The sequence below is a fragment of the Eschscholzia californica genome, unplaced genomic scaffold (genome assembly GCF_041429995.1).
Source record: "Eschscholzia californica isolate CP2 unplaced genomic scaffold, dmEscCali1.0.p SCAF_6, whole genome shotgun sequence".
Lineage (NCBI taxonomy): Eukaryota > Viridiplantae > Streptophyta > Magnoliopsida > Ranunculales > Papaveraceae > Eschscholzia > Eschscholzia californica.
Window position 1 is genome coordinate 29,473,862 of NW_028238483.1, and position 103,302 is coordinate 29,577,163.

A 103,302-nucleotide genomic window follows, 5' to 3' on the forward strand; every position below is an offset into this window, starting at 1 on the left:
CCACCACCATGTGTTATGCTCTAACCACCATTGTTGTTGCAGTCGTTGATAGAAATCAGAGAAAGATAAGATTTCATTAATCGAGTGAATTTCATTTATTGTTCAATTACAAAGAATGAGCTTATATAAGCTTTCACTATAGAGAGAGAATGGAATAACAGATTCTGTTAATCCCAACAACCACTAACTACCAAGTTTGTTATTCTTCTAAAGGCACCTCCATTACCTATACATTTTCTCACTTACACCTTATTTACACCTTCTTCTTCACTTATGTTGACACCTAGATTACACTCATACTTGTATTCATTGTCATGCCCCCTCAAGATGATGGGGCGATCAGAACCATTAGCTTGCCTCTAAGATTGAGAAACAGGTCCTTAGCAAGACCTTTTGTAAACAAATCAGCAGGCTGTTCTAATGATGGAATATACCTGATTTCAAGTCGACCAGAAGCCACCAAGTCCCTAACAAAATGATAATCTACTTCAATATGCTTTGTCCTAGCATGACAAATAGGATTTGCAGCAATATTCTTTGCTCCTAGATTATCACAGTATAAAACCATTGGAAGAGACACCTTTTGATGGAGCTCCACAAGAAGAAATGAAATCCAGAGTAATTCAGCAGAGGTGATGGAGAGAGAGCTTTGTATTCAGCTTCTGTGGAGGACTTTGCAACAGTTGGTTGCTTCTTAGAGCACCAGGACACTAATGATTGACCAAGCACAATACAAAAACCACTTGTTGATCTCCTTGAATCAGGGCACCCAGCCCAATCAGAATCTGAATAACCTCTTAGATTAGTAATGTCTCCTGGTGTGATAGTAGTCCCACAGTCAATTGTCCCTTTGACATATCTTAAAATCTTCTTCATGAGCTGAATATGAGATGTTTTTGGTGCTTGCATAAACTGAGCTGCATAATTCACAGCATAAGCCAAGTCAGGTTTGGTCATGGTGAGATATTGAAGGCCCCCAACTATACTTCTGTAGAAGGTTGGATCAGAAATGAGTTCACCATCAGACTTGGACAATCTATTTCCACCAGGAACTGGAGTACAACTAGGCTTGGAGTCCAGCAACTCAACTTTTTCGAGTAAGCTTAGAGCATATTTCTTTTGGGTGAGGAATAGGGCAAAAGAGTTAGCTCGAGATACTTCAATCTCCAAGAAAAAATGGAGAGGACCCAAGTCCTTCATAGCAAACTCTTTACTAAGAGTAAGCACAAGAGAATGCATAATAGCACTATTACTCCCAGTTAGAATGATATCATCAACATATAGGAGTAAGACCATCATAGCAGATTCTGTGAGTTGGACAAACATTGAATGGTCATGAGCACTTCTCTTAAAACCCAAAGTGAGAAGAAAAGAGCCAAACCTCTGAAACCAAGCTCTTGGAGCCTGTTTCAAACCATAAAGACTTTTATGAAGATGACACACATATGAGGGATATTCCAAATCAACAAAACCTTGAGGCTGAGTCATAAAAACCTTCTCTTGGAGGACTCCATGCAAGAAAGCATTGGATACATCCAACTGCTGGATATTCCACCCATTTGAAATAGCTACATTAAGAACTGTTCTTATAGTAGCAGCTTTCACTACTGGACTAAATGTCTCAGAGTAGTCCAAACCATCTTTTTGGTGATAACCCTTTGCCACAAGTCTGGCTTTATACCTCTCCACAGAGCCATCAGACTTATATTTCACTTTAAAAACCCACTTACAACCTAAGAGATTCATAGATGGATCAGGTGGAACCAGTGACCAAGTTTCATTCTTTGTCAATGCTTGAAATTCTTCCTTCATAGCATTAACCCATTTAGGATTAGAAGAAGCTTCTTTGAAAGTTGAAGGTTCTTTATGTTTGAGTAACAAGGTCAGATAGGTCTGAGATAAAGGGTGAGTAATGGTAAAATAAGAAACATAATCTGGAATGCATTTTGGTTTGGATATGCCATTCCTTAGTCGAGTTACCATTCTATGACTTGGCTCAGGATCATTAGTTTCATTTACTGATGTGCTAGCTTGAGGAGAGTGTGCAGGTATAGAAGAATTATCAAGCATTGGAGTTATAGGTGTAATAGGTAGGTGCAATGTGATAGGTGAGGATTCAGAATGAGAATCAGATTGAGCTATTTCAGTAAAAGGAAAAGTGGTCTCCTAAAAAATAACATTCCTAGATATATGAATTTTGTGAGTTTCTAAGTCAAAACACTTATAACCCTTATGAGAAGAGCTATATCCAATGAATACATGCACACTTCGATGATTTAGGACTTAGCTTATCTTGTCTAATAGCACCTAAGTGAGGATAACATAAGCATCCAAATGTCTTTAACAGAGAGTAATCAGGTGTTTTGTGAAATAATACCTCATAAGGAGACTTGCTATGAAGAATTCTGGTTGGAAGCCTATTAATGGTGAACACAGCAGCTGAAAAAGCTTCAAACCATAAATTCTTTGGAGAGTGAGATTGAAAGAGGAGAGAATTCCCCATCTCAGTGATCTGTCTATTTCTCCTCTCAGCCCTTCCATTTTGCTGAGGAGTATAGGGACAGGAACTTCTAAATAAGATTCCACATTGATCCAAGTACTGTTTGAACTCCCCTTTGGACAACTCCAATGCACCATCACTTTGAAAATACTTTATAGAAGTATTGAATAAGTTCTCATGTGAGATTTTGAATAATTTGAAGTACTTGAGACTATCAGACTTGAATTTCAGAGGTTATATCCACAAAAACCTACTGAAGTCATCTAAAAATAATATGAAGTACTTATCTCCATTGAGAGTCACATGAGGAGAAGGACCCCAAATGTCACAATGTATCAAATACAAAGGAGATTCAGTATAGCTATCAGATATAGGAAATGGTAGCAATTTACTTTTAGCAATAGAACATGGATGGCATAAACTCTTAGATGGCTTATCTAACACAGAGATCAGTTTATTTCTTGAGAGAAGACGAATAATAGCATCTGATGTGTGACCTAGTCTAGTATGCCAAATAGAGTATGGTGCAGCTAGAGACACAACATAGCCTTGATGATTATGATCTTTTTGTATACCAAAAACAATAGGATATAAGTGATTCCTAACTGATCCCTCATTGAGAATGTCTTCAGACCATAAGTCTTTTATTTGATAACCCCAAGGTGTAAATGTCATAGAACATTGGTTGTCATATGTAAATTTTGAGATAGAAAGTAAGTTCCTTTTGAGTTTAGGAACATATAGCACATTGAACAAGTCAAAATTATAGGATGGAGTATGAAGTTGAGCATTACCTGTAGCAGCAATAGGAATTGAAAGACCATTTCCAATCATGACAGAATCAGATCCCTTATACTCTTGTTGATCAATAATGGTAGTAGGGTCATTTGTCATATGGCTGGTGGCTCCAGTATCAGCCAACCAGACTCTCTCAGTGATGGTATTATGAACTTCATTTGTTGTATTTTCATGTGAAGGGACTATGACTACCATATTTGCCTCTTCACAATTGAATTCATCTGAATTATAGTCAAAATTTGACTCATACAATTCTTCATCTGTTGGAGAGTAAGCTCCCATTTTCTCATTTTTACTTTCATCTATACCTTCATAAAGATGGATACCAGCAAAATTTCCTTTGATAGGTTTAAATTGCTGTGGAAACCTCTTTTGAGGTTGATTTTGATCATTTTTACTTTGTGGATTCTTTATAGAATCATCAGGAGCATATCTATACCTACATTTGGAAGCAAAATGTCCCCATCTTTTGCATATGCCACAAGGAACAGTACTAAAATCAAAATCAGAAGCTGATTCTCCTAGATTTTGATTAGAAGAAGAAGAAGAAGGTCCTCTATAAGAATTAGAAGTTAACTTTCCTTGATCTACTTGATAAGAATTCCTATAATTTTGATGTGATTGAGAAGATCTATTTGGATTAAAAGACTTGTAAACAGCTCTAGAAGGAAGATTTTTTACAAAATAAGCAGAACTTTCATCCTCTTGAGTTTGAGTTTTCATCCATTGTTCATGATAGATTAGACGAGTTCTAAGTTCAGAGAAAGTTATAGGTGTTTCTCTATTATGAATAGCTATAACAAAAGATCGATAATCTTTTCCAAGACCTTTGAGAACAATTCGACTAAGTTCCTTATCAGATAATCGATCATTAACAGCAATTAAAGAGTCAGATAATACCTTGATCTTTCGAAGATACTCAGTTGCAGAAGAATCGCCTTTCTTAATAGATTGAATTTGCTCACGAAGTGAGGCAATCTTTGCCTCATATTCTTCAACATAATTTTGCTCAAGATAGCTCCAAATCTCTCTAGAAGTTTGAAGTCCAAGAACATCCGAAGAGATAGAGTGAGTGAATGTTGCTTTCATACAGGATTTGACAAAATTGTCTGTTTTCCTCCATTGAAGATAAAGAAGATTAGGAATTTCATGATTATTCTCTATAATTGACTTGACTGGAGGAACAATTGAGCCATCAACGAAGCCAAAAAGATCAGTACTGATTAGAATTGCTTCGAATTGATCCTTCCATATTAGAAAATTCGATCCATCAAGCTTCTCCGAGACAAAACTTGCTATGTTAGATATGGAAGTATTTGGTGAAGAAAGATTTGGTGATGAAACTGAATGTGATGATTGTGAAGCCATTAGAGATTAATGAGAATGAATTTCGATTTCTTAGTGAGAGAAAGTGATTCGAAGAAGAAGAAGAAGTAGAGAAAAAAAATCACAGGCTCTTATACCATGATACAAATCAGAGAAAGATAAGATTTCATTAATCGAGTGAATTTCATTTATTGTTCAATTACAAAGAATGAGCTTATATAAGCTTTCACATATTCGGTTATAGAGAGAGAATGGAATAACAGATTCTGTTAATCCCAACAACCACTAACTACCAAGTTTGTTATTCTTCTAAAGGCACCTCCATTACCTATACATTTTCTCACTTACACCTTCTTCTTCACTTATGTTGACACCTAGATTACACTCACACTTGTATTCATTGTCAGTCGTGCAACGGTGCAAAGAGAGACATACTGTATGAGAAGGAGAAGTCCATTTCCAGTGACTTGCAATTTCTCGGTCAAAATTCGAGAGAAGGTGTCTGTGTGTGAAAGGGTTTGTGGTGTGTGCATAACCAACAATGTGTTTAACGGAAGCCCAAAGTGTGTATAAAGTTTCTCTTCATTTGGCCCTTTAATTTTGTTCAATGTTTGGCCCGGGATGAGAGACGAGAGAGTCGGTAGAGAGATGACAGTGATGGTGGTTGTGGGGGACCTGATGTTGAAAGTGAAGAAAATGAATTTTTTCTCCTAAATCATGGACCAAGTAAAGTACGAAGACGTGTCAACATAGTAAAAACCCAAAGTGTGTATACCTGCCAACAATCCTTGGTTGGAGTGGTAAGAGGTACAATCTTCCACCTTAGAGGTCAAAGATTCCAGGCACACGCTGAACAATTCAAAAAAAAAATGTGTATACCTTTCCTACTTGTTATGGATATATCAATATCTTTTTTTAATATTAATATCAATATCGTTCAATGTCATAATAACAATAGTCCCATTTTCTCGTAATAGTCTATTGAGGTACTATAGTAAAATGTAAACAACCAAGTGCAGATTGCTGAGGGAATAAAAGCCATGAAATGTAAAGAATAAAAGCCATGAAATGTAAAGAATAAATCCACAACTAGACCAACTGAACTTCCTTTCCAAGTAGTTTCTTTTTGTTCTAGAACAAATGTTAAAACGCAATCATCAAAAAGTAGAGAAAACTAACGTCGAAGAAAGATAGTTCACGAATACTTGTTATACAAAAATAAACCTAAACCGGCACTTTTTCTATCTTATTTATCGTTGGATAGTATTCCTTTCAATATCTTTTCGAAATTGACTTGATTAAGTGCTCTAAAACCATAAGAGCTAGTGACCAGTGGAATAATCTTTCTAAAAAATGAAAATAGGTAGTAGAAAGTTGATGCAACATTATTGGTAAAGAAATAAAGAGACTATTATTTTTTAGTGCACTCTCACTCTAGTGGTCTACTGACAAGGTGTATTGTCACTATCTTGAGGTTCAAGTCTGCATTAGTGAGAACAACTTGGTGGATTTAGCTATCATCAATCCTAGTCTGAAAACTACATCCTCCTACTTTTATCTCTAAGGGATGTTCCATAAGTGCTGAACAATTAACATAATTGTTGTAGGCGTCCCATTTACACCTAATGCATCTTCAAATTTAGAAGGGGTGTATCTACAGCAACTACTCTGGATTCCAATTAAAAAAAAACTACTATGGTCTATAGAACTTCCTTTCATCAAATCATTTAACCTTTTCGCTTTCGGAATTGACGTTCCATAAACATAAAAAAAAAAGTTTTATTCGTGGTTCTGAGCCCAAGGGTTCCCCTAGATACCTTGTTAGGTCTAAGGCATTTTATGTCAGAGTGATAAAGTAAGAGTACAAGTGCACCACCAGAATAAGAAAACCCGAAGATGTAACCTTAGCTAATTGGAGGGCCTTCGAACAAAAAGAAAGTTTGTAGGGCCCAATTAGTCGAGAGATTGATCATTAATTTCTATACGACTAAGATGTTACTACTTGCTAGTGGAATCTCCCACTCCTAGAGAGTTTAATTGGTCGTTTTTGTGCATACATATTAATAAATAAAAAAAAGATATTAGAATCTTGAAACAAGGTTTGAGTACTTGAACAGATAAACATTACGTGTAGTCAGACAGCTAAACACTTTCTTGATAACATGATAATCTATTAACTAATACATGTTGCTTTATATAATTGGATTCCATAATTATAATGATTCATATTCGACAACTAAACCTATTAACATAAGAAGAAAAAGAAAATCCCCAGTTCAAAGAACACACCATAAAAAAATGTTTTCATAAGGACCGACGAAGAAACAATGATATGTCAAGGAAACGACTAACCAATTGTTTATTATTTTTATTTCTGACGTTTTATCAGCTTTCATCAAACAATGAGACTTTGAATATCTAAAGATAATCTTGATATAGGTAAATTTACCCTGAAAAAGAGTGACTCTCGTATTGTAATTTGCGAAAAAATTATTTAGTATAGTTTTACCATCCAATTAAAAAAAATGGAGTTAAGGGAATAAATGTCTTAATGAAGTAATTCGGGAGGTGCCAATAACATTAGCACCTCCCATCCAATCTCCACCCGATCAAGAAGGTTTCTCAAGACCAAGATTAGAAGATTACTTTCCTTATTATTTGTAAATAGAAATAAGATGTTTCTATACTTGTTATTATATTTTCTCCTTTTATTTTCTTTCTATATGTAAGTTATTTCTTTGTACAACTCTATATATATTTGTTTATCAAATCAATAAAGCTACCTTTTGATCATCATAATTTCTTGTTCAAACTAATTATTTAACATGGTATCACGAGCATAAGGATTTCTTCTCAATTGGTATTATCGTTCGATCATCAATTTTGCTTAAGGATTAATTTTCTTCTCTATATTGATCATCTCACTTTCAAAAGCTGGGATTCCCATCTTCGTGTTACAAATAATCCATCTTCAAAGGTCAGTAACAAAATCTTACTAATTTACATTTTCTAATATTTTAGTCAATTTTTTCGAATTTTGTTCGAATTTTTTGTGATTTCTTCCGAAGTTCTCAACCTCATTTAGGTTAGAAATCGATTTTGTCCTGTTCTGGTTCAATTCCAATTCTGAATTAACCCAAACCCGGTTTTTTCCCAAACCGGAATAACCAAAACTTGGTAAAACAGAAACGGATTCTAATTTCTGGTTCCAACATAAAAAAAAAAAAAAAAAAAAAAAAACAAACAGGTTTTTTCTAATACCGGTATACAATATCGTCTTCAACCGGAACCAAGTTTTTGTGTTTGGTTCCCGACTACCCTAATCCTTCTTCTCCGACGACCGACCCATTAGGGTTTAATTTTCGCCGGAATCGTCCACTCTTTGACGGTACGAACCACAATCGTGAATCTCTAGGAGACCCAAAACCATTTAGTCTGGCCAATTACACATTCGATCGGTCTAGGGATCTTTCTTTCTCTGGAACTACAAGCACCATTACCGGTTTATTTGCTCCGACCGATCAAGATTTGGACCAAATCAACCGGACTTTTGCCCTGTACATCCTAGATCAGGGTCATTCCAATACCCAATATATCTTTGCAGGTCTGATTGAAGCCATCGTTTGCCTTTGCAACAACCCTGGTTCGGCTGACTTTCCCGACATCTTGTCTAGCCGGAGTTTATTAATTTTCGTGACGGTACACATTTGTGACATCCCCTTTACCCACATTAACTTCCTGATTGATTATTCCAGACGGTCAGTTCTGTCTCTATTTTTACCAACAGTAGGATTACTGTTGCGAGTACCTCTATCATTTTCGTTTTCTTCTTTCCGGTCATTTTTTTTTTCAGAGATCATTAGTCTAGATGACTTTTTACTTCAGAACTATACTTCTGACTTTATCATATGTGACTATAATTTTCCTTGAATTGTTACACATTACGTCAATATTTGACGTTTTTTCGACAAAGATATTCTTGTCGACTATAGCGACAACATTACTTGAGTTGTCACTTATTCAACCTATTTTTGGTACTTTCTCTTTCAAAATGTTTTTGACAATGCGTTTAGCTAATTTTAGTTTTTCTGGTTTTGCCAACCGGAATTCTCTTTTCAGAAATACTGTAACATCCATGACGGTACGTTATAATTTCATCACGAATTTTTCGAAACTTATTCTCTCGAGTTTTTCAACTAATCTCTTTCGACCCATCATTTCTATTCCTTCTCCTTCATTGAGAACGATTCTTTTTCCTGCCACAGATACTGGTGACCCTAGCCGTACGGCTACAACACTTCTCTCGGGAACTATCCTTTCCATCCACCCTACTTCGTGGATTATCGACAGTGGAGCTTCAAACCACGTCTGTTTTTCTTTACACCATTTTAGTTCTTCTGAACTTGCTCCTCCATCGATTTATGTTCAAATTCCCGATGGAAACACATTTTTGGTTAAACATATTGGTAAAGTGGTTTTCTCTGACTCTTTACATATCGAAAACGTTTATCATATTCCAACTTTCAAATTTAATTTGATTTCTGTACGACAGTTATGTAAATCTTTACATTGTCTTGCGACTTTCTCACCTTCTCAGTGTGTCTTTACAAACGCCTTGACAACTCGTCTGCTTGGACAAGCTGATGAGGTTGGCGATCTATACGTTTTACGCCATAAATCTTCAGCACTTACTCTGCATAAGTCGCTTGACCTTTGGCACAGACGATTGGGACATCCTAGTTTGGATCGTCTCAAACACTTATCTCAGCGTTTTGATTTTATTCGCTTTGACTATTCGCATGACTGCACAATTTGTCCAATGGCCAAGCAATCTAAATTGCCTTTTCATAAAAGTACTTCTGTTAGTACTTTTCCTTTCCAATTAGTTCATACTGACATTTGGGGACCTTTTCCTGTTCCTTCGCTCACAAATAAGCGATACTTCCTCACCTTAGTTGATGACTATTCCAGATATACTTGGACATTCCTTATGCAGTCCAAGTCTGAGACTAAGAAATATTTAGAATATTTCTTTAATTTCACAATTAAACAATATCAAAAGACTATTAAGTCAATTTCTTCTGATTCGGCAACCAGCTCCACCTGCCCAATTCAGACTTTTCGTTCCGACAATGAAACTGAATTTCTCACTAAGGACTTACAGTCTTGGTTTCAGTCAAATGGTATTATCCATCAACGCAGTTGCGTTCATACTCCACAACAAAATGGGGTTGTTGAACGCAAACATAGACACTTATTGGATGTCGCCCGTGCCTTGCGATTTCAAGCTAATCTCCCCCTCAGTTTTTAGGGTGAGTGTTTAAAAACGGCAACTTACTTAATTAATCAGATGCCAACTCCTATTTTATCACTTAAGTCACCTTATGAGGTTTTATATGATACTCCACCGGACTACTCGACCCTCCGTGTTTTCGGGTGTCTGTGCTTTGCTCATAATGTCAAAGCTACTACTAAATTTGATATGCGAGCTAAACCGGGAATCTTTATTGGGTACCCTTATGGAAAGAAGGGTTGCACCATTTATGACCTAGAGACTAAAACCCTCTATGACTCTCGAAATGTCACTTTTTTTGAAAATAAATTCCCTTTTGAGTCGATTAATGATATTTCCTCTGACTCACAAACTTTTACTCCTTTGAATATTATGGGTGACCCTGTGCCTTTTCCACACACTTCCCGGTCTCTGTCGCGACCCAAAATTTTTCCACCTCCACCTTTGGCGGAGTCTTTGCCCCCGCCTTCGGTTGACTCTCCTTGTATGCCTTTTATAGAGCCATCACCTCCTACTTTGGTTGAGCCTCTGACTCACTCTGATTTGAGCAAAGATTTATCTTCACCATCTCCTATAGAGGTGCCTATAGCTTCTTCTGATAGTGCATCTTCTCCAGACCTTTTCGCTTCCGCTTCTCCTCGGCCTTCTCCCACCAGTGACACTTCATCACTTGGCTCTTCCGCCGAGGAATCTGATAATCTTACACGACCCATTCGTGCTAGGAATCCGACTGCTTATTTGGCTGACTATATCCTTTCTAGTTCAGAAACGACGTCTTCGCACACTCCTTATCCACTGGTTGACTATATCAGTTTCGACCGTTTTAGTCCTTCTCATAAGGCTTTTCTAACTTCTGTCATCACTACGGAAGAACCTAAATCTTACAAAATCGCATCTGCTTCTCCAGAATGGCGTGAGGCGATGACTAAAGAGATTTCAGCCCTCGAGACTAATAATACTTGGTCTCTGACTTCCTTGCCACCTGGCAAGAAACCCATTGGTTGTAAGTGGGTTTACAAAATCAAATATCGTTCGGATGGATCTATCGAACGTTATAAGGCACGCCTCGTCGCCAAAGGGTATACCCAGGTTGAAGGTGTCGACTATCATGATACTTTTGCTCCAGTTGCAAAATTGGTAACTGTTCGAGTCCTCTTATCCCTTGCGTCTATCCAAGGATGGTCATTGCATCAATTAGATGTCAATAATGCTTTCCTCCAAGGAGACTTGGAAGAAGAAGTCTATATGACCATTCCTCCAGGTTTTAGCAGCAAAGGTGACACTAAAGTTTGTCGCTTGAACAAATCATTATATGGTTTGAAACAAGCTTCAAGGCAATGGTTTGCTAAATTTTCATCCGGTTTAAAAGCCGAAGGTTTTTCTCAATCTTCGTCAGACCATTCTCTTTTCAATTATTTTAATGGTCCGACTGCTATCTATATTCTTGTCTACGTAGATGACATCGTCATTACAGGCAATGACAACAAGGAAATTGACTCCCTTCGACAACGTCTTGAGAAACGATTTTCTCTTAAAAATCTCGGACGACTTCAATATTTTTTAGGCCTAGAAGTATCTAGGTCCCCTAAGGGTATTTTCCTCTGTCAACGGAAATACACTTTAGACATTATCCGTGATTCTGGACTTCTCGGAGCCAAACCGAGTTTATTTCCTATGGAACAACACTTGAAATTATTACCTACAGATGGTACACCTTTAGACGATCCTACTTCTTTCCGACGTCTAATTGGTCGACTTCTCTATGTCACTGTAACGAGGCCTGATATCGTCTTTTCAGTGAATTATTTAAGTCAATTTATGCAGCATCCTCGTTCAACACATATGGATGCTGCGACTCGAGTGCTAAGATATTTAAAGGGGACCCTCGATTATGGGATCCTCCTTTCATCTTCTAGCTCTTTGACACTTTCGGGTTTTACTGACTCTGATTGGGCCAGCTGCCCTATTACACGTCGTTCCACCACCGGCTACTTCACAATGCTTGGTGCGAGTCCGTTGTCTTGGAAATCTAAGAAACAACCGACCGTCTCCCGGTCATCTGCTGAGGCAGAATATCGTGCCCTTGCTTTCCTTACTGCCGAGCTCCAATGGTTGAAATACCTTTTCCAGGACCTTCGGATTTCAATTCCAGAACCTTTTCAGGTCTTCTGTGACAATAAGGCGGCTATGCATATAGCTTCCAATCCAGTTTTCCACGAACGCACTAAGCATATCGAACTCGATTGCCACTTTGTTCGTGAGAAGCTTGAAAGTGGTCTTATTCAGATCTCTCATGTTAGCACCACCGATCAGGTGGCTGATATTTTTACGAAGCCTTTGGGTTCTGACCAGTTTCACAAGTTACTTCCCAAGTTAGGCTTGACTCAACTTCCTTCCTCTGCTCCAACTTGCGGGGGGGTAATGAAGTAATTCGGGAGGTGCCAATAACATTAGCACCTCCCATCCAATCTCCACCCGATCAAGAAGGTTTCTCAAAACCAAGATTAGAAGATTACTTTCCTTATTATTTGTAAATAGAAATAAGATGTTTCTATACTTGTTATTATATTTTCTCCTTTTATTTTCTTTCTATATGTAAGTTATTTCTTTGTACAACTCTATATAGATTTGTTTATCAAATCAATAAAGCTACCTTTTGATCATCATAATTTCTTGTTCAAACTAATTATTTAACATGTCTCAAATTAGGGTTTGTAATTACAACCTAATATCCATTTTGGATTTGTCTACCAAGAAGATCACCAAAATCAGAATCTTTCTTAGTAATCCAACTACCCTAACCAATTAGCAAACATTTTACCACTTCAACCCCAAAAATATATAGTATGAAACTATGAATAACCACCTTGAGTTCTTCCATGCCCAACAAGTTTACCACTTCGAATATAACCCTTCTTTATTTATTATAACAAAGTCCACAAGAAACAACAAAAGATTGATCTAACTTGCTACCCAACTGGACTAACTTTTATTATGGTTTATCACTCCCTGACAAAAGCAAAAAGAGAAAAAAAAAAAAAAGAAAAAAAAAAAGAAGAAGATAAAGAACAGGAAAAGCAAAAGTAGTGAAACCTCAAAAAATTGTTCTTTATTTAAGAAAAGAGGTGATTTAGATTATTGTCATAATGAATATTATGGATTACCAATTCTTAATAAAAAATTATGAATAAACAGCTTAAAAATTATGGTTCTTTATTTAAGAAAAGAGATGATTTAGATTATTGTCATAATCTAAACTTTGCCCGCTTCGACAAATTTGGGTTTAGTCACCTCTTTAAGGATTTTGGTTGTAGAGTTCTTTCGATGAAAAAATTAATTAATGTTTAATGTTTCTATACTTTGGTTTAACACGTTTTGAGTATAACTTGCATGCCTAACCTTCAACAAATAATTCTTTCAAATCGGTCGAGCATCCACTTGTTGGTAAATCCATCAATCTTTTTCAGAAATTAATGATTTCGTACATTCAGACGATTGTTAGCTGAAAACCCACCCACAATAACCTTAAATTGAATATCTTTGGGACCAAAAAAGAAGTGCAATAACTAGAAAATGTACTTCTGCATACAAATTACTTAATTTACACTTGCCATTGATAAACACTTCCCCACATTTTTAAGTGTACTTACTAGTTTCTTCAACTCTTTTACAATTCAACAACTAAAGCAACACTATTTTTGCAACGGCTGACAACCGACACTATTTGTTCGTCGGTATAAAAATTACAATACACTCAGATTGAAAAGTACAAGCAAACATTAAATTTCAAGACCAACTAACGGCAATTGGACTTCCCACAGTGTGCTTTCCATCGGACCATTCCAACCGGCCAAATTCAGTCGTTCCAGAAGGCATTGAACTAGCCGTAAAAGTGACAATGTAACTTAGTTTCTCGTTTACTTTACTGAAACTCAACGATTCAGGTTCAACCGATATCTTAACCGACTTCGATGGTGAAATTAGGGACACTTTATATGTACTAGGGGTGCCCACATTAGTTAAAGTCCTACTATATTTAACCACAGAGTCGCTATTATTTCCACTTTTGGCAGCCTCAAGGGGCACGGCAAAAGAAGGATAATTCAAATCAGCCACGCTATACTTCCTTCTAGCGTCGCAAGTAAAGTTTTTCTTTGCCAAACTACTAATCTGCGCCGGGGTGTAACCTAAGGCACAAAGAAAGTCAAGGTAGTCTTCAACCGTTAGATCATAGACTAGACCAGGATCTAAGGCAGATACTGGATCGACGTGTCCAGAACCATGATCGAACGGTGTTGATGGCTTACCAGTTGCTGTGTCTAAAATACTTTGACCAGATTTATCTTTGATATAGGCTGTGGTCATCAAAGCGGACCGAATTGCTGCGGGGCTCCATTCTGGGTGAGCTGCCTTTAGTAAAGCTGCCAAACCACTCACGTGTGGGCACGACATCGACGTACCTGATATTATGTTGAATCCGACTCTTCTTGTATCTACGGCTAATCCTGTTGGTCCGACCGCACCAGACCAACCCGCTAAGATGTTGACACCTGGTGCAATTATATCGGGTTTAAGTATCTGTTGTGTAATTGAATTCGGTCCTCTCGAACTAAAAGCAGCCACTACTGGTGAAGGAGTTATCCCGACTTTAGTACCCCCGAAAAGAATACTGACCGTTGGATTAGGATCTGAGAAAAGATAAGATTTGATGATATCACCGGTTTTCTGAGTCACACCGCTCGCCGGCAAAAGATGAGCATCAGCTACAAGCTCTTCGCCGTTAGCCTCAGTGTTGGCCAAAATCATTCCGACACCACCAGCATCTTTCACAACTAAACCCTTTTGAACCCTAGCGTTAATACCACGGTCACATAGAACGATTTTCCCGGCGACTTTTTCCGGTGATAAACTTCCCGTCATACACAAATTTCCGTTCGTTGATGTACTGACATTACCTGCGTAAACAAACGATAATGGCTTATCCGGCAATGGTTTCCCCTTATAAAGTGATACACCTGAGAAATTTTTCCCGTTTCCGAGACTAACGTACGCCGGGAAATCACGATCTAGGGTTCCGGCACCAACTGTAGTTATCCATGGTGCGACGTTGGAGAGACTGTCGGAAGATGGACCAGAGTTTCCGGCAGAACAAGAAACAAGAATTCCTCTTTCCATTGCGGTAAAAGCTCCGATAGCTACACTATCATGGTAATAATCTGACCCACCACCACCGAGAGATAAAGAGAGAATGTGAACGCCGTCGTCAACGGCTTTATCCAACGCGGCTAAAATATCAGCACTGAAACAACCACCGAGCCAACAAACTTTGTAAGCGGCGATTCTAGCACGAGACGCCATTCCACGAGCCGTACCCGACGCGTATCCTAAAAGACTAGCACCTTCGACGACGGCACCACCAGCTGTAGTTGAAGTATGAGTCCCGTGTCCGTCATCATCTCTAGGCGATCTCGATTCTTTTGACTCGTCAATCGGACCAAGAGTTGCTTCATATCCTCTAGCGAAGAATCGGGCACCGATTAGCTTTTTATTACAACTTGAAGAATTGAAACTCTTTGAAATTTCACATTCTCCTTTCCAATTTGTTGGAATCGGACCGAGTCCTTTATCACTATAGCTTTCACTTTCTGGCCAAACACCAGTATCTAAAACCCCGATTATAACGTCACTCAGTGAGTCAGACTCGGGAAACAATGATCCTTCTTCTTCACCGATTCCAAGGAACTCAGGTGTTCGAGTTGTGTGAAGTTCGTATCTCAGTTCAGGTAAAACAGAGAGAATCCCTGGTTGGGTTTGGAGTAAATCGGCTTCTTTTTTAGTTAATCGAGTCGAGTAACCATGGATAACGTTAGTGTAAGTATAAATCATTTCAGCCGATTCTGATACCGATTTGAGTGACGATTCATACCAGTGGGAATGTTGAGTGAATTTCTCTGGCATTTGGGATTTCGCCATGTGAACTATGTAAGTTTTCTTGTTTTCAATGGATGCCCATGATAATTGGGACAAACCCAGAAACAGAAACAGGAAGAAGAAAAAGTTTCTCAGAATCACCATCTTCTTCTTCTCCCCTCAGTTCAGTTTAGACTTTAGAGAGAGAAACTAAAGAATGGGGAAGAAGATGAGGAGTGAACTATTGAACTAGTTAGTATAAATAAGTAAAAATAACGTATCGTATAATTTGGGTAATGTGAACAACGTATAATTTGGGTAATGTGAACAAATCGCGCAAAAAGGAAAGGTAGAAAGCGAATTTCTTAACTTTTTATGTGGTTCAGTGAATAATGGCGTTATGAACCAAAGGGAAGACAGCTTTGAGCTAGAGAGAGAAACTTTGGTCACGTGTTTTCAACTTTACTACTGTATGATAAATCTCTTGGGTAAAAAGCTTTTTTCATGAAAAAGAGGAAACTGAAGGAATCTGGTTGTGAACTTGCCAATACATGTGGGTTCAAACTTGTGGGTCCAATTAGGGTTTGTCCCACCACGATTGGCCTAGGCCCAAACTGGTGAACGGACTTAAGGACTTGGGTCGTAATTGATCCAGGTTCGGAATAATGAAATGCGATTACCAAGAACAACATTCATTAGACATAAGAATCCCAGATTCTACTGGAACAGGGTAGGATTGGTTACCTATATGCTCGAAAGCTCAAAATCTCTCACATTCATTTGTGTTCACTTTAGCCTACAGACACACTAAGCTCAAAGATATATATATATATATATTATTTGTCTGTAATGAATACAATCTCAAGGTCAGTTTCAGATAAAAAAAAGATTTGATATAATTTTGACAAATTTATGCGAGATCCGTGAGCTATACAATCTCCAAATGACAATTTCCTGCACAATCTCTAAAAATGACAATTTTCTTTGGCATATCAATGCAAGGATAATGTAAAATACATTTAGAGATTGAATGGTGAGGGATCGACTAAACTGAAGAAGGATGGAGCTTTGGACCCACCATTGTAAAATTTGGCTAAGGGATTCTTTTTTCCTTCTGCATTGAATGGTGAAATGTAAAGCAAAGGAAGTAATTTTAAGGTCATGCCCACCACCCAACTAACCTCATCTTACATAGATGTGAAGATTAGGAAAATATGGTTCTTGAATCTGAATTAATTTCTCTTTTTTCCATGTCTAAGTATGAAATGAAAAAGTTTAACTTTTACACTAGGGTTTATAGATAACCATAGAAATCAATAAAAGCCAAGATAGTCCAAAAATTGATAGCAATTGGATTTAACAATTTCGTGGTCGGCATTGATATATTTTGGACTGTTTATTCATCTTCCGATGTGTTTTTGAGGTTTGTCGTTTCTTTTTGATGAGTGTCTTTGAGCATAAACAAATTTTTGCAAGTAAACTAGGTTCATTATTTTCACTTGGTTTTCCTTACTAGTATTGCTCAATTTGTTTGAATCTTATTTTTTCCCAAAGAATTTGTTTGAATCTTTGGGTCGTGGGCTCGTGGCTCGTTCACTTCAGAAATTCTCAAGTGAATATGTTTGAATTTTTGTTTGTTCACTTGAGAACTCATATTGCCACTACCTAACTCTTTTTTTTTTTGTTGAAATGCCACTACCTAACTCTAACATTCCAAATAAAGAAATATGTAAAGAGAGTAAATTATGTTCAGATAAATGTGACAATTAGACAACTAAATTCCTGCAACTCTTCGGCAACCTTGAGACAATATCGGTACTAGGGTTTCAAATTTTCTCACTAATTTAGAATATAACGCATTGAACTGTGGGAAGTGAAAGTAAAATAATTTTTCTCCTTTTAAAAGGAAGTTATGATCATTCTCTAAGTGTGGAATCATTTCTAGATAGAGAGGTACTACAAAGAAATATAAAAAGAACTCAGTCCCACATTATTAAAAGATACTGGCCGTATCCGGCATCCGGGTGCCTTAGTTGTCATAATTTGGAATCTTATGATTCCTCCAATAATTAAAATAAAATGAATAGTTATCTTAATGTTGTGGTAGCATAGCAGCATGCATAGCTAAGTTCACATAGATCGTGATGTCTGGAAAGAAATATTCGATACAAGGAGAAAGAGATAAAAAGGAAAAAAAACTAATTTGTTGAGAGTAAAATGGAGGATAAAATGATTGGTATTTGTAAAAAAGATAAGAGGCCTTTAACATTTATGGGATGGATAATGCTAGTCGGATTCTCAAAGTTCTACAAAGTCACGAAATGAGGCACTTTGAGAGTCTGGGGTTGCTTGTAGAGCTTTGAGAGACTGGGATAAAGACGCATTCCATAAGGATAATGCTAGTCGGACTCTTTTTTATCACCCGGACTCTCAAAGTGCCTCATTTCGTGATTTTGTCGGAACTTTGAGAGTCCGACTAGCATTAGCCTTATGGAATACGTCTTTATCCCTGTCTAAAAAAAGAGTGATATTTCAACTAAAAAGAGAGTATCGTTTTCACACTTCCACTAAAGAGGATGGAGTGATTTTTTTTGTTGCAAGAGGATTGAGTGATTGATGGAATACCAATCACTCTCGTGTTCTAGAAACAAACAAATGACATACTGTGCAATATTTTCTCTGAGTATTTTTGGGTTATCTAGTTTGACCTCCTAATGTATGATTAGTTATCAGTCTAACCCTTTATTTATCTAAAATATCAACCCAAACCCATTTTTTGTTCATTTTTTGCGCAATGAAGATGATGGTGACGTAGCAAAGGGAGAAAATGTGAAAAAAAGTACAAAGTTGGAGCTAAAAATTATCTCTAACTAAATTTGGACGGAAACGCACAAAAAGAATGTCATTTGGGTATTTTACATAATGAAGGAGTCCGAATGAAAGGAAACTAGCCTAAACTAAGAGACAAACCAACGTTTTTCTGCCCTCTCTTTCGTGTTAAATTAATAATCTTTATTTATCACTTATTGTAAATTCTATCATCAGTTTGAGCATGTGGATTTCATCGATTGGAAATTGTTAAAATAACATATGTCTTATCATTTTTGTACGGGACATATATCAAGCGCGAAATTCAATAAACACCTTCAACATAGAAACTGAGACGAAGACTGATACTATTTAAAAATTTAAACGAAAAAAACCTTCAAAATTATAAAAGCTGATAAGTTGTTGATTAGAATATCAGATATCATAGATCTACAAAGAACAAGACATGATTCGGTCGATCACTTAAAAGAGATCTGAATACATGAAGAATCAAATGAAAAACTATGGTATAGCTCAACTTACCTGATGTGGGAGTGGTGGAAAATGCGAAATAAACGTCATTTTCAGAACAAAAATCTCGATCTCACTTAGTGCTGGTGGAAAACAAAACAATCCCTAAGGTATTTATATGACTTCCTTGATTCTACAGAAACTAACCTAATGTCACAAGTAGAACAATGGTGTCCTCCTCCTCTAAGAACAATCAAGATCAATTTTGATGGTTCGTTTAGAGAGGTAGAGGATTCGTGTGCAACATTAGCGAGGAATTCAGAAGGAACCATACTGGGAACCAAGGTAAGCAAGCTTCAACCGCTCTCGGTGATTTACAGTGAGTTTTAGGGTTCAAGTTAGGGCTTGAGCTAGCAGCAAAGATGTGTGTAAATGAATTATCATGGAAGGAAATGCTATGGTTGTGTTAGAATTGATATCAACCGTCGATCAGGAGGTGTCTTGGAGAATAGCCACTAAAATATCCGGTCCGAGAATAAAGACAAATGGCGCTCCCATTAGCTTCAGCTATTGTCCGAGAAATTGCAATAATGAGGCGCATCTTCTAGCGGCTTCGGTTTTACCCCCATTAACGTTTTTCTTTGGGAATGTTACTTAAGCAGTTAATTTGTGTTATGGTCTATACTTTGTAACTCTGGTTGTTTTGGAGAATAGTCCCACATGGGAGAATGGGTAACTAGCAACCAAGAATATAAGGTACAGGTCTTCTCCACTCATTGCCAATTGGTTTTGAGTTGGATGACCACAAACTTAACATGGTATCAGAGCTAGGCCCATACGTGATAGGTTTAAAAACCACACGTGTTCCACGTCACCCGTAAAGAAAAAAACACATGTGTTAGGCTCAAAGAACGCCGCACGTGAGGGGGCATGTGAGAATAGTCCCACATGGGAGAATGGGTAACTAACAACCAAGAATATAAGGTATAGGTCCTCTCTACTCATTGCCAATTGATTTTGAGTTGGACTACCTCAAACTTAACATGGTATCAGAGCTGCTAGGCCCGCACGTGATAGGCTTAAAAACCACACGTGTTCCACATCACCCGTAAAGAAAAAAACACACGTGTTATGCTCAAAGAACGCCACACGTGAGGGGGCATGTGAGAATGGTATAGGTCCTCTCCACTCATTGTCAATTGGTTTTGAGTTGGATGACTACAAACTAATCGTTTTAATGCAATGTTTACTAAAAAAAAATTGACAAGTGGTTGATTGAGGATCACTCAGTCCTTGAAGACAAATAAGAGTTTTGTGGTCTTTATCTAGAAACAGAGGTTATGCCCTGCTTTTTCGTGCTAAAGAACAAATTTAAATTACCATCAATCATGTTTACTAGTTTAATTTAACATTATATTAAAGGTTAGATATGTCCTTATCAACAACAAATAACTCTCATCAAAAAAAAAAACAACAAATAAATTATCAAAGAGATACTCAAATTATTGAAGGTTCTCTCTCAGTCAGAGTTGAACCCACTGATTTGATATGACATAATCTTGTGACCATATAAGACAAAATTAGTGGGTTTCCGTGGATGAAAATCAACGGGCTTTTCAAAATTTCATATGCTCATCCATCTCCTTTCGAACAACTACTACACAACTAAAACCATTGGATTAATATTATTCAATCGAGTTGTTCCACAGGTACACTAGTTCAGACACTAACGAAGTGTTTTGTACGTTAAAATTATGTGATCATTGAAAGAGTTTATCTGAATTTTGAATTGAATAAAGTCCTAGTCTTTAGGGATATTTATCTGTTTTGACTTGGTCCAAGTTTCTGTTAACACTTTTGCTTAATTCTAGCTTAGTGGCTGTTTTCTCGTTTCTCTTGAGTTAGTGTACTGATGGCTATTTAAGCCAAAGCTATTGTCAATAAAGTTGAGTTATTCAGTTCTCAGTTCAGCTTGTTATTTTACTTTGGTTTTATCCTATAATCAAAGTTCCCAACAATCTGGTACCAGAGCCAGGTTGAAGAAAAATCAATATCAAAGCAGCAGTCTTTGAAGTTCTTGCAGCAGCAAGGAAGATGACTACAGAAGGGAGTTTCGTTCAGCCGGCCATTCCTCGCTTTGATGGCCATTATGACCACTGGAGTATGCTAATGGAAAACTTTCTACGATCTAAGGAATTTTGGGGGTTGATTGAGCCTGGCTATATTGATTCGACCAATGAATCTGTGCAAACAGATGCACAAAAAAGGAAGAATGATGAGATGAAGTTGAAGGACCTGAAGGTGAAGAACTATCTCTTTCAGGCGATTGATCGAATGGTGCTTGACACCATTCTTAAGAAGGATACTGCCAAAGATATATGGGACGCCATGAAGAAAAAATTTGAAGGTAATGCAAGGGTGAAGAGGTCTCATCTTCAAGCTCTCCGCAGAGAATTTGAAACTCTTGAGATGAGATCTGGTGAAGGAGTAACAGATTACTTCTCTAGGGTTATGACAGTGGCCAACAAGATGAGAATTTATGGAGAAGATATGCAGGATGTTAAAGTAGTCGAAAAAATTCTGCGTTCTCTGACTGAGAAATTCAACTATATCGTTTGTTCGATTGAAGAGTCAAAGGACATTGATGCTCTTAGTGTTGATGAGTTACAAAGCTCATTAATAGTACATGAACAGAAGTTTCAAAGACGTAATGACGAGGATCAGGCTTTGAAAGTGACAATTGAAGGAGGAAGAAGTCATGGTCGTGGTATCTATAGAGGAAGAGGAAGAGGAAGAGGAAGAGGGAGAGGTAGAACAAACTTCAACAAGGAAATTGTGGAGTGTTATCGATGTCATCAACTTGGACATTTCCAATATGAATGTCCTTTTGGTAACAAAGAAGCAAATTATGCAGAGCTTTATGAGGAAGAAGAAATGCTCCTGATGGCTTATGTGGAGTTGCATGAGGCCAGAAGAGAAGATGCATGGTTTCTTGATTCAGGGTGTTCTAATCACATGTGTGGTGATCGAACTATGTTTAAGGAACTTGACGAAACATTTCGACATTCCGTAAAACTGGGTAACAACACTAAAATGAATGTGATTGGAAAGGGAAGTGTGAAGCTACTTGTGAATGGAGTAAGTCATATTGTTGCTGAGGTATACTATATTCTTGAGTTAAGAAATAATCTCTTAAGTATAGGGCAGCTGCAAGAAAGAGGCTTGGCCATTTTGATCAAAGAAGGAAAATGCAAGATATTTCATCCCGAGAAGGGTTTGATAATTCAAACCAACATGAGTGTCAACCGGATGTTTATCTTGTTCACTCAGTCTCAAGCTCCCTCTCATAGACGATCGGATCAATGCCTACAAACAAGGACACAAAATCTGCCTCATCTTTGGCATAGGAGGTATGGGCACTTAAGCTACAAAGGCTTAAGAACCCTGCTGTATAAGAACATGGTACATGGACTTCCTCAGTTTTCTGCCACCACTGTGACCTGTACAGACTGCATTAATGGGAAGCAACACCGTGACCCCATTCCAAAGAAGAGTACTTGGAGAACAACTCAGAAGTTGGAACTTATCCATGCCGACATTTGTGGACCCATCACTCCTACATCTAACAACAACAAGAGGTACATTTTGTTATTTATTGATGACTACAGTAGAAAGTCATGGGTGTGTTTTGTGGTAGAGAAGTCAGAAGCTTTTAATTCTTTTGAATGTTTTAAGACTACGGTTGAAAAGGAGACAGGGTTATCTATTAAGTGTTTGCGCACTGATAGAGGAGGGGAATTCAATTCAAATGAGTTCAATAATTTTTGCAAACAAAGTGGAATCAAGAGGCAATTAACCACTGCTTATACTCCGCAGCAGAACGGGGTAGCTGAAAGGAAAAACAGAACCATAATGAATATGGTTCGTTCCATGTTATCTGAGAAAAGCATTCCGAAGACCTTCTGGCCTGAGGCGGTTAATTGGACTATCTACGTATTAAACAGGTGTCCTACATTAGCAGTTAAGGATGTTACACCACAAGAGGCTTGGAGTGGAGTGAAACCCTCAGTAGGTCATTTTCGGGTATTTGGCTGCATAACACATGTTCATATTCCAAAAGAGCAGAGAACAAAACATGATAATAGAAGCATTACCTGTGTTTTATTGGGAGTTAGTGATGAATCAAAAGGTTACAGGTTATTTGATCCAATTTCTAAGAAAATCATTGTAAGTAGAGATGTCATTTTTGAAGAAGAAAAGCGATGGGATTGGGATGTGAGTTATGAAACACAAATAGCAGTGGACTTAGAATGGAATGATGATGAAGGCGAACATGATGGGGTGACTGAAATTGGGAATGAAGAAAATATTGATGGAGAACTAGAAGACACTTGTGATGAAGAAGTCAGATTACTTCTAATGTAAGCGAAGAGAGAGTGGGGGAATCAAGGCATATTCGTGAGAGGCAACCTCCGAGATGGATGTGTGACTATGTTAGTGGTGAAGACCAATTTGAGGATGAAATACATATGGCATTGATGGTGTCAACTGATCCATTACACTTTGAGGAAGCTGTGAAAAGTGAAAATTGGAGGTTAGCCATGGACAATGAAATTCAGTCCATTAAAAGGAATCATACATGGACACTCACTGAGCTGCCATCCGGGGCTAAACGAATAGGAGTAAAGTGGGTCTACAAAACCAAATACAACGAACATGGAGAAATTGATAAGTATAAGGCTCGTTTGGTTGCGAAAGGGTACTCTCAGCAATACGGAGTGGACTATACTGAAGTGTTCGCACCTGTAGCAAGGATGGATACAGTAAGAATGATTATTGCTCTAGCTGCACATAAAGATTGGAAGATTTTCCAGTTGGATGTCAAGTCGGCTTTTCTCCATGGTGAGTTGAGTGAGGATGTTTATGTAGAACAGCCAAAAGGATATGAAAAAAAGGGCAATGAGCATCTAGTTTACAAGTTACACAAAGCCTTATATGGACTAAAACAAGCTCCACGAGCTTGGTTTAGTAGAATCGAAACACATTTCATTAGTGAAGGATTTCAAAGGTGCGATAGTGAGCAAACACTATTCACCAAGAGAAGTGGAGAAGGAAAAATTCTAATTGTTAGTGTTTATGTTGATGATTTAATTTTCACAGGTAATGATGAAGTTATGATGTCTGAATTTAAAAGTTCTATGTTAAGAGAATTTGATATGTCAGACTTGGGGAAGATGAGGTATTTTCTTGGAATCGAAGTGCTACAAAAGTCTAATGGTATTTATATATGTCAAAGGAAATATACATTGGAAGTTTTAAGAAGGTTTGGTATGATTGAAAGTAATTCAGTAGGCACCCCAATAGTTCCAGGTTTCAAAATGAGCAGAGATGGAAATGGAAACTTAGTTGATGAGACTCATTATAAGCAGCTGGTGGGTAGCTTAATGTATCTCACTGCCACGAGGCCTGACATGATGTTCATTACTTGTCTCATAAGTAGATATATGGCAAAACCAATGGAGATTCATCTACAAGCAGCTAAGAGGGCACTTCGATATTTAAAAGGAACTATGAACTATGGAATTTTTTATAAGAAAGGAGGAGATGGTGAATTGTTGGCATTTACAGATAGCGACTATGCAGGGGATATTGAAGACAGGAAGAGCACATCTGGTTACGTGTTTTTAATGGGTTCAAGTGCTGTCTCATGGTGTTCAAAAAAGCAGCCTATTGTGACTTTATCAACTACAGAAGCTGAGTTTGTGGCAGCTGCAGTTTGTGCTTGTCAAGGAGTTTGGGTAAAGAGAATTTTGAAAGAGTTGGGGCATTCTGATGGAGGTTGTGTTACTGTAATGTGTGACAACAGTTCATCTATCAAACTATCAAAAAATCCAGTTTTGCATGGTCGCAGCAAGCATATCGATGTGAGATTTCATTTCCTGAGAAATCTTACTAAAGAAGGGGAAATTGAATTAGTTCATTGTGCTAGTCAGGATCAAATAGCAGACATAATGACAAAACCCTTGAAACTTGAAGTTTTTCAGAATCTTCGAAAGCTATTGGGAGTCTGTTCAATTTCAGATGTAAACTAATTGCTTCATGGCATTTAGTTTAAGGGAGGGAATGAAAGAGTTTATCTGAATTTTGAATTGAATAAAGTCCTAGTCTTTAGGGATATTTTTCTGTTTTGACTTGGTCCAAGTTTCTGTTAGCACTTTTGCTTAATTCTAGCTTAGTGGCTGTTTTCTCGTTTCTCTTGAGTTAGTGTACTGATGGCTATTTAAGCCAAAGCTATTGTCAATAAAGTTGAGTTATTCAGTTCTCAGTTCAGCTTGTTATTTTACTTTGGTTTTATCCTATAATCAAAGTTCCCAACAATCATGACAATGTTATTGATGACTGTTAAATGGATACATTTTACAAGAAATTTTATATTTATTCAGTAAAGTGTTAAAATTAAACGATCGCGACAGTGTTGTTGATGACAAGATTCACCCGGGGTAGTGACAGGGGCATAGTATCTCTGATGGGCCTTAAGAACTCCACTCCTACTAATCATATAAACCATTACGACCAACGAAATTCTATAGGAGGATATGCCGTACATTTTTTGTAATCATAACCAGTTTCGGTAATCAAAATTAAGTTTTCCCCTTTTGACTCCATCACTAGCCCACTGTCAACTCCAATAACTCCACCTAAAGCTCAGTGTTTTGAAATTCAACCATTGTCGTTCTCCACGTTCATTTGTTAGTTGTTGAAGTTTAGCTTTGGTGTTTTAATGAAGAAAACCCGGAAGGAGGTAGTTCAATATCTTGTTTCGGATCAAACAAAACAACAGGAGAAGAATCATGGATTATAGAGACATATAATTATCGCATGAATGGGTTTCTATCGGTAGCATATTTCTGATATAAACACAACCGAAACAGACTAGATCCTCAGACAAAACATACCAAATCAAAAACTAATAATCAAGAGATGGTATTCTTACCTGAAGATGCAATGGAATACTTTTTCTTACTTCTACTTCTTCAAGATGTACTGGTTTGTTCAAATATGGTCAATGAACATTTACCAAAATGGATATGTGTCCAGGGAGTGTGCGTGCCTCTAAACTTTTTTTGTTTTTTCTTTTCTGCCTTTAAACGCGTATGTGAACTGTGATGTTTTTTCCCTCTAACACGAAGGGCCCATTTGGTATAAGAGCCTTCCACTATCCCAAGATACTAAAAGCACTCGTTCGCTTCTTCGTCTAATTTGACTGCGTTAATGTCTCTAAACTCTGGATGACACATATAATGTTTAGTGTTTTTCTTACAAAATTCTCAAATGTAAAACTCAATTCAAATCTCTAAAATAAGGTGGCGGTAATTTATCTACGATATCTCAAGAGAACACTCTTGGGATATCATTGTCCAGCTTTTAATATTTGAAGACCATCGCTTTGGGAAAACAAGACAATTTTCCAGAATACAATCTTTTGGTCAAATTCTTTAGTTTTCATTGTATTCCTAAACCCTCATTACCATTTACTCTTTACGCAGGTAAGAGTGGCAGACGTACTATCACTGCCGACGACCTTTAATATATATATATTTTAGATCTTTCTCTTTATTTCACCTCTAGCCACCTCCTCGCTCTCTCGGATCTCTCTCTCACTCTCTTCCTCAGATCTCTCTCTAATGAAATCACAGTGTTTCAGTTGATGGCCGACTAAAATTACAAAGGTTTCAGTTTGAGAGAGGGCAAAAAAGAAAACGATAGTGGTGGTCAAAGGTGGTTTATGGAAGTGGTGGTCGGAGACGGGGAAAAACCGAAGAAGAAGTTTTCTTGTCCTGGAAAGTTTGACAAAACTTACCATTTTTCGTAGTAATTTTTTACTTTGGAAAATTTTCTTGTTTTCATACACTGTGAGAGGTGGTTTCTGGGTAGGTTCGATAGCTTCCGCGACTTTCAGTTATAACATACACCATATGCTTGATTAAACTAATTGAAATCAAGTCTTCATACATCTATTATATAAAACAGAAGGGAAATCGATGACTGGGACAAACATCCTTTTTTAATTATGCATATTGTCTAGAAGCCCTTCTCAAAATTTAAAATATAGTCCTTCGTAGAAATAAAGTTACCTATTTAAAAACAATAATCTTTTCCTTCTTAGAAATAAAATAACTAATTTAAGAAAAAAGACAAAATAAATTTCAAGAGTTAAAAAAAGAAATTAAAATCTCTCTCTCTCTCAATAAAATAATAACTAATTTAAGAGAAAAGAAACAAAAAGATAATAACTAATAAAAAATCTTTCTCTCTCAATAAAATATAAAATAAATTTCGTAACATTTGATTGTTACAAGTGTCTGTGCCCTAGGGCACGGGATACTAACTTAAGGGAAAACGATGACTGGGACACATCCTTTTTTAATTATACATATTGTTTAGAAGCCCTTCTCAAAATTTAAAATATAGTCCTTCGTAGAAATAAAGTTACCTATTTAAAAAACAATAATCCTTTCATTCTTAGAAATAAAATAACTAATTTAAGAAAAAAAGAAACAAAATAAATTTCAACAGCTAAAAAAAGAAATTAAAATCTTTCTCTCTCTCAATAAAATAATAACTAATTTAAGAGAAAAGAAACTAATAATACCAAAAAAACTAATAACTAATAAAAAAAATAATAACTAATAAAAAAAATAATAACTAATAAAAAAGAAATTAAAATCTCTCTCTCTCTCAATAAAATAATAACTAATTTAAGAGAAAAGAAACAAAAAAATAATAACTAATAAAAATCTCTCTCTCTCAATAAAATATAACAATAAATTTCGTAACATTTGATTGATACAAGTGTCCGTGCCTTAGGGCACGGGATATACCCTAGTCTGAATAATAACTAATTATTATTTCTTTAAAAAGACAATCAAGCCAGTATACATACCAACTTCATAGATTTGCATTACACACTAAAATAGAAGGATATCTATTTTCCGAAAATTCCAATTGAGACTTTGAGACGTAGAATTGATGAAAAAAGTTTGGGTTTTTTATTAGAGATTCTCTAATCGTCTTTTTTTTTTTTTGTTATCAGTACATATCAATCATGAATCAGAAGCTAATATCTATGTTTTTTTAATTTTGCATTCGATATACTGTAATAATTCTTTTTTTGTTCAGTGTTGCGTTGGAGATGAATCTTTTTTTTCTATCTATCAACGGTAAAGGAATTAACAAAAGAAAAATGGAAAATAGAAACAAGTTCTTTTTTATAGATTCGTTTTTTTTTTTGTTGAAATTATAGATTGGATTCTTATATCAACATCTCTTAATTACCAAAAGTTTCTACTATTATTTATGATAATACCAAAAAATAATATTTTATACTATATTTTAAGAATATGTTAAATATCATTCAGGATTTTTGTACTGATTAACTAAGGATCTTTGGTTTAATTAAGGATCTTTCTGAATTAATTAAGTTGATAATCCATACAAGCAATATAGATAGTGGCACATAGAAAGTGGTTCCTACCACATCAAGCCAAAAAAAAAAACTCCCGCCGTTTATGATCTTCAGTATTACAATTTAAGATTGTTTGAGTTTTCAAGTTCAAATTCTAGAGAGAGAGAGAGAGAGAGAAGCGAAGATTTGAGAATTTGAAGAAGAGGAATGAAAGTAAGAAGTAGAGGAGGTTGGGGTTTCGGAACGAAGATAACCTTACCAATTGTATTGATCTTATGCTCTGTTTTCTTCTTTGCTGGTTTCTATGGATCAATTCTCCTCTCTCAGATTTTGATCCAAAATCAACCTAGGTCAAGAATTCTCGAGTCAATTGATGATGATCAAGGAGAGTTTGAAGTCGTTCCTCATGGAGATACTGGAGACTCTTTTGTTTCTTCGATCCCCTTTCAGGTTTTCTCTCAATTTATATTCTTTTCTTTTCGTAGTGATTTTTATGTTAAATCTTGTATGAGTAAGTTAGCCTAGGGTCTTCCATTTCTTTTTGAGAGAAACCGATTACGAACTATGTTAGTCGTTACAAGGCATTGATACATTATGAAGATGTGATAAGCACGATAACTGCCAGCCGGACAACATGAAAGAAGCCTAAAGCTGGACAAATTTATTACATTATTTACTATATTTATTGCCTATATTACATGGGGTAAATCTTGATGGCAAACTGCTTCCACCGAGACTCGATCCCACGACCTCATGAGCTTAAGAGGGGGTGTCCAACGCAACACCAAAAGGTGGTGGACTTAAAGGGACCATATTGAGGTCTACTCCACTCTGAACTTTTCATCTACCCCTCTTACAGTGGAGTCTAATGGTATTTTTTAACTCCCGGAATGATCCTATGATCGTTGTCGTTGTTGCACCAACAACTCTTAAGATTTTCGGGGAAATGAGAACAATTTGCTTACTTGCCTCATATGTTGTCTTTTTGGTAAATCGACGTTATCTACTTCAGATTTATGTATCATAACTTAACATTACAGGTTTTGAGCTGGAAACCTCGTGCTGTGTACTTTCCTGGATTTGCAAGTGCAAAACAATGTGAACACATAATTCAAATGGCAAACGCAAATCTTACACCTTCAACTTTGGCTTTGCGAAAGGGAGAAACTGCAGAGAACACGGAGGGCGTTAGAACAAGGTAGTTCCTTTGGCATGATTGGATGAGTTGTTCTGTATGGTCAAAAATGTAGTTTTCTAAGTAGATGATACCAAAGATATTTGTTTCTCGTGTCTTATCTGTGCAACCACTTAGCAGATGGCAAACTCTCAAACTTTCTTCTAGGTGTATGTGGTGTTTAACTTCTAATCCACAATTGACAGCTTAAGGACAGCAATGTTTTAAAATATGTTCTTACACCTCAAGACGGTTTACTCTCACAAGGCGAGGCAACGCCTCGAAGCGCACGCCTCTACGCATAAAAGGCGTAAATTTTTTTGTCAGGAAAATGACATCAATTGTGTAAAAACAACATAGTTTTTATACTTAACCACCATAATATAAACAAAGTCTTAAGCGTTCAATAAAAAAATACTGATGTTTTTATGTTGTCCTACAACTCTAAAACAACGTTACTTCAAATGCACACATTTTATTCTCGGGTTCAAATACATTGCCCGGAGGCATCAGGTGACCGCCTCGCTCAACGCGCACCCGTTTTATTCTCGGGTTTGAACGTTTTTTAGACAAAATGCTGCTTCTATTTGGTTAAAGATTGATCTGTAATATCTCTTTAGAACAATAATTTGTAGCTTGTTTTTCTTGTCATCAGTTCAGGTACATTTATCAGAGGCTCAGAAGACAAAACTGGAATCTTGGGCCTCATTGAGCAAAAAATTGCAAGGGCTACTATGATCCCAAGGTCCCATGGCGAGGTACTTTCTGTTTTCCACTCGTTCAATAGAAGTACTTAATGCCATTTCAGTGAAATGTTAAAGCGATTAAGCGAGTGACTTCGTGAAACTTGAAAATAGACAACAACTTTCATAGTTATTATTCTGGGCTTCCCCGGTCAGATTGAGACATTTATAATGCTTGAGAATGGTGTCATAGGTTTCAAATTTTTTGATCATCTACACTTCTTTTCTGTTCTATGGTGTTTTAAATCATGAAAAATACAATGCTGTATTTGAATGTAGTTACCTTTTATTTCAGGGAAATTATAGAATAGTGTGAGTAATTCGAGGATATCACAATGTTGCAGGCATTTAATGTTCTCCGATATGAGATTGGACAGAAATATTTATCTCATTTTGATGTATTCAACCCGGAAGAGTATGGACCACAAGACAGCCAAAGGGTACTAATTCCTCAACAAAATTCTCTCTGTGTCGTCTTATTGTTTTACCATTACCTTTAATTTAGGTTGTTTAATCAAGAGAATGACATCTAGTTTGGTTCTTATGTTCCTTAAACATGGAGACTACTTTAATCAATCTTAATGCAGATAGCGACATTCTTGTTGTATCTATCTGATGTTGAAGAAGGTGGTGAAACCATGTTCCCGTATGAGGTAAGATAATCAAGAAGCTTGTGTTTCTTTCTATTCCATTTAATATTTGATCTTACCGACAGTCTTATACGTTGAAATGCAGAATGGTTTGAACATGAACATTGGATATGATTACGAGAAGTGTATAGGTTTGAAAGTGAAGCCTCGCCGAGGAGATGGATTACTCTTTTACTCATTCTTTCCAAATCATACAACGGATGAGGTAACCATAAACCCTGAATCCTAAACCATATATCTTGATCTTGGTACGAAACGTAATAAAACTTGTTTATTTTCCCCTTTTGTTGCAGAGTTCACTTCATGGTAGCTGTCCAGTGGTAGTAGGGCAGAAGTGGGTAGCCACTAAGTGGATCAGAGATCAAGAATGGGAAGATTAATAGAACCTCTCTGAGATAGTAACCTTTTACCAATACTAATTATGATTTAGTATAATTTTATAAATTTTGCCTGCCCCGATTTTGGGGGTATGTGTAATCACATTGCAATTTTCATTCAATTTATAAAATAAACACATTTAAATTTTATAGATTCATATCGGACTTAGTTACGGACTAACAAATTTAGAAAAATGAAATCATCCGTTGATATAAATACACAGTTGGACACCTGAATCTTCTGAAAGAATGATTTGGGTTGATTTTAGGTCCATTTGAGTCGTACAGTTCAGCTTCAGACAAGTCAGCCAACTAGATTAAGACGGGGCGAACAAAACAAACACCACTTAAGGCTGAAAGGTCTTCCTAAGCAATGTGGGATTAAGTACCTTGTACATAAAACTTCTGGGGATCCTAAATGGTCTGCTAATTCTAGTTCTACCTTTTGTCAAAGAAAAACATAACAACAAATTGCAAAAGAAACGGCCAGGTGATGAATCTAAATGATAACATGAATGTTATACTTTTATATATTTTCAGGAAACAAGTAAGAAAATGGTTTTGTGTTGTATATGTACATTATTTATATTAGAGAACTGAATGAGCAGATTGACATCCACACCTCTAGCACACTCTAGTCAATGATGATTAATCTGATCCTCTGTCACGAAATCCATGGAGAATGTCACCAGTATATCGGGAGAAGCAGCAGCATCAAAGGAGACACCCACAATTCTCACATAAAGTTCAAGGCAAACCTGTTACATATAGCCTCGTATCAGTTGTTGATAGCAAATGGAACAAAACTTGAATGAAAAGAAGTACAAGACATTTAATTAATAGAAAAGAAAGTGCACGGAGAGTTTATATAGAGCTATAGAATGTCAAGCAGTTAACATTATTCAACCATTTCAAATGATCAATCCGCATGTTTAACGCAAACAAGAAAAAGATTTGTACTGTATCATTACATAACCTAAACAAGAATCCATTAAGTTGCATCCTTGTTTCTGCTGACATTTTCAGAGTATTATGTCATCGCTTTGTGTATTAAAGGGAGCTTAAGTAATATAATCATACTAGCATATTAGCTAATTTAAGCAGGAAGTGTCAAAATTCGACATTATAAAACAAGATGGAGCAAAGAAGTATAGTTACAAACTGTCTTTACCCTTTTCACAGAGTTTGTATGTCGCCAGTTCCATCGACTTCTTTGGTGAATAAGTGATCTCCTGGTTTGCTGCAGGATACAAGAACTTTAGATTGGTAAATTTCACTTCATCTAATCCAAGACAGAAAAAACTAACATTTTCTCTGTACTACCCACCTTTCATCTTTAGAAACAGATTGGTATTGCAAAACTGAACTTAAGTTGTGATCTTTCGACTCATATACGTCAGCTTCTGGAGAATCATTGCTTTTGGCTTGTTTATCCTCTCCCTGTCACAAGGGATTCATCCATGAGAATATAGAAGTTAGAACCTTCAAAAATTAAGCATAGAGATTTCTAAATACACAAAAATATTTTTGTCACAATAGACATATTACTGCATCATTTCTCATAGTCCACGAAGGAATGTTTTCTGAAAGAAGAGCTGTATACTGCTCCATAGCCACTTCCGGACTCATATTCCCCAGCCGTTGCCAAGCATGCCTGTCGAAATGTAATCAGTATTCTCAAAGAGTAGCTCAAAGACCAGATTATTATAACAAACATCTAAAGTCTAGAGTATATCCTGATGTTCCGGCCCTCCTTTCACCATTCCTGTGTATACATTGTCTAAATTTAACATTTCTCAAGTACAATTTATTCTTGACGACATAAAGTTCAACGCGAGATAAACTATACAATCTTCGTGCGCAAACCAAGAACCAAACAAAACATTGTACAAGCGTACTAGGTGAGAAGGAAGTTCTTGTGCTCCATAACCTAGCATTGGGTGGGCGGTGGGTGGTAGCCTTGTGGTACCTTTACAAGAAACAAAACCCTAAAACCGCTGTGTCTCGACTCATTACATTTTTTTATTTTAGTTTCGGCTTTTAATACACATTATATTACTATATGCAGACAAACACACAAGAAAACCTACCAACTGAATAAAAGTGACTGCATTATGGGAATTTCATCGAACAGGTAACGGGGAAAAATTTATATACAGGGGAAGAGAAATGTGTTACCACTTAGCTCGGGCTGAAACCATTAATGCTAATGGTTGAGGTTCATAACAAGGTCCTTCTGTTGCCACTTTATAAAGTCCATAAAGCTTCATCTGAATATCACTACTAAGCTTTCCCAAGACTTTATTATTATCACTTGAACCAGTAAATGCTGAAGCTTCACCGAAGTAATTTTCAATCTCACTTCTCTCAATTCCTTCCCAATCTTCTTCATCACTAAACATGCATTCTTTTTCGCTTTTCTCAGTTTGAATTTCAATTTCTTTGTTGATTTTGTGCTCGATCACCTCAATTTGTTCTTTACTAGGGTTTTCTGTAGTCAAATTCTCTTCTTGTTCATCATCTACTGTTAATATACTAGTTTTCACCTCTTCCTTTATAGATTTCTCTTCTAAGACGACAACCTTGAGTTCTTGTTCTTCTTCGCCTTGTTCTTGATCTTCTTTCCGTTCTTCTTCTTCGATCTCACTAACTTGAACCAATTCAGAACTATCATTCAATATATCTTCACAGCCATGCACAATTTCTTCATTTTTCTCAACAATTTCAGACGATCCTTCCTTAACCAAATTCCTTTCAATCTCTTCAACTATAACAGGTTCTTCAACTTTCTTTTCAATTTCTAAACCTTTATTCTTCAATTCACCGACAAAACTTTTCACTTCTTTAATCACAACTCCATCAAATTCATTAATATCTTTCTTCTTCTTCAGTTTCTTATCTGATCTTAATAGTGCATCATGTTCTTCTCTTCCACTACTACCAGAAGAAACAATCTTGGCAATCAAGAAAGCCAAACCTAGAGAAATAATTACAGTGAGAAGAAGTTCATGAAGTAATTCCATGATTGTTCTTTACCTCTACTTCTCTCTCTATACTTTCTCTCTCTAGAAATATATAGAGAGGAAGAAGAAGAATGGTAGATCTAGTAAAGAGAAGAGAGAAGAGTGTTTGAGTTAAACGATTAATGATTAGAGAGGAGAAGGAAAAGAGAAAGAGGATTTAGAAGAGCAGAGGAAAGGGATATTCTTCTTGTTTCGTGTAACTAATGTCGTTTGATTACCCATTTCACTTTTCTTTTATGGAGGTAGACCCCATTTTGCTGGCTATGATCACAAAGTTAGGTGCCCGTAAAAAATATTACTTTCATTTTCGGATGCTACTATATAGTGCTACTGCTTTGCTCGCTTGCACCATTTGTTAGAGGGGAGGGGGGAATGTATATGGACGTGGTAGTTTTGAAGAGATGTCGTGTGACAAGATTGTTTAGGGATGCAGTCGTTTACAAACTCTATGATTTTTCTTCTTTTTGCAAAAGCACTCATCTTCTTCTCCGTCCTTTCGTGGCGGGTCTCTTTTAATATGAAGAAAGTCCCAGCGAAGAAAATCCTTGGTGGGGAAACTTTACTATTATCGGCTTAGAGAAGAGAACGTTGTGTTGAGATGAGAAAAAAGAGATACAATAGTGAAAATAGGTATAGAGTAGCAAAATGTTTGCTCCCTGTAGTTTTATTTCTCTTCTCAGGACACTAACAAAATGTTGGTACTCTCATTTGTGACGCTGACGGTTTGCCAAATTTACTTTGGCTGTTCTCACCTATCATTTTGGCGGTTTGTGACCAGATGGGAGGAGAACTATACGAGTATGTCAAAATGTTCAATCTAAAAGTCGCGGAAGCTATCGAACCTATTATAGAAATTGATCCGATTATAAAAATTATCGAAAAACTAAGTCAAAATCAAATATGCGAACAGAATTTAACGAGGTTCGGCTTGAAAGCCTACGTCCTCGGGCGAACAAGAAATCTTTATTGAAGGATAGATGAAGACGACTCACACAACCCGCAAGTTCGTCCCAAGATGGTACCGTATAGAAATTAACCTCTATACTAAATCTTCGACGACCGAGAAATTTAACACCGCTCAAAAACTATGAATAAATTTTCTCTCTTACTTGCTCACACTCTCTCACTCTCTATTGAGTAGTTGTTGTGTTGTTGTTGCTTGTGTTGATTGATTGGACTCAAGCCCCCTATTTATATATTAATATAAGTCGGGCATAGCTTGGGAAATTAGTAAAACCGACCCCAATTGGCACACAATTAGAAACTGCCTTGAAACCGCCTATGAACATAACCAAACCGCCTACATCAATTTAGGAAACCGCCATAAGCCATAGCCAATCTAAACCGCCAATTGTTTTGAATCCAATTCCTTCCAAAACTGCCTCTCACAATTCTCCACCTCGTACACAATTTGATATACTTCAAATTTTGGACGAATACCAGGATACTTCTTGTAAGATATATCTGCTTCTTATAACTTCATCCGACTGCGCCATATGACCATGACTGCCTACGTACCCTTTTACAGGATCAAGCCTACCGTAGTTCTACCAACCCTTCACATAAAGATTACCGTGTCGCCATTACGCCCTTTCGGGCAACTTAACACGAGCCGATTTGTAGCAATTCCAGGCAATGCTGAAACTTGCTACACGTCACCACTTTAGTCAACATGTCCGCGGGATTCTCATCTGTGTGTACCTTCATAAGAGAAACATCACCTTCCTCTATGACATCTCGCACAAAGTGATACCTGACATCGATATGCTTAGTGCGAGCATGATGAACCTGATTCTTCGCCAAGTGGATTGCACTTTGACTATCACACCATACATCTGCGCACTCCTGCTTAATCCCTAGATCATCCAGAAGACCCCACAACCACAATGCTTCCTTCACACCCTCGGCCATAGCCATATACTCGGCCTCCGTAGTAGATAACGTAACTGTAGATTGTAACATCGATCGCCAACTAACTGGAGCACCATGTACCTTAAATACATAACCAGTAGTAGATCGTCTTCTATCTAGATCGCCAGCATAATCCGAGTCAACATAACCGCTTACCTGACATGTGTCTCCACCAAAGCACAAACCCGTATCAACGGTACCCTTCAAGTACCTCAAGACCCATTTCACAGCTTCCCAATGTGTCTTCCCTGGGTTTGCCATAAACCTACTAACCACACTGACCGCTTGTGAAATATACGGACGAGTACACACCATAGCGTACATCAAACTGCCAACTGCACTAGCATACGGTACACGATCCATATGATCCTTCTCCACCGTAGTAGTGGGAGATTGTTTTCCCGAGAGCCTGAAGTGTGGTGCCAAAGGTGTTGACACCGCCTTTGCATTCTGCATCCCAAATCGAGAAACTACTCGTTCGATGTAACCTTTCTGATTCAAGTACAGTTTCTTACTTGACCGCTCTCTCTTAATCTCCATTCCCAGTATCTTCTTTGCAGCGCCCATGTCTTTCATCTCAAACTCTTGACTGAGTTGAGATTTCAACTTATCTATCTCCACCATGCTTCGAGAAGCAATAAGCATGTCATCCACATACAAAAGGAGATAAATAAAGTCACCTTCGCGAAGCTTCTTGATGTATACACAACAATCATCGTCACTTCTGCGAAAACCATGCTTTAGCATGAAAAAATCAAATCGTTTGTACCATTGGCGAGGGGATTGTTTCAATCCGTAAAGAGACTTCCTCAAACGACATACTTGATTTTCTTTACCCTCAACCTTGTATCCCTCAGGTTGAGCCATATAAATTTCTTCTTCCAAATCCCCGTGCAAGAAGGCAGTTTTAACATCGAGTTGTTCCAGCTCAAGATCACTGTGAGCAACAATACTCAATAGCACCCGAATAGAAGTATGTTTCACGACTGGTGAGAAAATCTCATTGTAGTCGACCCCTTCTTTCTGTGCATAACCCTTGGCCACTAGTCTTGCCTTATACCTTGTACCCTTGATTTCGGAAGAATCCTCTTTCTTCTTGTACACCCATTTACAACCAATAACAGACTTACCTTCGGGCAATGGGACAACCTCCCATGTCTGGTTCTTGTGAAGAGACTCCATCTCTTCTTGCATAGCAACCAACCAACTCTCTCTTTCTGCCGCGGTGATAGCTTGTTTGAAGGTGACCGGCTCGTCGTCTTCCACCGAGAGTGCATATTCAACCACATTTGCCTGCCCGTAATGCCTAAGAGGTTTGTCTGACCCTAACCTCTGTACCGGCTTATATAACCGTTTAGGCCTAGTGTGTACCGAAACATTCTGTTGTTGTTGTTGTAAAACTTGTGTACCTTCCCCTTGAACCTCCTCATGATCGGGTTCATCAATTTCCTCATCCTGAGTTTTATCCTGATGCTCCACCTGATCATGATTCCTAGAAACCCGTTGGTCTTCGGCTTCTACTTCCACTACTTGAGCTTTAGTAGACCCAACATCACCACAACTAGGCACCGTAGCTTTCGCCATAGCTACAATAGATGACTCATCAAACACCACATCTCTGCTGATTACAAACTTCTTGTCTTCCGTACACCATAGCCGATAACCTTTGACTCCTGTAGCATATCCTAAGAAAATTGCCTTCTTTGCTCTATTGTCAAGTTTGTTACCTTTAACATGGTAATAGGCCATACAACCGAAAACCTTAAGTCTCCCGCAATCTGCATGTTCACCTGACCACACCTCGTACGGTATGCCGCCATCTAAAGAAGAATGTGGAGACCTGTTCACAATATAACAAGCTGTAGCAACAGATTCTGCCCACCATTCTACGCCTAATCCCGAATTGGAGCGCATACATCTAGCCTTCTCAAGTAGTGTACGGTTCAATCTCTCTGCGACTCCATTCTGCTGAGGTGTGTTTACTACTGTCCAGTGCCTCACAATGCCTTCCTGATTACAAAACTCCTTGAATGCCCCATCCGTGTACTCGGTCCCATTATCCGACCTTAACGTCTTCAGCTTTCGACCAGTTTTGTTCTCAACCATTGCTTTCCACACCAGGAATGTGTTGAATACCTCATTCTTATGCTTCAGAAAATAAAGCCAGACAAATCTCGAATGATCATCAACGAATGTAACAAAATACCTGGAACCACCCTTGGAAGGTAACTTTGCCGGTCCCCAGACATCGGTGTGTACGTAGTCTAACACCTCTTTGCTCCTGTGCTTGCTTGTAGAGAACGTCACCCTGTGTGCCTTCCCGAACACACAATGCTCACAAAACTCCATGCAAGGCTTCTTCATGTCCTTCAACAAGCCTTTCCCGCACATCAAAGATAGACCCTTTTCTGACATATGCTCAAGGCGCATATGCCAAAGCCTCGTACTAGCCGTTGGATCCCTTCCACTGATTCCTACTGCTACATCTCCAGTAATTGTTGTCCCCAAAAGTTTGTATAAATTACCGTAACGAGTACCTCTCATTACCACCAAAGAACCCTTAACGACTTTTATGGAGCCATTCTCTATAATTATCTTACAGCCGTTCCGCTCCAACACACCAAGGGAAATTAGATTTTTCCGCAAATCGGGTATGTGTCTTACGTCCGTCAATGTTCTCACCACTCCATCGTGCATCTTGATCCGTATTGTTCCGAGTCCCACAGTTTTACATATACTATCATCACCCAGTATAACTGTACCACCATCTATACTCCTATAGGTAGTAAACCACTCCCTATTTGGACACATATGGTGTGACGCCCCTGAATCAAGCATCCACTTATTGGAGATCTTCTCAGACACCTCTGTCACCGAGAAACATTCGTCCGCCTCTTCTAACACATATCCCGCCTCTTGCATCTCTTGTTTCTCCTTGTAGCCTTCGTTCTTTTGCTTCAACTTTCTCTTTGGACAAGCCGCTTTAAAGTGGCCAAGCTCACCACAACTAAAGCACGTTTTCTTGAAAGAGCCTCTAGATTTGGATCTAGATTTCCCGCCCTTTCCCTTTCCCCTTTCATTACTCCTCCCCCTCGTTACAAACAACCCTTGTGCTTGTTCCTTGTCTACTCCACCCGACACCATACTGCTAGTAGCAACCTTTCGAAGGTCATCCGCTAATAGCGAATTTCTCGTCTCTTCCATGCTTAGACTATCACCAACAAGCATCAAAGTTTGAACAAGATTTTCATAGGATTTTGGCAATGAAAGTAACAATATGAGGGCTTGGTCCTCATCCTCAACCTTAACATCAATATCCTTCAAATCTGAGATAATCCTGTCAAACCTATTCACATATTCCTGAATAGAAGAACCCTCTTCCATTCTACATGTGAATAATTTAGATTTTAAGTAGACCCGATTCGTTAAAGTTTTCGTCATGAAGTTGCTTTCTAGCTTTAACCACACACTCTCCGCCGTTGTTTCTCCGTCTACTAGGAACGCCACGTCCCTCTCAAGACACAACATAATGGTTGCCCGTGCTTCGAGATCTAACTCCTCCCAATCCTCATCTGACATATCTCCTGGTTTCTTTCCCGGCAACGTCTTGTGTAATTTCTGCGAGATTAGCAGATTCTTCATCTGCATCCGCCAATAAGAAAAATCGTTTTTCCCATTGAACTTCTCTATTTCATATTTCCCTGATTTGACCGTACCACTTCTCGATCCCATCTTCTCTTCGTTCAATCTCAACAAGGCTCTGGTACCAATTGTTAGAACTAAAAAATCGCGGAAGCTATCGAACCTATTCTAGAAATTGATCCGATTATGAAAATTATCGAAAAACTAAGTCAAAATCAAATATGCGAACAGAATTTAACGAGGTTCGGCTTGAAAGCCTACGTCCTCGGGCGAACAAGAAATCTTTATTGAAGGATAGATGAAGACGACTCACACAACCCGCAAGTTCGTCCCAAGATGGTACCGTATAGAAATTAACCTCTATACTAAATCTTCGACGACCGAGAAATTTAACACCGCTCAAAAACTATGAATAAATTTTCTCTCTTACTTGCTCACACTCTCTCACTCTCTATTGAGTAGTTGTTGTGTTGTTGTTGCTTGTGTTGATTGATTGGACTCAAGCCCCCTATTTATATATTAATATAAGTCGGGCATAGCTTGGGAAATTAGTAAAACCGACCCCAATTGGCACACAATTAGAAACTGCCTTGAAACCGCCTATGAACATAACCAAACCGCCTACATCAATTTAGGAAACCGCCATAAGCCATAGCCAATCTAAACCGCCAATTGTTTTGAATCCAATTCCTTCCAAAACTGCCTCTCACACAAAAGACTAGCGTTACATGTATCATAGAGTTTGTACCTAGACAACAAGAACAATGAAAGAGAGAGAGAGAGAGATAAAAGCCAGAAAAAAGATGGGACTGGTGATGATCCTAATAATCGATATGAAAATGAGGAAAGTGAAGTAGAAGAAGAAGATAATACACATGATCAAAGGTTTCAATAAGAAATTGAATTAGGATTCTCGCTAATGGTCTCTCATCCATATATGTAATGGGCAAAATGCCACTCTGTCAAAACGCCGTCTAGGTCCAGTCTACTTTGCACAAATGTCACTTGGATCTGACTCATTCGCCTACTGGTTGGATATTATTTACTGAGGAATATGACCCACTAAAAGTCGAATAACTTTGAAGTCCATGTAAACGATCGTCTAGACGGTTTTTATCCATCAAAAGTGATAATACTCCAAATATCACTTGGTCGCCCTCAATCGAGACTGCAATTTATCAAGTCAACTTCGACTCCGAAGATCTCTGCATGTAACCTTTGACTAGGTCACTCAAAGACTCCATGTCACTTCAAATACTTCGGAGTCAAGTCAAGGCAGTACAATTTCCACGGCTGCGACAAATAGACGACTTAAATGAGTCTCCCTTAGGGTTCGGGGTCATCTTCGGCCCCAATATATTTTAGATCTAATAGACTTCACGAGTCTATCAGATCACCTATAAATAAAAGGGGACTTATACAATAATTGACATCGAATGTCAGCTCGAACTTTACAACTTTCCTCTTAAGCACTCTACTGATTTAATCTTCTATCTCGCACTTCTTATCCTCTAATAAATTATTTTAGATGACAATAATGTACTTTCGAGCTCCAGGACCCTTGAAGCTCTGATAAGATCTTCGATCAATTCAACCTCTCAATCTACTAGAATCTCTAATTGAGTCGACCACTCGACCTGTTCGAGGAAGCTAACCAGAGAAACTACCCCGTAGAATCGAAGATCTGACCCCTCTACGAGTCGAGCCACTCTCCTACGATACAACATGGTGATACTTATTATAACATTTTATTTCTTCTCTTTATTTGTCTTTCTAGTTTGCTAACTTGACTTTGGAACCCCCTTGGCTGACACCATTCCTGTGTCCAAGACTTCATGGTTCAATTTATCGTTTGTTTGTCTACATCTCCAACCATAACTTCGTCGAACTCGAGACTTGAAGCCCAAATTGTTGATGGCCGCCTATTGATCTTTTTAATTACCGTCCACAATAATTCATTGTCTTTGTAGCATTGCTATATCCAAATAGGCTATCGTTGTGGGTGGCCATAAATAGTTCGATCAATTGTGGGTGACTGGGTGGCCATAATTTTCTACTTATATACTTCGATTTTTCATTAATTTGTATTTTTTGTTGATTTAGTTGTTAAAGAGTGTAATTTATGTGCAAAATTATACGCAAATTATGCAGTTAAGTGTGCGCTAAGATATAAAGGAAAAAAACTTGAACATATTGTTTAAGCTATGCTGCATCATTTTGTCATCTACACAGTATACGAGTACACTACTCCTTCAACAATTGCAAGCAGATAGTTGTATATCTACTCCCACAATCCAACAGAAATCATAAGTTTCATTTTTTTATTGAAAATTCGACTACGATCTACGTTAGTCGTTACAAGGCATTAATACATTATGAATATGTGATAAACACGATAATGAATGAAAGAAGTCTAAAGTTCAACGGCATGAAAGAAGCGTAAAGTCCACATCATGAAAGAGGGACACATTTATTTGAGACATGTCATAAGTTTCATTACCTTAAGTAGATTAATAGACAAAATAAGCACAAAGTTGCCCTTTGACCTATCTTAAAATGATGCAACCGGGAACATGTGATAGTTTCTCAACACGAACGTTGGAAAGGAGGAGTCGCGTTGTAACGGATAGTTTTTGCCTTCCGCCAAGTTTGCCTTATATATCAACAAGAACGCAATCCTCTCTCCATTTCTCTCTCTCTCTCTCTCTCTCTCTCTCTCTCTACAACACGAAGTCAGATCTTCATATAAGAACAGAAATTCGTCAATTTTGTACTCATTCTCAGATCTTTAAGTCAAATATCCAGTGAAATTTCTACTAAAATCTCTGAAAGTCCTTGTCGTTCTTTAATCAAACATTTCTTGTATTTTAGAGTGAAGAGATGGATTTAGGTTGCTTGGATTTAGGTTGTATTGACAAGCAAAACAATGATCAGAAGAAATTCCGAGAACCTTTAATGACTACATCAAAGTTCGCCAAGGTATTTACTTATTTCCTCTATTTACGACTGAGATCTATTAGTTTCAATAATCTAGTAAAAGATTTGTTTGATTTTGTTTCTGATTGTTTTTTTTATTAAGAATTGTAAATGACACAATTGAAGTTCTTGAGCTGTTAGTACAGTCTAGTATGCTTAATCTAGAAATTTGACCTAATTTTGTTACTCACTTGACATAATTTGATCTCTTTGAAAGATTCATCTGTAATCGTAACATGAGTGAAGCCGTTGATTTTATTAATTTGAGGTCTATTTCAAGATCTCATGTGCTAAAACCCTCTAATTAAACCCTAACTTGTTTATTTGATAAAGAACTTTTGGTTGCTATAGTTGTTACCTTTAGTTGCTGAGATAGAATGATTAGCCCTAACTTTATTTATTGGATGAATAAATTTTAAGTTTCTTCCTACAACTGAAGAGCCAAAATATGAAAGTGAAAACAGTTTTCTGTAGTTTCTAGGGAAACTTAAAGGACTTTGATGTTTACAATTCTAAAGTTGTTAACTATTGTTAGGGTTACATGTTATATGTGTGGATGATCCTTGTGACATAATTTGAACTCTCGTATATACTGTCCTATTGAATGTTTACCCCAAGAATTCGGGTGATTTTGATGTTTCGGAAGGGAAGATATTACCCCTAGGCTAAATTTGAAAATTTCTTGTATACATTCTTCTGCAGACCAAAATATCAAAAGAGACTGGCCTATCGCCTTTAAATGCTGTCAATAGATCTACTTCACAGATACGTAAGTCTTATCGAAAAACTTCTCCTATGAATTGGTTCCCTCGAAAGAAAACAGAATCCTACTTGAAAAGAAAAATAAGGCTTCTGCAGGTATAATTGTTATCACCATATCTTATTATATCTGCAAATACGTTATATATTTTTGTGATAGTATGTAGGTAAGTGCTAAAGAATAACATATTCTAAGTTACTTTTTACAGGAAGTAGGTGGAATGAGTTCTACTCTTGATGAAACATTGGGTGATTCGAATCCACATTACTCGAGAGTATTGAAGGAAAAAATGGCAGCTAGAGAGGCAGCATGCAAAGCCATGGAGGCTCGTAAAGCTGCTCTAGTTGAAGCATCTTGGTGTCGAATTCTTCGAGCGGCCAGGTTTGAAAAAAACAACCTGCCAAGAAATAACAATTCTTTTTCGGTATTCTTTACACTTGCCTAACTTCATTATATCTTTCATGTTATAGGATTCAAAGCAAAGAAGCAGAGTCCCTTTTGTTGAAAGCTGAGAAAAATGTAGAAGAAGCTTTTGAAGCAGCAGCGGCAATGGGAGTAATCATGTATGATAGGCCAGATTGCCCACAGAAAGCATGTGAGATAGAATCGTCTAATATTGGAGGATCAACAACTCACAAGGTTACAGCATCATTTGAAACTGCATTTGATGTCGACAAGGAAGTTGCAGGAGCAGTTAAGACTGCTTGTATCCGGCTTGCCAACTGCTCTTCTACTGTAAAGAAAGATGACTTCAGAGATTTATTACGCAGGATTAGTCAGAATCCGGATACAAATGAAGTTGATAAGGAGATCTATCCGGAATGTGAAATAGACACGGGCCCCAAACGTGAATCAGAAACTCAAGAAGTGGGTTCTGCTTCTCAGGGTTTAGAGAAGATGCTGGATTCAGGGTTTGTAGAGAGAAAGTGTAGCGAGAGGGACACTCCTGATGCTAAATCAATAAATCTTGTTGATATGATGCTTGAGAGGCTTAAAGGATTGCAGGATGATGAACTTGCTTCTCTTGCCACTATTGTAGCTACTTGTGGCTTGAATGCCGCTCTTCTTGAAGTAGAGAACAGCAAGGAACCTGGTTCTGATTACTCCTTGGCTCCTTCATTGGAAGCAGGAACGGCAAAATACTCAAATGTCGAATCCTTCAAGGACAGACACATGAGAAAGCAAGTCATGACAGAACTCCCTAGTCTAGACAAGTTTCTGGTGAAGCACATGTCTAAACTTGAAAGAGAGGTTCAAAAAGCCAGGAATACACGAAAGACCGAGGCTGGAGAAGGATATGGGGAGAACACAAAAGACTGTGAGAACAGAGTTGATAATTCGAGTAGTAGTGCTACCTCGGCTGAAGTTGTTCCAGACTTGGGAAGTGATCTCATAAAGCACGCATCAAAGCTAGAAAGGGAGATCGAAGAAGCTAAAAGGAAATCAGGAACAACATTTCAGAATAAAAGCAAACAGTTGAAAAACACAGAATCAGAAGTTCCAAGCCTTGATAAGTTTTTGGTGAAGCATGTCTCTAGACTAGAGCGAGAAGTTCAAGAAGCGAAGAAGAAAGCAATTAACAATCCAAGCCAAGATAGTCTTGATAGAAGAATACATTGGAATAATAGGGTAACTTCTTCTGAGGCTGTTCCAGATTTGGGAAGCATTTTTGTAAAGCATTCTTCCAAGCTAGAAAAGGAGATTGGAGAAACAAAAAGCAAATCAGGAGAAGAATTTGAAAAGGTGTACATGAAGTTGAATGACAAGAAACATGTGCAAGAAGTTCCCAGCTTAGACAAGTTTCTCGTGAAACATGTTTCAAAGCTCGAAAGAGAGGTCCAAGAAGCCAAGAGCGCAATAAAGAGTAAGGAAAACGACAATATGGCTTCCTCTCGGGATAATGAAAACTCTACTGATCTAGTTAAGTCATCCTTTATTGATGAGAAGAAGCAGGTTGGTAAAGAAAATATAGACTCGAACAAACAGGGAAAAGAAGCTCCAATTATAACAGCGAAAGAAGCACTGAAGATGGAGACTGTTGAAAATGAAATTAAGAAAACAGTTCTGCAGCAGGAAAATTTCATGGAGCATTCTGAACCGACTACAATGATTAAAAACATGTCGAGAATAGAAAAGGCGAAACTTGAAAATCTGGAAGCCTTTTCCTCTCAAGATGGGAAGAAGACCTCTGGTAGCCTTGATAAGGTCTTGGTCAAGCCAGTTCACAGGCTGGAGAGAGAAAAGATGAATGCATCGGAGACATATGGTTGCCTCGAAAGTCAGAAAAACCGAAAGAAAAAAGGAGGAACAGATGCTTCAGATATGGAAAGCTTGGACAAAGTTCTAATTAAGCATGTCTCCGGGATTGAAAAGGAGAAGATTGAACATAGTGAGAAGGAAGAGGGGATAAGAGTGGGTAGACGTTATCCACGTGACGAGAAGAACATGGATGGTGGTTTGGATCAAATCCTGGTTAAACATCAATCGAGACTTGAAAGGGAGAAGTTGGCAGCTCAGAATTCAGAAGATTGGACTAATCAATCTCTAACTCGTCGAGAAACAAAGCAGAGAGAATTGCAAGAAGCATGGGGAGGCATGAGCTTAGGAAATTCAATACGTCCACATGTCTCACGACTTGAAAGGGAGAAACTAGCTTCTCGGCTTTCAGAAAACCAGAGTGATAATCACACTGAAACTCGTCGACAGACAAAGCAGAGAGAGTTGGAAGAAGCATGGGGAGGCTTGAGCCTAGGGAATACAGTTTGTCCACATGTCTCGCGACTTGAACGGGAAAAGGTAAAATCCTCTTTTCTCCGCCTTAGTTCTAGCTTATTTCTTAAACAAAATCAGTTGCCAATCCCAATCTCCCACAATATACAAATTTAATTTCAAACTCGACATACCACATCTAGGTTTAGGCTGTCTAATACATTCTGCACACTAGCACCCAGCAGTCATGCTTCAGTGACTTCATTCTTTAAAGCCATCACCTCATTGAACGGTCTAGCGTGATTGTTAAGCCCCTAAATTTTAGGCTTCCCCGCATGTCTGAACTGTTTAATTTCTTGTTTTGTTCAGGCTGCTTGGATTAAGGCAGAGGAAGAGGAGCAAACACAAGCACACCAACTATGATGATTCTTACCTCCTACCATGTCAAATTTGTAAATCAATTCTTTTATTTTCTTTTCTCGCCCACGAGCTTCATTCAGTAATATCTGGTGGTTGAAACTCTTGATCATATTAGGTACTTCACCTTCACATGTAGCTTCTCTCACAGGATATTGGGACCAAGAAACTTGTTCTAAAGTTGTATCGATTTGATTTTGATGATGTTACATTCCAATTCTTTTGTTTGTTAAAATCCTTCTCAGTTTGTAATTCTGAACTACAAGATTGTTGTTCCAATTGTTAACTAGTCTTACGAGATATATAGAAAAGAAAATGCTGCTGTTTTTCGTTCTTTTTGTTTAATATTGTCTTGCGAAAAAGAATGTCCAGTGTCAACTTCTCGACCTAGCCGAGCTTCACAGAGACGGCCTTCTTTAAATTCCCAAGTTGATTAACCCTTTAATTCACCCCTGGAATACAAAAATGATCTCATAGGTCAAGTATGAAATAATAATGTGCCATGGGGGTTCACTGTGTTGGGTAGATCAAGGAATTCAAATATATCTAAGGAAACAACAGCAATAAGAGAGCTGAAATTGTTGGTATTCACCGAAAATACTCATCAAACGGCTTGGATTTAGAGAAAGAGACGATCCACAATCAAAGTCATAGTGCATCTACTCCGCAATACGAGGTCCTAGATTCGATCCCATAGAAATGTAAATCCAAGATTTAGTGATCTTGAATATAAATAAAGAAGTTAAATGAAATTTAGACCATTAATTTAGGCTTCAAGCCAGTAGTTCAGTTGGGTATATGACCCGGTTCCGTAAATTCGTCAGTTATCGTTTTTATCATATTATATTGATGTATCAATACTTTCGTAACGACTATAACAGTCAATATCGATAAAATAAAAACCACAGTGACTGAAGAAATTAATTGTAGATGCAAATGTATTTCCTCTTCAGTTGAGTTGAATGTGCTCCAAAGTTACTAAATGTGCACTTGTTCATTCATAGTTTGGCAAGTCAATGTCTGTGTGTACAAACACGTCCCTAATAGAAAAAGTAGTGTTGATGTCATCTTACCAATTATTCTGAATGGAACAACAACACACAAAACGACTGGCTAGAAAAATGGATTGATTGTGCACAAACCCTAGTGCTAGTGGTGTGCAGCTGTGCTCAATCTTACCACCCCACTTTGACCTTCCCATCACATTTCTCAATTCCCCTTTTTTATCTTAAAAATCAGTGATTATTTGGACCCACCACCACTTGCAATTGACCTTCTACTGAACCATCAACCTCTAACCACTACCATTGCCAATTTGGTCCCACTATTAATGCATGGCTTTAAATGGGGTTAATTCTCCGTTAGCTCCTAAATATGTGATCAATTAGCCTCTTTACCCCCAAGATGTGAACGACTATTTAGCACACAACATTGTCCAACGCTCACGTTGAACCTCTCTTCAAATATTACGAAGAGAATGTTAAGTAATTTTTTCAATTTCTACTTTACCCGTTTTTATTTGGTTTATTCAATTTCTTTCTCAATCTTCATCTTCTTAATCTTAGTTTTCATTTAATCACTAGTCTTTCTATTACTTTTTTTTTTCTTTGAACTACTCATTCAATTTGAAAACTCCATATGAGGTTTCAGTTACAGAAAAAAAATCATATGGAATTTCATTGTTGAAATAAGAGAAAGAGTAACCTAGAGAGTAGTGAGAAGATGAAGATTAAAGAAGAAGACGGAGTGAATGAGGGTAAAATCGACAACGCAAAAAAATATACTTTAAGTTGTCTTAAGAAAATATTTAGAAAGTGACCGAACGTGGACAGTAGACAATATTAGGATCAAAGAGGGAAATTAGGCACATTTTGGAAGCTAAACGGGAATTCACCCACTTTTAATTCTCATTGCCAAATTGAATGCCACAATATTTGTGGCCTACTGAAATACTGTACAACGTCGAAGCAGTGAATAATTTGTTTTGCGTGTTTTGGGGCGTATTTATAAGTGTTGGTACGAAAAATATTTCTTCTACATCTTTCTTTGCTTCTTTCTTCTTCATCATCATCATCTTCCGCTAACCCCAGAAACCAGAGCCGCCCCTCCGGAAAGAAACTCCTCAGAAGAAAAAAAAATCATGGGAGGAGGAAACGGACAGAAGGCCAAGATGGCTAGAGAGAAGAACTTGGAGAAATCCAAAGCTGCTAATAAGGGTAAAAAACCCTAAACCTAATTCTTCCCCTTCATACCCTCTTTTCTTTTTGGGGATTTTCGTCGATTCTATTATTTTGTTGTTAGTTTTGCTGAACCCTGATTCCTGTTTGTTTGATTTAACGTAGGTAGCCAGCTTGATGCCAATAAGAAAGCGATGACAATCCAGGTACTTTATCTGTTTATATCTTCAATTTGATCTGGGTTTTTGGACTCTTTTATTAGTTAAATCTGTATGGGATTTCATTAGATTAACCTAAGTTGTGTTTTTCTATACTATTTTCGTTGTAGGAGGTTTAGGTTTTGTTTTTTGGGTACAATCATCTGAACTTTAGGGTTTATTTTGGTAATATTGAGTTGATTTATTTGTATATTGAAGAGTATAACCTAGAGGATGATTGTTATTTTGATTTTGATGGGTAATATATGATTTTACCTCCCTTTTAGGTTCAACTTTGTAATTTATTTATGAAACTGTTAGTAGAGAATAGTTTCAAGCTTATGATGCTAGTACTTAAATAGCTTCCGAACTAGACAACCAATTTCGAGCCCCTTCCCTCTTTCTCCAAAAGTGAAGTGTTTATTGATATTATTAGGCCTTCACCATTGTAAACGATGATTGTTCTCTTTATCGTGAGCGGATTTCCTGTTACTTGAACAATATTTTGAAATAGATAATTCATTTTTTTTGTTGAAACAATTTCAGATCCTGTTTGAGGAATTATCATCTACTCACTGTTGTCCAAAATAGGAGTTAGTTATTCCATATACAACTTAATCCCAGGAAGCATTTCTTACGAATCGTATTTTCTCGTACTAGTATTTGATATCTAACTAGAACATAATCAATGACTTATTATCCTCGGAAATTCTCCCATCATATGTCAACTTTGTTAAGACATGCATCTGTGATCTGTTCAATTGTTCAAGTCTGTGTCATATTTACTGATTCTGTCAGCATTAGATGAAAGAACTTAAGATTCACTAGGTCCGTGGTCTGCCTGCTGCCATATGATGCTAATAACAGGTTCTGCTTAGTTTTTCTTAAGAGTTGAAAAGTAAGTACAGAAAATCAGCATAAAACTTCTATGTTACCTCTCATTGCTTATTCCAGTTATTTGTTTTAGTTGAATAGCAACTGGTTCTTTAATCACCGGTTTGTTCTTCTACTGGTTCTTGATTATAGTTTAATGGGTTTGTGAATGCAGTGCAAGGTATGTATGCAGACATTCATCTGCACCACTTCGGAGGTGAAATGTAGGGAGCATGCTGAAGCGAAGCACCCAAAATCGGACGTTGAAACTTGCTTCCCCCACCTTAAGAAATGAGACAACTTTGCGATGTATAGGGGGAGAGAGAAGTTTTAGAGATGGGTTGGGGAATGCCATCTTCAATCATTTCTCAGTATTAGATTCTAAGTCCTTTTAAGTTTTAAGTTGATCCCTAAAAAGTCCAGAACAACAATCACCTGGAACTTGCATATTATGTATGATCTCAACTTTATTTCTTATCAACTTAGTTAAGCGCAAGTATCATCTTTCTTTAAATTTTGTTGCTGCAAACTTGGTTATATTGATTAATTTACCAAAAATGCCGGACTACATGAAAGAATCACCAATAATCCCCACATGAACATACACCATCCTCAAACCGATGAAACCTGTTATTATCTCTAACGATAATTGTTGTTTTAGTACATTTAGACATGAATTTGATAGCATTATGACAATCACCACAAACTCTCAAGTTCTTCATTACTCTAATCGGCCTTCCTGGAGGAAATGTGATGAGCCCAAATGCAATAGCTAGCCTCTCGCTGTGATACCCAATAGTGCGCTTCTTCTCTTCACCATCGACTTCACGTAAAACAAAACTAGTATCTGCAACATATCCAGCTTTCTCCATCTCTTCACCCAATTCTTCCAGTTTCTTATATATATCTTCGGATTTTGAATGAGACCTATCCCCTGCTGCAAAAGTATGAACCTTGTTTCCTTCTTCAACCCAACTCAATCCGGTTTCCTTCTTCATTCCTCTATCTCTCAGCATTTTCCTGGCTTTAGCCGCCTCTTCCCATTTTCCTGCCGCTGCATATGCATTTGATAACAAAACATGCATTCCTGGACTAACTATTCCTAATTCGAAGACCTTGTCAGCCGCGAATGTTGCCATTTCTGTATCACCGTGGATTCTACTTCCTGTTAGTAAAGCTCCCCACACAGATTCTGTTGGTTCCATGGGCATTTCTTTGATAATTGACAACGCTTCGTTTAGTTTACCTGCACGACCTAACAGATCTACCAAACACGCGTAATGTTGAGATCCTGGTTCGATCCCTCGTTTCTTCATCATGTTGAAGTAGAACCGGCCTTTCTCAACCATTCCTGCATGACTACAACCCAATAAAACACATAAGAAACTAATGAAATTTGGTTTCATCCCAAGGCTCTCCATTTGATTGAACAATTCAAATGCTTTCTGCATTTGAGAGTGTTGTGAACAAGCAATCATCATTGAATTCCAAGCACCTAGATTTTTAACAGGTACTTCATCAAAAACTCGGTAAGCTTCTTCAATGACTCCACATTTTGAGTACAATGAAATCAAAGAACTACCCACAAAACTTGACGAATCAAAACTTGTTTTTAAGCATAACCCTTGTATTTGTTTGCCCAATTCTAGTAACGTAGAATTGCCACAAACCCGAATAACACTCGAAAAGGTAAAATCATTAACCTCCAAATCCTCTAACAAAGCTTGTTTGAAAAGCCTTAAAGCTTCTTCATCTTCACCCATTTGAGCATACCCATATATCATTCCACTCCAAGAAACAACATTTTTATTAGGCATATTATCAAACATCTTGCGAGCTTCTTTTATAACTCCACATTTAGCATACATATCAACTACTGAACTACCCACAAACACATCTGAATCAAAACCCATTTTAATCGCAAGAGAATGAATAGATTGTCCGATATCTGATCTAGACAAGATAGCACAGGATTTGGTTGCACTAGGAAATATATGATCATCTGGTCTAATACCATATTCGATCATTTTTCGAAAGAATTCAAGTGAGAATTGAGGGAGTTCATTTTGAGCAAAAGTAGAGATGATTGAACTCCAAGAAGTAGGAGATTTATAAGGGGTTTCATTAAAAACTTGCCTGGAATCATAAGGAAGTTGGCATTTTGAATAGAAATTGATGAGGTGATTAGAGAGAAGAGGAATGGATAGTAATCCGGATATAATAATATGGGCATGAATTTGTTTACCCTTGAGGATTGATCTTGATCTAGTGAGGGAAACTAAAAGGTTGCAAATATTTCTGTAGTTTTCTTCAAAACTGGTTTCTAAGGTTTGAAGGAGCATCACAGATACTAAAGTAGTAGAAGAATTGTTTCAGGCATTTGAAATTCAAGATACAAGGCTACAGCGACTTAAGTATTTATATTTCTCACGCTAGGCTAGGGCGGGGAAAAGCCCCTGACCCGCCACCCGAAGGAGATCGCCCGAACCACGGATGGTCTGTTGGAACATTGAGCCCTAGCCAGGTTTACCCGCCTGTGAAATCGACGTTAATGGTCCTCGGGACATGGGTTGGTCCCTCTACTCGAGTCCTGACCCGAATAACCTTATTAGTATAAGCCCACAACCATATATTCGAGAACCCGCCCGACAGAACCCGCTTGCCAAAGTAAACATATCCGGCGTCTGAAATAACATGTAGAGAGTCTTAGTCGTTTATCAAGAACTTTTGTCTGGCTATTATCAGGACTTTTTGGGTCTATCAAATTGGATCTAATGAAATTTTTTACTATGTTCCCTCTAGTCATATCTCTCCGACTAAATTGACACTCTTTGGTGTAATCCAGTGGAAGATTCGACGATCGTAGTTGCTTCTAGTTAAGAATTATGATCTCTAATTCGACATGACTTGACGACCTTCTTCACTATTTGTTCTATATATAACAAATTGAGCGCATTATCATCTAGATGGAAGACATCTACTTCACTAAGAACAATGCTAAAAGAGACTACATGTCAAAGCAAATTCGAGAACTACGGGAAATCAACTCTCTTCGGTTGTGTTTGTTTTTTTAGGTGTGTCTGAATCTGAATTGGTTGAATCTGAATTAGCTGAACTGAAATTGGCTGAATCTGAAATATCTGAATTGTTTACAAGTCAGATGTTTGTTTTTCAAATCTGAATAACTAAATCTGAAATAAATATTTGACATTTATACCCTCATCATATATTTAACCCACAAAAACCCTAATCTCTATTTTTCTTATTTCTCTTTGGCCGTTGCTGCCTCTCTTTCTCCTTCTCTCCCTCCTTCCCTCTCTCCCTCCCTTCTCTCCTCTCTCACGACCGAGAAAGTTAAACCCTCGCCAAATCCGGCGAGGGTTTCGAGTGGAGACTAGATTATATGGTTAACCAGGAAGATGTGAAGAAGATTCAGAACTTCAACTTGAGAGGATTAACGTCTATTATAATGAAGCTAGTTATGGTAGAAATTCCTTGTGTCGTTCTTATGGATCTTGAACGCGATAGTCTTTGTTTTTGTCATTTAGATCTTCAGATCTTTCGTCCTAAATACTTTGTTTTGGGTAAGAAAAATAACCCCTTCTTCTAGGGTTTATGTTCTTTTAGGGTTTTCTTTGTGATTCTCGTTCATCATTATGTATGTAAATACTACATCTGACCTAATCTTGGTTACTTCCTATCTTAATTTTTTCTGTTGTTAATTTGTTTTGTGATGAAAGTTTAGAGTTTTTTGGTGGTGTATTTGATCTGAGGTGGTGTTGGTATCTTTGTGATCTGAGGTGGTGGTGGTGGTGGTGGTGGTGGGGGTAGTATGTGGTGGTGGTTATGGTATCTGACGGTGGTCTGAATTGTGGTGGTGGCTGAAAGTTAAGAAAAGTTTATTGAAATAAGAGGGCAAAAATGTCATTTCAACCTTTTCAGAACTTGGACCTTCATTTCAGACTTGTTTTGAAGTCTGAAATAAGTGGGGTTCGTATTCAGCCAATTCAGACAAGAAGCCAATTCAGACAAATATTCAGATTCTTGTAAATTAAAAATCAAACAACTGAAATCTGAATTGTTTCCAATTCAGATTTTAGATCTGAAAAAATAGAAAAACAAACAGCACCTTCCTTTTCAAATCAATTCTCGTGGTCTGTCTTCATCAATTTTTTCAATTTTTCCAAAATATGTTCCCACACCTACCTCATACGACCAAGACCACTTCCACTTAATCAAAAGTTTGAAAAATTGTCCCACGTCATCCATTCAAATTCCATTCTTGACTTACTTGGTAAGAAGGAAAAAGCTATTACGACTAAATTAACCCGAAATATATCCCGATAAGTGTCAATCTGTTGGTTCCTTTTGACAAAAGTGTACTTCTAGTGATACGTAATACCCAATTGATGCTGAAACCTTATTGGGTTTCACTCACAATTCAGTAGTTCATAGTGGGCACTCCATGTTTTTTGACTGCCTGACATTTCTCAATTTTTCTCTCTCTAAACTCTCTTCATCTTCTCCTAGTGTGTTTCTCTCTCTACAATTGCAGAGAAAGTAATCTTTCAGCTATGGCTCTTGGATTGTTTCTCTTGTTACTAGCTTTCTTGATTCCAAATTTCCCCACCTGCTCAGCTAACTCTGAAGGTAAAACACCACTTTATCATCTCTTTCTCTCTCTCTAGGCAGATTGAGGGTTTCTAACTAAAGCTTCTGTTGTTGTTGTTGATGATGATGAATTTTTAGGAGATGCCCTTTATAAGTTAAGGAGTAAGCTTTCTGATCCTCATAATGTTCTCCAAAGTTGGAACCCAAATCTTGTTAACCCCTGTACCTGGTTTCATGTCACCTGCAACAATAACAACCATGTCATTCGTCTGTAAGAACCCTACCCATAAACCCTCTCTCTCTCTCTCTCTGTCTTCTTTCTCTCTCTAAAATTCTTCTTTACCTTGCTTACTTTCAGGGATTTGGGTAATTCTAATATTTCTGGTACTTTAGGATCTGAGCTTGGCCAACTCCATCATCTCCAGTACTTGTAAGTTCTAATTTCTTACACTCTTCCAGTGCTAAATAGACCTAATTGTTCTTATCTAGTTATAGAAAAAGATTTCCTTTTTTGTTGGGTTTCAGTTAATTTAGTAATTTGAGTTTGGAAATTTTGTGAATTTGTTTACCCAGGGAGCTATATAGGAATAAAATTGAAGGCAAAATCCCAAAAGAGTTGGGTAATTTGATAAATCTTATTAGTTTGGATTTATACAATAACAATCTTCATGGAGAAATTCCCAAGTCTTTAGCCAAGTTAAAGTCTCTTAAATTTCTGTAAGTTTTTGTTTTTTCATTTGATCATTAGTTGTGAAGTTTGATTAATTCTGAAAATGGGTTATTAAAATTGAGAATATAAAGATGGATTCAAGAATTTAGGGGCTTAATGTTTTCTTTGTTGCATTTGATTTTGTAGGCGTTTGAATAATAACAAACTAAGTGGATCAATTCCAAGGGAACTTGTTACCCTTTCAAATCTCAAAGTCTTGTAAGAAAAATAAAAATCAAAGGAACTTCATCTATTTATCTTTCTAACTCATTTGAATTCTTATCCTAGTTATAATTGTGTTCTTATCTTGAATTTTTGCAGTGATGTTTCTAATAATGATCTTTGTGGAACAATTCCGATTGATGGGCCATTCGGAAATTTTCCCTTTGAGAGGTAATGTTGCTTCCTAGTTTCCTTCTTTTATTCCTTTGAGTGTCTGTCAAAATTTTGATTTGTCTGTGGTTGATAAAGAAACAATCAATTCGATAGATATGTTGCTTCTTCTTTATTCACAAACTGACCACTTGCTCCTTCGAAAACAAATGTGGAATTACTCACAACAATCTCCCACTTGAATATTGGTTTTAACTTCAATAGTTTAAAATTTCTTATTTGAAACAACAAGAGTACAATTACAGTAGATGATCATATATCATACATTAATTGGGTTGGATACACCAGAAGGACAAAATATGCTTATAACTAACACATAATCAATAAATGATGGATTTCCACCTTCGTCGAGTTTCGATCCTGTAACCTCTGGGTTTCAGGATTGGATACACAACCAACTGAGCAAGCAATTAGTCTTCAATAGATTACACTGAGAGTTGTTATTTTTTGGACTCTGATACCAGTGTTTGGTGATTTTGGGCTTCTCTCATCACTTTAAGAGGTAGGCCCATTTCTTCTAGAAACAATATAGAGTTGTTCAAGTCCCACATCGCTTGAGAGGGCGTCCAAGGACTAGGTTGTAGCCTATAGGTGTATGCTTAAGCTTAGTAAGTGTCAAGGCCTTTGGGTGGGCTCGTAGATCCTTTCCCAGAAACCAAACCTTGTACTTATTGGCTTGGGATTGGTGTCAAAAGTGGGGAATATTTCCAACAATCGGGAGAGGCTCTGATCATGAGTACTCTTAAGTCAAGAGATCGAACTTATGTATGTATTAAAGAAATATAGAGGTTGTCAAATGTGGAGTTGACTGCTTCAAATTATTGTGTGAACAAGAGATATTAGAAACTACGAAGATGCATCCAACAGTTTAATAGTGCTCAAGGAATAGAATATGAGGTAACGTAAGAAGGTCAGAGTCTATATTAAATACCTTCTAATATAGTCCCACACCAAAATCGACACTTTTTGTGTCACAAACTCACAATTGCTTTTTGTCCACATCAATTGTTGCGGAGATTATCGATCGTGCATTTCTGAATGATAGCTGACCACGTAAAAATGTCATGTGTTCGTTTATATGTTTCAGTTACGAAAACAACAGCAGACTCAATGGACCTGAGCTGAGAGGACTAGTACCATATGACTTTGGCTGCTGAGGAAAAACTACTAATTGGAGGAACCCCCTGCTTGGTCATGTTCCAACTTCCATGGCATATTGCATCCTAGAGAGAGAGAGATTGTGTGAAAATAGTGTACCCAACTTTGACATTTAATCTATATTGTATGGCTATATTGTATGAAGATCCAGTTCTCTCTGTAGCTATGAGAATTTCCAATCTTACCGTCTCATTGCAATTTTTATTACCATTAGATCTGTTTTTACCGTTTCCTATAGTCACCTGTTATTTTGCACGATACGACTTAAAACAGAACAACAATGAAAAAACGCCCTTTACGAACAGAAATCTCTTGGACTTCAACACCACCATATCTGCAAGACTGCAACTAATATTGCTGCAGTTATAACGATGTGTTATTCTCACTATACGCCCAAGATTAGCCTTAACTGGTGTTTGTTTTCAGGGTAATAACTACTAGCACTCCATTGGGGCTCAAGCCCAAAATAAGACATTAGCACATAATAAGATCACAATTCCTTCTCTAGGTCATCCGATGGTAAACGCTATAGACGATATAGCCTTCTACAAGTTCTGTTTGGCTAGTGAAACCGAGGACTAATACTATTTGAGCAGGATATACAGAAGTGTTATTTGTCGAGTTTTACTCTTTCTGGCTTCTAAATATTTCATCTTGATGATGTTCAAACAGATAAAACTAACTACTGAAATAACAAAGGGAGTAAACACCATAACTAATGAAATATCTTTGTTAGTCCAAAACACCCATTAAAACTGAAATCTAGAAAAAGAAAAACTTTTCACACACAATACATTTCATGAGTTAGTTAATCACAAGAACATTTAAGTCTAACCCATTTGAGATCAACTCGAAAAAATTCAAGTCATATTAAGACTCAAAACTTGAAAAAGCCAAGGAGATTGTTTATGTCTCTCTTGTCTAAATTGTTCATCAACATCGCTTCGGAAATTTGTATTCATGTTAGGGATTTGGAGAAACCCCCAATTGTTGCTCGCAAATTCCTCTCTATTCTTCGTTCGGTTATGGGTGGTGTTAGTACTTCGCTTTTGACCATAACTCGATTCATTGGAAGAAGAGGAAAAGCTTGGCGCATTATCTGAATTCCTCATTGTTTCGTTCTTCTTCCTTCGTCGGAAACTTGTAGGGGCTAATGTTAGTTCAATATCGTTCTCGTCTTCTATCTCTAACACTCCATCTACACCTTCATCAATAATGTAGTCTTCGGCCGGACGTTCTAAGTCAAGATTATACGCGCGGGAATGATTGCTTTTCATATTTTTCATCAACATCTTTTGAATTCGATATAGACGATGAAGTTCATATACCTGCACATAAGCATCCTAAAAGTTTAGAAAATCATTTTTCAAGAAATCGAAGTAATGATCTTGAAATTGAAAATAGACAAGAATTATTCATACTAAAATTACCTGTTCTTTAAATGTTTCTTCATGTTTTAGTATGGCCATTTTCATGCATTCCTTATCATAAGACTTCGAAAGCCTCTCCATTTATTTAGATTCAAACTTGTTAATTAGATAAATCGTCTTCGTCGGAAACCTGCAAATACAAGAACACCATAAAGATTTGAATTGAACAATTCTTGATCTTGTTTATGAAATAAAAAGATCTTCATGGCCTTGACCATAATAACCCAAGTTGCTAAATTTTATTATGAAAATTTTATAATTTTTTTAAGATCATCATCTGAAAAAACCCAAGGAAGATCTATTGAAAATAAACAAGAAATACTGTATGAAATTTTGAGATCTCATAATCAAAAATCATAATATAAAAAGTGGGTAATAGAGAAATCTCTGTCTCCTTACCTCTAGGATCCAATTTTAGAATCAAACAGAGGGAGGGAGAGAGAAAATCTTGAAGTTGAGATGGAACTCTTTCTATCTTCTTTTAAGGGGAGAAGATTATATATAAAGTTAGATAACAACTTATCTTTCAAGACCTACTTTTAGGACTCGATCTCTATCTTTCCATTGATAAAAACAACACCACTACCTCTTCTCATTCTGATCAAGTACTCCAACTTATAAAATAAACTACAAGTCAAGAAGAATTTAAGATTCTCTCTCTCTTATCTTTCTTTATCTAGAGAGAGAAAATAGTAATATAAAAGTGTTATTGTAAGGCATGGCAAACAAATCTCAGAGTCTAAGCCAATCTCATTCAAGGTAAGTGAAAGATGCTTCAGAGTCCAGACAAGTACAGATAGAGAAGAATATTAAAAACTAAATTACATGTACATGTATATTGAATCAATAAACAAAGATCAACATATTTTATACTTTCCTTCATTTTCTTTTATGGGGCCTTGTATCATATAATTTGAGACCCAGACGTCAAATCACAACTTCCTCCCTTTTTTTTCCTTTCCACCGGTGACCAGTAAAATATATTGCCTCGTTTGGTTCCGCTTAAAAAAAGCTAAAAGCCAGCTTTTTAGCATATTTTAAGCGCTTATTGAAAACTTTACGCGTTTGGTTCAAAAAAGCTGTAGCTTATTTTAAGCTAGAAAAGTCCATTTTCTCTAAAAAAACAGAAGCCACAATTTTGTGGCTTTTTTTATAGTTGTTATTAAAAGCTAGCTATGGAAATAAAATAAAATATTTTTTTGTCACCATCAATAAACATCCACCACCATCACAACCACCCCACCACCTCTACCACCACAATCACTCCACCACCTCTGACCATCACCCCACCACCTATGCCACCATTGAACCACTTCCATACCACCTCCGGCGCAACTCCATCACCACCTCCGGCGCAACTCCATCACCACCACTCCACCACTTTCGCCGCAACTCCACCACCATCACAACTATTCTACAACCATCAATTGTTTTTTACAACCACTCCACCACCTTCGTCACCACTCTACCACCATCACCGAACGCTTCACCATCTCCCCCGCAACTCCACAACCTCCGACGTAGCTTCACCTTCGGTGCAACTCCACCACTACCACAACCACTTCACCACCATCGCCACGAATCGACCACTCCACCACCACACTATACCACCTTCACCAACCCCATTTCACTACCGTCGTTGCAACTTTACCCCCTAACCACCAACACCCCCTCCATTCTACAACCACCATCACTACCATAACTCCGACACCATTGAGCACCACTATAACACGTCCGCCACCATTGAGCACTATCACCACTGCATTAGGTTCGAATTTTGATCTTATGTGTTTATGAAAATTAAAAGAATTCTATTATTTTATTTTAGTATTTAATGTTTATAATTTTTTTTATTAATATAATGATATAAGCATATTGTTTGATAACTACAATACGAAGATTACATTTTTTTTACTAAATGTCATACCTAGCTTTTTAAGATATAAAAACACTTTTTATGTAGCGTACCAAACGACTCAGACAGATTTTTAAAAAGCGCTTTTATTTATGGGCTTATAGAAAAGCTCATAATATAAGCTATGTGTGTACCCAAATGAGGTCATAAATTCTTTTCGACTTTTAACCGGTAAAGATTAAAATTGTTTTCAAAAAATCATCACTGACTTAGCTCATTATTACACCTCTCATTTGCGAATTCATCTTCCCAAAACAAATACTCCACTAATCTCTACCTCCAGATATTATTTTTAGAAGTTATCAAGCACTTATTTTTTGGGAATACGACGATTGGAAAAAGAAAAAACATAACAGATTTCAGGTTCAAAGCCTATTTTTCTGGACCAAAATATCCCATGTTTTGTTCTTCACATCCAATACAAAATTGTTTTTCATTTTGAACTATTTTTTGTTTTAACTTTTCAATTATCATTAGAGGTAAGAACTTGTTTCACGATTTCATCATTAATATCTGATGATACACAAAATGGTCAACCATTGACTGACATTAAGAAGTCAAGAACAGACCAGAAGCCTAACGAGGCAATCCGTCTCAAGGTAACAGGATCGCTAGGTCTAAAGAGATCCGCCACCTAAGCCCAGAACTGGGAGGTCGGCCAAATCTCTTAAGAAGCTCCATCCTTGTTTCACCTTAAGCACATGTCCTGAGATTCTCAAGAAGTATAGGAGGTCCACGTAAGCTTGGTCGATGCCTTACACCCTGAATATGGGAAGACAGAAGCGCGTCCCACACTTACCGACTCAATCCCGAACCTTCCTAAAGATTTCAGTCGGCTAAAGATCTTAAGTGTTTAAGTAACTTGTGCTTTAAGAGTCTTAAAGAAGGAAATATCTCCTCAAAAATCTATCAACTCGGCAGGATATCTACGAAGTATCATTGAACAAGGGAACTTCTAATTATCCTAGATACAAGATAGACTCAAAAGGGAAACCCTAACTACGAATAGTAGTCTGATTCCCGAACGGTGGATTACAATTGCCTCATCTACACTGTCTATCACAGTCGGTCTAATTTTGTCTATAAAAGGTCACCTCCTCACCTTCATCAAGGTAGGCCCAATATGTTCCACAAGGATCACTCAATACTAAATCTTTTAACTGCAAAGAGCAATTTGACTGTCTTGAGCGTCGGAGAGGTTTCTGATTTCTTTGGTTTTCACCTCAAGTTTCTTGAAGCAAGGAGCGGGAATCCGAGGAAGGAGAGGCGTTCATTCAGACAGAGGATCTATCAATCAGACGATCCAACATCAAGGTTTTAATTCCATGACTGATAATCGAACAATCTTTTTTTGACATCAACAATGTCATTTCTAGCAAGAGAGAGATCGAAAAAAAAATCGATGCAACTAATTAAGCTTAAGTAATAGTTTATATCTTGAACAATTATTGTTATATTGTATCAAAACCAATTCCATTTTCATTTGACTGTTTTCTTTGTACATCTATAGGATTACGAGGCCTCCTTAACAGACAAAAAATAGGATTACGAGACCATCTTTTGAAGGCTCTTTTGATATATAACTTTATAAAATTTTGTTATTCTCCCGACAAATGCTCCTATTCGTTTTAAAGTCTCTTTTTCTCTCTGTGTATCTCGTATTTCTCACAAATATTATGAACTATCATATTACCTAAATATTTGTTCATGATTCGTTACTTCTTAGTACGTCATTTCGTCCGCATCACGTAGAAAAGGCAAAGGGGCAAAAATTATTTCTAATCCGCGGACCTCTCGCTTATTTTCTACCGAGACCCAATCTTACTTCAATTTCTGAATCTGAAAAGAATTTTCGGCTCAAGGCCTTAATAATAATAATAATAATAATAATAATAATAATAATAATAATAATAATCAACTACATTTATCCATATAAATCGCCAAATGGACAGCTTAGGTTTTTTTTTTGTTGAAATTTTTTGTTAAAATCACATGCAACCAAGATTTATATACCACCATTAACGCGTTAATAGTTTTCTTTTTGTTGCAATAAGGCATTAATAGTTGGCTACTCAATAATTTCAATTCTCCATCTTATTAGGATTTAGGAAACAGAGTAGGGAGAGAGAGAGAGAGAGAGAGTCAATGACACATTGATCTTGACCGTACCTCAGAGTGATATAATTGAGATGGATTACTAGAGGATCTTAAAATTATCAAATAGGGCAAAAATACAACATCTAGTTTGTGCCAAAAGGAGGATTTTTTTTCCCCTTTTTTTTTATATAATGTCAGGAAGAAGATTCACTTAATTTTGGTACAAATCGGATTTTATTGTTAGATATTTATCTTCTCACATGCATCCAAGGGTGACCCCACTTGTATTATCAAACATCAACCACCAAAAATGAAACCAAGGTTTGGAAGCTTCAAACTTAATGTTCTTGATAAACAAGCTAATTTTAAAATTTCCTATGAATAAGTTATACATGTTCTTGTGAACAAGTTACCCACTATAGGTATTGTTTGTTTTTGTTTTCTAAATTCGATTCATATCTCATTTCAGTCGAATAGGTCTACAGTCAACTCCAACTAGTCACTAAAATGAATCAGACAAAAATAAACATACTAAAATCTGATTTTAGTTCAATTAGATTTGGAGTCCATGGTATAAACTTACTCATTGCTAATTAGTTGTAACTTAAATGAATCCGAACTTTAAAGAATCTAATTAAGCTATACCAACAAATATAACATTTATAAGCAACTGACCTAATTGTACAGGTATACTTCTGACCGAACAAGGAGGTTTAGCTGGTCAAATTAGAATTGGGCAAAACTTATTGTCATTGTTTTGACAAGTACACCTCTCCAAAATACTACTAATTTTTGTAGTATTTACACATAAGGGTTACTTCTCAACTGAAATATTATCAAGGGGCTTAAGACCTAGATATTTAATTCTAGGTTAGTCTTGATCGTCGCCTCTAAATCCGTCACATGTGATCGTCGCCTCTCGATCCGTCACTTGTATCACTTATCTCAACAAAAGTCATATTACATTAATACATCTAAAATGCATAGACGGATTAGGTGAGAGTTTTTGTCTATGGATGTGTAAAGCTATACCAATAGATCTGAAGAGGATCTTCAACAAAAAGAATTAGATTTTAAGAGAATCAGATGGTACAGACACATATCTAACAGGCCATAAAATGATGAGAAAAGAAGAAAAAAAAGTATTGATAGTCTGCCCACTACCGGTTCAATTTTGTACTGACACTAGGGGCTTAGAGGATCAGAAAAAAAATAAATTTGATTTTTTTAAATTGTGACCATCCATTTTAGACCGTCGATAAAAAGTTGAAGAGACAGTCGGACAAACAACTCTTTTTTAAAGAAATATGGATTCGATAAATAATGTATTAATATATTCTTTAGGTTAATAGAAACAAAAAACAAGAAGGAAAACCAAATACTACATGTCTAGGTAAGATCTATAGTCACGAGAGATGGTTCACATGCATCTATGTTGGCTGGCTTCATCACTGTAAAAGAGACTAGTAGTAGTAACTGTACTGGGGAGAGAGAGAGAGAGAGAGAGAGAGAGAGAGAGAGAGAAAAAAAAGGGAGAGGGCCGACAATGAAGCACGCTTTGCCGGTGCGACAAGCTAGGTTGCAGCCGTATGGGGTGGTGGGTCAGTAGGGATTGTTAGAAAAGCCTGAGCCATGGACTCTTCTGTTTATGGGGAGACCCCATTATTCCATTATTGTCAGTTTAATCTTTTATAGTATCACTTATTTTCATTAGTTTTAATTTCAATTTCACCCTCATCCACTGACAAATTTAACCTCTATATATTTCCAATGTTAAATTGATCTCCAAAATCATGATTTTTTAGCCATATTTAGTGGTGCTTATTGAGTCGGGTTTCAAGCTAGGTCTACCATGGCCGAGTTGAAATAATATCGGGTAGAGTCTGCTAAACCGCGATCGGACCGGGTCGATTCGCAAGGGATAGCCTGGTTGACTCTCGGGTCGAGTCAGGTCGAATCAGGGCTAGCCTGGTTGACTCTCGAGCCGAGCCAGGTCGATTCGGGGCATTGGACTGGTCCGTCAATAAATTTTTAAAAGAAATTTTAAAACTTCAATTTATTTTTTGGTAACCCAATTTCTTCTTTAGAACTTCAATTTTCTTCTTTAAATTTTGTTATAGGACAAGAAATGATCAGAAAGTTCTTTCCCGGGAAGAATATAATTACTTACAAGAGAAGTTTGTTCCTGGAAATCACTAAAATTCGTCTGACATCTCATCCTAATTGAGAAAAAAATAAAATAAAGAGACATAAATGATTAGATTCCTTATGAATGCTTATCAGGTCGGACCAAGAAAAGCAAAGAGACATAAATACTTATAAATGCATAAACGATTAGACTCTTTATGAATGCTTATAACTGTCGGAAAAAAGATAATCCGGGTCTGACCGGGGGTCTTGCCCGGATCGGGGCTCATTGTCGAGTCAGGTCAAACTGGCCGTCTCGACTGAAAATGAAACCGAGCCTGGGACAGTGATATAACCCCCGTTGGCTTAGCCCAACTACCTTAAGGGCCAGGCTGGTCCCGTGCCATCCCAATTCGTCCTAAAATTGGCTGGTCCCGTACCCGACCCGCCAAACTTTTCCTTCTACTGTTACTTCCATCATCAGCACCACAACCCGACCATCGTCACCAACCTCCACCACCGCACCGACCATCATCACTGACCTGCACCGCCACTGTCAACTTCTCTATATTTTTCTTCCTCATCTCTCTCTCCCAAGCGATTGAAACCTTTGATTCAACGACTGAAATCTTCGATATTGTAATTGAGAGAGAGAGAGAGTGAGTGAGACATCAGAGAGAGATAATAAAGTGGAGAGTGTTGGGGTCTCTCCTTATAATTAAAGGACTCCTAGTTGGAATAGGATTTCCCTTATTCCTTGTTTGGGGAAAAAAATAGAAACTTCTATTTTTTCAAGCCTAAAAAGGAATTCCTATTTCTATTGGTAAACCTCCTTATTTATTATTATAAATAGGGAATGAAAGGGAAGAGATTATACACAACAACTTCCAGAACAAAGAGAAGTCAGAGAAAGAGAGATTTCTGAAGTAGTTCTTTCAAGAGATTGAAAGAGCAGAATATTGGTTTGAAGAAAAGAAGATTATTAATCTTGTGAAGCAATTTAGTTTGTGGTTATCTTCTTCAACCTTTAGTAATCTAGGATTTGTTCAAATCCTAAGGAGTAAGAGATTTTATTTCTTTGTTTCTTTGTTCAGTTTATCCACCATAGGTTTGGTGAAGAGTTGTCCAAGAGTGTTTCTACACATCTTGAAGAATTGTGTAACCCATTATTTAATTATAGTGGAAGATTTCTGGACTAGGTCCCGTGGTTTTTTACCTTCTAGTTTGGAGGGGTTTTTTGCCACGTTAAATAATCTTGGTGTCTCTACTTTTACTTTCGCATCGTTTATCTTCATATTACTGAACAAGTTAATTAGGTTATTTTTCCTAACAAGTGGTATCAGAGCTAAGGTTGGATTTATTGTTCAGAAATATGGAAGTGAATACTAATCGCATGATTAGTTTAGATGGAGAAAACTACTTGATGTGGAAAGCAAAAATGGAAGATTTGTTATACTGCAAAGACCTAGCTGCACCCATTGAAAATCACGGTACAAAACCGATGAAGATAGATGAAGAAGACTGGAAGGTATTAGATCGTAAGGTTGTTGGATTTATTCGACAATGGGTAGAACCCAGTGTTTTTCATCATGTATCGACGGAGACTTCCGCTTATAGTCTATGGAGGAAATTAGAAGAATTGTATGATCAGAAGACAGCTGCCAAAAAGGCTTACTTGTTCAGAAAGCTAGGAAAATTACAATATAAAGAAGGAACCTCAATTGCTCAACACTTGAATGAGATGAAAAGTCTAGTAAACCAGCTTTCTGCAATGAAGTTAGTTTTGGATGATGAGTTGCAGGCCTTACTTCTTCTAAATTCTTTACCAGATAGTTGGGAGACATTGGTGGTGTCTCTTAGCAATTCTGCTCCTGATGGCATAATGCGTATGAATCACGTAACAGGTAGTTTGTTGAATGAAGAAACAAGAAGGAAATCATCGTCAGACGAGTCTCATTCAGAGGCACTTGTTACAGAAAGACGGGGGAGAGGTAAAAGTAGAAAACCTCATAACCGTGATAAGTCAAGGGGGAGATCAAAACCAAAGAAAGAAGTTAGATGTTTTGGTTGTGGAAAAATGGGTCATTACAAGAGTGATTGCAAGAAAACAAAGAAGGAAAATAAAAAGGATGATGAAAAACAAGATAATGTTGCGGCAGTTGCCTCAAGTGATGACATTATCTTACTCTCAGGTTGTGGAGACACTTGCTTAAGTATGGCTGAGTCAGAACCAGAAACGACATGGTTGGTTGACTCAGGTGCTTCGTATCATGCTATTCCATGTAAGGATTTCTTTAACTCTTACAGAACTGGTGACCTTGGCAAAGTCAGGATGGGAAACTTAGGTTTCTCAAAAATCGTAGGAATTGGAGAAGTGAAAATTGAGACGAGCACAGGGAGTACATTGATTCTTAAGAATGTGAGGCATATACCAGATCTTCGATATAACCTAATCTCTACCGGAGTATTAGATGATGAAGGGTACCACAGTCACTTTGGTGATGGAAAGTGGAAGCTCACAAAAGGGTCAATGGTGATAGCAAGAGGGAAGAAGTGTTGTACTTTATACAGAACTCAAGTAAAACTGTGTAAAGGAGAATTGAATGCAGTTGAAAAAGATTCTTCCACTGATCTTTGGCATAGAAGACTCGGGCACATGAGCGAGAAAGGACTTCAAATCCTTGCTAAACGACAAGACTTACCGAACGTAAAAGGTATAAATTTAAACACTTGTTCTCATTGTTTAGTAGGAAAGCAACATAGAGTTTCTTTTCAAAGGAATGCATCTGAAAGAAAATCTAGTGTTTTAGAGCTTGTTTATTCTGACGTTTGTGGACCTTTAAAGGTCAAAACACTTGGTGGTGCTTTGTATTTCGTTACTTTTATAGATGACGCTTCCAGGAAAGTTTGGGCATATGCCATAAAGACCAAAGATCAGGTACTTGCAGTTTTCAAGAATTTCCACAACATGGTAGAACGGGAGACAGGAAAACCATTGAAGTGCATTCGCACTGACAATGGAGGAGAATACATCGGGTCGTTTGAAGAGTATTGCAAAACCCATGGTATTCGACATGAACAGACAGTTCCCAAAACTCCACAGCAAAATGGTGTAGCAGAACGCATGAACCGCACTATTGTGGAGAGGATCAGATGTATGCTCTCAGAAGCAAAGCTGCCTAAAAGCTTCTGGGGTGAGGCAATGCGTACTGCATGTTATCTGATTAATTTATCACCTTCAGCACCATTAGATGGAGATGTAGCTGAGAGAGTGTGGGCTGGGAAAGAAGTCAGTTATGAACACTTAAGGGTGTTTGGTTGCAGGGCTTTTGTGCATATACCTAAAGATCAAAGAGCAAAGCTTGATGATAAAGCCAAGCAATGCATCTTTTTAGGGTATGCAGATGAGAAATTCGGATACAGGTTATGGGATCCAGTCGATAAGAAGATTATTAGAAGTAGAGATGTGGTCTTTCTTGAAAATCAAACTATTGAGGACTTTGGGAAAGTTGAGAAGCATGAGAATCATAGTAATGATCTCATTGATCTAGATCCACATATCTCTTCTAAGGTTATGCATGATAATGCAGGTGAAGAACAAAATCATGAAGATGAAGCTCATGAAGATGTTCCTATGGGTGATGATGTTGAGCAAGGAATGGAAGTTCAACATGAACCACCAGCTGAATTGAGAAGATCGACTAGAGATAGAGCACCATCTACCAAGTATCCTCCACACGAGTATGTGATGGTTACAGATAGTGGAGAACCACAGTGTTATGAAGAAGCCATAGATGATGAACACAAAAAGGAGTGGTTGAAAGCTATGCAAGATGAGATTGAATCATTGCATAAGAACAACACTTTTAAGTTGGTTGAAAAACCTAAGAATAAGAAAATTCTTAAAAATAAGTGGGTTTTCAAAATCAAAACTGAAGAAAAAAAATTCACAACCACGGTATAAGGCACGCCTAGTGGTGAAAGGATTTGGGCAGAAGAAGGGTATTGATTTTGATGAGATTTTCTCTCCGGTGGTGAAGATGTCCTCGATACGGTTAGTATTGGGATTGGCTGCAAGTATGAACCTAGAAATTGAACAACTAGATGTCAAGACCGCTTTCCTTCATGGTGACTTGGAGGAAGATGTGTATATGGAACAACCAACAGGGTTTGAAGTTAAAGGTAAGGAACAATTGGTTTGTAAGTTAGAGAAGAGTTTATATGGGCTGAAACAAGCACCAAGACAGTGGTACAAAAAGTTTGAATCATTCATGAAGGATCAAGGGTATCACAAGACGGCTTCAGATCATTGTGTTTTCGTTCATAAATTTCCTGATGGAGATTTGATTATACTTCTACTTTATGTTGATGATATGTTGATTGTTGGTCAGGATGCTAATAAAATTAGCAGGTTAAAGAAGGAACTAAACAAGTATTTCGATATGAAAGACTTGGGTCCAGCAAAACAAATTCTTGGCATGCATATCTCTCGTGATAGGAAAGCTGGAAAACTTTGGCTATCACAAGAAAGATACATTGAGAAGGTTCTAGAAAGGTTCAATATGGACAAAACAAAACCAGTGAGTTGTCCATTAGCCAGTCACTTCAAGTTGACTCGTGATCAGTGTCCATCAACTAGAAGTGAGAAAGAAGAAATGGAGAAAATTCCTTATGCTTCAGCTGTAGGAAGTTTGATGTATGCAATGGTGTGTACAAGACCGGACATTGCATTTGCAGTTGGAGTAGTAAGCAGATTTCTTGCTAATCCAGGCAAAGAGCATTGGTTAGCAGTGAAGTGGATTCTGAAGTATCTTAGAGGTACGTCTAAAGCTCGTATATGTTTTGGTAATGATAAGCCAGTATTAGTCGGTTACACAGATGCAGACATGGCAGGAGATGTAGACTCTAAAAGGTCCACATCAGGCTACTTATTTACACTTTCAGGGGGAGCAGTGTCATGGCAATCTAAATTACAAAAGTGTGTAGCTTTATCTACTACAGAGGCAGAATATATTGCCATTACAGAATGTTGCAAGGAGATGTTATGGATGAAGAGACTGTTAGAAGAACTTGGTATGAAACAAGATAATTATGTTATTCATTGCGACAGTCAGAGTGCCATCCACCTCAGTAAGAATTCTAGTTTCCATTCCAAGTCCAAGCATATAAATGTGAGATACCAGTGGATCCAAGATGTTCTTGAAGAAAAGGTGTTGAAGATCGAGAAAATCCATACTGAAGACAATGGTTCAGATATGATGACAAAACCATTACCCAAAGGCAAACATGAGCTATGTAGCAGTGTTGCAGGTTTGGGGATGGTAGGTCCCTCTTCATAAGTCGGGAGGGGGAGTTTGTTGGGGTCCCTCCTTATAATTAAAGGACTCCTAGTTGGAATAGGATTTCCCTTATTCCTTGTTTGGGGAAAAAATAGAAACTTCTATTTTTTCAAGCCTAAAAAGGAATTCCTATTTCTATTGGTAAACCTCCTTATTTATTATTATAAATAGGGAATGAAAGGGAAGAGATTATACACAACAACTTCCAGAACAAAGAGAAGTCAGAGAAAGAGAGATTTCTGAAGTAGTTCTTTCAAGAGATTGAAAGAGCAGAATATTGGTTTGAAGAAAAGAAGATTATTAATCTTGTGAAGCAATTTAGTTTGTGGTTATCTTCTTCAACCTTTAGTAATCTAGGATTTGTTCAAATCCTAAGGAGTAAGAGATTTTATTTCTTTGTTTCTTTGTTCAGTTTATCCACCATAGGTTTGGTGAAGAGTTGTCCAAGAGTGTTTCTACACATCTTGAAGAATTGTGTAACCCATTATTTAATTATAGTGGAAGATTTCTGGACTAGGTCCCGTGGTTTTTTACCTTCTAGTTTGGAGGGGTTTTTTGCCACGTTAAATAATCTTGGTGTCTCTACTTTTACTTTCGCATCGTTTATCTTCATATTACTGAACAAGTTAATTAGGTTATTTTTCCTAACAGAGAGAAAAAGAAATCGATGACGGCGGTGGTTAAACTGTGGTGGTGGTAGTGGAAGGAGAAGAGCGAAGTAAGAAGTAGAAAAAAAAAGTGTTTTTCTTTTTCTGAAACTAATCGTCGGTCATCGTGAGGCCATCATCCAAGTCATTTTGACCCTTAAGTCTTCCTAGTGGGCCTGAAAACATTCGTACCTTTATTTTATACCCTTTAATACAAGTAAAAAATAATGGATTCCATTTCCACTGTGAATCGAACTGTGATCTCCGAATTCTCGGAGTAAATGCACAACCATATGCCCAAGTAGTTTTTGGACATTACTTAGAGGTGCAAAGACCAATAAAATGTCCTACCATGAGTTATTTTTACGATGATATAAGATGATTTACAATATTATGAATTTTAGTTGTTTAAACTATCCTTTGACTCTAAGAAAAAATTAAAGTATTTGTTCGACAATTAACATATCTGGTCAAGCAACTATTCACGCCAAAAAATTGCCTCATCAAAAACTAATCATATGAATCAATTTTTTTTTTCCTCTCCTATTGTCTCACTTATAATCAGACCTGTCTGACTTTTAAAATCCCGGTTCCTTGATTTAAAAGTGAAGTTTAATATCACTGGTAATCTTAATCATGGCCTTCAAAGTAAATATTTATGCTAATTGTTATCATAAAAGTACTCCATGGCATTTTATACCGTCTTCAGAAAGCTTGTAAAATTCATATTATGCTAATCTTAATAATATTCTGGAAGTCACAGGTTCGACTCCAATAGAAGGTGGAATCCATGATTATTAAATCTGGGTCATTAAAAATATATAATAAATTTGTCGGGCTTTAGGCTTTTGTAATATGTAGTTGGGCTTTAGGTCTCTTTCATTTGTAGTTTAATTTCGACGATTATCGTGTTTATTACATCTTGATAATATGTAATGACTAGTTCATATTCCAAAAAAAAAGTAACATTCTTAAAATTTACAAATGATCATCATTTACTTACTATTTGTGTTGATTTTGATGTGAAATCATCTCTAGTTTCATTAACTTTGCAACAAAAAGGATGATTAAGATTTGCATAATATTAAAATTTGAAAATGATTAGATTCCTTTCATATATACAAGACACAAGACAGACGTGGGATGCATTAATAAAAAAACTAATGAATCAACATAAATTAACTATGTTGAGGATATGATTTAGTATCGATCCTGAAAAATATAATAAGATTATGGGTTATATGTATTTAGACGTCACGACATTTTTTTTAGATTACTTTAAAAGTTATCCCGAATACCGGTGATTAGATAATTAGTTATTATAAGGATTAATGATTAACTAAGACAAAATATTTAATAAATGAAAGTAATTTTGATGGATCTAGGAATCTCCAATATACTAAGCTCGAGTTAGTGGAGAAACACATGCTTTGTTGTATTCATTACCCCTAGCTACGGGTTACATTCTCGTTCTTTTTTTCTTTGTTGTTGAACTATACATTCTCGTTCTTTCACAAGTATACATTTGTTATTGAAAAGTGATAGAACACCGAAACTATAAACTGATTACAGGTCGAAAGTTGATATAGTTAACTCTCAATGGATGAACTGTATTGAGAGAAAAAAAGTCTGTCCCATAGAAGCTGACCACACCAATTTTCGACTTTTAGTCAACCTATTTTCTCAGGCCATTTAACACTGTTGATTGTTATTATTCATGTAACCTCTGTTACCCTCGCTAATACACTTTTGTACTCTAACATATTTATGTATTTTTTTTTTGGTATACCACATTTTGGTACGGCGCAATATGTGTCATAGACTTTGCTCAGATTTCCATGTTACGATAGATAAATAGAATAAATAATTAACAAAAAAAAAAACCAAACAATACAAAAAAAAGAATCTCGAGTTGAATTTGTCGGGTATATGGACGGTACGATATTTGGACAATAGTTGTTATACTTTCTGATTTAAAATTTAATATTACGACGATATAATTTTCTTATTTAACTTTTTCCGACAATTTGTATCTTAATAGTTAATAGTTTATGATAGGGTTTGAGGTGTAGGGTGTGAATTTGAGCCGGACTAACTAATGCTCCATTTCATGCGTGTATACAGACTTTCCTTATCTTATTCTTTTAAAAAACATTATCATTATTAAAGAAACTAAAAAATAAAAGTGGAGAGATAATTTTTAACTTGATCTTGATTTAAGAATTTATCTTTATTTTTTAGTTACTATTTAATAATTTAAATTTTTTGTTGCCTCAAATCGAGGTTGATTAAGAGATTAATACTAATAATTTATTAAACAAAATCATGGCTATCTGTTTAGCAATCCATCTAATCATTGTTTATTAAAGTTAGATAACATAATTAATCAATTTATTAAGTTTATACCTGTGAAGAAACAAGCTAATATAAAGTAATTATGAGAATAATAGAACAGGAAGACTAATGAATATATAACAATAATTGAAATGTAATATATAATTTAGTTATTATCTGATTGCATTATTGCTTAATTAATATAAAGATATGATAATTTAGCGTAAAAACCGTGGTTAGCATACACATAAGACTTAGATGTCGTGATATTGATTTAATACTTCAAAGACCTATAACATTTAATGCACCTACAAATATTTCTAAAAAAACATTGGCAATTGACATTTTATGAGCAAATAGTAACTTTGAATAAGGTGAAGGTTATTTGTTTGTCTACATCAAGTTAAATATGCAAGAAACACACATAAAAAATCGGTTGTTCTTGCCAACAAAATACATCTGCAACTAAATCTATATGAATAGATTATAGATCTGATACGAACCCATTTAGCAACTTTCATTGTTCAGTTTGGTTATCCCTCTTATCGTTCTTATTCCTTCATCAAATACCAAAATCTAAATTTTATGACGATATAACTCAATCTAAACTTTTTTTTAGTACCACATTACATTTTAAGAGAATGTAAAAGATATATGCTTTCCAAATTTTTGAAACATACACCCATCGCCCTTATCTATGAAGATGTTTGATCTTGTAAAATGTGCAAAGGTAAGAATGGAGAAAGTTTGTAAATGTTAAAATGGTCTAGTTTTAGGGTAACACAAGCATGCAATGTAGGCTGTTTTTAGTGTTATTGAAAAGCTCGGTTTTTTGTATTGTTTATATAAAATTGAATAGTTTAGGGGAGAAGAGGGGCATATTTTGAGGAAACACATAAAATTGTTAAGTTCAAGATTAGACAAACATTTTTTTGGCATTTTCTTTCCTCTCTTTCTTTGAAGGGGTTAAATTAAAGACATGGGTTTCATCATCACCTACAGGTCCTACACTAATATGTGTAAGCATGGTGTAGAGTTGTAGATCAGTAGATACCTTTAGTAGCTAAAAACATGAAGGTCATTTTTATTATAAATCATGGGACCTATTAAAATTTAAGTAGAAATGGACCCCCACAATTATTCATTTTATAAAGAACTATTCGAATTCCTTATTTCTCAAAGTGTCACCATGTCAAGTCTTATTATTTTACTACTTTGGTCATTTTCAAGGAAACTAGTAAAAATTGTAGAAGAAATGGACCCTCACACATTTCCATTTTATAAGTGTTGGTTTCGGTGTACCGATTCAACGAGTTGACTCAGCGAGTCTATAACCGAATCACTGGTGAAACTGGTTACTACTTTGATTTTATTTGTAAATTAATCAAAAACACTTTCTTTCCAAATTAATGGAGAAAAACTAAGGAATAAAACAACTCAATATCTTTCGTATTTCTAACCGATAATGTCTGTTATCCAGAACAGATGATTCGTAGTCGAATCTCACTATCGATTTAAGATCGGAAAGAGGAATTGTATCCTTCTGTGTTTACTGATTTATTACTTTAAAAATCAACACACTTCTGATTTGGAAAATCAGAATGTCTTTGATTAAGAAATCAGATAGACAAAAAAGAAAAAGAAAATCGGAGGATTAGAAGAAGAATAATTTTTTTTTTTTTAATCGAGGCGAGGTATTCCTCTTTCCTTAAGACAATTGACGCCCTGTATAGTACCAAACAGTTACCGGCGTTTGTCTCCCAGGATACAACGATTAACCTTTCGATTCAATGGTACTTCGAATCAGAAAGCAGTCGAACTTGAAAGTATACTAACCTCTGACTTATGCAAATGGACCAAACTTCTTGCTTATGAAACTCCTTGAAAACTCTGCTAAATCTTTCTCTTAGATACTCTAATATGATCTTCTAACAATGCTTGACACTCTGGAAAAAACGGATTGGAATTTGGAGTTGATTTGGGTCCTATAAATAGGTTTCGAATAGATGCACTCATAAGGGACATGTCTGTTGGCTTTTAGGGACGCATCTGTTGGAAAGAAACGTGACGGATCACTTCTTAGCAACGGTTTCTGTCGGCAACAATGAGGACCGTCAGATCTCGCTCAAGATCTCGGGAGGAACGCCTGCCATCAGATCTGGCCGTGTCCGCTTTGCGTAAATGGTCCCTAAACCAACTTTTCCTTATTGCGACTTAGTCCCTAAATCAACCAAACATCGATCAAACTTCGGACTTGAATATCTCATTCATCCGGAATCGGATTTGAGTGATTCTTGAGTCTAAACTTAAGAGCTCGACGAGACGAACGCAATGGCATGCTCCGTTTCTGAGTTTGACGACTTTAACCGATCCAAAATCGGCTCCGATTCCAACAATCCCCCACATGAATGAATATTCGAGATTTCCTATCATGCAGACTTACTAGACTGACACACTGACACTGACAGAGGTTAAAGGCGGAATTTTGCTGCATCGGGATAGATAGCTTGCGGCTTTGAATCTTCCGTAGTGAATAGCCACCGGGTTTACAAAGACCTTAGTGAACTATGTCTTGAACTGGGTCCCATGAGTTGTAAACCAACGAGTAACTATCACACAGCTAGTTCCTTACTTTCAAAAGTTCTCGGTTGTGTTCATTTCGGCCCTGAACAACCTGGTTTTCATGTGTGCTCTAGAGAAGTCGGCCATTACGACCTTCTCATAGAACCGGCATCAGTTCGCACACATATAGGTTATCCGTAATAAGGTATTCTGCTATACCTCACGTTAGACTCAAGTTCTAAGTTTTCGGATTCATTAAAAGCTTAATGCTTAACCTCTCATTGCAGACAACACTGATGTCATCCTAGGAATGGGTAAGAGATAAATCTCTTTCAGTGTTCCGTTCGAGTCAGTATATAACTTCAGTTTTCCCGTTGAACCTACATCTTGGGATCTCCAGTCACATAGGTTGGGTTTCCGTTATGACTTTACTCATTTACTTTAGGCAAAAGTCCCATTCCCCTTGATGAAGCAATTACTAACTCTCTAGGTAACCCTTTTGTAAATGGATCCGCTAGGTTATCCTTAGATTTGACATAATCTACTGTTATGACTCCTTCTGAGAGTAATTGCTTTACGGTGTTATGTCGTCGACGAATGTGTCGTGACTTACCGTTATACATTTTACTATGTGCTCTTGCAATAGCTGCCTGATTATCGCAGTGTATTTTTATTGCAGGCACCGGCTTAGTCCATATAGGAATGTCCTCCAGGAAGTGTCGCAGCCACTCTGCCTCTTCTCCTGCTTTATCCAGAGCAATGAATTCGGAATCCATTGTCGATCGAGCTATGCATGTTTGCTTTGAGGATTTCCATGATATGGCAGCCCCACCCAGTGTGAATACGTATCCACTGGTTGACTTGGTATCATCAGTATCTGAGATCCACTTGGCATCCGCATATCCCTCTAATACTTCTGGATATTTGGTATATAATAGCCCATACTCTTTAGTCTGTCTCAAATACCTGAGTACCCTTACTATAGTCGTCCAATGTTCTTTACTTGGATTGCTAGTAAACCTACTCAATTTGCTAACAGAATAAGCTATGTCTGGACGTGTACAATTCATCAAGTACATCAGACTTCCGATAATCTGTGAGTACCTTAACTGGTTTACTCCTTGACCGCGATTTTTCATCAAATGCACAGTCGGATCTATCGGTGTCCGAGCTAAACTCATATCATTCTTGCTGAATTTTTCTAGAATTTTCTCAACGTAGTGAGTCTGAGATAATTTTATCCCAGAAGAGCTTCTAGATATTTTTATTCCGAGAATGACTTCAGCCCTACCTAAGTCTTTCATGTCGAAATTCTTCGACAACATTTGCTTAGTTGTTTTTATGACATCTATATTATCTCCCATAATAAGCATGTCATCTACGTACAGACATAGGATTACACATCCTTTAGCAGTGACCTTAGTGTAGACGCACTTGTCACACTCATTTATTTTGAACCCATTTGATAACATTGTTTGATCAAATTTCAAGTGCCACTGCTTAGGAGCCTGCTTTAAACCATAAAGCGACTTTACTAACTTACACACTTTCTTCTCTTGGCCGGGTACCACAAACCCTTCTGGTTGAGTCATATAGATCTCTTCTTCCAGTTGTCCATTTAAGAAAGCTGTCTTTACATCCATCTGATGTATTTCTAGATTGTGGATAGATGCTATCGCGATTAGCAATCTTATTGACGTGATTCGAGTAACAGGAGAGTAAGTGTCGAAATAATCTAGACCTTCTCTCTGTCTGAATCCTTGAGCCACAAGTCTAGCTTTATACTTGTCGATTGATCCATCCGTCTTCAATTTCCTTTTGAAGATCCATTTGCAACCTAATGGTTTGCAACCTATCGGGAGATCTACTAACTCCCATGTGTGGTTATTCATAATGGACTCAATCTCACTGTTCACTGCCTCTTTCCAAAAAGGAGCTTCTGGAGTCGACATAGCTTCTTTATATGTTAGAGGCTCACTTTCTAACATGTAGGTTAGAAAATCAGGACCAAAGGTTTTTTCTACCCTTGCCCTTTTACTCTTACGAGGCTCTTCCGACTTGTCCTCTACTAGATTTTTATCTCTTTCAGAGATTTCTGTATTTTCTTCGTTTCTAACTCTTTTCAGAGATTTTTCCTCTGATATAGATTTACATGGAAATATATTTTCAAAGAATTCGGCGTCCCGTGATTCTAAGATTGTATTCACATGTATATCTTGTATATCATACTTGTGAACCAAGAATCTGTATGCACTACTGTTTTCTGCATATCCAACGAAAATACAGTCTATTGTCCTTGGTCCTATTTTGACCCGTTTAGGTAAAGGCACCAGGACTTTGGCTAGACACCCCCACACTTTAATGAATTTAAAGGATGGTTTTCTGCCATTCCACAACTCATAAGGTATCTTACCTGTTTTCTTGTGAGGTAACTTATTTAATAAGTAGTTGGCCGACAATATTGCCTCCCCCCACAAGTTCTGAGGTAATCCAGAACTGAGTAATAATGCATTCATCATCTCCTTCAGAGTTCGATTCTTTCGCTCTGCTACACCATTTTGTTGAGGTGTATAAGGAGCAGTAGTCTGATGAATGATGCCGCTTTCGGCACAAATTTCAGCGAAAGGGGATTCATATTCTCCGCCTCTATCGCTTCTCAAAATCTTAATTTTTCGATTAAGTTGATTTTCAACTTCATTCTTATAGATTTTGAATTTCTCTACTGCTTCATCTGTACTTCTTAGCAAGTAAACGTGACAGTATCTTGTACTATCGTCTATGAAGGTGATAAAATACTTTTTACCTCCTCTAGTCTGAACCATTTTTAAATCACATATGTCACTGTGAATTAACTCTAATGGTTCTGTATTTCTTTCCACAGAATGAAAAGGAGTCTTTGTCAATTTAGACTCTACACACGTTTGAAATTTTTCCGAAAAATTAATATCAAACTTCGGTATTAAGTCCATGTGCATTAACTTTTTCAAAGAGTTATAATGAACATGACCTAGTCTCTCATGCCAAATATTACAAGAATCAACAACATAAGCTAATGCTTTTTCTTTATTAATAATATTTGGAGTTACAGTTGCAACATTCAATTTAAAGAGCCCCCCACATAAGTACCCTTTTCCCACATACATTCCGTTTTTGGATAAAACAAAATTATCGGAAACAAATACAAGTTTGAATCCGTTCTTGCTAAGGAGCGATCCAGACACAAGATTCTTTCGAATGTCAGGTGCATGCAGGACGTCATTTAGGGTTACTTCTTTTCCTGAAGTGAACTTTAGGATTACTTTCCCTTTACCCTGAACATGACTTGTTGCGGCGTTTCCCATAAACAGTGTCTCGCCTTCTTCAAGTTTGGTATAAGTGGAGAACATGGTTATATCTACACAAACGTGCCTCGTGGCTCCAGTGTCGATCCACCATTCTTTTGGATTTCCAACTAGGTTAACTTCAGAAATAACCGCACAGAGGTTCATATTCTGAAACTTTTCAGCCACATCTTCGATTCCAGTAACCATTGCACACAGGTTCTGGACATCTTCATCTTCAACAAGAGAAGCCTGATGCTTAACTTTCTTTCTCTTGTTGATCTTGTCATTTTTAGAACGACAATCTTTGGCAAGATGTCCCTTCTTGCCACAGTTGAAGCAGTTGCCGTCGAAACTCTTCTTCGTCGGCTTTCCTGAGCCCACTTCACGGCCCGAGCGTTTCGGCTTTAGTTTTGGTCCCCCTTCGATGACGTTTATTTTTGGAGTATTTGAAGACTTCTCTGTCTTCTTCTCTGCAGTACGACTATCCTCTTCTATTCGAAGTTTGAGGATGAGTTCTTCAAGGCTCATATCTTTATTTTTATGACGAAGGTAATTCTTGAAGTCTTTCCAACCAGGAGGCAATTTTTCAATCATTGCTCGGACTTGAAAGGCTTCATTTGTTACCAATGATTCGACCTTTAATTCCTGAAGAATTATTTGGAATTCTTGAACTTGGGTTATGACTGGTTTAGAGTCAACCATTTTAAAGTCCAGAAACCTTCCAACTATAAATTTCTTCACTCCTGCAGTTTCGGCTTTATATTTATTGTGTAATGTGTTCCACAATTCTTTTGCACTATCAATAACACAATACACATTATAAAGCCCATCATCCAACGAATTCAGAATGTAATTCTTACATAAAAAATTACTATGCTTCCAGGCCTCTACGGCCGAAGTATGTTGGATATCTCCGTCTTCTCGAAGGACTGGTTGGTCTTCAGTCAGATATTTTACTAACCCTAAAGTGGTTAGATAAAACATCATCTTCTGTGCCCATCGCTTAAAATCAATGCCCTTAAACTTCTCCGGTTTTTCGGCATGGACAGGACCAACACTTTTCGTTATGGCTTCACCAGTTGTTGCCATCTCTATTTCTGTCTGCACAGAAAATTAGTTCAGTATACCGAAGTAACTCAATTGTCTTAAGATTGTTGGTTTCGGTGTACCGATTCAACGAGTTGACTCAGCGAGTCTATAACCGAATCACTGGTGAAACTGGTTACTACTTTGATTTTATTTGTAAATTAATCAAAAACACTTTCTTTCCAAATTAATGGAGAAAAACTAAGGAATAAAACAACTCAATATCTTTCGTATTTCTAACCGATAATGTCTGTTATCCAGAACAGATGATTCGTAGTCGAATCTCACTATCGATTTAAGATCGGAAAGAGGAATTGTATCCTTCTGTGTTTACTGATTTATTACTTTAAAAATCAACACACTTCTGATTTGGAAAATCAGAATGTCTTTGATTAAGAAATCAGATAGACAAAAAAGAAAAAGAAAATCGGAGGATTAGAAGAAGAATAATTTTTTTTTTTTTTTAATCGAGGCGAGGTATTCCTCTTTCCTTAAGACAATTGACCCCCTGTATAGTACCAAACAGTTACCGGCGTTTGTCTCCCAGGATACAACGATTAACCTTTCGATTCAATGGTACTTCGAATCAGAAAGCAGTCGAACTTGAAAGTATACTAACCTCTGACTTATGCAAATGGACCAAACTTCTTGCTTATGAAACTCCTTGAAAACTCTGCTAAATCTTTCTCTTAGATACTCTAATATGATCTTCTAACAATGCTTGACACTCTGGAAAAAACGGATTGGAATTTGAAGTTGATTTGGGTCCTATAAATAGGTTTCGAATAGATGCACTCATAAGGGACATGTCTGTTGGCTTTTAGGGACGCATCTGTTGGAAAGAAACGTGACGGATCACTTCTTAGCAACGGTTTCTGTCGGCAACAATGAGGACCGTCAGATCTCGCTCAAGATCTCGGGAGGAACGCCTGCCATCAGATCTGGCCGTGTCCGCTTTGCGTAAATGGTCCCTAAACCAACTTTTCCTTATTGCGACTTAGTCCCTAAATCAACCAAACATCGATCAAACTTCGGACTTGAATATCTCATTCATCCGGAATCGGATTTGAGTGATTCTTGAGTCTAAACTTAAGAGCTCGACGAGACGAACGCAATGGCATGCTCCGTTTCTGAGTTTGACGACTTTAACCAATCCAAAATCGGCTCCGATTCCAACAATAAGAACTAGTTGAATTCCTTGTTTCTTAAAATGTAACCATGTCAAGCCTTATTATTTTACTACTTTGGTCATTTGTTGATGACAGTGTCAAAAGGTAGTTTTTCAAAACCGACTTTTTATTTTCGAGTTACTATTCTTCTATATCATCGACTCATCGGTGACGAGATAGAGAGGGGGGTTGGTTAAGAATGTGGTGAATTGCCGACTTAATGGAGGTCACGTGACAAGACGCTTCTGATCAAAGCAGATGTGATCGTATCTCAAGACGTGACAAGCGAATATTCGAAGCATGTCAGGCCTATTGTGGAGTGTTCAATTATTTTGTGGGTTACTTTATTTGTGACAGCGAACGTATGAGGTTTCTGAAGTGACACCAGGAACCTTCCTCTAACGCCAAAGTGATGGTGTGGAAAGTGTCTTCCCCAAGAACCGTCTTGAAATTGAAATTGTCATTGCGCCTTCGAGTTGTTCTTCTTCTTCCATGTCGTTAGTTAGGAGATGAATCATCATCTTAATGGAGGTCACATGGCATGGTCATAGATAATTTTTTTTTTATCATAGCAGATATGATAGTATAATGATATAACAAAAAGATATTCAGTGCTATATATCTAGCATTCGTGTAACTGACATTTCTCTGAGACAGACTAGAGCTAAAGGTACGTAGGAGACTCAGGGCGATCTTCCATGTGAGGCCTTAGGTGGCAGTAATATTTTGAGTCCCCCTTCCTGTTTGTTTTGTCATAGTCTCGCTCGTGCGTGTTCAACATCCAGACAAATCAATCAGTTAGCCTCATAACTGGTCAAAGCTAACCAATATGTGGCTTAGCAGATTTTTTTTCTTTCTAATATGTGGTTCTATTGATTAGACTGGTGTTCAAGTGATCCATTTGGAGGGATCTCAATTCTACTTAAGCTCATATAGTAACAAAAATATTAAATAATAAGTTAATACAAATCCAATTTCTATCTCCCTATCATAACTTAAAGCAACTCCAATGGTCGGGGCGCATGCCCAAAATTCGAATTTTCGACCAACGCCCCCTACTCCAACGTAAGTTCAGTGTCCAGAGGCGCCTTCAGTCGACTCAACATATTGAATCGACTGAAGGCACTTTCACATGACCGTTGGGAGTCCCCAACAATCATGTGAGGATGAAATCCTGGAATTTAGAGCACATCCAACGACCAGATTTTTTTAGATGTAATTAGTTTTTGTAAGGGTTATTTTCCAAATGGCCCCCAACTTTGTGACCAGTTTCCTGCCTGGCCCCCTAGATTAGCAAAAATATCCATACGACCCATTTTTTCCGTTATCTTTAACATTCTGTTAACTAGTAATATTCTCTCTCCTCCATCTCATCTCTTCTCTCTGCCACCTCATCATCTTTTCCGGCGATGGTCGTCGGCCAGGCAATTTTCCGTTAACTAGTCATATTCTCTCTCCTCTATTGAAGTTATGTTCGTGAGAACAAACTTCTAGAGAGAGAGAGAAAAGAAAAAAAATTTAGAGAGAGAGAGAGAGAGAAAATGAAAAAAAAAAAATCTTTTTATGTTTGAAGGCCGCCGGCCGGAAAATTGGTCGGCCGGCGACCTTCGCCGGTGAAGACGATGAGGTGGCAGAGAGAAGAGATGAGGTGGAGGAGAGAGAATATGACTAGTTAACGGAATGTTAAATATAACGGAAAAAGGGGACCATATTGGTATTTTTGCTAATCTAGGAGGCTAGGCAGGAAGCTGGTCACAAAGTTGGGGGCCATTTGGGAAATAACCCTTTTTTTAAATCCAATTATTTTTTTTTTAATTTAATATGTTTTTAGTTTGTGTTTTCTTAAAATCTAATTAGTTTTTGTTTTAAAAAAATATTTCGATAATAGTTCACACAAGTGTTCCACACATACAAAATATCACACACATTTTTCGCACATCGGCAAAAACCCACAAACGTGTTTCCCACATGTACAAATTCTAGGCTTAAGCCCCTCTTGTGTTGGATTTGATTTTTGAGGCTGAGCTGAGGCTTTTAGTTTTGGGTCGAAAAAGTGATTTGTTAAGGTCGATATTTCAAGGAAATAAGGATATTTTCTCAGAAAGAAAGTTTTGGGTGGAATTTTTTTTGTTTCCTCCAAACACTACCCACTTCTTATGTTCTTATTTTCTTCTTCCTCCATCTTCTTGCTCACCACCATCATCTCCAACGACCGTTAATTCCGGCGACAACAACTCCGGCCATCTATCTATCCTCTCTCTCTCTCTCTCTCTCTCTCTCTCTCTCTCTCTCTCTCTCTCTCTCTATCCATCTCTTTTCTCTTCTCTCTCTTTCCTCTTTTTTTTTCATGGTTCCGGCGAATATAATGGTCCCTTCGCCGAAACTTAGAGTGAGAGAGAGAGAGACAGACTTAGGCCAATCTCCCACGTGAGGGCTTAGGTGGCAGTAATCTTTTGAGCCCCCCTCCAGGTTTGTTTTGTCACAATCTCGCTCGTGTTCAACATCCAGACACGTGCCATGCAGATCAATCAGTTGACCTCATAACTGGTCAAAGCTAACCAATATGTGGCTTAGCAGTTTTTTTTTTGGCTAATATGTGGTTCTATTTGTTAGACTGGTGGTAGAGTGATCCATCGGTAGGTATCTCAATTATACAATAAGGTGTGTTTGCATGTTTGGTGACTTGTTGTTTGACTTCTTACTTTTTTTCAAAGGAATTCTTTTTATTTCTCCCGAACCTTCTTTTAAGCCTAAGTTAGGCTTGCATTAGAGTTGCTCTTACAATAAATTCGAATAAAGTGGACCATATTTAGTCGAAGTACACCCATTACCGAAAGTTATTTCTTTAAGTTTTATGTCTGCGTTTATTATACATATTTGATTTTTAATTTTTCTCTACTTAGCAATTATTCTCTACTAGGAGATGATTATGATTGGTTTGCAATCGAACAAATTTTTATGAATCCAATTATGTAAATAGTTTGGTTATTCTGTGCTTACCCAATCTATTCTGTATCAGCAGTAGTAGTGTGTTTTGTAGTACATGAAGGTAACTCCAACTGGATGGGATATGTTTCATTGGAAGATCTAGGGCACATAAAATGCATGGATAACGCAATTATTTTTTGACAAATTTGTAATATACGATGTAATAAGCCAATTAATTATTTTGGGAAGGCAGATACATCATAAACATACTTGACAACAACTTTAGATATTGAGTGATCATCCATTACAAGTATCAATCACTCAAGCCCTTGAAAAGTCTATCTTTTATTTTTTTGATTCATCAGCTCTTTTCTACACTAGTAGTAAGCATCACTCCCAATCAACACTTCTTTTTTTTCCATTGTTTCAAAAGTATGATTCTCTCTTACTTTCTCTCTCTAGAATTATTATTGTGTAAACTCTAGTGTATGTAGGACCCATGCATATATGACTTACTACCCAACACCAATCTCTATTATTTGGTTAAGATTAGCCACACAATTTGTTGGATGCTTTCACCTTTGTCATTGTTGGAAACTAGTTTGGACTATTTAAGGCTTTTGATACTTTAAATTTTGTTAGATATTTTGATTCTAAGGTTGTTTTCTCATGGACCCTAACCTCACAAATTATTGTTCCATATTACTTAGAAGAGTAAACTAATGTTTGTTTTTTGTGGTGTGTTGTCTCAATCAAAGCCGATTAAAATAATTTTGAAACACTATTTTGGTGACAATAAGTGCAAATCAGACAAAACAAATATTCTAAATCTGACTCGAGTCAGTTAAAACGTGACTTATGAAAAAAAATGAATACTATTAAACCTAATTACTATCACGTTACAAGAAAAAAAAATGAAGAAATCTAAGCACTAAAATCATGAAACTTACGTACAAAAAAAATTACATTGAAAAACATACCATAAAAAGTCGAACGGCCCTAAAATGTTTGATGAAGAAACTTAACTAGTTCAACCATATTGGGCTCAGCTAACCAGGCCTATTGGCCATGGTTTAGCAATTCTTGGTCTGCTTAATTCATTGGAAACGTTAACATGAACTTCAACACTCATTACAGTTAATGTGACATGGATGTATCCTAAATAGACACATGAATTGAACAAACTTAATACCATCATTAGAGATATCTTAGGTCTTAAAGGCCTTATAAAGATATTTGAGGCCATTCTAAAGGCATGAAAGTCCGTTCTTTATACCCCTAAAAACAAGTGATGAATTTCACCTCTTCCGTGAATCGAATATGTGATCTATGGTATCAGGGCAGATGCACGACCAAGTGACCAAATAATTGTTGACAATGACAACTTGTGTCGGAAATTTATTACAATTTTTAATTTTTTTTACTCCGTATTTAATTTTCAATTTACCTAAATTTAACATGTGCAAGTCAACTGGGCTGGATGATTAATGGGCCTCGATTTGTGACCAGCCCACATAGGACTTTCATAGAGACATATTGTAGGATCAACAACATCATCATCATCTTCATCCACAATGGTTTACATCTAATTGGGTTGTGACTCACATTCAGCTGACACTGAACTACTTTTTGATGACAAAACTTCTCATATTTTTGGTTACTCATTGTGCACACATTACTATTCATTAAGTGATATTTTTGTTCTTATTTTGTCTTTTTTTTTTCTTAAGATCAGAATTGGCAACTGAGATCAAACTTATTTTTTTCATGTTACTGAAAAACTACTCTCATATATACTGAAAAAAAATTTATAGGCACTACTAGAAATACAGAACATCAGATGATAGACCTAAGAGTTTTCTACTTATCAGATGAAAATTTACAGCAGGTTCGTGTAAAGTTGGAATCCAAACTTTAAAATCATGGTTGGACAGCCTTGGAACAAACTGTCTATTCAGAGCCCACCCAAACTTTAAAATCACTTTCATCAAATCCTTTGGTGGTTTCATGGGGGTAGCTTGTCGCCTTCTTATTGGTTCAAACTCTCAACTTTTGGAATTTTTTGATTGGCTCTGAAAGTTGAAAAAAGAATTATTAAGAAAGAAAAATAGGTTCTTTTTTAAGAAGAAAAATAGATTGTTATGTATAAGAAGTTTGAGTTGTTCTCCAATACAAGGGTTAATTTGGTGGTGGCCCAAATTTGTGAGCATTTCATTGATTTGGCTCCCGTAAGTGTCTCACAGTTTCATTTGGCCTGTAAATAAAAAATTCAACCTTTTCTAGAACTACCGTTGAAGGTCAAAATAGAATTAATTCCGAACAAATAAAAAACATAAAAGCCACATCACCTCTTTATTTCTCCTTCATTTCACCTTTTTTCCCCTCTATGTCATCTCTTCCTCTCCACCTCATCTTTCTTCTCCGGCGAAAAGTCGTAGACCGACCAAAATTCCGGTCGACGACCTTAAAAAAAAAAAAAATATTTCTTCCTTTATCTCTCTTTTGCTTCTTCTTTCTCTGTCTTCTTCTTCCCTTCTCTCTCTTCTTCCCCCTCTATCTCTATTCTCCCTCTCTCTAGACCAGGGGAGTTTTCGCCCGAAGTCTAGTTCTTCGACATATTTGGCAACCTTACCAAACCTTCGAAGGTATGGTTCTTCACCATATCTGGTGAGCCGAACCATACGTTCGAAGGTATGGTGAAACGGACTTCTAGGAAGACTCCCTTTCGCCGGAGGTCTAGAGAGAGGGAAAGGAGAGAAGAAGGGGGAAAAGAAGAAGTAGAAGAAGAAATAACACAAATATATGTTTTTTGGTAAGGTTGTTGGCCGGAATTTTTGTCGGTTGACGACTTTTCACCGGAGAAGAAATATGAGGTGGGGAGGAAGAGATGACATGGAGGAAAAAAGAGGTGAAGTGGAGGAGAAAGAAAGAGGTGATGTGGCTTTTATGTTTTTAATATTTATGGAAATAATTTTATTTTGGCCCCAAAAAGTAGTTCTGGAAAAGTTTAAAAAAGATTTGGCTTTTGGGGGCCAAAAAGTGAGTTGGTCACAAATTGGGGGCCAAAACGATAATTGTCAAATTTTATAATGGTGTATAATCATAAGGAATGACACGATGATTTAACGTGGCTAGTCGAAGATCTACGAAGAAAATCACGAAAAACTGCATTATACTGATCTCAACAATGGGAATTGTGGGTTTGAGGGACACATTCTCAATATTGAATACCTAGATCTCACTAGTGATTGGGTTTCTTAGTTTTCTGTAACTCCTTACTAATCTAGAAAACTAGATAGTATAAACACATCTACTAATACTAGATAATTATAAGATATTCTAAAAATAAAATACATGAAACCTAGTTATAAGACCTTTGATATGTTGTAATTGATATAGTGTTAAAATACTACATTTATGACGCCTAAGATACATGAGTGAATCGTTATTATGTTCCATACCTAATTAGTTGCGTAGTTCTAGTGTAGGAAGAGGTACACGAAGCAAGACATGACACCGAATGGGAGGAAAACCCAACACTTTGTCTCCCTATACAAGTTGGTCTGATATCAAATGATGACCTCCTAAACATAATCGGCCATGTAGACCAACAACATCCATTTTTTGTGAGATAGAGATAAAAGAAGAGTGATAGAGCAAGTTTATTTAAAAGTGACACGTTCCTGAATAGGAATTGATCGGGTCATTCGGGAACGCGTTTAATGGAACTTAACTGAGAGAAGATGTAGTAAGAACGAGCGAGCGAGCGACCACGTATTATTAATTTTAGATCAGATAGAAAGATAAAACAAACTTAATCCTCACTCTCTCTCTCTCTCTCTCTCTCTCTCTCTCTCTCTCTCTCTCTCTCTCTCTCTCTCTCTCTCTCTCTCTCTCTCTCTCTCTATTAGCTACAAGGGAATATCTAAGCAGAATGGAAAAGTGTTGGGATAAAATGATACTTCCAATGCGTAGACTTTGGATCAAACTTGCTATTCGTCTAGGGTTTCGTAATTCAGGTATACCCTTACTATTTCATCTTTAATTTATTCTTTCTTTCTTTTTCTCATTGGTTGGTGTGTATGATGTATGAACATGTATGTATGTACAAACAAATTAACAGGATTATGGGATCTAAAGGACGATGTTAAGACATGTCAATACCAGGATGTGCATGTAATGTGGGAGATGCTTAAAAGGACTGGATCGCATCTCTCTATATCATCCCCACCATTATCATCATCGTCGTCATCATCATTATTTTCATCATCATCATCGTCGTCGTCGTCCAGAAATCAGAGAAAGAGTAGAAATCTTTCTAAGATTAAGCTCGTAGGACAGACAAACTCCTTATGATCATGGATATTCATAATTTTGATACCATAATAATGGTGATGATAATATGATCACCATGATGATATGAATGTGTGAGATGAGATGTAAATTGTTTTTGGGTTATTTTGTTAAGAGTAATTAGTCAAAATATGTTGGTTTAGTTTTTTTTTTTCTTTTTGGGGAAAAAATCATGTAAGATTAGTTGATTTAACATTAATATTTAGCAACTAACTAACGACCGTTGGTTAGATTTAACACACCTCAACTACTGATTATGATACTAACCTGAAATATTAAACTATAAATTACACATTCTTTCTATACAAATATATGGTAACTTCAACTTCATGACATTTGAACTTGTTGATGATATGTGAAAAACTGAAAATAGAACTTGTTGATGATGTGTGAAAATATCCCAGAAGAAAGACTATCTAGCAACCAAAAATATGATGTCTAGGTCCTTTCAGTCATTACCAATTGGTTTTGAGTTGGATGACCAGAAACTTAACAGCTAGACCTGATGGCCACTAGCGCGCAGGTAGTATTAGCGCTCGTAAAAACCCAAGAACAATTTATAATTGTGAGGGAATACGCATAGGAGTTGAAGTATTGCTAGAAGACACTACACGTCAAAACCTACTTCAAACCTATACGAAATTAACAGTTTCCATTTCCGAATCAGCTCTCTTTCCCTGTATTGATGGATTTTTTCAACTTTTGATGAACGGTTGATTTCTAGTTAGGTCGGAGTAAGTCTACTTTCGTAGTCTCTTCAATCATTTTTCTTAGACTTAAAATTCTTTTATTTATAGGGAAGTGTTAGGGAGAAAAGTAATATTACCATGAGCACACACTATCCCTCTTTGAATTGGACAAAATCTTTGTTAATCCCACACCAAAAAGAGATGAACAGTCGTCAAAGAGCAAGGAGGTGTCTTGGGCAATTGCTCGTCACAAAGTGGTATAGAGAGAAAAAGAAAATTTGAAGGCTATTTTTCGAGAACGAATGACTTAGATAATAGAGAGTGATGGTGGTGGTCTGTTATAGAAATAAATTTGAGATGGTGGTGGTCGTCTGTTAGATAGCAATAATGAGAGATTTGAGATGGTGTGGTGGTTTATTAGGGAGTGAAAGTGAGAGATGAAGAGAGTTGAGATTATGGTGGTCTTTAGGCCTCGAATTTAACCTACCAGACTTATCAGTCCTGCAGGTGTAAACCTCATTTGTATGTTGCTATCAGGAACGACGGTACATATGAGATTCCACTTAACGAAAATGGTAGCGGTGGTGGTCAGCCTGTGAAATTAGAGAAAACGTCTTGCCAACCACGGGTAACCCCTTAAAGTTTCAATTCAAATTGAAAAGTGGGTTGACTTCAGGTCATCATGTTGGATTAATCTCAATTCCAACGAAGACAACAGAGTATAGGGAAATACATTTTTTATTAAGGAAAGGTAAAAAGGAAAGTACAGACCGTTAAAATTAACAGAAAAATGCTAATGGAGACTATATAGGAAGCTGGTAAGCTTTAAGGAACCATTTTGTGAATGTGTCATCTCCAGAGGGCCAAAATAGAATTAACTCTATATTTAGGAACCAAATGTTAGATGCATTCATTATTTCTTCCCATTTCCCAGTGGAAGGGCTTCTTCCTGCTTGATCAATCCACTACTGAGCCTCATTTTTTTTCCCTCTCCAATATCTTTTACTCTCTTTCAAATCTCTCACCCCATCTTATCAACTGGTCTTGGAAAACAAATTGTGAAAAGGAATCGGAAGAAGACATGGACGACAATGAAGCTTTTGATGATAGTAGGAGTTTTCTTTTTTCAGAAAATAATTAAAACTACCCTTCAGATGTCTAGGCTACAGCATTATGATCTCCCGTTAATATGTAAACTACAGTCTAGAAGGGGGTTTTCGCCGATTAGTTCGTTATCATTTTATTTATTAATAAAAACTAAATATATTCTATCCCCTGGTGCGAAAATCTGAAGAGGTTCTTATACTCAAATATAGAGAGAAAAGGGACATCGATCTTTCAGATTCTAGAGCTCAAGCTGAAGTTCTGTAGGTAATTCGTTACCTAAAGGTGTGATAACAGAATATTATCTAAAACTCGATAATGTGGAACTCTAACGAGCACATATCAGTACATCGAAATAATAAATGACAATTATCAAAGATCAAAACAGGAGTATTATCTAAAAACTCAGGACAATGATTTCTATACTCGGATAAATCATTCATGTTATTGTGGAAAAACTAAATCAAAACAAAGAACTACATTCTAGTATGATGTTACAAACAATAATTCTACAACAATATTACAATCGTATTCTGCTATCTATCTATCAAGATTCAAAATCGTGTTCGCGTATAAGTGTAAGTTACAAGAATCAAGCATTTCTATTCCAACTTTAAGACTTCCTCTAACATGATTTCAGAAGATTGTTCTTCCCTATTTTTAGACTGAAATTCTGTCAAAAGGCTCATGGAAACTTCACCTTCGACTTGATGTTCTTGAGACAAAACTGATGATGTTTCTAGACAATTACCGTATGGATCAATAGATAAAGGTTCAAATTTAATCCAATTCCTCTCTTTTGCTTGCAAAATAATAGGATACAAAAATAACCCAAGTATAATAACACTTCCACTTACTAAAAGAGTTTTAACCGAGGCAAGACACATAACAAGTATAAGCAGAATTGATGGGAGAAGGCATAATATTGTTACCCCAAATGTATTTAAAGGAACTCTATAAGGTCTGCGAAGATCTGGCTTCTTCATTCTTAATCTTATAAATGCTGCAAATTCGAGAAGCATTCCGATTGAATATAGAAAATTAAGAAATTCTATTATTTCTTGGAAGCTCATCCATGATAAGAACACAACTCCTGTTGCTGAACATAAGATGCTTATTGTGGGTGTCCCGTATTTTGATCTACAAGATTAGAAAAGTAGGTCTTAAATCGCATATTTCTATCTGTATAAGGTAAATTATTGTCACTCAAGATTGGATTAACTCGAGTCTGATTTCAGAATGTTTGTTTTTTATAGAACTCGTGTTTACCTAGCAAAAAAAAAAAACAACGTTTGAATCTGATGGCTCGGATTTCGAAAAGTCATACCCGGACGAGAACAAACATCACATAAAGTTAAATATCTCGATTAAGCATGTATGGTGAAAATGAATGAATATTCATTTGAAATAGAATGACCGAAAATAACTAACCTTGAAGAGAAGATAGTTGGAAGCATTCCCATTTCACTCATCCCAAGCAATTGAAATGCATCACTACTCATCTCTGCTTCAAATAATCCCATATTAGACATTGCAGCAGCTGCTTGAATCCACCATTTCAGCCAAAACCCTCCTATCAAAAACCCAACTTCTGCAAAATACCCATCACTCCATTCACTTGATCTAGAGTCTAAAGCTCCAGTACCAGCAAGAAGTGGAATCAAATATGAACAAACCACCAAAACGACAGCTCCAAGAAGCGCTTTTGGGAATGTTTTGCTAGGGTTTTCAACCTCCCCAGCCAATGTACTTGCCTTATCCCAATAATTCAAATTCCAAAACATACTATTAAAGTATCCTCTCCAATCTACTTTCCCAAAATCCACAATTAACCATTGTTTAGGTCTTATTCGAGGAATCGAGAGAATACCCATTACTAGAAACGGGCAAAGCGAAAAGATAGCAAGAGCTATAGATGCAAACCCAACTATATTAAGTCCTCTATAATTCAAATAAGTTAAGGAAAATGTGATTCCTAGTAAAGCAGGAATTCGAGCAACTAAACGATTGAATATAGGTAATGAATGCTTTAAGTAATCAAGAAATAAAACAGGGTATAAGGCATTATCCATGACACCACTAAACCACTTCCAAAACCCTTCTTGAAATCCCCAAAAAGGTCCAAAAGCTGCTGAAATCCAAAGAACATACCCACCATTTTCAGGGAAACTTGTTGCTAGTTCAGCTGTAATTAGGGCTTCTGGTATGCTCCAAATTAGAGGGAAAATTAAGAAACCAAGTAAAGCTAAAAGAGGACCACCTCCCGCCCTAACTGAATCTTCAACCCCAAAAGGTCCTCCAGAGACTTCATAGAAGATTAGAGCTATTAAAGGAAATAGGGTTAATTTAGGACTTGCTTTACCACTCACATCTTCATCCATCAAACAAAAAACCCAAAACCTATTCTTTCAAATTCAACAAATATTTAGTCTGGAGCATCTACTTGAAGACCTAGCTTTCTCTCTAAAATTTACAGAATGGGTTTGGGAGAAAGATCTGTGTTATTAGTTATTCCATGGAAATCCCATCCAATTAGATTGAATAGCTTAGAAAACTATGAACAGAAAGTCAAGGGTTGATTTCAATCTGTTCAGTTACTACCCAAATTTGGAACCTGATAAATTAGTTCTGGTTCTTTGATTGTTCTTGTTCCAGTACTCTCAAAGGTGGGATTGGAAATATAACATTATTTTGGGTCTGGTTCCAGTCTCTCTCTCTCTAGTTTTTGAACCGAACCTGGTCTGAAAATTTCTGCTTCCAGAATTTAAGTACTTACATTAGGATTGATTCTAGTTTTACTTCTATCTCAACTGAACTTCAAAAATGTCAGAAAATCATCAAAACCCATTTCAAATCATCTTTAAAACATATGAGAATTTGTCAAAGTGCATTCAAACCCATTTTTCACCACTCTTTTCAAGTTCATCTTCATCACCATCATCATCCCAAAGGGCTCCCTTAGATGGAAATCTGACGTTTTCTCAACCCACTATAGAGAACTTGTCAAAGGTGCATCCTTTACTTAATTCTTTCTGTATTTGATGTTTTATTGTTTGAATTACTTCTTTCATTGTTGCTCATTACCTGTTCGAGGAAAATACTTACTTGAGAGTTCTGCTAGTTACCCTGCTCACTTGGTTCTTTCCTAATGGATGGATTTTGGGTTTTCTATTTCAGCCAAAATCTGCTAAACCTGTGACAAAAGAAGAGCTGGGGAGGGCTACTTGGACTTTTCTGCATACTCTTGGAGCTCAGGTTCAACATATAAGTTTTCTTCTTGATTTATCTTTTTGTTCAAATTCATAACATTTTGTTCCTCTGGGTAAACAATTATTCGGCTTCCGAATGAATGTATTCAACTTGCCAGGTTCTTGGTCCTCTCCAAACACCCACCTTGGGAAAAGAATGTCCAGTGTAACTTCTCTTTAACATGTCTAATTGATTTGTTATTTTACATCTTCAGTATCCCGATCGTCCTACTAGGCAACAAAAAAGAGATGTCAAGGAATTGGTATGTATACTTTCTCTTTTCGGATTTCTGGTCAGACACTAGAATGAAGCAAATACTAGTTAAAGCAGGAAGCAAGCACACCTCATTAGTGGCACATCGAAGTATGACTAACAAGAATTTGCTTGTCATGCAGATGGCAATTTTATCGAGGATGTACCCTTGTAAGGAATGCGCAGATCACTTTAAGGAAGTCCTGAGGTAAAAAAAAATCATTTTCTCCAAGTTATCCACCTATGTCATCCTAGATTAGTGAAGTTGAGATTTGATTTTTGTTTGAAGAATATATAGATGACTGTGTTACTTTCCTAAATTATTCAAATAGCCTTGTCTATAAGATATTGCTATTACCTTCTCAGTTGCCCAAATAATCAAGATGTTTGGTACAACGTTTCCAGATACTCTCCTCCCTATTGCGTACTGCATACCAGATTCCCCATATCCTTTTCGGGTGGGTGCACGTCCGGCCCTAAAATTAGCGTACAGGTTAATTAAACCAAAATCTTTCTACAAGACTCTATAACCTCGAGTAGTTTAGTAGTTAATTACGCGTACCAGTACCCGTACTGGAGCTATCTGCTTATCAAGTAACATTAGTTTGGTTTCTATAATAGAGGAGAACAGACGTAGTACATAACTACATATCAAGTGATGTTATGTTATGCCTAATGTTCAAGTCATCGTAATAGTCAAAGTCCTCATAACAAACAAGTCTTCGAGCAGTTTTTGGTTTTACAGGCATGTCCGGCAATGTGTTTCTAGTACCTCTATTGACGCTTTTGCAGACACTTTTGAGAGCACTTTCTCTAACCTTTTCCTGACACTTTTTGGCCACCTTTTAACTTCACTTTTGGCGATGCTTTGGCACGTACCTTTTAACTTCACTCTAGATGAGTTTCTTCGGGCACTTTAGACAATGCTTTGGGGAATTTACGGCGACACTTTGCCGAAACTTTATTAGAACCCTCTACTAAAAGTGCCTGCCAAACACGCCTAAAGTCCCGCTGACACGGGTGCAAAAGATTCGTTAAAAGTGCAAGAATTGGGTGAGTGCACATCCGGCACCCTAAAATTAGCGTATCGGTTAATTAAACCAAAATCTTTGTAAAAGTCTATAACCTCGACTAGTTTAGTAGTACAAGATTTGGTTTAATTAACTTGTTAGATTGTAAGATTTATGGAGGTAGGATGTCTGACTTAGTCTGAGAGTAGGTATCTATTATAAATGCATCATAAAGAGTAAATGCTGTCTAGGAAAATAGTCCAAACCGTACTGTGATCGAAAATCACGTACTGAAGAAGTATAGCTAGCGTAGCCGATACTCACATGCTAGCGTACCAGTACCCGTATTGGAGCTATCTGCATATCAAGTAACATTAGTTTGGTATCGACTTGTCTGGACATGAAATGGGGAACTTGTGGAGAAACCAATGGGTGGCATGGCAATAGTTGTCTGGTTTTTATAATAGAGGAGAAGAGATGTAGTACATACCAAGTGATGTTATCTTATGCCTAACATTCAAGTCATCGTAGTAGTCAAAGTCCACTAACACACAAGTCTTCGAGCAGTTTTGTGATGGTTTCACAGGCATGCCCCGCAATGTGTTTCTAGTACCTCTGTTGACGCTTTTGCAGACACTTTTGAGGGCACTTTCTATAACCTTTTCCTGACACTTTTGAGCCACACCTTTTAACTTCACTTTCGGTGATGCTTTGACGCGCACCTTTTAACTTCACTCTAGATGAGTTTCTTTGGGCACTTTAGACAATGCTTTGGGGAATTTACGGCGACACTTCGCTGGAACTTTATTAGAACCCTCTACTAAAAGTGTCTGCCAAACACGCCTAAAGTCTCGCTGAGACGGGTGCAAAAGATTCTCTAAAAGTGCCTGCAAATCGTCGTCACCTGGAGTAGATAAATCTGTAATCCATTGACAAATCAACTCACTTATGCACCTCTCATTTAAAATCCTTCTAAAGGAACAAACCATTGAATTTCTTTCTGGAACTTCATTTTACAGATTGTGAAATACATTATTCCTCAGCTGATGACTCTTTCTCTGGTTTTCATGTTTAACAGTGTGAATCCTGTACAAGCAGGATCGCAAGCCGAGTTCTCTCAATGGCTATGTCATGCACACAATGTTGTCAACAGAAGGTAACTTGTACATTATGTACTTTACATAACATAGGGTTTTCATGCTACATAGCATTGCGTCGTATGTGGCAAAGCTGCACAATCTTCCGTACCAATTTCTCGTCTAACAACATCTGAAATTTCACATACTAATATGAATTTGTGATATTTGTTTCAAACAGTCTTGGAAAGCTTGTATTTCCCTGTCAACGAGTAGATGCAAGATGGGGTAAACTCGATTGCATAGAGCGTGCATGTGATCTCGAAGGCAGTACTATGAAATTTGATAAGTGAGCATTGAGTAAACATGTAATTACATTCACAGACCATAAAGAAAAAGAAACAAAGGTAATTCTTATAAGGGTATTTGTGCATAATTATCTGTTCGTCACCATATTCTAATTGAAATGAAATCATATTTATGATTATTCTCATCATCTCATGTTATTTGCCTTAGTTTCCTCTGTACCCTGAAGTATCATGGAACTATAAGAGTTTAGGGCAGATAGAAGTATCATATGGACCATATATTTAGACCTCAATTTATGGATAGTTTCTTAGTGATCATGATAAAATCTTTACTACCCTCACAACAGCCATAGCAACCTACTATTCGATGTTGTCTTACACGTTGCGTTTAAACTCAGTAATGGCTTTATCTATCTAGCCACACAAATTTTCATATTTGAGGTATTAAGACCTTAAATACTTCCAATTTTTTCTTTGTGTGTGACGAGTAGATACAAGGACAATTAAACGTCTCCGGAGGATTTAGAGCATCTCCAATGCAACACTCAATCTTAGAAACTCCGACTGCCACTTAGGATTTTTAGAGTTTTTTCTTAAAAACCATCTCCAATGCAACACTCTATTTGGATCTCTAAGATGACGTGTCGAGGGTGGAATAGTGTCCTCTTGAGATATCTCTAATTGTCCACGTCATCAATATTTGATTTTCAACCAATAGAAATCGAGTCTTCTATATTTTTTAAAATAACTAATTATTTATTTACAAAAATAACTAATTATTTATTTACAAAAATAACTATGACACATAAGTAAATAAGATAAGTTTCGAGTTTTGCATTGGAGACACAAAAAAATTGAAGATCTCTATTGACGCCACCTAGGAGTGAGAATCTCAATTGGAATTTGACACATAAGGTGAATAGAGATTTTTTTGAGTTTTGCATTGGAGACGCTCTTATGTCACAAATTTGGCATCCAACCCCTGTCAAACAAAAATAACAAATGCAAGTAGGGATAATACCCCACCATAAATATACTAGTATTTAGGGGCGGACCCTCATTCAAAATGGAAGAAAACATAATTTATCTGACTAGTGGAACCACATTGAGCCCCTCACATCATTTTGGCTAGAATGTTAGGAAGACCAACAAGAATAACACTTGCTCCAAAAGAGTTTCAAGAAAGCCTTGTCTTTTCTACATAGCAATGGTGTGGTTACCGTCAAAGATTGATAGATCACTTAGGTATAAAACTTCAACAGCTGATAAAGGGGATAAATCTTATTGCGAGTTGTTGATTTTCGTGAAGATTACTCAACGTAGGATAAGACGACGAGTATTTTGTGTGGGTATAGTTTCACATGGGATAAGAGGTATCTAACAAGCAAGAATATAATACTTAAGATGACTACAAACTTAACATGGTATCAAACTAGGTCCACTTAAAAGCTACGGAAGCACCATGGCACCTGAAAACGTGTTAGGCTGAATGAATGCCAACGTGAGGGGGCGTGTGAGAATAGTCTCACATGAGAAAAGAGGTATCTAGCAACTAAGAATATGATATCTAGGTCCCATTCACTAATTGTCAATTGATTTTGAGTTGAATGAACACAAACTTAACAGTTTCGTCAATACCAAAATGATTTTTATTTTAGGCATGTAGTCCTAGTTCCATGAAATATTTGAGGAGCAATGTCAAATTATTCCTTAAATAAAATGATCAAAGATAAACTTGAAACCTTAATGATGTCAAATTATTCCTTAAATAAAATGATCAAAGATAAACTTGAAACCTTAATGATGGACGCCTGTAGAACATCCCACTTGTTAATGAACAAACACACTACAAGTTAGGGGTGGGAAACGGATTAGACTGGTTCTCCACAGTCACTTACTCTTTCTGTCCATCGGAACGGCCAAAATCTCAATTTATCCGTTCGGACATCCGGACAAGCTGGGCTGACACTTGAAAAAACTTAGTGGTATGTTGTCCGTCCATACTTGCCTAAATTGTCGCGCAATCCATGTATCGGACCGGTCGGGCTCAGGCACAATATTATTATTTTTTTGTTTGAGTGCTTATAAGATACTCATTCAGATTTCACCCAAACAAAGTCCATAAAGACATTGTCCCACATTATAATCTCTTTTAGATGAAAAAGATATTAATCTTTATAAATAAGAAACGTAGTTTTTCCATTCATACACATGTAGTGTAGTCTGAATGCTAACTATATTAATTGATTATAACTATCTATATACAATTAAAATGTTTAAGTCGAAAATATCAATAGGTCGGGCTTATCGGTCGGACTAGAGAAGAATGCCAGTTAGAGTCTTTTGTCCGTGCCTGTCTCGGACAGCGAGCACCCACGGTCACATCGTGGGTGGTTCGTGAGCGGATCCGAGGTGGGGGGCTTTCTTCCCCACTCCTACTACTGGTACTGTTGACCCAAAAAAATAAAGAGTAGACAAATGACCCAAAAATTAGGCTTTCCATTGAGCTGGGCGGGTACCGGTTGCCTATCGGGCGGGTTTAATGGGCCGGAACTCGGATAAGACAGCTTACCCGAGTCCGGCCCCCTCCCCGACCAAAATTTTGGGTCGGGCCCGTTCGAACCGGTTTCTTCTCAGTCGTCGGGTGTCAACGGACCGGGTGGTTAGGGCCGGGTTTCGGATTTCCAGACCATTTTCCCGGCCCTAGAGCTGTCTATAAAACCCTAATACCTCATTTTCTTCTTACTTCTGAAATTTCTCTCTCTCTGCCGATTAGGGTTTTTATTGCTTTCATCTTCTAGCAGTAGGCGAACAAATCATGGGGCACGCAAATGTCTGGAACTCTCACCCAAAGACCTACGGGCCTGGCTCCCGTACCTGGTATGATTTTTGTTTTTTCATTTCGTTTCTTTTCCGATTTTTTAATCTTGAAGTTGTCTGATTTGAGTCTGTAACTAGCTATTAACGATTTCATATGATGTTAAATCTTGTTTCTTGATAATTACTTTAGAATAGAATTCGAACTTTCAATCATGTAGCTCAGAAGCCTCATCTTATTAGATTGCTGTATATTTTCTTGACCTAATCGATCCATAAGGTTTTTAGTTCAAAGTAAAATGATGTTCATGTACATCTAAGTTGGTGTTACTTTTTATGTGATTGTTGGAATCAAAATCTATACCTAAGTTGTTTAGGCCTGTAGGTGGCACATTCAAGTTTTTGAGATGATGGGACTCCTAATTCGGACTTATTGACAAACATTAAGATGAGGTAGATAGACGAGTGGGACACAAACACAGACTATCTGAATACTAAAGTTATCGACACCATATATTAGCACTACTGAAGTTAAGTTATCGACACCATACATTAGCTCGTTAAGGTTAGATTGGTTACTTTCAGTAGGCGTTAATGTATGTTAATTTGCTTTTATGTTCTCAAGCCCCTCATAAGTTTCTTTTTCTGTGTACCCTCCATTTATACTAATACTTGGTAACCATAAACATAGGCAATTCTACGGGGACAGGTTGAGACTCTTTATGCTTCATGGCTTACTTCAGTAGTGCTTAGTTCTTTATCTCTCGATCTTAATGCCTTTATTGTGTTCTTTGGTTGTTGCTATTCAGTTGTCAATTCTTGCTCGTCTTTCAATGTTTCAACTTGTTTTATTTTTCCTTATCAAGGAAGGAATCCTAAAATTATTTTTTGAGGAAGTTGTTGTCATTTCTATTCTTCAATTGCCATCTTACGTCTCATATGTTTATCGAGAGAACCGTTCTCTCAATAATTTTTTAATCTAAATGTCTAATTTTGGTTAATTTTCCACAGCCGTGTGTGTGGAAACCCACACGCCATCATCCGTAAGTACGGCTTAATGTGCTGCAGACAATGCTTCCGCAGCAACGCCAAGGAGATTGGTTTCATTAAGGTCAGTTATTGAATTGTCAAGACCGTTCCTTTTCTCAGTTTTGCCTCATTTCACTCTTTTCTTGTAAAGATTTGCTATGCCTAATAACTTTAGAATGATTTATTATGTTTCAGTTTACTTTGCTCTGACATAGTTTGTTCGTGGAACTTTTCATTTGTTTATTGTTTATACACAAACAATCTCGGTCTAACAATAACTACTCTCCTTTTCAGTACCGTTAAATGGCGAAAGACGAGTAGCTGGATCTGTTTAGCAGGCGAAAATGTTTTGGGTTATAGTTGCTAAGTTTTTAATTTTTGTCACTTAGGTTTGAATCGAAACTGACAGTTCCAGTTGTTGCTTTGATATTGAATGTGACTGAAAGTTACTAAGTTATAAATTTTTCACGGACCATAAAGAAAAAAAACGAAGGTAATTCTTATAAGCATATTTGTGCATAATTATCTGTTTCGTCACCAATTGTGATTATTCTCATTATCTCATGATATTTGCCTTAGTTCCCTCTGTACCATGAAGTATCATGAAACTATAAGAGTTTAGGGCAGATATAAGTGTTATATGAACCATACATTTCAATTTATGTATAGTTTCTTAGTAGTCATAAGAAAATCCTTACTCCAGTGACCCGACAAACAACAGCCATAACAACTGACTATTCGATGTTGTTGTACAAAACTCAGTCGTGGCCTCTCCTTGCTGCACAAACTTTCCATTTGAAGTACTAAGCCCTATACTTGATTTTTTGTTAAGTATTTGACATCATTAGGTTGTCTGTTTGATAAATGTGAATGTTAGATAGGAAAATCGATTCTCCTAAGAAAACTAATTTTCTGTTGTTTGATTGGGAAAAAAAAGTGTGAAAGTTGATTTTAGGAAAAAAAAAGTATGAAAAAGGTGGATATTTGACCACCATTTTTGGTGGTAAAATAGTTTTCTTACTCAAGCATGACTCTCATGACCTGTCTCTTCCCTCTCTCACTCCCCTTCCCTCAGACGTCTATCTCACCTTCTCTCTTCTACTCCCTTTCTCTGCAAGCATTAGATTCTCAATCAGAATTTAGATCAACATACATTGTCAAATTAACTACCAATTATGGTCTTCGGTTCATGATTCAGTGACATGCTGGAATATTGCTTTGGTTGATCAATAAAAATGGTGAATTTGTATTATAACATAATTGGTACAGTTTTCTTCATCAGGCATGTCTTTAACCCATCGCTTATGGTCGCTTAAGAGAGGTTAAACCCTAACTTGATCTTGATGCAATGTCGTAGGTTTCTGAAGAAGAACTACGAACGAGGGATCCCAAAATCGCTAGATCCCCAAGTTGAAGAAGAAAACTTCACCAAAGAACGCTCTCCTCTAAGTTTTTGAAGAGGAAGACTTCACTAGAGATCTCAATCGCAAGATCCCCAAATCCCCTCATTCTCTGGATCCCAATCGCCTCCCTCTCTGAATCCCAAATCTCCTCTCTCATGAAGTGAACTATAAAAAAAGGCCAGCGCTTTGGGGAAAGCTAAATAGTTTCCGGAGTGTGAAATTTTAAAGGGAATATGTAAAATTTTGAAAATTTTCCGGAGAAATATATTTTATGGGAAAATTTTCCACCTCACGCCTCTCTCTTCTCTGACAAGGTCGCCGGCCGGAAATTTTTTCCGGCCGGCGACTTTTAAACCTACAAAAAAAAATTTTTTGGTCTCTCCTCTCTCTCTCTCTCTAAAACTCTTTTTTTTTCCTCTCTCTCTAGATCTAGAGAGAGAGAGAGATGAACAGACCTTGAACGGAGCTGTTTAAGGTCCGCCCGGGACCTTGAACGGAGCTGTTTAAGGTCCGCCCGGGACCTTGAACGGAGCTGTTTAAGGTCCGCCCGGGACCTTGAACGGAGCTGTTTAAGGTCCGCCCGGGACCTTGAACAGAGCTGTTTAAGGTCCGCCCGGGACCTTGAACAGACTTCCTCTCTCACTAGATCTAGAGAGAGAGAGAGGAAGAAAAAAAAGAGTTTTTGAGTGAGAGAAGAGAGAGATTTTTTTTTTTAAAGTTTGAAGGTTGTCGGCCGGAATTCTTCCGGCCGGCGAATTTTGCCGGAGAAGACAATGAGTTAGCGAGAAGGTGAGGTGGCAGAGAGAGTGAGGTGGTGAGAGAAAGGTGAGGTGGAGAGAGAGAGGTGAGGTGGAGAGAGAGTGAGGTGAGGTGGAGGGAAGCGAGGTGGAGGTTTTTATTTCCCTCTAACAACTTACAAAATAAAATTGTCAAACAAAGTTGACCAATTTTTGACCAAGTCTTCACACCCCGGAAACTATTTTGCTTTCTCCAAAGCGCTGGCCTAAAAAAACTATGAATGGGAGAGACCGGGAGAGGGTTGAACCCTTTAATTCGGGTTGTGTTAAAGGCGCCCAGGTCTATTGCCATAAGCACGCCCTCTAAGTTTAACAACGAGGGGTGCTTTAGAAATTTCCATTGGATTTTCAAATCCCTGCTAAATAATAAAAATTGAATTTTTGATAAGAAAATATAGTTTTCCTTTTCATGCGAAAGAAAATTTTCACATATATCAAACGGGCCCTTAATACAATCGCAATTTTTTCTTTATGCATCATGAGTAGATATAAGGACAATTACACGTCTTTTGGAGGATTTATGTGACAAAATTAGAAAAATAGACTAGTCGAGCCACATTTAGCCCCTCCTATCATTTTGGTTAGAATCTTACCAAGAAAAACAAGAATAACACTTGGTGGAAAAGAGTTTCAAGAAAGCCTTGTCTATATAGAGATGGTGTTGTTACCGTCAAAGATTGAACGGTGACTCCGGTATAAAATTTCAACCGCTGATAAAGGGGATAAATCTTACTATAAGTTATTGATTTTCGTGAAGATTACTCGTTGTAGCATAAGATGACAAATATTTTGTGTGAGAATAGTCCCACATGAGAGAAGGGGATATCTAGTAAGCAAGAATGTAATATCTAGATCGTCTCCACTCATTCCCAAATTGTGGGTTGAGTTAGATGACCACAAACTTAACATGATGTCGGTCGGAGTTAGGACCACACGTGATAAGCTTAAACGGCACACGTGCTTCACGTCACCCGAGAAAAAAAGAATACATGTGTTAGGCTCAAAAAATGCCACACCTGAGGGAGCGTGTGTGAGCAGTCCCACATAAGAGAAGGGGTATCTAGCAACCAAGAATATTATATCTAATTCCTCTCCAGTCATTGCAAATTGATTTAGAGTTGGATGACCACAAACTTAACATTTTCTCACAATTCGTACGTTTACTTGGCATACAAACCATTTAACC

General features: G+C 37.1%; 11 protein-coding genes across 12 annotated transcripts; 6 read left to right on the forward strand and 5 right to left on the reverse strand.

Moving 5' to 3' along the window:
- Positions 1–13,480: 13,480 nt before the first annotated feature.
- On the reverse strand, positions 13,481–16,342 carry ARA12 (Subtilase family protein). The gene has a single exon (XM_086646322.1). The coding sequence runs from the start codon at positions 15,990–15,992 to the stop codon at positions 13,704–13,706; it is 2,289 nt and encodes a 762-aa protein (XP_086502448.1). The 5' UTR covers positions 15,993–16,342; the 3' UTR covers positions 13,481–13,703.
- Positions 16,343–28,072: 11,730 nt separating this feature from the next.
- LOC147533319 (putative prolyl 4-hydroxylase 9) lies at positions 28,073–31,668 on the forward strand. The gene is made up of 7 exons (XM_086646117.1): positions 28,073–29,022; positions 29,613–29,770; positions 30,402–30,504; positions 30,834–30,929; positions 31,077–31,142; positions 31,225–31,344; positions 31,433–31,668. Exons 1-7 carry the CDS (start codon positions 28,780–28,782, stop codon positions 31,517–31,519), a joined length of 873 nt encoding a protein of 290 aa, XP_086502243.1. The 5' UTR covers positions 28,073–28,779; the 3' UTR covers positions 31,520–31,668.
- Positions 31,669–32,010: 342 nt separating this feature from the next.
- On the reverse strand, positions 32,011–34,777 carry LOC147533320 (uncharacterized). 2 transcript variants are annotated; one of them, XR_015227307.1, is made up of 6 exons: positions 33,695–34,747; positions 33,065–33,170; positions 32,844–32,956; positions 32,688–32,756; positions 32,198–32,274; positions 32,011–32,166 (listed from the first exon to the last, which is right to left on the reverse strand). XR_015227307.1 is itself a non-coding variant. In XM_086646115.1 (5 exons), exons 1-4 carry the CDS (start codon positions 34,537–34,539, stop codon positions 32,693–32,695), a joined length of 1,128 nt encoding a protein of 375 aa, XP_086502241.1. In that variant the 5' UTR covers positions 34,540–34,777; the 3' UTR covers positions 32,011–32,274; positions 32,688–32,692. The 2 variants fall into 2 exon arrangements, 1 of the variants encoding a protein (XP_086502241.1); XM_086646115.1 differs by having other exon boundaries at positions 32,011–32,274; positions 33,695–34,777.
- Positions 34,778–42,650: 7,873 nt separating this feature from the next.
- On the forward strand, positions 42,651–47,288 carry LOC147533321 (myosin-2 heavy chain-like protein). The gene is made up of 5 exons (XM_086646118.1): positions 42,651–43,071; positions 43,771–43,926; positions 44,037–44,209; positions 44,299–46,624; positions 46,907–47,288. Exons 1-5 carry the CDS (start codon positions 42,973–42,975, stop codon positions 46,958–46,960), a joined length of 2,808 nt encoding a protein of 935 aa, XP_086502244.1. The 5' UTR covers positions 42,651–42,972; the 3' UTR covers positions 46,961–47,288.
- Positions 47,289–48,398: 1,110 nt separating this feature from the next.
- Positions 48,399–50,715, forward strand: LOC147533322 (uncharacterized protein At2g23090). The gene is made up of 3 exons (XM_086646121.1): positions 48,399–49,170; positions 49,297–49,337; positions 50,377–50,715. Exons 1-3 carry the CDS (start codon positions 49,095–49,097, stop codon positions 50,494–50,496), a joined length of 237 nt encoding a protein of 78 aa, XP_086502247.1. The 5' UTR covers positions 48,399–49,094; the 3' UTR covers positions 50,497–50,715.
- MEF1 (mitochondrial RNAediting factor 1) lies at positions 50,716–55,053 on the reverse strand. The gene is made up of 2 exons (XM_086646119.1): positions 54,331–55,053; positions 50,716–53,251 (listed from the first exon to the last, which is right to left on the reverse strand). Exon 2 carries the CDS (start codon positions 52,541–52,543, stop codon positions 50,780–50,782), a length of 1,764 nt encoding a protein of 587 aa, XP_086502245.1. The 5' UTR covers positions 52,544–53,251; positions 54,331–55,053; the 3' UTR covers positions 50,716–50,779.
- On the forward strand, positions 54,419–57,264 carry LOC147533324 (leucine-rich repeat protein 2-like). Its single transcript, XM_086646120.1, has 7 exons — positions 54,419–54,851; positions 54,951–55,083; positions 55,171–55,242; positions 55,386–55,529; positions 55,669–55,740; positions 55,843–55,914; positions 57,002–57,264. Exons 1-7 carry the CDS (start codon positions 54,776–54,778, stop codon positions 57,069–57,071), a joined length of 639 nt encoding a protein of 212 aa, XP_086502246.1. The 5' UTR covers positions 54,419–54,775; the 3' UTR covers positions 57,072–57,264.
- A 520-nt stretch (positions 57,265–57,784) lies between these two features.
- LOC147533325 (uncharacterized) lies at positions 57,785–59,323 on the reverse strand. The gene is made up of 3 exons (XM_086649294.1): positions 58,902–59,323; positions 58,503–58,632; positions 57,785–58,400 (listed from the first exon to the last, which is right to left on the reverse strand). The coding sequence occupies exons 2-3, from the start codon at positions 58,581–58,583 to the stop codon at positions 57,933–57,935; spliced, it is 549 nt and encodes a 182-aa protein (XP_086505420.1). The 5' UTR covers positions 58,584–58,632; positions 58,902–59,323; the 3' UTR covers positions 57,785–57,932.
- A 31,245-nt stretch (positions 59,324–90,568) lies between these two features.
- PUT5 (Amino acid permease family protein) lies at positions 90,569–92,874 on the reverse strand. The gene is made up of 2 exons (XM_086649162.1): positions 91,607–92,874; positions 90,569–91,315 (listed from the first exon to the last, which is right to left on the reverse strand). The coding sequence occupies exons 1-2, from the start codon at positions 92,554–92,556 to the stop codon at positions 90,778–90,780; spliced, it is 1,488 nt and encodes a 495-aa protein (XP_086505288.1). The 5' UTR covers positions 92,557–92,874; the 3' UTR covers positions 90,569–90,777.
- On the forward strand, positions 92,843–96,258 carry ERV1 (Erv1/Alr family protein). Its single transcript, XM_086649163.1, has 6 exons — positions 92,843–93,184; positions 93,353–93,430; positions 93,639–93,686; positions 93,820–93,884; positions 95,765–95,842; positions 96,004–96,258. Exons 1-6 carry the CDS (start codon positions 92,999–93,001, stop codon positions 96,113–96,115), a joined length of 567 nt encoding a protein of 188 aa, XP_086505289.1. The 5' UTR covers positions 92,843–92,998; the 3' UTR covers positions 96,116–96,258.
- Positions 96,259–98,814: 2,556 nt separating this feature from the next.
- Positions 98,815–100,422, forward strand: LOC147533328 (small ribosomal subunit protein uS14z/uS14y/uS14x). Its single transcript, XM_086648486.1, has 3 exons — positions 98,815–98,950; positions 99,899–99,998; positions 100,211–100,422. The coding sequence occupies exons 1-3, from the start codon at positions 98,889–98,891 to the stop codon at positions 100,217–100,219; spliced, it is 171 nt and encodes a 56-aa protein (XP_086504612.1). The 5' UTR covers positions 98,815–98,888; the 3' UTR covers positions 100,220–100,422.
- The last annotated feature ends 2,880 nt before the right edge of the window (positions 100,423–103,302 follow it).

What these genes read in the sequence shown, in the direction of transcription:
- ARA12 (XM_086646322.1), bottom strand. Translation starts at nt 15,992, where the DNA reads ATGGTGATTCTGAGAAACTTTTTCTTCTTCCTGTTTCTGTTTCTGGGT.
- LOC147533319 (XM_086646117.1), top strand. Translation starts at nt 28,780, where the DNA reads ATGAAAGTAAGAAGTAGAGGAGGTTGGGGTTTCGGAACGAAGATAACC. An exon ending in GACCACAAGACAGCCAAAGG is followed by an intron (nt 30,930 to 31,076) that starts GTACTAATTCCT and finishes ATCTTAATGCAG; the next exon opens with ATAGCGACATTCTTGTTGTA. An exon ending in CAAATCATACAACGGATGAG is followed by an intron (nt 31,345 to 31,432) that starts GTAACCATAAAC and finishes CTTTTGTTGCAG; the next exon opens with AGTTCACTTCATGGTAGCTG.
- LOC147533320 (XM_086646115.1), bottom strand. Translation starts at nt 34,539, where the DNA reads ATGGAATTACTTCATGAACTTCTTCTCACTGTAATTATTTCTCTAGGT. An exon ending in GTTTCAGCCCGAGCTAAGTG is followed by an intron (nt 33,171 to 33,694) that starts GTAACACATTTC and finishes ACATTTCGACAG; the next exon opens with GCATGCTTGGCAACGGCTGG. An exon ending in GGACTATGAGAAATGATGCA is followed by an intron (nt 32,957 to 33,064) that starts GTAATATGTCTA and finishes CCCTTGTGACAG; the next exon opens with GGAGAGGATAAACAAGCCAA.
- LOC147533321 (XM_086646118.1), top strand. Translation starts at nt 42,973, where the DNA reads ATGGATTTAGGTTGCTTGGATTTAGGTTGTATTGACAAGCAAAACAAT. An exon ending in CGAATTCTTCGAGCGGCCAG is followed by an intron (nt 44,210 to 44,298) that starts GTTTGAAAAAAA and finishes TTCATGTTATAG; the next exon opens with GATTCAAAGCAAAGAAGCAG. An exon ending in CGCGACTTGAACGGGAAAAG is followed by an intron (nt 46,625 to 46,906) that starts GTAAAATCCTCT and finishes TGTTTTGTTCAG; the next exon opens with GCTGCTTGGATTAAGGCAGA.
- LOC147533322 (XM_086646121.1), top strand. Translation starts at nt 49,095, where the DNA reads ATGGGAGGAGGAAACGGACAGAAGGCCAAGATGGCTAGAGAGAAGAAC. An exon ending in ATCCAAAGCTGCTAATAAGG is followed by an intron (nt 49,171 to 49,296) that starts GTAAAAAACCCT and finishes GATTTAACGTAG; the next exon opens with GTAGCCAGCTTGATGCCAAT. An exon ending in AGAAAGCGATGACAATCCAG is followed by an intron (nt 49,338 to 50,376) that starts GTACTTTATCTG and finishes TTGTGAATGCAG; the next exon opens with TGCAAGGTATGTATGCAGAC.
- MEF1 (XM_086646119.1), bottom strand. Translation starts at nt 52,543, where the DNA reads ATGCTCCTTCAAACCTTAGAAACCAGTTTTGAAGAAAACTACAGAAAT.
- LOC147533324 (XM_086646120.1), top strand. Translation starts at nt 54,776, where the DNA reads ATGGCTCTTGGATTGTTTCTCTTGTTACTAGCTTTCTTGATTCCAAAT. An exon ending in CTGCTCAGCTAACTCTGAAG is followed by an intron (nt 54,852 to 54,950) that starts GTAAAACACCAC and finishes ATGAATTTTTAG; the next exon opens with GAGATGCCCTTTATAAGTTA. An exon ending in TTAAAGTCTCTTAAATTTCT is followed by an intron (nt 55,530 to 55,668) that starts GTAAGTTTTTGT and finishes TTGATTTTGTAG; the next exon opens with GCGTTTGAATAATAACAAAC.
- LOC147533325 (XM_086649294.1), bottom strand. Translation starts at nt 58,583, where the DNA reads ATGGAGAGGCTTTCGAAGTCTTATGATAAGGAATGCATGAAAATGGCC. An exon ending in AAGAAACATTTAAAGAACAG is followed by an intron (nt 58,401 to 58,502) that starts GTAATTTTAGTA and finishes GCTTATGTGCAG; the next exon opens with GTATATGAACTTCATCGTCT.
- PUT5 (XM_086649162.1), bottom strand. Translation starts at nt 92,556, where the DNA reads ATGGATGAAGATGTGAGTGGTAAAGCAAGTCCTAAATTAACCCTATTT. An exon ending in CCAACTATCTTCTCTTCAAG is followed by an intron (nt 91,316 to 91,606) that starts GTTAGTTATTTT and finishes CTAATCTTGTAG; the next exon opens with ATCAAAATACGGGACACCCA.
- ERV1 (XM_086649163.1), top strand. Translation starts at nt 92,999, where the DNA reads ATGTCAGAAAATCATCAAAACCCATTTCAAATCATCTTTAAAACATAT. An exon ending in CACTTTAAGGAAGTCCTGAG is followed by an intron (nt 93,885 to 95,764) that starts GTAAAAAAAAAT and finishes CATGTTTAACAG; the next exon opens with TGTGAATCCTGTACAAGCAG. An exon ending in CACAATGTTGTCAACAGAAG is followed by an intron (nt 95,843 to 96,003) that starts GTAACTTGTACA and finishes TGTTTCAAACAG; the next exon opens with TCTTGGAAAGCTTGTATTTC.
- LOC147533328 (XM_086648486.1), top strand. Translation starts at nt 98,889, where the DNA reads ATGGGGCACGCAAATGTCTGGAACTCTCACCCAAAGACCTACGGGCCT. An exon ending in GGGCCTGGCTCCCGTACCTG is followed by an intron (nt 98,951 to 99,898) that starts GTATGATTTTTG and finishes AATTTTCCACAG; the next exon opens with CCGTGTGTGTGGAAACCCAC.